Source organism: Camelus dromedarius, chromosome 10, assembly GCF_036321535.1.
Source record: "Camelus dromedarius isolate mCamDro1 chromosome 10, mCamDro1.pat, whole genome shotgun sequence".
Taxonomy (NCBI): domain Eukaryota; kingdom Metazoa; phylum Chordata; class Mammalia; order Artiodactyla; family Camelidae; genus Camelus; species Camelus dromedarius.
The window spans coordinates 43,139,587-43,283,765 of record NC_087445.1 but is presented as its reverse complement, the minus strand read 5'-3'; the positions used below and the strand labels follow the sequence as shown (position 1 = coordinate 43,283,765).

Sequence of the window (144,179 nt, the reverse complement as noted above, 5' to 3'; positions counted from 1 at the left end):
AAAAAAGGGATTTGGGCAGGGGCACAATGGATTGCTGTGCATTTATTGCAAGGATAGTGATGTGCATTTGAAAAGAATCATAAGAAAATACTTGGACAGGGGAGGTGTTTAAGCATGGTAGCCAGGAAAGCTCGTCTTGGGTAGAAAACTGGCTTTTGAGAGTGAGCCTCCCCAAAGCTCAGCTTTCTTATCTATAAGAGGGAAGTGGACTAGATGACTTCTCAGAACTCTTCCCTCTTTTTGAAGCCTCATATGACAGTTTGATGTGAATTGTGTTGTGCAGCTCAACTTTTTGAGAATATGGGTGGAATTCTCATCTGTGATAATATCATTTACCCACTATGTCTCCTCTCCCATTCTCACTAACAAAAAGCTAGTGTTTAGGTTTTGGAAGGGGGTGTGTGGTGCAGCAAAGGACCCTAAGGAGACATTGGCTGGGAGCTCTAAGACTTGTGCCTTTTCTCATAAAATTAATGACCATTCTCCTCCTTGCTTTGAATGAGGATGGGCACTTGGGTACCCATCTAGTGACTCTGAGGTAAATTATGTACTGGACATCGCTGAGTAGCCCCGTATATCCAGAATTATCATGTGACATAAGCAAACCCCTCCCTATCTAAGTTTCTGTTACTTGCAACAGAAAACAGGTTTCTTTGTGGTTACGTGTAACACTGTTCTTTCCCTTTGGGCCCTGCAGGCCAATATGTGCAAGCCTAGAGAGGTGAAATTAGCTCTTCAGAATGAAGTCGTTCATTTAAAATGATAGATGTTTAGATTCTCATCCTGCTTGCACCATAAGCTTTAAAGTAGCTACTCTTTTAAGTATGTGTGAAAAAGGTCAGAATATTTCTACGTCTACATCAGACACCCATTGATTGTATGGCCAAGGGCAACTTAAAGCACAGGCTGGTATAGAGGTGTTGAGGCAAGACATACAGAAAAGTTGTCTTGATAGTTTCCGTTCTCTTTTCCTACCATTGCCCTTGAACGTTCTTATTTTTCCACAGGAGGATAATGCTCTAGATCATAACAAGATGCTAGATATTCAATAATTACCTCCCATAAAATGCTTAATCCATAGGAGCGTACAGATGACAGTGGGAGCTTAGGCATCTACATAGGAAAGTCTTTTGTTTGTTTTTTGTTTGCTTTTTAAAGCTGAGGGATGGTTTTAAGATCTTTTAAAATAATACCCTGTGGGTGAAAAATCTACCCTCCATCTATATAAGGCCAGCCTGGCATCTATAGTTTAAGCTAATAAAGACCTGTTTACAGGTTTTATTCTCACTGATAGAGGAAAAATTGGGAATGTGGAACTATAGGTAACCCAAATCATTTGGACCTGTTTTTTGGAAGCAGCTAAGAATAAGCATTTTGATTCAGACCTACACACATGCTGTGCACGCACACACATACCCTATACTCACTTGCCCATAAATCTCTTTTCAGTTTACTTTAATCACAGAGACACTACTGTATGTTAGGTGGCACCAGAGAGGGACAGATAACTGCTTCTTCACTATAATCAAAATTTGGCAGTGAATAGTTCATGTCAATGAAGTAAGTACAGAAGACCTTCACCCACCTAGGAAGCTATGGTTCATTGCCGTATATTTCATCACAGCCCCTGCCAGGCTGACAGAAAGCCACACCCGGGTTTACAGTGGTGCAGCATGAGGAAAACACTACACTCCTGCTTAGAAGCACTCCACATCTCAGACGTGTGCCTGGCTCTCCCAAGAACACAGTCACTCACCCTTTGACGTATGGGCTATCAATACTCAGTGTGCTTACAGAGGGATCCCCGACCAGGATCTCCTGCTGGAGGAAATACTAGATATGATACAGTGCACAGTATATTTCAATTAAAGCAGAAAGGCGTAGCAATGAGAGTGCAATGAGAAGCAAGGAGATATGTATGGAATGTAAAATTGGAGGACAAAAATCTTGGTAACATTATGACATAGTAGCTTTCTAAGTATATAATAACTTGGAACAGATCACACTGTGTCCCCCTCTCAACATTTTATTCCCAGTCCAGGTGAAGTCAGGTTAAAATAACTGGCTACTCTGTCAGGACAAAAGAAAGAAGGACTCAACTTGAGGAAGCAGTGTGTACAGACAGGAGGGGCAAGGTGGAGAGAGAGAACAGCTCATGTTTTGCCTTGGTGATAACCTGAGCAGAGTGGGGGTTGTTCTGAACGAAGGTTATGGGCATTTTAACTGCATGGCTTCTCTTGCTTAACATAGCTCAAACCCATCCCTAGATAAAATTTTCTTTATAAATGTAAATTTCTTTGACAAAAGGAGAAAAAAATGTGTTCCCTGTTTCTAGAGCTTTTCCTACATCGGTGGGTTCTCAATGGCTTTAAAGCTCAAATTAATCCATGTGCCAAAGAGGCATATTTTTGGGAGAGATATTCTGGTACCCTTCACAGTGAAAGCAAAAGTTCTTCTTTCAGTGTTCCTTTGGGGCATCTGAATTAAAAACTCCCTGTCATGGCTCTTTCACTGGTAATGAATGAACTGTTTACTTGGTTGCCCTCATGCAGGGATGTCCTCATGGAAAATAAATGGCATGTCTTGCCCATGTCATCCACATGCAATCTTATTGGATTCTGACCCACATTCCTGATCTTGAAAACAATGAAGGACATTCATAGCTCCCAACATAACATCTCTACCGTTTTTTCTCTCTTAACAACTTCCTTCATACCACTCAAGGCGCTCTTGACTGATTTACTTGCAATTTACTGATTTACTCCTTAAAAATGGTCTTACCCTTATCCCCTCCTAAAAGCCTTTCCCTAACCCAAGCTAATGCATCCCTTCTTTTTCCACCTCTTTTCTTTTATTCTTCCTGTTTTTTATTCTATTCATCTCCCATCTTCTATTCTGCATTACAAAGGCCTGGATGCTACCCTGGCCATGGATGCTGCCAATGAAGGAAGGGAGCTTCCTCAGCAAGTTGGGGAAGGAGGGAAAAAGACTGAGAAAGCAAAGCCAGGATGGGATCCTTTTTCCGGGGTAGGGGAAAAGGGAAAGTGTGCAAATTCTCACAGTAGTAATTTTTGTTCTTCAACAGTTAGGATTATATACTGTTGGACTGGGAAGGACATCATGTCTAGTTGTATTTAAAGGGGAAAATGGACAGGTTCCCTCCTTTAGTCCTTTTCTACTCACTACCCCTGTTTGTACCTATAGTCCCTCATGTAGAACACTGGGACCAGGTTCATCTCAGATCATGGGATAATGTATTTTTTTAATTTGTTGAGTTGTTGGTAAAGCAGTGCTGTGGCCCTGACATTTGGAGTCACATCAATCAAAAGCCTTGAAAGTATCAATGGTAATCCCGATTTTTTTCAAATTGATCAAATTGATCAAATTTTTCTCTCCATTACAAAAGAAAGTCTTGTTGCCAATGTTTTTGGAGATGGTATACTTAACCTCCTCGGTATATTTAACGTTGACCTCAGCTATGTGAATTTTACTTTAGTGTGGCTTTTAAAAAAAGAATAGAGCTCAAAATAACAAAAGCACATGTGAAATAGGTGCAGGAATTGAGAAGATGTAACACTGGGAATGTTGGAAATAAGTTCTTTCTTTTTTTTTTTTTTTTGAAATTTTCAATATGCTTTCTGGATCGGCAGTCTCCCTTCCCCCTTGACAAGAAACTCTATGGTTCTCAGGAACACACTGGTTTAATAAAATTGGCCTTCTTCCTTCTACTAAAAGTTTACCTGCGAGAGCCCCGAACATAATAAAATCAGATTATGAAGGCAATCATATTTACTTGTAATAAATCAAATCTTGCAGACATCAGTTAAGTCTCCCTACAGCACTGGGACAATATCATGCGTGCATACATCAATACCTGAGGTGTCAGAAATACATTTCATAAGTTCAGAAAAATTGCACAGACACTCCCAGCACCATTATGAGCAGTGAATTTGTAATGTGAACATTATGATGTATAAAGTGGCTTTGTTCCTACATTTAATAAGCACCGTGTGTCAAGCCCACAAACATAACGGAATTTGCTGGTGATTTCTTACCATTAAATGTAGGTTACTGTCTTCAGAAAAAAAAAAAAAGAGAACTTTTCCATGCTTTGCTAACATTATCCATTTCTCAGCACACAGCTGCCTTCAAAATAGTTGCCATCTCTTTAAATTAGTGAATAAATAAATAAAAGCCGACCCACCACCGTGCCATTAAATTAGGTTGGAGGAAAATAACCATTGGCTCCACTCTTTGTCTAGAATTAGTTGCTATGAAAATCTATGTCTTTCCTTTTCAAAGGCATCTTTCAAAATTACAGCAGTCCCAAAAGGCACTGTCTTCTGCAGGAAGGGCCCAAGCCATTATGGCATTTCCAAGATGGATTCATTGAAATTGTATGGCCCTTTTCTCCAACCCAATACTTCAATTACGAGCTTATTTATAAAGGGTTATAAAATGGAGTTTGAGGCGGAAGGGTACAGCTCAAGTGGTAGAGCGCATGCTCAGCACCCAAGAGGTCAGGAGTTCAATCCCCAGGACCTCCTCCAAGCGGAAACCAGTGAAGAAACCTAATGACCTCCCCCCCATAAGCCACACAATACAAGACAAAATGGAGTCTGAGGAGTCAGTATGTTTTACAGTGGTGATTTGAGACAGTTGGCAACTATGTGTATTTTTTTGTAGGTTTATTATGAAAATGAGTATATGCCCTTCTATTGAGAATCTCTGAGAAACTGGTTATTGAAGTGAAAAAAAATGTAGACTGTCCTTTCTTTCATTTGTTTTTCAAAGATTTCTCAGCAATTGACGTGTCTGGGGGCTTACTGCTGTAGTGTCTTGGCTTGCGTTCCCTTAGTGGAGGGGGAACGGTTAGAGAGGTTTGAAGGACTAGAAGGGCCAGCAGTAAAATGGATACATTTATGTGGAACCGATGTTCGAGGCGTTTCGGATGTACCTGATGATGCTGGAAACGTGGGTCTTACCGGGCGATCGTGACATCAATCAGACAAGCTCACTGCATTCTAGTCTCAAGCACTAACATCTGGAAATATTTCCCAGACTTCCCCATGAGCTACTTTCTCATTCTTTTCCATTCTGTTCTGTATCTTCCCAACTTTTCTGTCTTTTCCCTGTTTGTTCTTTTCCATTCCGCTTCATTTTTATTAGAGTGGAGCCTGTGTGCCTTGATTGTTTTAAGCACTGGGTAAGTTGAAATGTTGGATGTTAAGAACTGAGTAAGTTGAAACGTTGGATGAAGTCTCCTTTCATGAGGCTTAGGAGATAAGGAGACAAGACAGGGACAGCACACAAAGGGATCTTTGATAATGGAAGCCCCTAGGTCGTGTTTACGTGAGTGTTGACCGACAACAGAGGTGACTGATGAAAAGAGAGAGCACTGAACTGAGTGGGTGTGAGTGGGGGCTGTGAGAGGGCTTGGTTTTGTATTTGAGGAGAACATAGACAGAGGGAAAAAAGGCCTGGAAACACACTTTCCACTTTCTGGGAGGAAGGAAATTCATTACTGTTTAATTTTGCTCTTTAAATTCTGCCCAAAGAAATTTCAAGAACCTCTCTAGAGAAAGTTCAGCATATTTACTTATCACAGAGGCTTTTCAAATGGAACATTTTCCCCCTTTTGATGCCTTAGAAATAAGCATTTCCATTCACAACTGCTGTGAAAGATACTACTTCAAAAACCGCCCACTCTGGGGCTTGGAAATAGATTCACATTTGAAGAGTCCCACATCTTACTGTTCGTAACACTTCGGTCGCGCACACATCGTAGAAAAGCAAAGGTCAGTGCCGCGAGGAACTGAAAACGCCCATTTTGTTGCTCTCAAAGTAAAGGGAAAAGATGAGCACAGAAGGAAGAGGAGAAGCTGACAGCAGAGGAGGAGGAAAAGAGACAGGCCAGCCTTGCTTTAGCATGAACTGCATGCCCAGCTCTGTGCCAAGTTCCTCTCATTCGTTTCTTCATTTTAACCACACAGTCACCCTTTGAGTCAACTATTAAGGTTATCCCTATAGTTACGGACCAGGAATCCAACAGAGCGAGAGATTAAGACATGCTAAGGGGCAGGACTGTGTTTGAAACTCGAGTCCATCTGTTCCAAAGCCTGTGAGATTATCCACTGCATTTACTCCCTTGATAATGAGACTATCAAGAAGAGCAATTGATTTTTTGTTGTTTCCAAATTCACCTGATACAACTGAACACAACCTTGAGAACAGCAGCCTTACGGCTTGAGGGCCTTCAGATCTTTTCTTCATTGTTATATAGTTGATGGTACAGAATCAAGTTAAACAGGTGGATTTACTTTTTTCAGTTATCCAGTTAAAAGTTTTTGGGTGACTGCTATATATATATGTATTGATTGGCATATACATATATGATATGTATCAATTGTTTATTAGTAGTAAAGGTCAAAACATCATTAGAAGGCAAAATGTCTTTCCCATGTCTGAGTTGGAGGTGGGGTGGGGTATAGCATGTATGCTTGAGAATAACTTGGTTTTTTAATTATCTTCATTCATATTATCAAACATTCAACAGTAGTATGTAAGGTCTTCAGTGTGGTGGCCTTGTGGTGTGTCACCCTGGCTAGAATGAACCGCAGTTCCCAGAATTCCGCATCCTGTATATTGCTGGCTGAGATGGGCCACCAGGGAGATTCCGGCGTGAGATCTGGGGGGCAGAAGCAAAACAGCAGGCGTCTTGGAGCTCACACCTTCTTGTTAATCTGAATGAATTCACGTCACTGGTGTGGGGCAGCAGACAGGCTGGCAACTGCCTGACTTTTCCCTGGATCCTCTGAGACCTATAATGAAGCACGCCATCCTTTCCTGCAGGATTCCCACAACACCAAAGTCATAGGCAGTGAGAACTTGCATGGTTTTAGGCCACCCCCAGTACGTCCCAGCTCATGACTGTGGGTCCCAGTTTGTCCTTGCTCTTTCCCACTGTTCAGGGTTGAATTGTGTGCCCCTCCCCCAAGGACATGTTAAAGTCCTTGTCCTCAGTACCTAAGAATGTGATCTTACTTGGAAATGGGGTCTATGCAGACAGAGATAAGCAAGTTAAAAGGAAGTCGTTACAGTGGACCCCAACCTAATGTGACTGGTGTCCTTATACAAAGGGGGAAATTTGGACACACAGACATGCTCAGAGGGAAGATGTAGAGACACACGGGGAGGATGCCATGTGAAGGTGGAGGATTGAGGTGATGCATGTGTAAGCTAAGGGATGCCAGAGACTGCTGCGGGAACTACCAGAAACTCTGGGAAGGAACCAGCTGTGCTGACACCCCCATTTCAGACTTCTAGCCTCTAGAACTGAGGGACAATAAGTTTTGTTATTTTTAGCCACCTAGTTTGTGATCCTTGGTTAAGGCAGCCCTGTGGGCCTCCAGCTTCAGCATCAGAAGCAAGGACAACTGCCTTACAGAGATGGCTTAATCAGCTCCCACAATTGTGTACGATCTAGTCCCGGCAACAAATCCCTAGTGGTTCTGCTTCTCTGATTGAGCCCTAACTGATGGGCAGGAAGGAAATTAGTTTAAAAAGGACCACAAAGCTCCAAGCACAGCTGCACAGTAGGTAATTTAAAGATAACAAGAAGAGAGATGCCCCTGCGATGTTAACGAACAGAGTAAGCATGAATCTTAATCAGTGAAAAGTTTACAGCTTATAACAAAAGCTCTTCTTTGCCTCTAACACAGGCTGTGCTATTAAATTTGTTAGTTTATTGATGTTGCCTGTGTTAACTAAACACATTAGTGACAAATGCCTGTATTTTCACTGTTTAAAAGCAATAATTTTTATTTACACCAAGTCAGCAAACAAGCCCTGAACAATTTATGCTTTCAAAGAAGTTGCAGACAAATTCAGGGAATACTGCCCCACATGTTGCCATATGCAACATAATTATTAACTATTAATGTTGTACTTTTCTTCAAAAAAACTCAACACTTGGCAGATATTATTAAAATCCTACCAGTGTCCTTCTGAGTTAAGAGATAGCACAATTAATTATCACTGCTTTCGACCCAGTCTGGGCCCAGCAGCCAGTCAGCAGGAAAACTAGGCAGAGCTCCATGGTGGTTGTTCAAATCTCCAGGCTAATGTGTTATTTCCTCACGGAAATTTCCGTGGAAGTTGTTGACTTCTTGGGACTTTTTATTAAAATTATTACAGTGATAACTTTCCTTGAAGATTCCAAATTGTTTTGGCTCTAAGCAGAGGAAAACTTTGTTACAAAACCACACAAGCTAACAAAAAGGAAATGTGTTCAAGCTAATTTTTTTCCATGAACATAAGCATTTTAATATTTCAGTGTTTGCCTCTGAATTATCAGCATGGTACTTTTATACAATAAGGTATCATCTTGTAAGTTACCACTTCCTTTCGTTTGGTTTTCTCTTTTAAAGACCTTCGTCATCTAGTTGGAAAGCTACCTAACACTCAGTCATGTGAAATGCATTTTGTAAGTAGGTCTGGCAAAACTAAGATTTAGTGGTCATCCTTTGAACACTGCTTTAATCAGGTCATCAGTTCAGCTATAAACTCTTAGAAGTATACCAGCCCATCTCCAAGTAGATCTGTGATTTAATATCTTTTCCAAGGAACACAAGAACAATCAGCACACGCTCAAGGTATCTACCTAATGGCTTTAAGTTTGTTTCTGATGTTGCTTCTTCACTTTTATCGTATAACTTATCATATATTATTATGAAGAACTTGGATACAAAATAGTCATCATTTTGTCAAATTCTGTATCCTGTTCTGCACAGTGTGATCAATATAATTACCTAGTACATCCACTTAAGCACATGGCAACTCTCTTGTAAAGAGGCTCCTATGTAAAAGGTGGTTTTTAAACATGGCCTGCTAGGTTTCAGCTGTCTTTTTAAAATATTAAAATGGGAGGAAAAGTAACAAGTTATTTCTACCAAAGATCTCTGACAGAGTAACAATTAGTTACTGGATTATTTTAACTCCCTTATGCAAATTACCTTATTTGCTTAGATAGTCAAAATAGTGAGCTTAAAAGTTAGCTGCAGGGGGTGACATAATTATGGTTGTTAAGAATAAAATATTTCGGGTTTAGAGAATCACAGCCATTTTTGCAGAGAAAGTAGGCGGGAAATGACCTTCCATCCTTTTGTCATGTCGCTCTGTCCATGAAAGGAAAAACTGAATTCATCCATCAGAGCCGTTGGGAGCAAAGTCTGTTGGTCAGCTCTGGAGGGGAGGGGAGGAAAGAGCAGGAGCAGAAGCAGTCCGAGAAGGATTCAGATGCCAGTAAACCAGCAAGTATGAGAGAGACAGCGCTTTACTTGTATGAATCGTCAAGCTGTAGTGTTTGCAACCAAGTAATTAATTACTTTATTCAATAAAGCAGCTCACAGGGTAGATGGGACAGGCAGAACTGGCCATACCGCCTAAAAGGGAATAAGACCTACCAATAAATTAAAAGTTAAAACCAAAATTAGATGTTGCAGAGTGAATAGAGTTCAATTTGGGGTGCTCAGAGGTAGGTGTTCATATTTCGTTTAATTATGTCCTGCATTACATATTTTCTTAAGACGTATCAAAGTCATAATTAACATATTGTTTAATAAAATATAGTAACTTTAACAGAAATGCAACTTTGCTAGGATCATTGGTGTAGGAGAAAGCAAATTAATTAGCTTGCAGGAAGCCTGGCTTCTGGTTCTAATTCTTCCATCAGAATTTTTTTTCACCTTGGGGAAGTAATTACTTTAAAAAGTCCTATTTCTTTCTCTGTAAAAAGGAATTTGGGTAGATGAGTATTTTTCAAACTTGATTTTCAGCCATGAAACAATTTGTTCAAGCAGAACTCTTACCTGGAAACTCAGTGTGCAAATCTAGAGATGATGTGGGGCTGCCCCGGTGATACCATGAGCTCAGGCAGCCTGGGCAGCCTCTTCTAGAGCTGCAAGCAACGATGGAGAGTTAACTCCCCTCCAGAGGTTATTTTTTGAATGGTCAAGCATCACACTTTCCCTAGAGTCCTTGGCATAATTATTTCCCCTTCCGAATCAATCTAAAATTTCTGGCTTAAGGTGATCTGATTTGGGGACCCGCCATTTGTAATTATCCTGGTTTCCCTTCCCTTTACTTTCTTGCTTTGCTCATGTGTTAAATTTCCTTTCCCCTTGTCATTGGCTGTCCCCAGTCGTTATTAAAAGTCTCGTATGCCCCATTAACACATCTGCTCCCCTGTGCTCCTCTGCTCTCTCGGGGAATTCTGAGATGGGGAGTACCATTCCACAGCCAGGAGGAAACCTCCCCTCACCAGTTTCTATCCACTTGTCACTTCAGTAGCCTGAAATGTGCAGGCTACCCCCATTCGGAGCATATGCTGATGTTTTGCAATGTCAAATGCTTCATACATAGTTGTGCTAAAGGTTTATGAAGTGAAATAATTAATGATGAATTAATTAAATCATAGTTTTTTAGCTTATGCTGCTGACTAGAACAATCCATTTGTTTCTCTTGAGGTTGCCATTATTTCAGTCATTACTATCAGTTGGGGATTAAGTAAGAATTATAATAGTATTTTGCAAGTATATGTGAATCACAGATTTGTTTTTCATTTATTTTTTTCAGCATGGTATTAAATGTCTGTGGCTTTACAAAGCTCACAACAAAAAACAGTACTTCTAACTCCACTTCTCTTATTTCTGATTCTTGTCTTTGGCAGGTAACCATTAACTCCTTGGCATTTTCTTCTAGTATTTGCCACCATGTTTCTAAATAATATTTTTATGTTTTAAATTTGGATATTATCTGACCATTGACCAACCCCTCCACACCCACCACCTTGAAAAGAACACGTCAATTCCTACCAAACTCCTAATGCAATTACATCACAATTGACATCAATTTATAGTCCATGCCTACATCGGTGTGGCTCTGTGAATGTTATTTATAGTTGAACCATGTTAAACACAATGATTATATTTCTAGGTGCACTACTTACTGTTTTTCCTGGTGTTGGTAATTGCCTTGCTCTATTATCTTTTCTGTTCTCTGAGAACTTTTTATTCACAAACTCTCCTTTAACATTCATCTTTTTTTCTTTGGGATAGATCCATATTCTGGCTCCAATCTGATCCTTTTGCACTCCTGCCTGGCGCACAGCCATAGTTCTAGGGCTTCACTTCACTGTTCTGTGTTTTGGATTTTACTTCATTGTCTCACGTTGTATTTTTTTTTTTTCCCTTGAACCACACGTGTTATTCTTTCTTGATTTATTACCTCATTTTGGTTTGGCACGTTCTCCAGTGGATTTCTAATCAATGGTGCATAAGAACAATAGTTCTTAAGAATCTGCATATCTGAAAAACGTACTTTATATACCCTTAAATTTGGTTGATAATTTGACTCTATGAGGATTCTCAGCTGAAAACCATTTTCCCTCAGAATTTAAGGCATTTAATCATTGTATTCTATCTTTCAATTTTGCTTTTGAGAAATCCAGTGTCCTGTTGATTCCTAATCTGTTATGACATGTTACATTTTTTTCCTCTTTGAACATATTTAGCATCATCTTTTTAGCCATGGTATTCTGAAAATTTATAATAATATGCTGAGTGAATGGCCATTTTCAATCTGAGAACTTACGGCTTTTGATTCTTTAATTTTTTAGTATGTGTATTTTTATTTAAATATTTCTTTCCTTCTGCTTTTTAATTTTCTTTTTCTAGAAATTCTATTATTTAGGTTTTGAACCTCCTGCACAGAGCATTTCATTTACTTATATTTTTATCTCTCCTTTCTCATCTCTTTTGTTTGCTTGTTTTATTTTGTTTTGCTTTCTGGTTGAAGAAATAATCTCGAAACCACCTTATCTTCCATAAGTTTTGATGAGTTTTTAATTTATCCTATATATATTTAATTTCAATAGTTTTTTTATTTTCTGAGTGTTCCTTTTTTTAAAAAAGCAGTATTTTTATCACTGTAGTAACTTCTCTTAGCTCTCTAAAGATAGTAATAATATTTTATGACATAATTTTCTCTTCTATTAGTGTTCTGATTCCTCAGAGTTCTCTTACCCTGTTTCTTTTAATCTTTGTGTTTGTGATAGAGGCTTTCCTCAGATCTCTGGTGGTCCTTAGCTCTCCCATTTATATTTGAGGAACTAAAGGGTTGATTAGAAGCTCCATGTCCATGATCAGGACTTATCAGGTGATCCAACAAGAACTGTTGATTTAATCGAGAGATTCAGAACTGTTCTTTCAATTTTCCCTGAGAAGAATCTGGCAATCCTCTGCCTGGGTGTACAAGCTTGGCCACCAGTATTCTCTGTGCCTGGAGGAGGAAAAGGGCTGGTGATGTCACTCTTTTCTATGTAACATTCACTTCGTCTTCTGTTTTCAGCTGTGCCTAATATCCCCAAATAGTCCCTCTGGTTCAACATGCAGTTACCTGCTGGGGCGGAGGAGGGACAGGTGCCTGGCTGTGCGGAGTGAGGAAAGGGGATTTAGGCTGGACTGCTACGTGATTTGCAGGACCCAGTGCAAAATGAAAATGTTGGGCCACTTGTTCAAAAATGATTAAGAATTTCAAGATTGGCAACAGAAGAGCATTAAACTGCATGGGAGCTTCCTGAGTGTGGGGCCCTGTCCAAGTGCACAGGCTACACGCCCAAGAAGCCATCCCTGGGTTTAAGTGTCTAACTACTTCTTACATAAATTTCAGACTAACTTTCCTATTTACAGTACTGCTTGCACCCCAGTTCTTCAAAGGCACCCACTGCCTCTGATGCCTGAGTCTCCCACGCTTCTGTGGCACAAATGAGCTTGTTGGTTTCTCTCTCCTCCCCTAAGGCTCCCTCTCCACAGCACTTGATTTTCATGTTGCTTTAGTCATCCTTCTGTCTTTGAGCTTGCAAAATTGTGCTGACACCTTTCATATGGTGTTTGCTCTTGTTGTTCTATTTGTCCTTATGGGTTTTTACCTTCTTTTTTAAAATCTATCTTTTCTTGCTGACCATCGCTTTGGGAGAAAATTGAAATAAGCACTCATCTTATATCTACAATGTTGAATAGAAAATCTAAATTTTAGTTTTATATTTCTGACAAAATCACTTCCCCTTTACTCCACTGATTTTTTAAAAATTTATTTATACTTTCTGTAAGGATAAAAGTCATCACTAGATTAATAAATCAGTATTTTAAAATATTTGAACAAAACCCCTTAATCTTACAAAGCAGTGATAAAGGCATTTAATAGTAACTGCTCACTTGTTTGGATCGTTAAGCCAAGTTAGTTTTTAGGATGTACTTTCTGTATTTAAGTACATATGTTACTTAATTATTCAATATTCAACAAATATTTGAGTACTGCCTATGGGACAGCACGCTCTGAATGCTTGATTATGTTAACATAGATACAAAGTGTAACTGTATCTGGTTATCTTAGAACTAGGAAAGATCTTGGAGAAACTGAGCTCAATTTCCTTATTTTAAATGAGAACAAAATAAAGCCCAAAGAGATCACTAGACTATGAACTTCTTTAAGAAGTTATTAGTTGCCTTGCATCAGTAAATTGTTGATACATAGATTTGCTTCTGAAGCGTTTTAAAAGAAGCACAATTTAAAACATTAAACTGTAGATGACATACATCTTACGTGTTATAAATACTCTAACATGGCGAAATATATGAAATTGTAGCACTTAGACATTTTGAACATTAAAAAAGCACATAATTTTAAAAGATTAAAATTTAGGATGAAAATTATCATTTATTCTCCACAAATGAACTAAACAAAGGCTGTTCCCTGAAAATCCAAGAATCTTTGCCTCAGGGAAGAGCGTGTCATTGGCAGCGTCCCCTGATGTGACTCACTTGCTGCAGCAGGGGTACCCTGCATGTGACCTTGGTCAGGAGGTCTGGAAAAGACTAAGAAGAGAAAGGGCAGGAAGAAACTAAAGCAAAATCCTACTAGGGAAGGTTAGGGCCTTTCAGAGCATTCCCTAGTTTCACTGGAGCCTTAGATTTGTGGTGACCACAGGAGCCAAGCTTTGGCTGCAGCATCTTTTAATGGGATGGCCTCAGGGGAAAGCCGGAAGTCAACTTTCAGTTTGTTTCTTGTCAATGCCTATTGCTGAAAGATAAAATGATTCTAAAAAGGTAAAAATTAGGATGCCTAGAGTTTCTTGAACGCAAAAAACAATTAACAATTGTCAGAATCATCCTTTTGTGCTTGTTGCCCCACCAAACAATAACGATCCGATGGCTGGAATTGACTGAATTTCTGTGTTGCACCAGGAACTGTACCATGTGCTTTTCCTACATTGTTCTATTTGAAACTTACAGTAGTAATCCTGCAATGGGGGTGTTTATAGATGTAGAAATTGAGGCTCATGTAAATGAAATAACTTCCCCAAATCAAAGTGCAAGCAAGAGAGTCAGATTTTGAGGTCATTTTTCTCTTACTCCAAAGTCCATATTCCAACCAAACATACAGAGACTGTGCTTAGATATAACCAATCAGACTATGTTGCTGTGTATTTTCATGATTTTTTGTTTTGCTGGTTATGTTAATAACTAATTCATTACCTAATTATGGAAAAGTGGGATGGGGAAATTAACATTATCAATAAGATGGTTTTCTCAAACAGTGCCGCATGAAAACAACTGGAAACTATGTGTAAAGGCACTTACAGAGCCCTCTGACTGTATCTGGCTTCTGACAGCAGCTCATCAAATATGGTATGATGAAGCCTTAAGTTTAACACAGCATGTAATGAGAAGTATATCATAGACCATTCTTAATTTTCTCTACTTGTTGGTTGTCCTCCCGCAAACGAAATGAAACCAAAGCTCTGGATTCTTACTCCAAGAAGTAGCATTATCCCTAGAAAAGCATCCTACATTCAGTAAAACAAAACTACTGAGCGAAAACACTGAACATGCATTTTAAGACAGCTCTGTTTATTCAAACGCACATAAAATTTTTAGATTCCAAACATCTTGCTTCTCAGTAGAAACCTCTAACAAGAAAACTGTGTCCTCCAAACCAGCACAACTTGCAAAATTATCAAGGAAACTTCTAGAATATAAGATGGTCACTGGCAAGAAGTAAAAGAAAATTGAGTATAAATTCGTTTTTTCTTTTCTTTTTTAGTTCCCCCTGAGAATATTATTTTGTTCAGAAAAATTTAAAGTTAGTCATGAGAGAACCTAGTATGTTAGGATCTGTGTGTATGTGTATAGTCTGTGTGTGCATTTCTGACAATCACTTTTCTCCAAGAACAACAAGCAGTAATAATACATGGATTTTCAAGCAAAGAAAAGGTACATGGAATATAGATAATGTTTTGCCTAGAAGAAGTAGAGGAAGGGAAAGACGGAGAAGGAGGAGAAAGTTGGGGAGAAAAGGGAGAGGGGGAGGAGGAAGGGGAAGAGGAAGGAGAAAAGAAAGCAAGGAGGAAGGAGAGGATTTGGGCTCACTGGCATCGGGAAGCTACCTATAGGTAAGGCTGTGGCTAAGTAAACATCAGGAAAGCCAGAGTACTTAGTACTGGCAGAGGAAGAGTACTCTGTGGGCCTTAAAACTAGACATACAGCTGCCAGAGTTTATTCATAGCTTAAGGTTTGGTGAATATGTCTTTTAACTCAGGTAGGGTAGAGTTCAAGGTTTTAAAAAGATGATTTGTTAAAAATGGTCAAAATCTCTGGCAGGCTAACTTTGATTTATTTACTCAGACACTTCAGTTCTCGACGTAATGGCAGAAAAGATGAGTCCTGGGTCAGAGACAAAAGACTTCATTACTTGCACTTTATTACATGGCAAGCATGGGTCCCCTGGTCTCCCAACACCCGACCCAGGTGATGTGGAGGGTTCCAGGTACATGCTGCATACACAGTGCTTTTATGTCACAGCTTAGGGAACCTGAATCTTTTATAACACTCAGTAAACAAACCTGTTCGATCTGTGCTCCTGCAGGGGACATTATGTTTATTATACCAGGAAGTATGTAAACCAGAATGCAACTCTATTTCTATCTTCCAAAGTTGTTAGCTATACAGATATCCTTGGAAAGACAGTCCAGTACAAAAAGGCATGCAGAGTATGCAGAAACACAATAGACCATGGAAAACTGTCTTGTGACAAAAACATAGGGATGCTATACTAAATATTCTGAGCTTGGATCAGCAATGAATTCCTAGGAAGAGCCTAGATTAGAAATTGGGCAACTGGTCAGCTGGGCCTGCTCAACTGTTCTTTCAGGTATAAGTGATGGGCAAGATGATGACCAGAGTAGGAAAGACGTTCCCCTGCCCTGCCTCCAAATATCTGCCTCATATGACTTAATCATCAGTAATACCATTTAACAGGATTCTCACTTACAAATTAGATAAATTACTTTGACTGGACTTCAATCTTCCTCAAGACTAACTCAAGTTCATTTCTGTATTTCAGATAGCACACACATAATGAGGGACTGATGGGAAGATCCTGAAGGTCCTTTCTGGTTGTTTATTTTATATATTATATTATGTAATATATATATATATATATATATATATATATATATATAATTTATACACATATACATACACACATACACACACATATTTATTACATGTATCTGGTCATCCAAATTGTCTACATGGGTACTGAGCAGGTAACCTACATGTGAAGTGTACCAATTATGGACACAATGGCAGGGGTTCTCAAATAAGGCACCATTGACATTTGGAGCTGGTAATTCTACATTGTTGGAGGCTATCCTGTACATTGCAGGATGTTTAACGGTATCCTTGCCATCCACTCACTAATGTCTGTAGCACACCCCACCCCCAGCTGTGACCATCAAAAAATAACGCTCCCAGACAATGCCAGATACCCTTAAGAACAAAATCCCCCTAGGCAGAGGACTGCTGACTACCCAAAAACAAAAACAAAAACAAAACAAAACAAAATCCCTAGAGCTCAATTTAAAAGGTTCAGGCTCCACTTTGATAATGATGATTGTTGCAACATGGAGATACAAGCCCATTATCACCAATCTGAAATGTTTTCAACAGAAGCCTGAAATATGGGTATTTTTAAATCTCAAAGCACTCAGTTTTAAATATTGATATATAAGTGCCTTTCCTATATTATTTCTAAACTATGACTGAGGACCAGCCATCTGAGGGATTTTGGGAATTGTGAGCTGGACCATCTCCAAAAAGGGAACACAAATTTTCATGTAAGTGTGTGGGATAAGTCATTTTTGAGTATTGGCCAATAGGAAAGAGGGTGGTGTAGGGCACTGGAAGGATGCAAGGCAGCTTGAAATCATGGGGAAAAGCTGTTGCTCAGAGAAGAAATGCGATGAAAAACTTACTGGTTTCACATTGATATGTATATCCTTTGTAGAGTCTTTCCAGTATTCATTTTCCTTATCTTGGTTGCTCAAAGGCTGTGCCTATAGCAAGTTGTTGGAATTATCACAGTGGCGTTGCCAGGAACTGTCCTGGCTCTCCAAGAGAAACTCAGACTCACAGGAGAAAGATGTGTTATCATTTCTCATCCATCAACCATATGCACATTTGCTGGTTTATCTACCTGAGAGATTACGTGCACAATCTCCTGGAAATAAACATCTTTATAGAACCAGCAATTCTCAAAACATTTAATTAATTTGTACTAAGACTTCTGCTCTCTCTCATATTATATATTTGGAAATAAGTGTTTCTTAGGCAATTCTCCAAAAATATTTTTATAAAAAATCTTTAATAATAATACCACATTTAAGAAAAAGGGAGCAATATAAAAGCAATTCTTAAGATGGCATTCTCCTTTTTTCAGTTGAAAAACATTCTGAATATGTCAGATCTACTTAGGAGTACACTAAGAATTAGTTATTTTCACCATGTATTAATAGTACATTAATTATACTATGTAGTAATTAAGAATAACAGTATTGTTTCACTATAAGGAAAAGAATTCTGACTGATTCAAAGGAAACAATACCATGTTGCAATAAAAAGAACTTGTCAGAGGAAAGTGAACCCTTTGGATTTCAGAGCCTGACTAAAATCAAACTTTCACTGGTCATTCATATCTGGCCATTTATTCCAGAAGTCATTCCACTGACTTGAAATCCCTGAAGTCCAGTTTTGACAAGACTAACTCTCTAAAATGTGACAAGGTAGTGATAGCAGAGTCTAGCAGTTTAAAAGTTAGATGCTCGGGAAATATTTCAAAGGGTGTTAGACTGAATAAAGAAGTCTACCGTCTTTCTGATGCCAAAGGATCTAAACTTCACAACATGGTATTTTTGGTTGCCAAGGTATGTACTTTGTAATTCAGTGACCAAAAACGATAAACGCGTCTGCAAGCTTTACCCTCATGGTTCTCCTTAGAAAAAGATGGAGTTTGAAGCATCAGTGAGGGGTGGAAGAAGTTTCGCTCAGCTTCCCCAGGCCCCTACTGCCCTCCCTGCCGTGCCTATGGTTACCTCACGTCAACTCCCAAATCTGTTCTTCAGAAATGACCTGATAGTTACAATTTAGGGTGTGTTTGTGTCAACACAGTAACGTAGCAAGTAAGCCCTAGTTAGAGAACTGTGGAATAAATGACTGTTCCTTGTTATAGAAATTTCAAGCTTCAGCCTTTGATGGAGAGGTAATCTGTCATGTAAGAAATCCTTTCTTTGGCTGTTGAAATCACACTCTGTGGATAGCACCGAAAATTCTTCGTTTTTTATTGAAGCATGGTTGGTTTACAATGTTGTGTTAGTTTCTGGCATACAGCATAGTGATTCAGCTGTATATATATATTCTTTTTCATTATAGGTTATTACAAGCTATTGAATATAGTTCTCTGTGCTCTACTGTAGGATCTTATTGTCTATCTACTCTATATAGTAGTTTGTATCTGCTAATTCCAAACTCCTAATTTATCCCTACCTCTTTGGTTACCATAAATTTGTTTTCTATGTCTGTGAGTCTGTTTATGTTTTATAAATAAGTTCATTTGTGTCCTTTTTTTAGATTCCACATATAAGTGATATCATGATATTTGTCTTTCTCTGACTTTCTTCACTTAGTATGATAATCTCTAGGTCCATCCATGTTACTATAAATGTCATTGTTTTACTCTTTTTATGGATGGATTCCATTGTGTGTGTGTGTGTGTGTGTGTACGTGTGCACATACATACCACTTATTCTTTACTCAGTCATCTGTTGACAGACATTTAGGTAGCTTCCATGTCTTGGCTATTGTAAATAGCACTGCCATGAACACTGGGGTTCATGTATCTTTTCAAATTAGAGTTTTTCCCAGATAAATGCCCAGGACTGGGATTGCTGGATCATAGGGTAAATCTATTTTTAGTTTTTTAAGGAATCTCCATACTGTTTTCCCTAGTGGCTGCTCCAAATTACATTCCCACCAACACTGTAGGAGGGTTCCCTTTTCTCCACATCCTCTCCAGCATTTATTGTTTGTGACACCAAAAAATTATAATGCTGAAGAAACAATAGTACCTTTCATGAGTGTGTCTGTGCCAAACCCTTACGTAGTCTGGCTTAGCCTGGGAAGCATTCTGGATTTATCAGTAATATGGTTTAACCTGAAACCTTGGATCTGAATGAAAGGAGGTATACACATGAAACCAAGACAGCGTTGGAGCACTCCAGAAGGTGTTTAGGCATGTGGCCAATGACTCATGGAAACTTTGAGTCTTACTGGCTATCTTCTGTGCTTCATTCATTCATCCTCCTCACCCTTATCTAAAGTTCTTGAATACTTCATGGAAAGTTTCACCAGCATTAAAAGTCTTTCCAAAACTGTGCAGGACAAGGATGGGGTGCAGTCTCTGTTAGATTTGGAAAAACTGGGCACATTCTTCTCTTTCCAAAGCTGACGCAGACCTTGTCACTGTGGGTAGTACATGAACCAAAACATTGTCTTTAGCCTTGACCCCAAGTAAGATGTAATCATATGATGTAGTCCTCAAGCAACCTTTTACTCCCACTGTCTTCCTAACTGCTGTTGGGTTAGTTAGTTTTGCTCCTGAAGAAAAGTTTAGACACTCTCCAACTGGTTACTCTTGGGTAATACACAGTGTTCTCCAGTCACTTTCTGTCGTAAAACACTCTTAACTGAGTAACTGTCTTGGTCAGTTGGAGCTACTATAACAAAGATGGCATAGATTGGGTGCTTAAACAATACATGTTTAGTTCTCATAGTTCTGGAGGCTGGGAAGTCCAGGATCAACATGCTGGCAGATCTAGTGTTTGTGAGGCCACTCTTCCTGGTTTTCAGAAGGCCATCTTCTTGTATCCTCACGTGGCAAAGAGCAGAGTAAGAGAGAATGCAAGCTGTCTCCTGTCTCTTCTTGTAAGGGCGCTAAACCCATCATTATGGCCCTAATTACCTTCCAAAGACCCACCTCTAAATTGGGAATTAGGGTGTCAGCATTTGAATCTGGGGATGGCTAAAACATTTAGCCCATGGCAGTAATCATAAAGTCCATCTTGACTGAAAATTAACACTTCAAACATGATTTGAAATTAAAAGCTTTTCTCCTCTCCTCCTCGCCTATCTGCTTCATATCAGAAGCCTCTTGCCTACAAAGAGTGTGATCAACTTCTCTCCTTTCAACCCAGTGAACTGACTTTTTCTTTTCTATGTTGTGAACCAGGGTTGGCTCATCGGTTAAGAAAAGATGTAAGAAGTCAGAAATGTAACTTACTGGGTACAGTTATTTTAATCCAGGGCCAGTACTTTCTGGCTCAACAGATACTAAAATGCGACTATGGGAGATTTTGTGAGTTCTTCAGAGACGACCCCCCTCATTCCCCTCATTGCTGAGGATTTCTTGTGTCAAATTCACTTCTTGAGGACCAGTATATCTCTATTCTGGCTTACTCCTTCCTCGGCGAGTAAGAATAGAGCACTCCTCCCAGCCCCATCTCTAATGTCCAGGAGATCTTTTAGACAGGCTCTAGGATGTCCCAGTGCCAGCCCTCTCTCATGCATGGTCCATATCTGGTACAAGGAAAACAATCCCTCAGTTCTTGCCCTGAGAAGCTCTAGGAGTACACTGTCATCTACAGTAGTCATGCTCCTTTGCCCAACTTCAGATACTGGGACCATGATTAAAACCCCTGATATATCACATTTAAGTTCTTCATCCATTTTTATCCTTTTTAATCCCCCAAATAGACAACTGTTGGAGATATGAGGACAGAGGTTCTCAAATGGTTACCATGAGCTGTAATTCATATGAGCTCTCTTCCCATGTTCTGTCAACTGGGGAGTTTGCAGGAGCAAGCCACACGGTCACTTGAGATTTTGTATGAGGGAACACAATAATATTAAGTCATTTACTCCCCAAAATGATAAGAGCAGCCATGTGATTCTTCTCTCCAAACTTCACTCTCTGTGAGCACTCCCCAATGATCTAATGTCATAAGAACTTCCTCAGTCTAGGGCTAGGCTATATTTCAAAGAGACTATCTGTAAAATCTAAGACAATCCCTTTTGAGTACAAGGGCAACTTTTTATGTAGATTAGGGCACTAATGAAGTAATTTTCAATTTTCATTTTCATTGGTTATTCCCTGAAGAGCATGTCTGCCCCAGAGAATCCTGACAGAGCCTATCATCAAGGCCAGAGTTAGCCAGAAAGAGGAGTCTTCCTTTTATGTATATTTATGGCCACCAAACTGGACAACTCTAAGGCCGTAATCCACCTCATAGTAAATGTGCCTGGTCTTATGTGGCATCCCTATACATGATTCTCACACTTTTTTCTTTTTTTGGCAAGAGAAACACTTTTTACAATAGTCACAAAGACTATGGTGTGTGTGTATGTGTGTTGTGTTGCGCTGTGTTGACCAGAGATGGGCTTTGAAGAAGACCAAACAAGACAGCATCTGCTGCTCACTAGGCATATGCTCCACGATGGCAAGAGTGCTTCTTTTGTATTTACTGATGAATTCTCAGCACTTAGACTAATTCCTGGCACGTAATACACCCTCAGTAAATACTGGTTGAATGAACAACCATTTATGTTTCAGTCTTCTTCCTAATAGAGAACTGAAAGGGATACCCCCTGTCCCCTTGTGAGTCTTGAGAATAGCCCAATTCATTTTATCTCAACAATAAAACATATTTTGGAAAAATTAATTTAATTTTTATAATAAATTGGGAGGTTTCTAATACATTGTAACTCTAGTCCTTGGTGCTTTCATGTGTTATTTAATTTGATCTTCTCAGTAACTGTATGAAGGAAGTTTAATACCCATGATTTTACAGATGTTTTTAAAGATTTCCTTTATACTGAAAAGGAAACAATGCTAAAAAGACTTAGTTACTTGCTTATCATAACATAATAAACAGCAAAATAGGGATCTAAATTTTGGTCTCTTTAAGTCCAATTGGTTTTTTCACTCTACTGAAACATGTGTTTTAATTTTTATGTAGGAATTTATTCTGTGACATGCTTCATTACATTATATATTCCAAATTCATTTTCTATGTTGTAGTAAGAGGAACTCTTTATATCAGAGGAGAGAAGACACTTAAAATACCTTTAGTCTTGGCCCTAAAATGTTTCTACATAATCCTTCTTCCATTCAATTGAAAGGTATTTTTAGCCTGGACTGATTCTGGTCCAGATCTGCATTTCCTATGAGCATATGGGAGATGTGGGGCCTGGGGTGGGTAGTTGAGTGGGATGGGGTTAAGGGGTATTGATACGGGGCACTGTATTAACTAATAGAGTGGCTAGTTGTCAAAATACCTCTTGGATCTAAGACAACTTCGAAGCAAATCTGTTGTAATTACAACAGGTAGATGTTCAAGGTTCTCTCATGATCAAAAACCTTGAAGCTTAGTTTCTATACTACAAGAAAATATCCACTTGGCTTGGCTCCTGGTCGTATTAAAAAAGCAACATGACCAACAATGGGGAGTAGACCTGACCTGACCTGACTCCTTCCCCACTAAGCTGCCCCCCTGCCTTTCATAGGACTTTCCATGGAATTCCTTGGGTTTATAAGAGCAAAGTCTGAAAACCTCTAATATAATTTAACACCTTTCCCCCCTTATACTCTCCTGGATTCTTTTTGGTGAATGTAGTCAATGCTGATGTGATAAATCATGAAAATCCAACTTACACCTGATTCTCACATTTAGGAAGGCATCTAAAAGGCAGGAAACTCATGCTAGCTCAACTGAAAGAAAAGGCAAGATGAAATTCTTGGCTTATGTTTGCCTCTGGACAGAAGGAGAAGCATGAAGAACAACAGCACTGAAGATGCCAGGTAGCTGAGTTCTCATCCTGCATTTGCCAGTCTGGTTTCCCAGTCTCTCTCTCTCTCTCTTTTTTTTTTAAGGGGAAAGGGGTGGAGAAAAGATTCTTTCTGCTATTCCATGTAGGGCCATTTGCTCCCTGACCCTCAGAAAAGGATAACGTGACTTTCTAATTGATTGTTGACATTGGCTTATTACTGCCTTGTTTACTGCAATCATTTTAACCAGAAGTTCATTTTTTCTTTATATATATGGGTCTTGAAAAAACTTGCTTTTAATTTTAATAGTTGAAATTCCTTAGCAAATTGATTTGTGACTTTTCGAGGGGCAAGGGAATATCTGATATTATCAATCCAACTATGTAATCTCTGAAGACAGGAAACAGGCATATTTCATAAAGTTCCATTTACCTTATTTCAAAAGGAAGCTGTCTGACATGAAAAACGGAGAGATGATAAAAATTATTTTATTTTAAATGTAAAAACCAGTATTCACCCATGTTGCAAAGGAATCTGGACAGGAAGTATAAGCACAAAACAAGATAGAAGGCTTCTTCAGTAAACCTGCAAAAACTCCTTTCATATCTGACATGACAATCTCCCTTTTACAATTATCTCATCGGATTAAGTCACTAGAGGATAAGCTCCTTAAATCTATTTTCCAGAAAACAATTGTTAGGAGGTTCTAAAACCGTTCCTTAATTCTTTTACTAGGGAGGCAGGAAGAAACTTTACTTCTCCTTTATCGGAAGAATCTCTGAATGCTTCCGGGAGAAAGACATTTGGATGATGGATTAGGATTTTGACTCCGTGCTCTATACTGTTTTATTGTCATTCTTATAGAAAAATTTGTTTCACTGGCCAAATTTAAAGATATTTGTGGGAGAAAATTCTCGCTCTGAGAAGAACAGAGAAAGAGGCAAATTTCTTATTTGTATTAAAATATGTATCTGCAGTAGTCAAGAAGATTCAGTATTGGTGTGTTTAGAAACTGGTGACAAGATGTGCAGTTAGCTCCTCTCTGCCTCCCGTGTCTGTATTTACGCACATGGACCGTGTGCCCGCATGGGTGTGCTCACTGCAGCTGCGGGTTATTGTCCGTGTGCAGGCACAGGTTTTAAGCTGGCAAGCTGTGTGTACGAGCCAATGTCAAGTTTTCACTTTCAGAGCAGCATCACTGAAAATTGAGCCTTTCAACTCGTAAGTGTCGTATACTTTCCAAAATCTCGTCTTCTCTGGTTGCGATACCTAGACTCACACATTTAAAAGGAGCTAGCATAGAACTGAAGTTGATTTTTCCATCACACCACAAGGTTTGCCTCATTCTGATTTTTGCCTTTAAAAAGGCAGGCACAATATAAATACAGAAAGTAGTGGGAAAGATACGTGAAATAAATGTAATTCAGTTCCATGTTAGACCAAACAGTCCTTTCTGTAAAAAAATATGAAAATAAAAAATGAACTCAAGTAAGTCAAAACTCTACTTCCAGCGTGAGGATATATTGACGAGAAAAAAAAATTTGTACTTCCCGCATAAGGAAATAAAGATCAAATGGTCCCTATTTTTTGATACAACTCTAAGCTTTTAATGACCTGCAGATACTTGATGCAAAAGAAATCCTTGTGGCTTATCATAGTTGAATTTTGACTAATCTAGAATATTAAATGTAACTGAGCATTTTAGCACTGATGGAGAAAAAGGATCATCCCCTACAATTCTGGGAATTTGGCCTGAAAAATCAGTTGAGGAAACTAAAACCTCATCTGTGGTTGTCAGTGCTCACCACCTGCTAACACGGAAGAAAATGAAGCTAATTCCACTGGAGACTCAGTGTTTGTACCAAATCCTCTGCAAAGTGGGAATGTTAAACTATTATTTATTGCCTTGCTAAAGGATTCTAGGAATCTGAAAACATTTCTGCTTCCACTGGGATAAGTTACAGGCTTTTTCTAAATGCTGGTTTCTCTGTTTGAAGCAGCTGTAGGAGAGAATGCCATGTTCTGATGAAAAATCACCCCATCTCTACGGTGTCAGAGAAAGACTTCTTTGGAGGGAGCTGATATTAATCTCCTTGGTTGGAAGATTAGGTGCCCTGGTCTGGGTAAGTCCTTCTTGTAGCTGGGCCATTCAGGTGGTGGCAGGTCAGTTCAAATCTCAAATGATGACGATGATGATGAGTAAGGACACTATTCTCTGCCTGCCCCCCTCCGCCCAACCTCTTCCCCTCCCCACCTGCCCCCACACCCCCTTTCTCCCTTCCCCCTAGCAAAGATGACCTTAGAAAAACACGATGCTTAATTTCATGTGTCAACTTGACTGGGCCATGGTGTGCCCAGATATTTGGTCAAACATAATTCTGGATGTTTCTGTGAGGGTGCTTTTGAATGGGATTAACATTTAAATTGGTGGATTCTGAGCAAAGATTGCCCTCCATTATGTAGATGGGTCTCATGCAATCATCTGAAGGCCTGAGTAGAACAAAAAGACCAGCCTCCCTTGAGCGAGAGAGGTCTCCAGCAGATCCCTTTAGTCTCCATCTGCAGCATCAGCTCTCCTGGGTCTCCAGCCTACTGGCCCAGCCTGCAGATTTTGGACTTTCCAGCCTTCATAGTCACATGAACCAATTCCTTATCATTTATAAGGGGCACAGCCACTAAATAGGCAGTTCTTCAGTAGTGTGAGAAGCATGTGGCTAAGGTTAAGTGTAGAATTCTAAGGGAAGACATCAGCAGGTCAAGTAATCTATCTCGTCTTGCCATCATTGAGGATGGGGGTCAGGAGCAGCCACACGTCCTCTCTTTAATATTACTCCATCTGGTCACAGACTCATCAGGAGTTTATAGTCTCCACAGCACGTTTCCTTCATTCACACAAATGGTGTTAAAATTACCTTCCAACAGCCTTGTCTACAAATTGCTTAGAAAGCCCTCAAGACGTCACTTTTTCCTTCACTGAACGCAATCCACATCTTATCATTATCAAATTATTTTCATCAGCTGATCTGACTCAGATTTCTTGCAAAGTATTTAGATTTCTTGAATTTTAGAGTAAAACAAATGAAAAAAGGAACAAAAGACATTTTAAATTGTGAGTTATCTTCAGTAAGGAGAGGGTCGGGAATCTCCCTTGGATCACACACAAACACAGTCCAAAAAGAACTTGAAATAGCTCTTTGGGACAGTGTTCCACACTAACCACACAGTAATCTGTCAATAGAAAAGGAATTTCTTTTCTTTGATCTCTCTCGAAAGAACTAAGTTCTCACTAAAGCTTTTTCAGTCAGGGAACACTCAGCACCCTCTTAACATAGAATTTATGCTACACGTTACCCTACCAAATGATCTGACATTCTAGAAAGTACAAAGAACCATATAAATGTTGTCATTGTTATTACTAAAGATCATTGACCTTCAGGTTGGAAGATGTTGCTGAAAAGAATATTCCCTCTGTGTTCAAGCATCATAAGAAAGACCAGTAAGGACAAGAGCCATGCTAGACCTTTTCTTTTATTCCAGCCATATCTCCTTCTCAAACTTGGTGCTAGCTTTTCTCTTTTCACTTATGGGGCTACTTGAGGTCTGCTTTCTCAGCCAGCCCCAGAACCGCTGGAGTGTCCACCTCTAGCATTGTGTCTTTTCAGTCATGATGGACTGGGGGGGCAATTAAGGACTTGTGGGTTGGATGAACCATTCCTTGCCATTTAAGACTCACAGATGATAGAGGAAAATACACAGGAGAGATCCTACCCAGAATAGGAACCCAAAATCATAATGACAAAAAAAAAAATTGGGGTTGCTTAGAATTACTTTTTCATCCTTAAAATAGGCATATTTCCCCATTCTTCTCTTCATATAAAAGTGATGAGGAAAGATAGTACTTTTCCTAGAGTGAGTGATTTAGCTCATCAAGAATCAGGTGGTCTCTGGTGGTCTGAGGCACTCCTTGCAGGGATCTGGCAGCTTGATTGTGAAAATGCATCTTTACCGTAGAGTTGAAATGACAGCCAGCTCCTGCCCTTGGCCTCCAACTCTAGGAGAAGCTGAGAAAGTTTCGAAAGATTTTATCTGCCCATACTGCAGGGGAAGCATTTTCCAGAAATGGAGTACCTCTTTCTGTGAGTTCTGTGGACGCCTGCATTTCTAGCAGGCCTGCTAATGGGTGGCTTGCTCTTTCTTACTCTCCTTGACCACATTAACTAGAGAGAGATTATATTCCTATTAAATTCTTTTAAAGGAAAGGGGTCAAAAAAAAAAAAAACCCTTTGATTTGTTCTTGTCCATCTCCCTTGGTAAGACAATGAGCCAGAAATTATGCATAAAATTATTAACTGTAAAATAACATCCCCTCCAAAATCTCCTTTAGGAAAAGCTATATTCATTGATGGCATAAAATAGCTTTATGCCATATTGCTTTGTTTTCCTTTTTTCTTTTTTTTCCTTTGAAGGAAGAAAAGGCTAATTTCTTCTGGATGGGACAAAGAAAGTTGTCTTGTGTCTTCTGCTTGATGCTTTCCTGTGTTTTAATGAAATACTCAGAAGTGAATGCCCAGTCAGCCAGTTATTTGAGCCCAGTTTTTCCATTAAAATACAGATAAAATAGGAAGTGTTAGTTACACAAAAGAGAATTTGCCAGATTTCTCAATAAAAAAGCCCCATGTCATAAAAATATCCTTTCTCTAATCAAAATATACCTGAATGAAGCCATCATGTTTAGCCTGATTGCATTTCCCTCATATATGTGCAGCTGCATTTGCCTCTCCATAAATGTCATTTGATTATGAGAAAATAAACAGGAAGGGACTCGAAGGGAGCCAGTACAGGGCCTGCTTGTTTACCTGCAGCAGCTTTCTTAGCTGAAGAACAAATGTCATGCAAATGGTGCACCAGCAATGAGCTGCCAATCACCCTGGCTTGGCATTCATGATGATTTGCTAAATCATTTAAAGAGACATGCTTTACTAAATGAAAAAATATCAGCGGCAAGGGCCTGTGTTTAAACACGGGGCTGAGTTATTATCCCAGTAGGCTGGAATGAAATGAAGACATCTTCCAATTAAAGCTTGCAGATGAACCCAGACAAACCCCCTTTTTTCATAAAGACAGGCAGATTATGATTAGGAAGGAACAGCGACAGAGGCTTTCATTACACGCTGATTATGGTGATAAAATTCCCAGCGCTGTGTGTCTGCGGGCCCAACTTCACATTTGAAGGTTTTTAATATAATTTCCTTAGGGTGAAATGCTGAAGATTTATTAAACTTTATGAAGGGCTTACAGATCCAATTTAAGAGGACATATCATAGGGCAAAACTGACAGACGATAAAATACATTCCAACTATAAGAGAAAAAAAAAAGCAAGGAGAAAGTTGAGCCGTGAAACTGTTTTTAAACATTTTTTGTTATTGGTATTGTTCAAGTGAAATCAATCATTTCCTCCAGTGTTACAGCCTTGTTGCTCCACTGAAGTTTTCTTCATGCTTTTTACAGAAGGTGGATATTGAGGCCACAGAAGAGATGCTTGGAGAGCTTACCTAATTTTACTTTTCTGAAAAACAAAACTACCAAAATAATCTTGAGGAGGTCATTGGTTCATAAAACTCCTCAACATTTATCGTTTTTTCTGCAGTGACATTTGCATGATGCTCTTCTCCCCAGCAGTTAAGACATTATGCGGGCAATGCATGCAGACCTGTTTCCGCTAACCATTTTTGTGCAAAGAGACACTTGTCAGACAAGTTTGGCATCTTCTACTAGCTCTTTTTTTCCTTCAAAAGTTTCAAAACATTTGTAAAGACTACATCTCTTTAATTTTCATCATGCTTCCATGAGCCTCTACTCACAAATTTAGGTAGGATTTTTATAGGGAAACAAATAGTACCATTATCTCTCTTCCACTTGCCAGTAAAGAAACGTTTCCTAGGTACCATACAGTTTAGATAATGTGCAAACTTTGCTCATCACTCAGAACAGGCCACAGGTAAGAAAGCAGACACACAAAACTGATGTTCTCTGTCGCCTTTATCTGGAGGTCCAAGTCCCTGAAATTTGCCTACATCATTCCATGGATAAGATTTCTCTGTCCAGATTTTCTTTTCTGGTCCTCCCTCCCTCCCTTCCTTCGTCTTTTTAGAGTTATTATTTACATAGCATAGAACTTACCTATTTTAATCCTACAATTCAGTAAGTTTTAGTACATTTAGAGAGTTGCACAATCCTCTTTACAATCCCATTTTGGAACATTTTTATCCTCCAAAAGATCCCCCATGCCTACTTGCAGTGAGTACCATGTCCCATCTCATGGCCTCAGGCATCACCTAATCTGTTTTACTTCATAGAAATGGAATCATATAATATGTACTTCCGCCCAGATCTTTTAAACATTTCAGGGTTAGAACCAGAACTCACACTGGCACTTAGCAGGGACTTGATTTATATTCAGATCATCCTGGAAAACAGGGTAAATTAAAGCAAAAGACTTTCCTAGGGAACCCTGGGGAAAGTAACTGCAGAGGCTAGAACAGTTACTTTTTTTGGATTTTTGGAGAATCAAATTTATATTATTTATTAAAAAATCTATTATATTTTATAAAGATATCTGGCTTCTCATTAGAAAAGTTTTGTACTTTGTAGTACTGATTTTTGTACTACACTCTCATAAAGCTCCTAGAATAAGGAGATAAATCCTAGGCGAATGAGACAAGGAAACTAAACATGACATGGGAGTCTAGCTTGGATACTGAATTGGGGAAAATAAACTATAGTGATATATTTAGGGATAAGTGGTGAAATTTTAGTACAGACAGTCTATGGGAAACAGTATTATATCGGTCCTGCATTTGATAATTATACTGAGAATGTCTTTGTTCTTTAGAAAAATACACCAAAGCATCTGGGGTAAAGGAGTGTGATGTCTGTTTCCATACAGAGAGAAAAGGTGGGGCATAAGATGAGAATAACAATGGACGAATCTGGGTGAAGGGTATACTGGAATATTCTTCCTACTATTCTTGCAACTCTTCTGTAAATTTTAAGTTATTTCAAGAAAAAAGGGTTAAAAATAGGGTACTAGTGTAGTTGTGGTAATAGTAGCTATAACTGGAAAAAAAAAAAAATCAAGCCTACTTGTTTCTGCTGTTTCTGTGTCTGCTCTTTGCTCCGGATTGGGTGTTTGGAGCTCAGGCCGCCCAATGAGATGATGATGATACTGAGAGCTCATTATGTGCCAGGCATTGCATGTTTTGATTTTTTTCCATTAAAACAAAAGATAAGAAAATGGCCTCATTACTAAATGCTATTGATTGATTGATTGATTGAAGTATAGTCAGTTTACAGTGTGTCAGTCTGTGTACAGCATAGTATTTCAGTCATACATATACTCATTTTCATATTCTTTTTCCTTATAGGTTACTATAAGCTATTGAACATAGTTCCCTGTGCTATACAGTATAAATATGTTTATCTATTTCATATACATTAGTTAATATTTTCAAATCTGGAATTCCCAATTTATCCCTTCCCACCCCATTTCCCCCTGGTAATCATCAGTTTGTTTTCTATGTCTGTGAGTCTGTTTTGTAAATAAGTTCATTTGTGTCTTCTTTTTTCTTTTTTTAGATTCCACATATGAGTGATATCATATGGTATTTTTCTTTCTCTTTCTGGCTTAGTTCACTTAGAATGACGACCTCCAGATCCATCCACATTGTTGCAAATGGCATTATTTGATTCTTTTTTATGGCTGAGTAGTATTCCATCATATATATACACCAGAACTTCTTTATCTAGTCATCTGTCGATGGACATTTAGGTGTTTCCATGTCTTGGCTATTGTATATAGTGCTTCTATGAACATTGGCATGCATGTATCTTTTCAAATTAGAGTTCTCTCCAGATATATGCCCAGGAGTGGGATTGCTGGATCATATGGTAAGTCCATTTTTAGTTTTTTGAGGAATCTCCATGCTGTTTCCCATGGTGGCTGCATCAAACTACATTCCCACCAATAGCATAGGAGGGTTCCCTTTTCTAAACATTTTGTATTTAAATATAACGGCAAGAACAAAGAAGCTTGATAGCTTTCGTTATGACGTCTTGACCACAATTCACACAAACACACCTAGAATTCATGAAAGGCTCAAGGTAGAACATGGCCCAGTTATCCGTGGCAGGCTAGGGAGTGCTGGGGCCCAGCAGTTAACTCTAGACATCTAGAAGGATGTACTGGACAGTTCGGTTGCATTATTAAAAAACTGAGAATAATTAAGTGCTTCATAATAATAAAAAAAATACTAGCCCCATTTAATGAATGCTTACAGTGTGTCAGCTATTACCCAAAGTATAGAGGTACAGTGAATGTGTGTGTGTGTGTGTATACGCTTATGTGTGTAGCTGTATAATCCCATTGATTCCCCACAGCAAACTTTTCAGATAGATCCTCAGTACGTTTTCACGTCCAAAATGAAGAAATTCAGGCCTGCTCAAAGTCTCATGGCTAGTCAGACACAATGGGACACTTAAAGCCAGGTCTGTTCGGCTCTCCACCCTGAACCTGCAGCGCCTCTCATACCTGTCCTCCCAGGTATGAGAAACAGAAATACATGTCCCCTGTTTGCTTTGTGAGGATGGTAAGAGGATTTATGAAACAAATATGTAATGATATGCTGTGTGGGAGAAAGAAAATAAAGCTCCTCTTGCAGAGCAACTGAAGCAAAGGGGACATGACTGTGTATCAAAGGAAACCCAGGTTCCAGTCTCCTGGTTGTGCTGTTCTCATGCACACTAATTGCACATCCCACAGATTAATAATGGGAGAGGGATGAAGAAAGGAGAGATTGCTTGTTACCTACATTATTGCTAAGAGATTTACTTACCAGTGGAACTCCTCATGACTCAAAACAGATTCATGAGAGCAGATTAATTTGACTAATAAGAGTGATGTAACTATGTATTGTATTATATAAAATAAATAATACTTATAATAAGACCTAATAATGACTGACAACAATGGAGATATCTTCTATTTCTTCAGTTATTTATTTTCCTCATTTGGTAAATATCCCAAGTGCATGTTTTATTTTGTTGTTTTTATCTTTCGTTTTTACCCTAGTTGCTGCCATATATTTTCTGTGGATGAATGTGGCTCAAATCACTGTTGCTCTGCTCATTTCCTTACTCATTTCTAATTATGGCTGGAAGATGCTTCAAAAAAGATCTCCTTTGGAATCAGCATTAACTTATTTGCCCTCTACATGCAGTTTGCTTATTCCTCTGCCATCTTCCAGACCTGAAGACTAGGTCAAAGTGAAATTTTGGAACATGTAATTCTTTCAGAATGAATTTTCATTTAATCATATTCCTGGGACATTTTATCAATATACAATCCTGTGAGGTACCTTGGGAACTGGCAATGTTGTTACTGCACAATTGATAAAAATATGAAGCATGCCCCAAAGGCATGTTGGAAATAAGGAGACTGGGCAGCATGCCTTCCCTTGAAGATCAAGACAGTGGAGTTTCCCAGTCTGCATTTCTGCTGTCAGCTAGAAACACATCCTGATCTCCACTCCCAGCTTGGACCCCATCCCAGGTTGGAGGCTTCATTGGCTAGTGAGTCCTGCACTCTCCCGTCCCAGGGCTGAAGACCTCTAGACTACAAAATAAGAGTTAAAAATAAGAAAGACTAATGGGAACACAAGTGTTAAGTTTATAGTAACTTGGATTCTCAAGTTATATAATTTGTTAAACCACTGACCAATGGAAATGAACGAAATCTTTGCGATCACCTGAACTGGCACCCAATGTTTTAGAGTGATACACTGATTTGCTCAGAGCTGTGAGTAAAACTGAAGGAAAGCGCAGAAGAGAAGTGAAAGAAAAATTCAAAGTGGCTGCAAAACGAGGTGATGGTACAGAGCCAAGGAACAAAAGAAAACAGAAGTCCATTTTCTTCAAGTAAATGTAAAGTGATATTTAAATTCTGAGAGTCAGAAAAAAAGTAGAATTGAAAGCTGATGTTGAGAATTAGAGAAGCCCAAAATAGTCTCTTACCCTTTATGGGTAAGCGTGAATAAATTTTAAGAGACTCAATTCAAACAAATATTTCTTGAAACCTATTATGTGCAAGGCATTCTGCCAGGTGCTGTAGGTTAAACCAAGATGAATCAAACTCAAGTCCTGATTAAAAAAATAACTCCAATGACCCCTTCCCCATCATTTTACTCTATCTGCGTCTCTCATATGGATAGTGTTGGGACTGGCTAAAATATGCAAAGGCCTTCCATGAATTCAGAACAAAAGCATCAGAGAAATACATATAAAATATAAATATAAATAAGACTGGCTTTCATGATCAGCTTACAAGTACTGTGAATACAGGTATACAGCTGATCACTCAGGAAAGTCACTATCAGAAGACTTTTCTTACGCTCTCAAAAGAAATAAGAGATCTTTTATTCCTGTTTTTTAAAAACAAAAGTTCTCTGAACTCAGTCAGCTATAAGGATTGTTTTATTATTTGGGAATCTCTAGAAAAATTTGAAAAGCCGGTAGGTAAAAGCTGATTAGCTTTTGAAATAAAACAAAATTTTAAAAAGCCCCTTGCAGTGGGCTTTTTCTAAATAATGTCTGTTCCCGAGGTCATGAATTGAAAAGCCACAATTCTAGGTTCAAGTCAGAACCAGCTCCGGTTTAAGGCCAAGCTGGTGTTAAAATGAATCTGAGTCATCTGGAGGACCAAATTATCAAGAAGCTACTTTCAGCCCTAGGCAACGATCTCAGAACTAAATAAAACAGTATCACATACATCTATAACAAACAGTATTATGAGATTTGTGGGCTGTTTCTGACCTGATTTCTCAATGAACCAATTCAAAGGGAAGAAAAATAACCACTGAGGAAAAAGCACTGGAATTAAGCAATGTTTACTTATTCATCTTCAAAGAAATTTGAATGACCCTTCACAAAACATGAGAAAAGCCTCAGAAGAAAGTTGGGCATTGATGTATCTGCACTGATAATAAGTCAAGGTTGCATTGCTGGGGGATGGCCTGCAGAAGGCCAAGTGCTTGGGGTTAAACTGCATTCTCCAGTAGTGATTTCCATGATGCAGGAAATGTTCTTTCTCTGGTTTTTCCTCCAGCTATGAAATATAATAGCCACTGATTTTTCCCTCTTTCAAGGATTACTACTGGATTCTTTATTGAGTAGTATCTTTATTTGCAATATGAGTAAAGAAACAGAATTTATAGCAATTTTTAATAACTGAAGTATAGTCAGTTTACAATGCATCAATTACTTCTGGTGTACAGCATAATATTTCAGTCATATGTACATATATTCATTTTCATATTCTTTTTCATTATAGGTTACTGCAAGATATTGAATATAGGTCCCTGTGTTGTACAGAAGAAACTTGTTGTTTACCCATTTTATATATACTACTTAATATTTGCAAATCTCAAACTCCCAATTTATCCCTTCCCACCCACTTTCCCCCCGGTAACTGTAAGTTTGTTTACTATGTCTAAGTCTGTTTCTGTTTTGTAGATAAGTTCATTAGTGTCTTTTTTCTTTTTTTAGATTCCACATGACTGATAAATGTTATTTTTCTTTCTCTTTCTGGCTTACTTCACTTACAGTGATAATCTCCAGGTCCATCTATGTTGCTGCAAATGGCATTATTCTTTTTAATGGCTGAGTAGTATTCCATTATATAAATATACCACAGCTTCTTTATCCAGTCATCTGCCAATGGACATTGAGGTTGTTTCCATGTCTTGGCTATTGTAAATAGTGCTGCTGTGAACACTGGAGTGCATGTTATCTTTTTGAATTAGAGGTCCCTCTGGATATATGCCTAGGAGTGAGATTGCTGGATCATATGGTAAGTCTATTTTTAGGTCTTTTTTTTTTTTTTAATTGACGTACCATCAGTTACAATGTGTCAACTTCTGGTGTACAGCACAATGTCCTAGTCATGCAAATACATACATATTCTTTTTCATATTTTTTTCATTAAATGTTATTACAAGATATTGAACATAGTTTCCTGTGCTATACAGCAGAAACTTTTTAAAATCTATTTTTATATATAGTGGTATAAACCTCAAAATCCCAAATTTATCCCTTCCCATCCCCTTTCCCAGGTAACTGTAAGACTGTTTACTATGTCTGTGAGATTGTTTTGTAGATGAGTTTATAGCATCCTTTTTTTTTTTTTTTTAGATTCTACATATAAGTGATATCATATGGCATTTTTCTTTCTCTTTCTGGCTTAGTTTACTTAGAATACGATCTCCAGGTCCATGTCCATCCATGGTGCTACAAATGGCATTTTTTTCTTTTTTATGGCTGAGTAGTATTTCATTATATAAATATACCACAACTTCTTTATCCAGTCATAAAGTCATATTCCAAACTATCAATGAACATTTAGATTGTTTCCATGTCTTGGCTATTGCATATAGTGTTTCTGTGAACACTGGGGTGCATGTATCTTTTCAAATTAGAGTTCCCTCTGGATATATGCCCAGGAGTAGGGTTGCTGGATCATATGGTAAGTCAAGTTTTAGTTTTTTGAGGAATCTTCATACTTGTCTTCCATAATGGCTGCACCAAACTACATTCCCTAGTGCCTGGTAGTTGTAGGAGGGTTCCCTTTTCTCCACACTCTCGCCAGCATTTATTGTTTGTGGATTTTTTTTTAATGATGGCCAAGCACATTTGCTCCGAGTGCAGAGGTTTGTTAAGAGAACAGTGGCTTGGAGGAGAGACTCTTAGAGCTGATTATCGAAGTCTGCTATTAACCCGTGACACCCCCCCCCCAACCCCCGGCTGCTCACTGCTCCCTGCACATCAAGCTAGAGAACTCAGTCACCTGCCTGGGTACCAGATGTCTCCCTGAGTTGTGCCACCTAATAGAAGAAAAAACTTTTAGCTGTATGCACAGGGACAGACTGCCATCAAATGGTAGAACAGTCAACATCTTTGTTTTAAATGGTTGGAGAGGCTCCTTATCACTGAATGAAAATATTTGCATAGTACCCACTCACAGAAGGAGATAGTGAATTATTAGGACAAGCAGGGTAATAATTCTTTTCTAATATACTGTTCAATACCATCTTGGCATGTAGCCAGCATGTAACAGCATCAACAGTAAAGAGTATCATTTTTGATTCACACAGGTGGTTTCCTATTTAGCAAATTTACTAGGCATTCCTTAGTCCATAATTTCTACTAATAGTCCTCATAGTTGCTGCAGGAGAAAGCAGATTGAAATAAACCACACAACTAAGTTTATACTCCACGGTTTAGAATTCTTGGCATGCGACGGGCCCAGCCTGCTTTACTTAGATACTGAGTATCAGAACTATACTTGGGGCCTAGGGAACAAGATACCAACTTCTAGCTAACAGCTAGCAGTGACAGACAAACCCGTAACATTCCAAACAAGAGAAACTAAAAGTTGCCCATGGCTTATAAATTATTCCATAAGCAGCTATTTCTACAGGGAGTCTTGTCTTGACCCTACTCCCCAGCCCTCCCCTCTGCATTCCTCATTGCTCTTTTGGTCTTTGGGCTCGGCCAGCAGGTCTGCTGTGCTTTATTTAGCCCTTGATGGACTGTCCTCTGCACTTTTCATCTCCTGTTCTATGTTGGTGGGTATTGATTCTTAGTATTGGGTCTCTCCCTCCAAGTCCCATACCAAGCACTGGTAAGTCTGTAATATATTTACTCTCTCTGCAATGGAACTCTTTCCGTTGGCTGAGCGTACGGAGATAAACAGAGTCACAGAATCTCAGAGATAAAACCTTAGGATACACAGTTCAACTCCATCATTTCACAAATGATGAAACTGAAGCCTAGAGAGGTTAAGAGCCTTCCATAAGAATAAGATAACTCAAGTACTGAAAGTGAAGGATCGAGGACCCGAACCTGTGGGTTCTATTTGCAAGTCTAGCCTGTATGTCACTGTTACATAGAGTTTACTGTCTAGAACTCTGAGGCTTCCTAATGCAGTGAACCTGTCACCCTGTCAAAAAGGAATGCACTAAGGGGGCAATCCAGAATAGTGCTATGTATTAGAGAAAAATTAATTATTTAGTATTTCTAAATGCCAGTGAAATCATAAAAGATGTAAAATATTGTTACCATTACCCAGAGACTTCCTTGTGGCACCCTTGGGAGATGGTAGGGATTTAATGTTTCCAAAATTTCAGGAAAATAGGTTTCTGGTGGTTGGCTAATCACTCTCCTGCACTTGTCTGATGGACTAGCAAATTCAATTGCTTATTCATTTGTTGTCTTTTACTTGGAAAGTACAGAAGCATGCAGAAGAGAGAGGAGAGGTATATGGCTGCTTGGATATCAGAGGATAGGGATGACTGATTCATACTGTGGCTCACCTGCTGGTCATTTTCACTTAGCCCACCCCTGTCCATCCATTTGCCATGTCTCTGTATTGATATCTGCCCTCGTTGGGGAGAGATGGAAGAATTCCATGACATCTACCAACTGCATGAGCCAGACTCCCTTGTCCTCTGGCTTTTGGTTGGAACCAGCCAATGGGAAGCTCTGGCAGACGTCAAAGGGCACGAGGAGAGAAGGATGGGGCATTTCTCCCACTGCTCTCTCCCTGCTGTGTGCTGTGGTTTTGACAGTGCCTCCATCCCTCCACGACGGCTTCTGTGAGGGGGCTGCTTCTCTCTGGTTCCAGCTTTCACTAGAATCCTCCAGGTCTGTTCCCTCCCCTGCCTCCTCAGGTCTTGATATGGTAACAGCTTCTGCCTCTTGCTGGTCTCTGGTGCCTCAGAGTCCCCTGGTGGTTCCCTTCCTGCTGTTCTGTACAGAGCCCCTGCATACTCTCTAAGCTGTCTCCTCACACTTTCACTGAGCAGGCTTTCTTTGCTTGCCTGGGCACTGACTGAAACAGTTCATTTGGGGTTAATCATAATCTGAAGTCACCATTTATCTTCTTTGCTGCAGCAGCAAAGCCATCACCATAAGGGATAGGATCAATTCTTGTTCATTTTATATCTCATGGAACCGCTAATCCATGAGAAATGCAGCTAAGCTGAGCGGAGGACTGACTCTCACCTGCAGTTGCATTTTTGCCCTTGGGGTTTGGTTGGCACTAAATGTGAAAAAGATCATTAGCAGACAGGAACAAAGGTTATATTTGGTTTATATCGATGTAACCGAACACTTTGTCCTGCATTATGGAGACTAGTGTAAGAACTTGGTCTTTTTATGTAGAACCTGGTAACACTCAGTGGACAAGAACTTGCTGGGTTTTGTTGAACTATTTGCAGGGGGGGCATCTATACCTGGAACAAAAAAATCACCAACTTTATTTATAAAAGGACATGATTACTGGGTAGGTTTAAAACTGGCTCCAGTTTTCCTCTAAAACAGAGTTATTGATTGGCTGGTTTTAAATTCTCTTTTCTCAGTCATTGTGGAACTATCCAATGTCGATTAATGAGAAATCATTTACTGATGCTTCTAAACACCACCCACCGCTTTTAGGCTGGGTGTCTCATTTCTGCCAGTGGAAAAAATTATAAACCTATTTTGTTTTTCAAAGAAAGAATGCTGTGTGTTTACTCCTTGCCATTAATTTCTGAGTTCAAGGAGCTCTCCCGAAGGAAAAAGATGCTGTGTAGGAGATAGGAAACAGGATGAGAGGCAGAGACTGCAACTTGTATGTCTGTCCTAGGTATCGATGAGACAGAGTGGAAGTCATTCATTCTTTCAGTCCATTAACATTTGTTGTAGGTGTTAAGTCCTATGAAGTGCCAGGAGCTGGGAGTGGAAAGAGAAATAAAGCATGCTTACACCTCCAGGGGCTCACAACCTAATACGGCAGGAGGTATCTGGGGAAGTCACCATCCTTCACTTTTAGGGACATGGCGCCAGCTGCTATGCATTCCCATGCATCTGTTTAGTTTGGTTTAAGACTGAGAGACTCAAGTCCTGCCTTCTTGGCTTCCTCATTTTGTAACTGGGCTCTAGGGAGAGCTTCTGCTCCGCATCCTTGGGGAGCAGGATGTGGCAGGAGAGACCTGAAGGGGAGACTCCAATTCCCTATGATGGACTTATTTTTGAAGGAAAGATTCAATTGCTACAAGAAAGATGGAAAGAAGGAAGGGAGGGTAGGAGAGGGGAAACAAATCTACTGAATCAGCAAACATTTTCCGGAAGGGGCCAGATAATAAACAGCCTAGGCTTTATGGGCCATATGGTCTCTGTGACAAGTCCCCTGATCTGTTCCACAGCACAAAAGCAGACAGACCCAGAAGGAAACGAGTGGACACGGCCGTGTTCCAATATAACTTTACTTATGGAACACTGGGATTGGAATCTCAGCGTTTTCACATGTCACGAAATATTACTCTTTTTTTTTTTTTTTTAAATTTTTTCCCCCCAACCACTTACAAATGTAAATATCATCTTTACCTTGTGGGCCATACACAAAAGAGCAGCTACCCAGATCTGGCCCGTGGGTCACAGGTTGCCAATTCCTGGCCCAGAGTGAGAAGGCTAAAGAAGCGTGAGAAGCATCCTGTAGCCTGGGTCTGCTCTAACAGCTAAAGAACAGGCTCTCTAACCCGCAGTGGCCGTTCAGTGTATCGGCCAGTGAGGATCCGAGGTTAACTAAGTAGAGCATGTTTCCTGCGCCCACAGGCCTATGGGGTTGGCCTTTGAGAACCTCTCTTCCTTAACTTTAGCTGGCCTTTTCAAACTCACAGGTTTTGATGAGGAAAAATGCAATAAAATCCATGAAAAAGTACTCTGTGCTTTTAGAAAGAAAAGCATTATAGAAACTCAGTGTATTATTAAAAAAAAAAAAAGCAAATCTGTCAGAAGGACCTGGAAACACAGCGCAACATGACTGAAAAATGCTGCCCAAGACAGAACCCTGCCCGCTGAGATAAAGGATGTGGCTCTCCCTCCCCGACTTGGTCTCCCCGTTATTTCATCATCTGCACGTGGGATGACTTGACTGCCTATTCTTTTTCTTTCTTTCCTTTTCCTCCCTATCTCATTCACACATGGAGAGAACCAAATTGTTCCTCAGAAGGATTGCGCTGTGGAACTTTGCTGGCTGCCGGATCAGATGCAGCCTACAGGGCTGTGCTCACCTGACCAAGGCTTGCGCTTGCCTCCCAAGTTTAGTCATTATTTGACAGATTACCCTGTATATAGCACGGTATCAAAGGCTTTCTTAAAAGTCCAGGTAAAATATGCCCATGGTGTTTCTAGAGTCAACTCATTTAGATATTTAATCAAGTTGTTTTTTCAAGGGCAGTAGAACATGATTATTTTGTGAATTAGATCTTCCTTATTCTTGGTGAGGTGAGGCATTTCTTAGTATTATATATATATATTTAATATACATATATTTAGAATGAATTCTTCTGGCATCTTCCCCTATAAAAGTAATTCTGAAAGTCTATGTTTTTCTGATCATTGCCATCTCCCCCCCCCCCCCCGTTAGATTGGACTAGTTATATTAGACTGTTTTGTCCACCAAGGATTGGCCCACACTTCTGCCTGTAAGTTTTGAGCTCCTTATCTTCAAATGTTATGCTTTCCAGATTTTGCTCTATCATGTACAGCTGTAATTTCTAAGAATGACTAAAACAAGATTCCATAATATCTTCTTTGTTATGAGGAAATTTCTTTTCTCCAACGGAAGACACCATGGCCTCCAATTCGTGGTATGTTTGTTTTGGAAATTATTTATTTAAATTTTCTGTATCATCTCTTTTAATGTTCCAAAGCTTGTTTTTGCACAGTAGAATTAGGCATAGTACCATTCAAATGGGGGGTACTGAAGAGAGTTTTGCATAGTAAATAAAGAAAAAAAAAGGAGCTAACCTTGACGTGGTTAAGGTTAAGTTTTAGTTACTTAGCTTTTAGAGATGGTGTGACTCAGCTTGATCTTTTCTGTAATACCATTTATGTGACATATCTTTTCTTCCTAACCTTTAGGGGTCTCTTCCTTGTCCTGGTTTATTTCTCTGTGATCTTGTTCTAATGGTGCCAACAATATTTCCATATATATGAGTGACATGAATTAGCCCCATTTTATTCTATAATTCTGTTCTTCTATTTATTTCTTCCAAACCTTCCTTTGTGCTATATCACCCTAATGTTCTGTAACAACCATCCTCATCATACGCAGTTTGAAGCAAACTTACCATGTCAGTGCTGGCAGACCGAAAGGTATCTTTCTACAGCCTTGTTTCATGAAACTCAAACCATAATTTATATCAGATGGGGAAAGACTGCTCCTAGTAGAGTGGTAGAGAGAAGAAAAGCACTTCTTTCCTTTAAAAAGAAGTTTGAGTAGTTTTAATACCAAACCATTCTGGGCCATTGCTATTGTGTCTAAGAAGGACCAATGTCCCTCACTTCTGCTGTTTGTGCTTAAAACAGTGTCACTTGAATCCAATCAAGTATAGTCCTCTGATTACCTTTATTTCAGGGACAGGTTTTCAAGAGCAACATCTAATTTTAGGTATTGTAGCTGAGATTCTTCTCATTCCCTGCACTCCACCAATGTTCTCTGTGCATTAGCGTCACACTGAAGGCGAAAATCATTGGCACTCCATAGATGAGGCAGAAAGCTTGTGTGGGTGGAGATGAGTGAGGGCAGGGAGGGAGGTAGATCTCCTTTTGTACATGGTATCTGTGTGTTTAATTTCACAAGACAATTTTTACAGATAAGCAACTTTTCAAAATGTATTTTAATTATAATCCTAGAGGCTGGAATACAGTCTGAAGCTATTCTAATGATTTAGAATAAGGTGTAACATCTCTTTCTTCTCTTCTGTGTCGGAATCTCAGTTTGCATTCTTAGGGTCCTCGAGATGCCCACAACATAAACTGCATCCTCCTGGATATTTTAAACGTGCACATCACTCCCAACAATTTTTCCTCTCTGCTGTTAATGCAAAAACCAGGGCAGTGGAGCTAAGAGGAGTCAGTATGGGTGCATAAATTAGGAAGCTTTGAAGTTTAATTCTGAAGGACACGTACCTCCGGGGTTGTGATGCTTACCCAGAGACATGCAACTGTCCTGAGAGGAAATCTTCACAGGCTCATTTCCTCATCGTTCTGAACTGTCTAGAGCTCTAGTTCTTACCTATCTGGATGCAAAGCCCTGAACGTGGACAGGGATTAGGTAAGGACTGAAGAATAATGTTAGTCGGAAAGATTAAGGAATCCGTCATCTTTCTGTTTTAGGAATGTGGAGACATCACTTACATTGCCTACTTCAGAGCTGGACTATTCTCCACGTAACTCATTATGTCCTTCATCAATCTCCTTGAAGTCTGATGTGGGTACCTGCAACTCCCTGTGTGAGTCAGGATCCCAGCCAGAACTAGATGGCATTTTCCCAAGCATTAAATCAAGTGACTGCTTACAGAGGTGTGAGTGTGAACTGAGGGAAACAAATCAGGGATGAGGCCCTACCCCTGGGCTAGCACAGGCGGGAAGCCCTGACCAAGTACAGGCCTGGGGGCAGGAGCAGTGGGAGCTGGTGAGGGCGCTGGCTGTCAGGGTGGAGAGAGTACTGAGACCCGGCAGGCAGGGGCTAGGGAAGAAACTAACCTCTCCTCATCCTGGTCGTCTGATTTTCTCCAAGTGGCTCCCTTTGGATGAAACCAACCGGCTGCAGAGGGCACAGGAGCCACTAGCAGTGTGGTCTTGGGCATGCAGCCTCCTGGCCGGAGATCAGGGCAGAGGAGCCAGGAGCGGAGCCTGGGGGCCTCTAGAGGATGCCCTGCACGTTCTCCTCACATAACCCCACTTCTTCATTCTGCTGAAGAGCTTGGCTTTCCTTCTGGATTCTCTCCTCCCGTCCTTATGCTCTCAGTTTCCCTGCTTAGCAGTATTTCCTCACTCTCTGCTCGCTATCTGTGCCATCCCGTCGTGCGATTGGCACCGACGGCCCCCTCCATCTGCCCGCCCGGCGCCTCCCCTCGGCTTGCGCGCACAGCTTCACTTCCACATCCAGCGGGCTCGGAGCTCTTCCCTCGCCCGCACCCTCACCTGCGGGGCTCTGCGGGCTGCGTCTCTACCGCCTTCCGGAACTGGAAATCTTTCCGGCACCAATATTTTGAAGTCACGCTTTGAGGCTGCAAATCTGTCACTTACATATCCTCTCACATAGCACCATTTGTATTTTGAGTGTTGCGTAGTACATCGTAATTGCCACCAACTAAAATAGATATAGGAAATAGGAAGTGTGGGCATTTCTTATCATTTCCCAACCACTTTGAATCCTCTCCTCAATGTGATGGCAATAACAGCTCTTGCATAAAACACCAAGTAGCACGTTGGCCTGAACTGAACAAAACTGCTTATTCTCTTCCAATTGCATTAAGCTTAGAGTTTTAGGCTTAGCGGGTTTTCTCTCCGCAGGAATTTTGAAGTTTCCCATTGTTGATCATATAGCTACTTGCCAAAGCCCAGTCGAGTCATTTAAATGATTGGCCGTGTGGTCACTGCGGGTGCACGGATGGGAGAAGGAATGACATTTACATCGCAGTCACCCTTGTTATGAGAACCCAGAGGAAAGCTTCACAAATTCCAGTACTAAGAATTGCTGTGCTGCTTCTGACCCAGCTGGTATGTTGTATCCTCTGGATATCGTGAACCGTGTGTATGTGAATCATGCTTTTCTCTTGGCTTCAGCAGTTAAATCTCCCAGCGAAATCTGAGACTCACCCCAGCGTGAGTTTTGTGTAGGATATCACTCCCCTTATTATTTTATTTTTTCACTTTCATTTTCTCACCATATTCAATCGAGGAAAAAGCTGTTGATTCTACTTTGAGAATATATTTGAATCCATCTCTTCCACCTGCAACTTTACTCTTCATGCCCACGGCAATAACCAAGGTAAAGTATCAGCATTTCTGTCCTGGACCCCTGTGCTAACCCTCTGACTGTCCTTTTGCATTCCTACTCACCTCTCCCCAGTTTCTACCCCACGCGTCACCTTAGTATTTTTAAAAACATGAGTCCAATTATTTCCCCAACTTTTTAATCTGAAAAACAAAATTTGCAGGAATAGCATAATGAGCATCCATGTATCCATCCCCTAGGTTCACATTTTATCCCTAAGCTCTTCATCATGTATTTCCTAACATAAGGGCATCCTATGCAACCATAATACCTTTACCACACTCAGGGAGTTGATGGTGTGCCTTCAAGTCCATCACGGCAGAGACACAGACTATTCATTTATTCCATTACAGGTGACCTGATGTTTGGTCAAGGTATTGCCCACCAGAGTTTTCCACTGTAAGTATTCCCTTTTCTCCTTGTAGTTGTATGTAACTTGCAAGGTGACTAATTAATTATTTTAAACATATCTAACCTTGAGAACAATTATTCAAGCCCTTCAAACTCTTTTCCGCTTAAAGGCCTTTGTGTATGTTGTTTTCCCTGCTGTGCTCACTGTGTAGTTAGCTCCTTCTTACACATCGTGTCTAGGATTAAATATCTGTTGTCAGAGATGCTTTCTCTGATGATCCAATCAAAGCAGGTCTCTCATCAGCTACCAGCTATTCAGTATCATACTGCCCTGTTTGTTTCCTTAAGAGGTGATTATTTGCCAGTTTACTTGTTTATTATCTATAACAAGATGGTAAACTCTTGAGGGTACAAGTACAAGGATTGTCTTTTTCACTACTGAAACCCCAATGCCGGGATATATAGGGCCACGCACAGTAGACTATCAAAGAACGTTGTTTAAGTAAGAATGTCAGTGCATGGATGAATACATGTTATAAATCTTGGTGCATTTTACATGTTCATATATTTTAAAATACCTTTTATAGCCTGCAGGCCAAGGAAATGGAGCAGAGATGTGGGGCTCTATCCTAAAATGTATGCTCCCCCTTCCCTAGCATGGAGTTGTCACCGGGAGGCAGCTGCCCAAGCAGGAACTACATTTCCCAGCACCCCTAGCATCCAGATGGCCATGGGACTCATTCTTGCCCATCAACATGGGGAGCGTTGTGTGTTTCACTTCCTGCTCCTGGTTTTACCAAGCGGATGGGATTTCTCCATCAGCTCTTTCTCCCTGCCAGGTGGAAGTCAAGAACGCAAGCTATTAGGGTTCAGCACAGCCACAGATAAAAGGATCCAAGACCCCTGAATCAGAACGTGGAAGACAGCTACGTGTCAGGCCGAGAGAACAGGAAAGAAACTCCTATTGTGTGAGTCCGTATAAAATTTGTGGTTACTTATAACAGCATCTAGTGTTACTCTGAATATACAAAAATGAGAGCTGGAAGACCAGCAGACAGACAACTAAAAAAAAAAGTGAAAGTTGTCATTACTTAAAATTCACTGTCATATTACTTTTTTGGCACTGTATATTTTCCAGCATCCTCAAGTCATACAGAGTAAGTAGTATTAGGTCTAGAGGCACTCCAGTAGGAGACTTTGTTGAGAATTTTACTTAGAGTAAAAACAATAGCCACCTTTGTTTTTGGAAAAGGTGAAAATGCAGTCACTTAGCTCTACGAGATGGCATGATTAAATCTCATTATTTCTGAGATCCTACACCCACTGCCAAACTAATCTGGGGGAAATTCCAGTATGATTTAAGAGGCAATCCATCAAATCCTTCCTTTGTTGCCTCCAGTGAATTTTGTTTGCTGTGGGTAGCTTTACTGACGGAATAGCAATCTATCTGGTGATTATTTATTATCAAACTAGTGAGTAAAAGGATTCACTGAATTTTAGAGATGGAAGAGATCTTAAGCTTCCTTTATAGTGGGCCCAGCTATGCACACGCTTCCCTTCCTGAGTATGATACAGCTGACCCCAGAAACTGGGGCTCTTGCCCAGAGAACTTACATACCTATTGAATCCAATGCTCTGTGACACAGATCATAGCTCAACAGATGTGATTTGAAAGTCTTCATCTATGCCTTCCATTGTTTCAACTGTAACTGGGAAAAGTTAGTAGTGCATTTAAATGTCTTATATACTTGTATAATTCTGCCTTAAATTAATGTGACTATTACTAAACAAACATAACTCAAACATATTCAAATACTTCTGAACCCTTAAAGGTAATGCATTTATTCTGGTGATGGTGTCATTACTGACAGCAATTTAAAAAATTTGTATTTACCATCATCTTTAAGAGTTCAAACTGTTTTTTTTTTTCTCTTTGATTACAGAAATAATTGCATATACTCTTGAAATTAGAGGAAGAAGAAGAAAATTAAAACCACCTATAATTTGGTAACTCAGAGGTAACAATTCTATACATTGTAAAGTCATTTCTTTTATATAGATGTTTGTAAGGGTATGTTTTTGTGTGTGTCTTATATAATGCTGCATGAATGATTCTGTATTTAAAGTTTCATTATGTATACTTGCCTATAAAATTAATTTCTTAATTTCAGCTATCATATTGCATTGGGTAACATACCCAGATTTTTGTTCAATATTTCAGCTATTGCAAATTACTGGATAAAAACTTAAAGACTTCTGATCTTTAAGTAGATGCATTCTTTTGACTGTCCTTTGTGTTGATAAATATTCATCCTTGGAGTTGTCATATGAAAATAAGCAGAAGAGATTGGACTTAAGTCTGGTAAATAAGGTAGATGATTAATCCATGCAATGCATTTTGAGTCAAATGGAGGATGGTTAAAATGTAGTGAGACATTCTGAAACTGTCACAGAAGGTAGGTTCAAAGAGGAGTTTCAAAATATTTTGAGTAATGGAGGCACTCACGAATAAATACCTATCATATGTGGCTATTCTGAAGGAAAACAATCACTTCACCACTTAAGTTCTTGTGTGGCTGCCAAAAAATCAGCCCCTTGACTTCAGAGATGTTTGGTTTTAGACGTTTGTGCACACCATCATGTAAAGGTGGAGAACAAGGAAGCAGAATTTACCATCACATGTGGGTATAGGAGAAAGCTAGATGTTGTCATTTCCTGTATCCTGTCCTCTTACTAAGAAAGAAAGAGAAAAAGAAGACAGGAAAAAAAAGAGGGGAGACAGAAAGGGGAAAAAGAGAAATGAAGAAAGAAAAAGAAAGAAAAGGGAAGAAAGAAAGTAAAAAAAAAAAAAACTGGAGGAAGGAAGAAAAGTGGAAAGGCAGATTACTCTTGATAAACTACAGAATATTGGGATGGCAATGTTATCATTACTTAAAAATAATTCATGAGGCCAGACTTAAACTTAGTGCTGGCTGATGGTTTTCAAATTTTTAGGGATGATGCTACTCTTCTGCCATCTTTTCAGTAAGCTGCAACTTCAACTACAGTAGAGTCAGATTTAATTGGAAATAATGAGATACACACAGATACACATTAGATACTCCCTTCACAATCACATAGGTTCTGAAGAATAACTTTTGAAAACCAGTCTTAGGCTGATGAAACCCATTAGTGTAGTTAACCTATAAACCCAGGGCTGCGAACAAAGGAAAGCTCATGAATTCCAGACAAAGCTAGCTGAACAAAGCTTCCAGAATCCAACGTCCTTAGCGATGAAGCACCCTGGCCAGAAATGTTAACTCATTATCCTGCTTGTCCTTAAAAGTGTACCATTGCACAGAATGTCCCTAATGAAATCTACCACCCTCAAGGATAAAATTCCCACCAGAATTATAGCCTATCTGTAATCAAATTTCAATATAAGGCTCCAAAGAAAACTTGGCTTTAGAGATGCATTTTCTTTTCAGATCTGGAAAATCCAATCACTGTTTTCAGTAAGTTTTCTTAATTTACTATCTCTTGAGTGAATGTTTTTAATAATTATGTGCACACGCACACAACACACAGGAGTTCAGAAACAAAAATCACTTTTCGGTTTCTATATGAATATATTACATGTTTCTGGAATTAAGCCATAGTATGTAAAATCCTTCCACAGTGACTGGACTGTTCATTTAAATAAATCCTTTACATGTAACAATTAGAATGGTAGATGTCTGAAGGAATTCTCATCTCTTACGCCTCTGTTTTATGTAGTGAAATACTTTTCAGTAATATCAAAGTATAGAAGCAGCAGATTAAATACTGAAAAATAAATCACTACAAATTTGCTGTTTTCCTAATTATGCCCTTCCATAAAAATTCAGGGAAAGAGGGCAAACAACAATTATTAAGGAGGATTTGTTTTGTGAATATGTTGGGGCTGAGCAAACTCTTTTACAAAATGCCACAATCATCAAGGTCTGCTTTCTGGGACCTTACATTCTGAGAGCACCTAAACCAGGAACAAACCAACACAAAAGAAGCACAGCAGGGAAACATTGTCCATCAACAGGAAAGGAAATAGGGCTTATAAACAGGAACAAAGTGTCGTTTCTGATTTTTTTTTTAAGATAAAAAACACAATAAAGATGATCTACTTTCTTAGATTTTAGTTAACTGAACATATCAATAAGGTAATCAAAGGATCTAGGAGTAGTGAAGGAAAAAATAGAGTTCCACTCACAGGAGTGTGGACAGGAGACCTTCCAAATCAAACCATTAGCTGAGGTAGGGGGGGTTAACAGCCTCCCGAAGATGTCCACATCCTAAGCCCCAGGACCCACGTGTGTTACCTTACGTGACAAAGTGAACTTTGCTGTCCTAAAGCTTAAGGATCTTGACATGGGGAAATGGTACTGTGTTATCCAGGTGGGTGCAGTGTGATCACAAGAGTCCTTATAAGAGGCAGGAGAGTCGGAGGAGGAGCTGTGACAGTTGAAAGAGGTGGAAGGACAAGCCCAGGAGTGTGGGTGACCTCCAGAAACTGGAAAAGACCAGGAAGCAGATTCCCCCTAGAGCCTCCAGGAGGAAGGCAGCCCTGCAGCACATTTTGGACTTCTGACCTCCGGAACTGTAAGATAATAAATCTGTGTTGCTGTAAGCCACTAAATATGTGGCAATTTGCTGTAGCAGCAATAGGAAACTAACACGTTAGACCTGAATCGTGGGGTATTACTTTCTAAAGAAAAGTCACACAGAATCAGACTCAATTGCTCTTCAAAAAGATCATTTCTCAGTTCAAAAAGGGTGAGGCCAAATAAATCAGTAATGTTATTAACTTTTTTCTAATAGCTTTTTGGCCCAGTGCCACCTTCATACTAACAGGAAAAACTAAAAGAGGAAAAGAACTCTCCTTTCTTGTACTTCTACTAGGTACCAGTCAGAGTGATATGTTGTCTTCTTATTTCATTTAATCCTAGTAATTCTAAAATGGAAGTATTGAGTCTTATTTACAAATGAAGTAACTGATTCTTAGAGGCAATAAGCAACTTGACACATTTCAAGTTGGTGACAGAATTAGAAAAATTCAATAATGGGACAGATCAGGATGTAGGTGATTTGTAGTCCCTTTAGAGAGGAAATATACAAGAGACAGATAAGATGAAGAGATAGAAAGATAGACAGGCAGATAAGAGTACTGGGTCAAATCACACAGAATTTTACAAACAGAATTTAGTGTGGCCAAAAGTTTGCCGAGCAAAGTTTGGCCTAGATAGTTATTATGGGAAAAAAAGAAAAACCTTTTGGACACTTCACCTAACCTTCTGCTTTTCTCCTCTATAAAGGAAAGATAACAATAGACGTCTCTCTCATAAAGACTCCCAAGGAATAAAACTGAGTGCTGTGACACTGAAGAGCTCTTTAGATGTTGATTCAACACTCTGTGGTCTACTTAGGATCCCCAAACCAATTTGTGACTCATTCAACACTAAGAGGTTATCTGTTCTGAAGGAGAAAAAGAGACATTGTAAATCAGGTGGCAATCAGTGATTCCAAAGGGAACTGAACGTATCTTTTGTCCAAATGAACAGAAGATGTTGGTATGAGTTGTGTGCTCTCTGTGAGAAGTAGATACAGCCGAAGCTGGTTACTAGAGGGCGAGCACAATGCAACAGCAGCTCCCAAGACATCTTGGATGAGTGTCTCAAGTTAGGTCATCAAGCTGAATGAGGTCACCTAGATAGAGTTTAGACAACTGCAAAGCAGAACAATATGACCCAAGACAGGCTTAAGACCTCAACGCAACTACAGAGCCGATGGCAGCTGGAAACTCTTAAGGACTAAAGGCAAAGGAGAGAGTAATTTTGACATCAAAGGCATCAGTTTGACAAATGAAAATCAAACTGGATGAACTTTAATGCAAACAGCTGGGTGTGATGCAACATAAAGAGGCAGATTTCCTGAAGCCAGCCAAACAGATTTACTGGAATCCTCCATGCCTCCCAAGGAGAATGTAAATACAGAGTTTTTAATTTTCAAGTTTTCCCCTTCCAAACAATGGAGGGGAGAGCATGGTAAGATAAATAATCTGCACCACTGCATTCCTTGGAATGATTTAGTAGCTACGCTTGCTTTGTCTGGGCCAAGATGTTTTTCTCTGTTCCGTTCACATGTTCCTCCCTTCTCTACTCCCATCTGTCCTTCTAACATGTAGTAAATTTGATCTTCAGGTAATGTATCTGAATGTGAGGTGATTAATTCAAAGAGTGAGTGTTATTCTGCTAAAGGCTTTCTGTTATTGGAGGCTCCTCTGAATGAATGGGCCAGGGCTCCATGACACCTTGTGTGAGTGAGAACGATAGATAAATTTGCTTCCTAACATGTGTTTGGCAACTGGCCTTCCTGAGAAATGCACCAAGTGCCATATGGATGGACACCAGCTGTGGTTTAGACCAAAGGGTAGGCAGCTCACTGGCTGATGGAGAAGCAAAGCTTAAGGTAAGTGGAAGAAAGCAAAAGCTTATCATCAGCCAGCATGGCGCTCTAAGGCATGGCTTCAGGGACATCTGCCCTCTTGTGTAATAGCGATCCACCCTTACTCTGTTATCAGTGGTTACTCATTTGAGTCAGAATGCAGATAACCATTACAAAGGACTAAAGTTGCTGGAAAAGGCAATACTATTGCAAGTCTTACTGCTCTGATTCCTCTGCTGTAATATAACAGAAACTCTTGAAGACGGGAACACTTGTCCAAGAAGCATAGAACCTGCTTGATATTGCTCATTATTGTGTCCCCAGAAATTTAGCAAACTATAGGATACCTAGTAGGCACACGAGACAGATTTAATATGTTGATGAGTAACATAAGCTATACATCTGTAAGTGGGCCTTGGCGTGATGAAGTGGAAAGGGAGGGGTGAGACATCTTCTGTTCAAGTCGTAATGATCCACTTAACTTATGCCACAGGATAGGCAGAGTAAATTCAAAGCCATAAAATCTAAATTTAGGATTAATATGGGGGTTCAAAGAAGATAAGGGAAAAATCCTCTTGTATTTGGTAACATTTAATAGGGTCTGTTTGCCTCATTTCCGAACCTATGTAATGATGTCTAAGCAGCATGTAAGAGACTTTAAGCTAATACACCATTTATCGAGCTATGCTGGTAGATCAGTGAATGGTTTCATTGACCTGAAGCTTTGTTCTTGTTCTGGTGCCCTCCTAGATTATTCCACTGATATGCTGAAGAAAGACGTGCAGATGAGAACTAATGGGCTCAGCAGATATAATCCTGTTTTCTTTGTTTACTACCTGCAACTCCTGCTGGACTCAAGTGTTTGGTTTTTCATCTGAAGGTATGTTTTGTTGACATAATAAGCTATTAAGGACCAGACGTGAATTGAGGTGAAGGTTTCCCTGAAAATTCATGCTTGCAAATCAGCAAAACAGAAAATAGAATAAATGAACAGGTATTTATGCCCAGAAAGTCCTCTGTTCGGTTGGCTAATGAACCTGGAACAAAGCCTCGGGAACTGAAATTGAGGTGAACCTTAGTAACCGTATTTGGGCTAACAGCCTTCAGATTTTTCTAGACTTGATAACTTTCTAAAGAGTGTAAGAAATAACAAACTGAGGCACTGGAGATGTAACTTTTCAAGCACGATTTTGCACCCCAAATGATTTATTTTTTAGAATAGTTCAGAAAAGTTTTACGTGTATGTGAGTATGCAAGTGTGTGCATATACACATTAGGTATACAATCAGAACCCTGAATTATGATTACATTGGCTTACAAAAGAAAATATGGCTCACAAAGAACTCTGAAACTGGAGACAAAATTGTAAGAATGTGTTTTGGATATCAAGTAACTTCAGCATTACTGAAGAGGGGGAGATCAACTTTTATCTGGCTAAATACTCATGGGTTTTTCAAACACACAGGATATCAGTTCATGGTAGCAGTTGATTTTCGCCTTAGCTGGGTGAAATTAACATTCTTTAAATAATAGATGAGCTCACTGTGTAATGTTGAGCAAGGCTAGATGGGTCTAGATTTAATTTTAAAATAGTTTCCAGACTGCTTAGTGTCATAAAAATTATTTTCAGTTCACAGAAGTTGCCTTTTCAACCCTCCCTGTCTCCCCACTCACCTTTTATTGCTAAGCGAATAGAACAGACAAGAATTCAACAGATTTAACCATTATGAACTCACTGCATGTCTAAGATTGGTCCAATTTAGGCAAATCCTGTGTGTTTGAGGTGAACTAGCCCTGTGTCCTCCTCAGTTCCCGTGCATACGTCAATTTTTGTCTCTCAGTCCTTAGGCCGTGGGACTATTTATGTATGTGATGAGGCTTTTAGGATGCTGGCTCACCCCAGATCAAAATAGTTTTGAGTGAAAATAATTTTGAGGATAACACTAGACCCGACACTGTGTGGCCAAAAAAAAAAAATTAAATTTTTAAAGTGATTTTACAATAGCAGGAAAAAAATGTACAGGAGAAGGAGCTGAAAATCAGTGCCAGTCATTTGCGGGTTGTCCTGACTTTGCGGGAAGGGTTATCTCAGCAGTTAGGAGTTTGCTCCGTAGTTCGCAATGGGAGCCTGAGAGGTTAAAACAGCTCATCACTTTATCAGGATTACTGAGGGTATGAGGGAGGCCTTAATGGTCTGGCAGTCCTTTTTGTCACAATTTAATGGCATATCGATCTTGCAGAGTGAACAATCATGACCTTCAACTGTTTACAGATGCTTTGGAGGGAAAAGGTTTAAGGAGCTTATTCCAGGGAAGCTGAGGAGGTTCAGCCCTGACCCGTCAAGTTAGGGAAGTCAAACAGCAATAAAAACATCCCAGTTTGGGGCAACTTTCCACTGGGGGGTGGCACTTACAACTGGGAAGATCACAAGTGCTTCAAGAAAAGCCAGCGGTGTTACAGGCAATCAATAAATCAACCAGGAGTGTCATTAACAGAGAGAGGAGAAGGGTGTGTGTGTGTGTGTGTGAGAGAGAAGCAGGGGCCCTGGCATCAAGTTGTACTCTCCTACTGGAACCAGTTTTCAAGAAAAGGTTTCTTTTATGTGCCTGCAAGGTTTGAAACCTTCACATCAGCAGGCTAGTGATCCTAGAAAGAGGTAACCACATTTCAGAAGACAAATGTGAGCAAAGAACAATATGAAACAGGGTGTTTTTCCACATAACCTAATTAATCTGAGAGTTCTGGAAGGCATTTTCTTGAATTCACGGGAAACTGCCGGCTAAGATGCGGAGAACTGCTTTTCGAGAGAAGATAAACGCAGTAAGATTAAATTCTCAGAAGCAGCAGGAGGGTGGGATGTTGATCTGCACCATCTATTTCAATGAATCCAATCTCTAATACTGTTGAATCCCAAGACAAAGCTTTCAGCTTTGGTTTTGTTGAGCCTTGGACTCCACTATGTGATCTGCGAGGTCCTGGTTGCTACTAGCAGCATAAAATGTACCTCCTGCTCTCAAAGAGTTTATAAGTTGCCTACCCAGTCCTGGATTCACATACTGTTTCTGGCTATGAGGCTCTTTGACCTCTGTGGTGAGTTGAATGGTGGTCCCCTCGAGAAACAGGTCTACATTCTACTTTCCAAACCTGTGAATATGACCTTATTTTGAAAAGGGGTCTTTGCAGATGTAATTAAGTTAGGAATCTTGGATTTCCTGGGTGGGCCCTAAATCCAATGACAAGTGTCCTTGTAAGAGACCCACAGGGAGAAGGTAATGTGAAGACAGCGGCAGAGACCGGAGGTATATAGAAGCCAAGGAACACCAGGCATTGCCAGCAGCCACCAGGAGGCAGGGAAACTGTCCCCCTAGAGCCTCCAGGGGGAGTGCTGCCCTGCCAACAATTTGATTTGGGACTTTGGCTTCAGGAAAACTGTGAAGGAATACATTTCTGTTGTTTTAAACCATCAAATGGGTGGTAATTTTGTTACAGCCAACCTAGGAAACCAACAGCTACTCTTAGATTAGCTTTAACCTTGCCTCCCTGTACTTGACTTTATGAGAATACACAGTGCAAACCAAGATATCTAGTTACTATCCTGTAACAACAAAACGCAGCTTTATTGCTCACTACTGATTTGTTTCTTCTCAAATTTGTATATAAAGGATTTAGGAGGGCTGTGCAGTGGAAGAAGGGATTTGCCCTACAATCTTTTTTTTCTCCCAGCTTTTTTTTTTTTTTTTCCTTAACTGAAGTATAGTCAGTTTACAATGTTGTGTCACTTTCTGGTGTACAGCATGTTTCAGTCATATATATACATACATGTATTTGTTTTCATGTTCTTTCTCATTATAGGTTACTACAAGATAGTGAATATAGTTCCCTGTGCTATCCAGTATAAACTTGTTGTTTATCTATTTTATATATATATTAATATATGCAAATCTTGAACTCCCAAATTATCCCCTCCAACCCCCTTCCCATACCCCGCCAGTAACCATAAGGTTTTTCTCTATGTCTGTGAGTCTGTTTGTTTTGTAAATAAGTTTGTTTGTTTTTTTAGATTCCACATGTAAGTGATATCACATGGTATTCTGCTTTCTCTTTCTGGCTTACTTAGAATGACAATCTCCAGGTCCATTCATGTTGCTGCAAATGGCATTATTTTCTTTTTTATGGTTGAGTAATATTCTACTATATAAATATACCTATACCACAGCTTCCTTATGCAACCATCTGTTGATGGACATTTAGGTTGTTTCCATGTCTTGGCTATTGTAAACAGTGCAGCTGTGAACATTGGGGTGCATGTATCTTTTCAAATTAGAGTTCCTTTTAGATATATGCCCAGGAGTGGGACTGCTGAGTCATACGGTAAGTCTTTTTATAGTTTTTTGTGGAATTTCTAATCTCTTTTCCATAATGGCTGTACCAAACTATTCTCACCAACAGTGAAGGAGGGTTCCCTTTTCTCTACACCCTCTCCAGCATTTATTGTTCATGGACTTTTGAATGATGGCCATTCTGACTGGTGTGAGGTGATACCTCATTGTAGTTTTGATTTGCATGTCTCTGATAATTAGTGATATTGAGCATTTTTTCATGTGCCTATTGGCCCTGTGTATGTCTTCATTGGAAATTGCTTGTTTAGGTCTTCTGCTCATTTTTGGATTGGGTTTTTTTTTGTCATTAAGCTATATGAGCTGTATATTCTGGAAATTATGCTCTTGACAATTGCATCATTTGCAAATATTTTCTCCCATTCCATAGGTTGTCTTCTTGTTTTGTTTATGGCTTCCTTTGCTGTGCAAAAGCTTCCAAGTTTAATAAGGTCCCTGCCCCACAATCTTTTGAATGGTGAGAGGGAGAGAAGCAAGATGGCAAGTCTTTTCTGCATTGGCCTCAGTGGGTGGGGAGAAGACTGGGTGCTCAACGTGCACAGCTGCGAACAAGGTAAGGTTTAATTGCCCTCAAAAATGTGTTAAAATTTTGTAAAATATGTGCCATGTGCCAGACATATCTTTAAAATGCTCAAATTTTAGTTGCAGGAAAAGGAGCTCAAGGTCAGCTTTAATCACTTATGGGTCATCCTGACTTTGCAGGAACGATTATCTGAGCAGTTAGGTGTTTTCTATGTGGGTAGTAATGGAGAAAGGAATAACTGTCGGTATGTGCCGTGTGCTAATTGAGTCTGGCTGGCTGCCCAAGGCACAGGGCTGTTGACACAGTACCATCAAGTCAGGCAGAGCCATATAGTGCTTGTGCTGCGATGGCTGCTTTGAGAAATGCTTGCAGGGACGACTCCTCCCCTCCACTTGTCCAGCTCTTGCAGGGATGGGACCAAAGCTGTGACCCACCTTGCATTAGCCCCACCTCCGGCTTCCCCTTCTCTAGACAATCCTCACTCTGACAAAGACATCTTTCCACCACACCTATCTGATTGCAGTTTCCTTCTACTTCAAATCAGACAGAAACAATAGTCTGGCCTTGTGAAGCAGTCATGATCTGTCCCCACTCTTTCCACCTCCTGCCTCAGATTCCCCTAGGTCCTCCCTGCCTGGAGCTGCATTTATGCCAATATGAGCTACTTACATGGTGTCTGCAAAGATGCCACACTTTTTGATGTCTTAGTATCTCTTCTAGAATGCTCTCCCTGCTTACCCACTTGGCAAACACGTGTATTCTTCAAAATCCAACTCAACTGTCTCCTCTCATGAGAACCCCCTGACTACTAAAACAGAGTTAATTATTCTCTGGTCCGCGCTCTCTTTAGCCTGCACTGCTGTGCTTATCACACAGTACTATTATCTGCTTATAGAACCCTCTCTTATAATAGGCTGTGAACAGAGAGTATAGAAACTCTGCCTTCTCTGTAAAGGTAAAAGCATTTCTCCTGCATCACTGTATCTCCAGTGCCTGGCCTAGCACTGGACAGATAGTTGGTACTCAATAGATGATGAGTAAATGAAAGAATGACTAGTCTTTCATGTGATCAGTCAGCTCTCAAAAGCTCTTCAGACATGTACGTTGACTCAATGGGCAAGAAGCCTGCCTGCACTTATGAGACCTTTGAGGGAGGAGGCTGCTTTTTCTCGTCTAAACATTTAATAAGCTTAATATTTTCTGATAATAAAAGTAATACAACTTTCTTATAGAAAAGTCTGGAAAATAAGAGTAAACATGTAAACAGAATTCATATTTTATCGTGGCACCCAAAGATAAACACAACTTTCATTTGCATGAAATTAAAAATATGCCCATATAGTCATGGAAGCCAGTAACTGTGATAAAGTATTATATGTATGAAAATACAGACAACCATATACTAATATTCTCTCTCACTCACACACACAAATAAATTATGGTTATCACCTATATTAGTTAAGCTGATGCAACCTGCTGTAAAACCCAGCTATAAAGGGTATAATGGCTTAAACACCATAGAAATTTAGGTCTCATTTGCATAATATCTAAACTGAGTGTGATCAGCAAGACGTGGGACCCAGCCTCCTTCCATCTTATGGCTCTGCAATCTTCGTAACAGAGTTTCTAGGTGTCTATGTTCACATAAAGAAGAAAGCTGAGTGATTGCATGTGGAAGGGTTTAAGGGTCAGGCCTAGAAGTGGCATGGATGACTTCCATTGACAGTCCACTGGCTAGAAATCAATCTGTCTGTCCCCATGGTAGGTAGGAGGGAAGCTAGGAAATAGTGTTAATCTGTGTGCCTAGGGAGAAAGAAAATGAGTGTCAGGAATCATTAATCAGTCTCTGCCATACATTGAATAAATTCTTTTGTAACCTCATTTTTTAAAAATTGAAGTATAGTCAGTTTACAATGATGTGTCAATTTCTGGCATACAGCATAAGGTTTCAGTTTTATATATATATTCCTCTTCATATTGTTCTTCACTGTAAGTTACTACAAGATATTGAATATAGTGCCCTGTGCTATACAGTAGGGCCTTGCTATTTATCTATTTTCTATATAGTAGTTAGTATCTGCAAATCTCAAACTCCCAGTTTATCCCTTCCCACACCCTTCCCCCTCTGGTAACCATGTTTGTTTTTTGTGTTTTGTAAGTAAGTTCTTTTGTTTTTGTTTTCGTTTTTTAGATTTCATGTGACCTGATTTTTTATTTAAAAATATTTTATTAGAATGATGTAATAACATTATTCTTACAGTTATTGAGGCAAGTAGTCATCTGCTTAGCTGAACTGTCAACGTTTTAAAATATTTAAAAACAGTTGTTTCATATATTGTGATTATATGTAGTTAGCCATGTAGAAATCAATGACACTGATATCTTCATTGTGGATTTTACTTTTTATCAACTTAATGATTCTACTCATCAATGTCTTTTGCTTTGGGTTCTTTTTTGCTTTAAATGCCATCATGCATACTTCCCTTTTGTTTATATTTGCCCAGCCATCGTTGTAACATTTCTGAATGACTTTGTTTTATGCATGTCTCTTATAGATTATATGTAGTTGGATATTTTGACTCAATCTAAGAGTCTGTCCTTAAATAGAGACCTTTAATCTTTTTTATAATTGTCAATTCAACTGTTTAATTGACAAAGTTACTTTTATCTGCTAAATTGGATAAGAGTCATTTTATTTTATATCCTACAACTAGTTGTCTTTTTAAATGATGCTTTAATAGATAACTCGGTTTTCCCATGTCCTTGTTCCAATCAATGAATGAACAAATGAAATAAAGGAGGAAGCAAATTACATCTCTCTAAATATGAGTGGAGCATTTTATGCTTTTGTTTCCTCCTACCCATTTCTTAGTTTTAATGAAAGGGGATTTGTGTACCTTGGGCTACTAGACCCAGTTGAACACTAATATTTCCATTACATGTCGCTTTCAGATATAAAAAGCAACTTTGCTAGCTACAGAATTGTTGGGTCTTAGTAACAACAGCCCTTCTATCTATCTCTGCAGTGATCCCAGTGACATTTATCTGGAGTCAAAACTCCTTCCTCCAACTATTAGTATAGCTCAATTCTGAAGTAAGAAGTCATTTATTCTCATAATTTCACAACAGAGATAGTTAGATTACCGTGGCAATGAAGCTTGGACAAACAAAATCCACATGGGACTCCATGCCATTTATCCAGTCTTGTTTTCATCATACAAGGTGTAATTCAAGTCCCATTCCCATTAAGGGCCTCTCCCTTGCAGTCTACCCTCTTCTGTCCTATAATAGTCATAGTTTATGTTTTATAATTAAGCCATTAATTATAATCCAGTTTCTGTTTGCATGCATGTCTTATCTCACCAACTAGTTATTTCCTTGGTGGCAGGGGCTACGTTCTGTTTTCTCTGCAGAGCCAGTCATCTGGAATGGCAGTGAACACTGTGGGCACTGGCTACGTACTTCTGGCTTGTTTAATAATATTAAAGGTAAATTTCAGTTGTTAGTTTGAAATTTCTTCTCTCATTTAAGTTTGCAAAAGTTAACCAGCATATAACAGCTTAGTTCAGATCTACTGTTTATTTTTGATTCTCACCCTATGAACAAAATGACAGAAAAAGAGAAAATGATCAAAAGGTAGGCAACTAACTGAAATGAGAAAGGAAACAAATTCTGTGAGACAGAAACACTGACTCTATTTACAATTACAAGAATAATAATAAGGAGCAACAGTAACTATGACTTAATGAATGCTACATGCTCACATTAATTATCTGATCTGAGCTTTACCTTAAGTCCATAGGGAGCTACTTCTCTATCTGGAAACATGAGAAATTGATGAGGATTATTGGGGGGAGGAGAGAGGTAGGTAGGTATGCTTCTGATTTGTTCTGGGTTACCCATTATGGAAACACCCAATGATAAATTTTGCTTGTAGATGTAGCATCCTATATTGGAAACAGTACAGCATTTTACACTAAACAGAAATGAGTTAGAATTTTGACTCTTCCTTCATCTGTGTGACCTGGAGTATATTATATAATATCTTTGTTTCCAATTTCATCTCTATAAAACAGGAATCATATTTACATTGCAAGGCTCTTAAGATAATGAGTGTTAAAGTACAGAATGTGTTGGCATATGGTAGTTGTTTACTTAGTAGCTATTATTATGGTTAAGATAATTATCACTTTGCCTTCTCCCTATCTTGGGCAATCAAAATCTAACTTTTCTGTTCAGGGCTCATCTTAAATGACATCCTTCTTCTCTGATAACTATACTTAGGATGTGACCAACATCCTTTGCCTTTTATTCTTATTATTTCTGTATTTGCTTTTCCTCTTTCCCTTACTTTGTTACTTTTTCAGGCAGAGAACTGCCTCATTTTCTTCACACCCTTGGCAGTCTTAAGTGGTGACTTACTCAGGGGAGGTCTCCAACAGTATTTGTCAACTCTGATTGGCACAGCATTGTATATTTGTTAATTTTTATGTTTATGGAATAATTTAGAAAAAAATACAACCTTATTTCCTTTATATCAATGACCTCAATATTATGCTAGTTCATTCTACTGCAAAATTTTATCTGTAGGTACACAGTTGAATGAAGTGGGTTAATGGGCAACATGTTTTTAAGTGTCTTTAAAAGAAGAGGCTCCATTTTTTATTATTCTTATAGCAGGACTGTGGTTCTCAGTCTTGGTTGATTGGGTTGATACTGGGAATGGTTTTTTAATAACCACCATTGCTTTGAGTTAAAATGAGTTCCAATGAGCTAAGGAGAACTTTAATGACCTTCAAAATATATTAAATAAAACAGAGGGAAATTGGCATGGTAAGCCAACACTGAAACTATTTTATAAGAGAAGAGAAAAAGGGAGACTCTGCCGGAATCCCGTAAATAGCCAATAAAAATTCACCTTGTCTGTGTATTGTCCTAGGAGACACAATCTCATTTACATTTATTAGAAGTAATGATGTAGTGTCCTGCAGATAATTAACACAATAAAATGATGCTAATTTCACAGTGTCATTATAAAATTTGCCAGTTCAAATTAGAAAGTGATTAACCCTCTGAGTGAAGCAGTGACATTTCCATTCCCAGTTTGTGAATTAAATTTGAAAGGATGTTTCCTCTAGTTTGAAAGTTCAGTTCTCTCACCATTCTTGAGTCTTCTTTTTTTCTACACCATCTTTACTATGCCTTTCTATATATTTTTAATTTTTAATTTTAGTTGATTTATAATGTTGTGTTAGTTTCTAGTGTACAGCATAGTGATTCAGTTATACGTATATATATTCTATTTCATATTCTTTTTCTTTATTATACCTTTCTAAGAATGAAGATGCTGGATTTAAGTAAGCTAATTTATGGCAATTTTGTATCCCAGAGTATCCAGGTTCTCAACAATAGCCTAAGTTTGTTTTGGAACAGGAATGAAGCCAATTTCCTTCATTTAGGAAGAAAAGAAAAGAAAGGAAAGAAAGGAAAGAAAGAAAGGAAGGAAGGAAGGAGAGGAGGGAGGGCAGGAGAGAGGAAGGAAAGGAAATAGTAATCTCAGAGGAGTGTAATTTCTTTGATTAACGAATTAATCTTTTTGTTGGTTCATGTAAGTTGGAAAATTCTGTTAACAAGTTGCCTTCAGAATGCACTTCATTTGGGAGAGTGGAGGGATAAACTGGGAGTTCGGGATTTGCAGATACTAACTACTATACATAACTACTAACTAACCACTATATATAAAATAGATAAACAAGGTCCTACTGTATAGCACACGGAACTATATATAACCTTGAAATAACCTACAATGAAAAAGAATATGAAAGGAATATATATGTATAAATGAATCACTGTGCTGTATACCAGAAATTAATGCAACATTGTAAACTGACTATACTTCAATTAAAAAGAATATACTTCATTTAATGGCAGGTACTCTTTAACCTCTGTCTGGACACTGTCTCACTCATTTAATGCACGTCTCTCATCTACAACTGATTTTAATTAATTCCTGGAAAAGGAATAAATTCATTAAAGAGAAAAGATTTATCATGCCTCATTTTAAATATTCCTACTCAACTGAAATCCTCTTAAAGAATATTTAATGAGGACATGATATTGTAAATGAATGAAACCTCTAGTTCATGATAAAACTGTCCAACCTGTTAAAGACAACTATTAATTGAGTAAATCTAATACATACATTTATAAAGCTGCTAAAAATATGGTTCAATGCCCTTTCCCCTTCCTTCACTCTTTTTCTTCCTCTAATGATTTAGGGCAAAAGAATATAGAGCTGATTTAAAAGTCTCTCAAAAAGTAAGGATTTATTTCCAAAGCACTAAAGCTTGTTAGTATCTGCAAGGAATAAAAACAAGTGTTCAAAGACCTCTTAAAAATACTATTCAAAGAAAATTTTCATAATTTCCTCTATATTTCTGAATCCACTTGTTATCACTGTTACTTTCTTCACAAAGCTGTGCAATTTGAACACTTTAAATGACCCGAAGATTTTGTCTTGGGATTTTTCAAGTTCTAAATGGACCTAACCTAACCTGAACTAGCATAAATGAAAGGAGGGAATTTCTTGACTAATGATACTCGATCTGGGGCCTCTGATGTTGGCATTAATCTTTTATGTGACTTCACTCTCAGATAGATTTTCTTTACATAAATCCTCAGCAGCTACAGGCCCCTTTCCTCCCAGCGAAACTAACCTCATGAAGAGAGAGCAAAACCCCAACCTGGATTTCGTGGGTGGAGACTAGGTCAGGACACCGTCCTGACCGGCCACTGTGATGTGATGCTAACTGGTTGACCCTCAGTGGGAGGGTTAGTCCTACTCACACCAAGTGACTCAGATTGAAAAAAGGAGGTTCTTTAAGGGGTAATGGGAGACTATTACCCAAAACAACGGATGTTGGGCAGCTAATATTCACTGTCCCCAGACAATTACCTACTGTGAACTGATCTTCTGGGAAGACTGAAGTCTAAAGCAGCTATACCCACAGAGCTAGGTAGTGTCAGAAGCAGAGATTCAAGCATTCTTCTATCATTGATCTGTGCTTTAGAAAACTGATGGGCTCAGTGGACTCGAGGATCCTCATCACCCTGACATCCTGGGAGTCGGTGACTGTTCAGAAGAGTGTGGGGCGGGTAACTCTGAGTGCCTAGTCAAACACCTGCAGCCTTAGCCCTAGCTCCATTTAAAAGCTGTGTCTAGTATGGTCATTTTAACAACTACACACAGCTTTTAAATGCCATTAAAAGAATGAAATAATGCCATTTGCAGCAACATGGATGGACTAGAGATTATTATACTAAGTGAAGTCAGTCAGATAAAGACAAATATCATATGATATCACTTAAATGTGTTATCTAAAAAAATGATACAAATGAAACAGAAGCACACTCACAGACATAGAAAACAAACTATGGTTACCAAAGAGCAAAGGGGGTCAGGGGAAGGGATAAATGAGATCGGGATTGACAGATACACATTACTATATATAAAATGGATAAACAACAAGAACCTACTGTTTAGCAAAGGAAACTATATTCAGTATTTTCTAAGAACCTATAATGGAAAACAATCTGAAAAAGAATATGTATATATATAACTGAATCACTTTGCTATATACCTGACACTAGCACAACATTGTAAACCAACTATACTTCAACAACAAAAAAATGTTTTAAAAAGCTGTATGAGAAATTTGCTTCAGCTTCTCTGGGGCTTTAGTTTCCCTATCTGTACAAAGACAGAATTAGTATTAATAGTTTGGAATTTTTAGTGGAGTAGGACCTTTTAACTAAACTAAGTATTAATAACTGTCAAGCAAGCAGTTCTTGGTTCATGTATATGTAACTAGTGTATGCTTAGATGCTTTATGAATGTATCCCTGTTCAAAAGAAACTTGTTCATCAGTGAGGACAAGAGCTACCCTAAGTTGTCACACTAGCACACAATGGGATTGTGAATAGACACTGGTGTAGGTAATATGGAAAGTCACCAGTGACTGTCCCCACGAGGTACCCCATCATCACCCAAATCCTTGCCAATCCCATTGGGGACATGAGGTTTGTAACACCTGCTCCAAAAAAATCACTCGTGGTCACTATGCTTTCAGTTAAAAATTTGTGATTATGAGAAAAATATATGTCAGTGGTTCAGAGGGACATCCTGATGCTGGAATCTACGAAAGACGTTCTGGGAACCACAGGGCCCAGACAGGTGTGCAGGTGAGAATACCGGGGGCCTAACTAAGGGGGGACTGGAGCTGAGTGTCATGGGACAGGCAGCATGTTGATTACTATTTTTATTGACTGGAAATAAGTGGCCCTCACAATGGAATTTTTCATCATGATTGCCTGGAAACTAAAGGTAGTCTGTCTGTCCGTCCGTCCGTCCGTCCATCCTTCCTTCCTACTGGGGATTGAACCTAGAACCTTGAGGATGCTAAGCGCACACTCTAACACTGAGCTACACCCCCACCACCTCACCAGTGCTTGCTTAAATCACATTTAATTTAAAAATGACTATATTTTTGACATCACTAGTGCTTTTCTGATGCATCCTTCTTATTAGCAAGTCAACCTACAGCACAAATCAAATATGTGTGTGTGAGGGTCCGTCCACTCACTGTTTCTCAAAAGTTAGAGGCTCTCCAGAATGTGGTTGGAAAACCAGTAAACTAGATCATTTTTCACATCCCTCTAGCTCCAAAGTGAGAAATAACAATAAAAAAATTAGCTGTTCTCAAGTCCTTAAAGTCTGTTTGTTAGTGGCCAAGCTAAGAAAAAAAAAATTTCTCATATCTGAATTTTTATGTAAAGTACACACATATGCACTCACACACACACAGAGTTTTCTAATCACAGTCCTTATCTACAACCCAGAGGCACCATTCTATGTTTGCTATTACTAGTTTCTTCCCTTGGCAACTTGGCAAAAAATGAGTTTCTTAGCTGAATCTTCTGCTGAAAGGCAGATTGGGGGAAAGTACATATTTAAATTGGATTTGATTACAGCTCCCACAAAAACCCCATGTGGAGATTATGTCCTGTTGGTATGTCCTATTGCAACAGAAGGTGGTAAAGCACATATTTAAAGTTACTCCCTGATTTATGGGTGAAATCTTAAGGGTGGGAGTGCCTTGGAGCAAAGGGTGTAATTGTTGAGTGTGCTGATTGGGAAGATAAGGGAAGAGAGAAGACAAACCTCTGGTTACACAATAGTTTTTTGGTGCATTTAAACTGAGACTATTTCATCCACTGTCAAGGAAACAAATTGCTTAACCTTAATCTACACAATAATTTCTCCCACACATAAATGCCCTTTTGCTATTAAATCAGGTCCCTCTTTTCCTGCAAACTTCAGTCCACAGTCCGCTGTATCTCCCTCTGCCTCCAGCATGTCTTTTCCCTAATGGACATAGTTCTCTCTGTATCACTGGGCAATCACTTCACATAACTTCGCTAATCTTATTATTTATGGCATAATTATAGCTTAGAATGTATGTATTTTATTAGTTAAAAGACCTTAAACTCATGTTTTAAACTGTGGTTACATGGATAAATCATTCTGGATTGGGTCTAATCTTTGGGTCTAATCTTTTGGGGTAGTCCCTTAATTTCCATTTTATACCAATGAAAATCTAAAGGAAGAGACGATTAAATGATGTGCTTACCTCTTCACTTTTCTGAATACTCCTTAAAGCCAAGGGCTGTGTATTTATTTTCTCTGAGTTCAGACACAGCTGGTGAATTTACTAATATATTATTGGTTATTTTTTCTTTCTTGAATAAAACATTTAAAAAATTTTATATACAATGTTAACATTTTACAGACATTTTATTTAACCCTCATAACAGGTCAATAAGATAGTTAATTTTATATCCGTCTACCATGTGGCAAATTTGAACTTTGAATTGAACTAATCTGACTGAGCTAAAATCAGACTGCTAGCATTTGGATTGAGTTGGTCTGACTCTAATGTCCTTTCTTATCCAGTGCATCAAGGTGCTTTCTATGCAAACCAATTTCTTTTTAGTAAACCAAATTTATATGAGAATTTGGAAAGGACATTGACTCAAGCAGAGTAAGGCCAACACAAGTATTATTTAAGTGTTGGTTACTTATCCACTAATTACGGAAGCACAGACCCATCGTTTCCCTGCTTGGAGCCTCGTTTTTCTCAATAATGAGTTGAATAAGTCTCTGTAAAATTTCTTCCAGGGCTAACAATTTAAGAGTGTGTGCTATTGATAGAAACTTTGAGCTCAGACTCCTGCAACTCAAAAACTGAAAATTAAATTACATGAATTCAAATTCCCATGAGTTTATAAACCAAGTCTACGTTAAGAAACAAGATGATTCCATTTAGAGAAACCAAAGGCAGAAGGAAAAGGTAAGGCTCTGTGTGTCCCTTACTTTGCTGCTTTGCTACAGAATTCCTCAGCCCACCCCCACCCCACACCCAAGGGCATGTGTGGGGAATGGAGCGCAAGGTGGTATCGTAGGCGTTCACACTACCATAAAGAGCCAAGACTTTTCATTTATTACTTCACCTGGAGACGTTTTTGTGCTACCATTGATTTAGCTGTAGTACTTACTTCTGCTTATTGTCCTCTTTTTGGATTGTACTAAAGACCAGATAACATGCATCTCAAACAAATTCTTTAAAAAATGTTGTAACCATTTCACCTGGGGAACATGGCTGAGTCAGTGCTGCAGCTGCCAAGACCCAGGGGGCTGAAGTAGCTACTGCTGCTTGAGCACTTGGCTGTTCGCCTGCTCTTGCCGGGTCCTCCTACCTTGATGAGGTTGTGGGAGGCGGCTGATATCAAACCAGACAAGTTTTGCAAGTTGACTTGAAACACGGTAAGGTACAGGTGTGACTGATAGCTTGAAAAAGAGGAAGACAATTTGAATAAGATCCTCCTTATTTTCCTGGATATGGTTAGAGGGAAGTTTCTCTGGTGGGAGTAGAACAGAATGCCTCAAGTAATAGGTTAAGTAGAGAAACAAGGAACTATTTAGGCGGCGAGAGTATGAGGTTCTACAGCAAGATGGGAGGACAAAACATAGGCAATGGTAACGAGAACTGAAAGGAAAATGGGCAGAAGAGTTCTTTGTTCTTAAACAAAATCTCTCAATATGGAGGTCATTTCTATAGAGAGGGTGGGAAAGGAAGAAGGCTCAGCGGAGGCTCTTGGCTTGGACCACTGGGTAGATGGTTGAGCGAGACTGGGAAACAGGAGGAGGAGCACGTAGAAAAGGAAATATAATGAGTTCAGTTTGGGGATGATGCTAAGTAACAGCAGGTTACCGAGGCAGAGTAAGAGAGAAGTCTGAACTGGGAGTATCACAGTTGGGTGGGATCCATACACAGGTGGCAGCAGAACCTACAGGAATGGAAGACACTCTGCAGGAATGTCAAGTACAGTGTGGCAAGAGAAGGGTTGAAGGCAGATCTCTGAGGAACACAGGCATGTTAGGTGTGGGTGGGCAGAGGAAGGGTACCTGCAAAGGGGAATAAGGAACGACTAGGAGGTAGGAGGAAGTGTGTCATGAAAGACAGTCAAAAGAGCTTCAAGAAGGTGAATAGTGTAATGATCAAGAAAAGCCCAGCACAGGAAGCAGAATCAATCAAAATCTTCACCAATTTTTCAACTTTGCCTGTGGCCAAACCTATTCAAATGCATAAAAATAAGGTGAAACATGGCATAGTAGAAAGATGACTGACCTTCCTCACTTCTGTGGCCCTGGGCAGGTCCCTTAACTACCAGGATGTTCACATCTGCGAAATGGGGGATTAATTACCTTGTTTATGTTTAGAGGAGTGATACAAGAATGTACAAGTGACTCCACAGATTTTTTTTTTTTTTTTTGATTTTTTGAACTGGGCAACATAAAGGAAATGTAGGATGGACATTTTGCTGATGATTGTATGATGTATGTGTGGGTGCCTTAGGGCATTTTCTTTGTGATATACACTTCTCTGAAAAGAGAGATTTTTTTGCATAACATATTGTCCAATAGGATCTGAATGTTTAAAAAAAATCTTTCTATGATGATAACCATTATTACAACGAATAAGCCAACTCTCCTCTAAAGCAAAAGCTTCACTACCAGGCTGTACTAAAGAAAAGTTAAATCTGGCTTTTCACATCCTAAGCAGGTATTTGGCAGAAAATATTTCCATTCAAAAAGAGAGTAACATACAGTGTGAAGACTTCCAGAAAAGAAGTGCTCCCCATTCAAAAAGTAAAAAAAAAATTTGCAGCTGTTTTTAGATTCCAGTTCACTTAAAACTCTGCTCATTTAAGTGATTCTCTTCTAATCCTTGATTGGTGTGAAATGCAATGATGCCTGGCAACTGTCCATAATAGGCATTAAAAGTAATGAATTTCTTAGAATTCTATTTCTTATCTATAATGAAAATATCACCCACCTATCTCATATAAGCAAGATGCTAAATTAGCCATGAAGATCTTGGCAGCATTTGCTGAAGTGGGTGAAACCAATGTTGAAATCTGTGTCTTGCTAATTAGTTTGTATTCATCATTATAGGTGAGCAATGAATATACACATAGTCTATAAATACCAGTTTTTGTACCTAAAGAAGGTACAGCATCATGCTTAGACTCCTTGCCTTTACTAGCAAAGTCATTAAGTCTAAACTTGGAAAAGGTTACAGTTATTATTTAAATTCTTTAAATTCAAACTCCCCAGTAAAATTAGTAACTGTGTGCCATTGTTTATACTAAAAGCTGACAAGTAGCTTAAATGTCCATAATGTCAGAGCATGATGTGTGATTTATGGCCTTACTTCTGATCTTGTGTTATAATGACAATTCCTTGCTGACCCGAGTAATAAAAGAGATCGTCCTAAGAGGTAATAATTGCGCACAAGAAAGAGCAAAATATCTAGTGCCTGGCACTCTGAAACCAAAATGTGCTCCTAATCTATGGAGGAGGGGAAGGGTAAGGAGGAGAAGGAGGGACTGAAGGAGACAGAAAAGCTGAAATTAATCTGCAAATTTGCAAAAATCAATATAACATAACTAATAAAGAGGCAACTAAAAGCCACTGTTGTGGAATTTGGAGCACTAATGAATACCTATTGAGACTTTTTAATATGCTGGGAATTAGACCATCACATCCCCTGACCATTTTTTAGGGAAATTCAACTTGCTTCTCATCTTTATAAAAGAGTTACTGAGGAATTCTTTGGTGCTACGTACTACATCATGCACTATGGATACAGAAATCAATTAGACATTTGTCCGGTCTCTTACCACTTATAAAAAGCTGTGGGATGTGCAGCAGGAGGGAAAGGGTAAATGAAGGATCTCCAAGTGCCTGTGATGGGTAACCTACAGTGCTCCAGGGAGAGAGGTGTGTCCCATGCTAGGGTATCAACCATTCTAAAGGGGACAATAATCACTGTAGCGCAGGCACAATAAGAATGTGACTAGTACTTTTCAAGGTCATAAAGTGAGTTTTAAGTAAGAAAAGGCAAATAGTTGACCTACATCATATTAACCTCTGAAAAATTCTGAAAAGTGCACGTCTGCTTCTCTCCTTGCAAATGAGCTGATTGAGGGATTTTAAATAACTTGTTCAAGTTCCCCTAGTGGTGTGTGGGTCTGTTAACCATGACTCTTTTGATGGACTGACAGAAACTTGACTGAAAACATTAAGCAGAAAAAAGACTATTGGTTCACGTAACAAGGAGGAAGTGCAGCTGGGCCTCCAGAATGACTGAAACCAAGTTCAGATGCTGCCTTAAGTCCCTCCCTTCCCCAATAGCCATTATGTCTGGCTTCATGCCTTCACACAGCTCCCTCCTCACACTTAGAAACATAGCTATTTGGCAACCCCACATTTGCAATTCCAAGTAACTCCCAGGTTTCAAGTTGAAAGCTGAGGAAATGCAGTGATTGGTTTAACCTGGATTTGGTGCCCATCCTTGGACCAATCAATGATCCCAGGTGTTGGGTTATAATAAGTGGACAACTTGAGTCAGAAAACCAGGTAATGGGTCTTTAAGAAAACAGAAGCTTCTTTTCAAACTGTTCTGACCTGACAAAGACCAGACATCAATTACAATTTTTTTTTTTTTTAACTATCTATAGTTTTGCTTCTAAAGAAAAAGAGCAGATCTTGTCAATCAAGGGGTTTAGAATTTCACTAGGGTAGTAAGAAAGAAAACTGCCTGGTTCAGATTCCAGCTCTATCACTCACTAGTTGTGTGACCTTGGACAAATTACTTACTGCCTCCTGCCTAAATTCCTCATCTGTAAAATTGTAATGTTATTTACTTTATAGAGATTTTGAAATCAGTAGCTCCAGAATTGAATTTAGCTTCTTTCCCTGAAACTGACACTTTCTCACAGCTTCCCTTTATCATTTAATGGCACCTTCAGTTCCTCAAGTTTCCAGTTCCCAAATCTTAGTTATCTTTGAGACTTCCCTTTCTTCTATGCCCTATTTTCAAATGGTCTCCTAAACTTGATAGTTCTTCTTTCAAAATGTCTTTTATAGCAATCCCCATCCAACTGCCACCATATCACAAAAGGCCCAATCAGCATTTCCCTGGATTATAGTTATAACCTCCTAACTGTTAGAAAGTCTAAACTTTTCAATCCATTTTTGACATGTCCAAGTGACTTTTTCATTCTCTTTGAAATAGTCTCCAACTCAATAGTCTGAATAAGAGAAAGATAAAATTGTTTTCTGCTCTTCTAAATTATTTGATTTTTGATTCCTTGAAATTCTTAGCTCTAGAAAGACTGAATGTTGGTTTAATGAGAAAAAGTATAAATATAGGTACACATAAATATTCTATATTTAAAGAATTTATGTTTATAAAATAATGTATATACCACATTAAGACATTATTTTATAAATATAAATATTGTATATAATTAAGACTCTATTAAGAGCATTATTTTATAAATAAACTGCAGTTTATTTCAAAGGCCAGATTGTTAATTACTTTTATGTAGTTGCAAATAATTTCATATTAGTTAAATTTTTTTCTCTTGTTTAAGTGGGACTTGAAATACTAGATTTGAGGAAAGGAGTTATGGAATTTTTAAAGCAGAGCAGTTGTATCCAATTGTGAATGTGCTTGTTAAGAAGAGGCTGGTTCTGTTTGGTTTGGGATGTTGGATGGGTAGAATATTTGGATAGAGAGAGCAGGTCAGATGAACCACCAAACAGAAAAAGATCAGCATGCTATTTATGCATTGTTGTGTTTTGTTTTTCATTTTAAGATTTTTTGAAAGAAGACATGCTAAAAATCGAGTTCTTTTCTTAGTTGCTAGAAAATTAGGGAAAAAAGAAGAAAACATATAAACTTTAAGTTTTGAATTTTGAAGTGCAGTTGAATGGGTAATTTTACCTCGTTAGAATTTCTAACGTGTAATAGAATGGAGTAATTCATGAGTAATTAAGAAGGAAGATCATTGTATCTTCCCGCTGCTCTGCCCTTACTTTCCTCCCTCTGTCCTCTCCAGAATTGCCAAATTCTTCACAGTTCCTGGAAAATACAAGGGCCTACGTTCTATCCCTTGAGATACTCAAAAAGTGCTGTCACTTCTGCCTGAAATCCCCACCCCGGCCTCCTTCAGTCTGTTAACGTCCTTTTGCCACTTTAGAAACTTGTTTACGCATCTCTTCTTGTGGGAAGGTCCTTGTGACTTTTCCAGGCAGAATTAAGCCCCCCATTCTCTACATTATCTTTGCAATTTCAATAAACATGTTATTGCATTTGTTCATATATCTTTATCTCCTCTTGACAATGAATTCCCTATAGGCTAGTGGTTTTACAACCACTCCTAGCCCTGTCTGGAGTGGAGAAAGGAGAATTAAAACTTGTTTTACATTAGCTGTTATTCTCAATTTTTAAAGTAAAAAATTCCCATTTAAAAAATTCCAACTATTTAGAAATGTTTCCATTTCTAACTTCCTATTCTCACACCTATGGCTAACTATATCTTATTTTTATTTTTATATAATATAAAGAAACATTATTTACATATACAAAGGTATATGTATATCAACATATGAATACATAAAGGTTCATAATCACTTTTAGACACAAATGGTACAGCATTATACAGTGTTCTGCATCCTGATTTTTTAAATACAGCAACTTATCTTGCCTTCTATTCATAGTAGTATATACAGATTCACATCTGTATATCAGCCTTTTTACAACCTTTGTTTCATATCCCATACTGTGTTTATAACTTAGAGTGACTTGAGAAGCAATTAAAATAGAACCTATTCAAAAATGTAAAGAGGATGTAGAGGTTCATTAATTGGGAAGAACACAGGGTGACCTATGTTGGGTTGGTTTAAATCAGAGCATCAATAACATCATCAAAGATTTGGTTTCTTTCCATGGGTCTGCTCAGCAGTCCCTGGTATCAGCTTCATCCTCAGAGGACTTTCTTTATGATGGAAACAAATCGATAAAGCAGATCTAGTTTTCACATCTAAAACCACACCATCGAGAACAGTACAGTACGTGAACGCACACTTTTCTCCATCTCACCAACGCCAGGTGTTAACACTGGCTCACAAAGCATATTCTTACTGCACACTGTTGTTCACAAGTCTTGAACCATACTCAGTACCTTGCAGTATGAGCCATAGATCAGTGTGAAAAACTTAGACTGATGTGTGGTTGATTGAGATGATCATTTTGATACTGGAAGTGAAGAAGTGGGGCCCAAGGGAAAGTTTTACAGGGAGCTTGAGAAGCTTGGTCAATTTTGAGTTGAAGGTTGACGGAAGAGTGTATTTCTGTTAATGTGGGCTCGTACCCTAAACAGGAGAGGCAAGAAGGCATAGATGAAAAAAAAATTCTCCTTTCTCTGCTGGTTGATGCTTACAACATGACCATAAGAGATTTGATCTTTCATCCTATGTCTAATTTTTGTTAAAATCTTGATGTAATCTGGAAAAGTAGTATCATTGTGAGTTAAGGACAGTCTGTTAAGATGAATGAAGCATCAGAAAACAGAGAGAGAAAAATGATACCCTGTGGACAACTGGACAAGTAGGGATGGGAGGGGAATGCAGGGCGTGAGAAGAAGTGGCCTACCAGGGAAGGAAAGGCTTTTCGTCACAAACTGCCTTTTTCACAGTTTTGCCTAACTCTGGAGCTGGCACATTTAGTCTATGAAGTCTTCAAGACAGAACTTTGAGTTCTAGCCAAAGAGAATAAAAGTGCCATTGAAGATAGTGGCTGGGAGAGGGTAACATGGTCTGTGTGTTGGGGGATTTAGAGAGGATGGAAGGATGGACATTCAGCACTCTATGAGGGAACTCAGAAGATTAAAAACATTTCAGGCTCAAGGAAAATTTCACACTAGTTACACACATTCACAGCATGTTCAGATTGGTTACATATACACACATAAATGGAGGTGAATTTAGGACTCATCATACTTAGCTAATGATGTTAATAAACAGACTTAAATTGTTGTTCAGAGACTCCACTCCTGAGAGGATAAAAGGCATTAGGGCCCCATAATTAAACCTGAATAGATTTCACTTTCCTAGTAGGTACTGGGTGTAGTCCTGCCCCCAGGCAGTGAAACAGATTCAAGTACCCACCTGTGAACATAGGTGCAATGCTTTCCTCTACAATGTGGGCATGTCTGGAGAATTACTAAGATGGTATCTGGAAGGAATCTGAACTCTTAAGACAGGCCAAAACAACCTCTGGGTTATATTGTTACCATCCCGTGAATCACTCAACAGAATTATAACCAGTCCTGCTCTGGTGAGATTCTGGAACCTCAACCACAACAACAGTGGAAGCTCTGGACTTGAATTTGGTTGACTAAAGCAAGTCTTGCATTATAGCTCTTATCTATTTTTCCAGAGAGAGAGTCGGTCAAAGGTGACTATTTCACCAAAGGCAAACCTTCACTATCTCTGCTCATCTCCCTCCCCAGCTGGCCCCCAAAGCAGAGAAGAGTTGGGCACAGACAGAGAAAACACTCCAGCCCCACCGAAAAGGAAACATTCTGAATGTCACTAATCACACCATAGCAGCCAAGTGGCTGGAAGCCCCAAGAAAACTACAGGCAAGACACAGAAGGTCAACTGGTCAGTGTGCTTGGCAGACACAGTTTTGCAATCAGCTAAAGAAAAACTGAGCTCTCTGCTAAGGCTGTAACTATTGTTTCTCACCTGCTGGAACTAGGAGATGGCAAGCTCCACATTTCTTAAGAATCTTACTCTCTAGTCCCCTTAAAAATGGGTGTTCTTTTAAAAATCAAATATATTAAACTGAATGTTTGTATATGGCAAAATAAGAGTTCAATATTCATTTATTCATGTATACATGTTTTTATACATTATTCAGACTCTGAGTTAGTTGGGGATACAGAAATATATACAATCCTACCCTCACAATGTTCACAGTGTAATAGAGAAGACAAGTAAGTAAACAGAGAAGTACACGGAGTGGTCATGGCAATGACGCAGGCCCAGGATGCTATGGGAAGACAGAAGAAGTGCATGCAGGTCAACCTGCGGCTGTGTGCTGCCTATGAAGGTGTGTGTGTATGTGTGTGCATGGCATGGAGGTAGAAGCATGGAGAAGGGCAATGTCAAGATGGCTCAGACCCAGCAATTCTTTAATTGTGCTGGGAAAGTGAATAGGAGTTATCCAATTAAAGGGGACCTCAAAAATGTATAGGACTGAGGAAGTACACAGGACTGTGTATGTAAGAAAGTAGCTTTAAGACCCTGCACGTGGTTCTGAATGACTAGAACATTCAGTGCTTGTAGGGCAGATTGGGAGAGAAAAACAAATAAGAAAATAAAGAACATAAGGTTTCTTATACTCAGTGATGAGCAGATTGGATTTTATCATGACCATGACAGGGAGCCAGAAAACTGCTTTTCCATCATTCAAATATCATTCTGGTGACAGAAAGTCAAATTAGAAGTTGTGCCCCTGGAGGCAGTAACCAATTAGGAGCCTACAATCTTAATCCAGGTGAGAAGAGAAAGATGCCCAAATTGGGACAGTTGCAGCGTGACTGGAAAGGAGAAGAAAGTTGAGAGATACATAGAAAATGATGTAGATAGACAATCTTAAAGAGCTTTTGGAAAAGGAGACATCTGATATGACTATTTCACAAGTGCACTGGCCAGCAGATTTATAGTCTTGCCTTTACCTGAGATGCTGACGCTGGTAAAGAATGAAATCTGTGGGATGAAAATAGCAAAGTGGAAATGAAGAGTCAGTGGATGCGCGGGGTCCATAGGAATGGAGGAGATTCCTGTATGCCATAGGGGTATTTGGAGATCATCATTATCTAAGTATCCTAAAAACCATAGGTAAGGGTAAGAGCACTGAAGGAAAATAAATGGAGTGACTAGGGAAAAGGGCTAAGGAGGAAATTAGAGGGAATATAAAAATTTAGTAAGTAAACAGAGATGGAAGAGTATATGTTGAACATCAGAAGGCAAAGTCAGAGAGGTAGGAGGAAAAACAACAGAATCAAGCAGTACTCTCAGAAGCCAAGGGAGGTGCCTCACTGAAGGAGCGGTTAACATTGCCCCATGCGGGCCAAAGGGTCAAATAAGATTCTAAAAGTATGAGTTGAGATGTCAACTAGAGTACCTACTAGTTACTGCTGGAGGGATAAAGGGAATAGGTTGTACATCTCTACTACAAGCTCCTAATCTTGCCTCTACATACTTGCCATACATACCTATTTTACTGTCCATAAACAGTTAACTATAATGCAAAAGAGAACCAGTTAGGAACTGCAAAAGAACTGTTTTTATGAGTATTTCAATACTGTTCCACTGACCCACAAATTTTGATTAATAAGATGTAGGAGACCACCTTTGAGATTGCTCTCAATGATCCCCACTTCCTGGTCTTTGTGTCCTTGGGTAATTCCCTTTCTTTGAATGTGGCTGCTGTTAGTGACTTGCTTCTAGAGAACAGAGTGCAACAGAGGTGATGGGATGACACTTCTGAGAGTAGGTAATAAAAAGACTGTGGCTTCCATCTTGGGTGTATGTATGTATGTTTATCTATCTATCTATCTATCTATCTATCTATCTATCTATCTATCTATCTATCTATCTATCTACTCTTGCTCTGGGGAAGGCATGTTATGAAGAGCCCTGTGGACAAGCCTGCATGGCAAGAAACCATTATCTCCAGGCAATAGCTAGTGAGGACCTAAGACCTGCCCACAGCCACATGACTGAGCTTGGGCATGGATCTAAGAGCTGCCAACAATCGCATGAATGAGCTTGGAAGTAGATCCTTCCCAGTTTGAGCCTTGACATGACGGGAGCCCCTAACAACACCTTCCTTGGTGCTTTGTTAGAGCCGCTGAGCCAGAGGTACCCAGCTAAACTACATCTGGATTCCTGATGCACAGAAACTGAGTTTTTTTTTTTTAAAGTGTGTTTTTAAACCACTAAGCTTTGGTGTAATTTGTTACCCAGCAATAAGTAACTAATATATAGGATAACCATCAGGTACATATGTTCATCAAAATAAATATCTTAATATGCCTTCAGCTATAATCTCAACCATCAGTTTGTAATACCAGCGTTTTTTAAAGGACACGGTTTGCCTCATAACTTTTCAAATACAAAGGAACGACCGTCCTACTTAATCAAAAATCAACAATTACAGCCTTTCAGAATTTCTTAACATTATAGTCACGCAAGTGCTCAATTCATAATGTAAGGTTAGAGATTCAAGAGAGGTCATCTTGGTGCATTCATTCCCTGCCAGCCAGGAACAGAACTGGGCCATCATCTCCCTGTTTTCCTGGTGATTAATTCATGACATCTGTCTTTCCTATCCTATACCTTCCTCAGCTGGCATCTTGTGCTTTCTGTTTACTGGACTCAGAAATGCCATGTCTCCTAATCCTCCAATCCTCATGTATAATCCTGTGCTCAACTCAAATGTTTCTTGATTGTATTGGATGTTATCACATCCTATTGACTGCCTGGAGTTTGCTGTTATCTCCAGAGGGTGTTCATCCTTTTGTAATTAACAGCTTATTTGATTCAATGGTAACTGAGGTCAGGCTGTGTGTATTTTACCATTCTGAGTTTGCAGGGTTATTTGCCCTCCCCTTTGATACCTTTATTTTAATTACTTCTGAGATTTGTTTCTGTATCCGTAGGATGTGGAGTGTGAGTTATTTTAAATATTCCTCTTCTTTTTAATATAGTTGGTGAATACTTCATTCAATCCTGAAAATGCCATGCCAGGTTTATCAAGCATTTGGTTCCTTTACTTTTTTTTTTTTTTGGTTCAGCTCCATTTTCCTCCAACCTTAACAACCAATTTTCAGTTTGTATATTTTGATGCAGACATCACAAAGGGCTAGTTGAATCTCTCCCAGATGGAAGTTAAACTCCATATCTGGAGATAAACAAGCATATTTTTATATGCGGTATACATCTTATTTTTACATTTTCTAAAACACAAGATGTAAGATCAATAAATATGATTGGCTTTCATAATGTTTATCAAAACTTTCTGCAGTTACTCAAGGAATCTTGTAAGGCCAGTGAACACAAAAGGCGGGAATCAGGTACAAATGATAAAGGTTGTTTGAAGTTAGGAAGGAAGGAAGGAAGGTTACTTGTCACTTGCTGTTGAGATAAGTCATATCAGTTTTTAAAAAAATCATTTAAGGCTTGCAATAATTAGGCTTTGTGCAAAATATGCAACATGGGAATATTTGCAGCAAAACAAAATACAATAAAGATTTTTTTTTTCCTGAGGATAGCCAGAGTAAATATGCTTCTGGCCTCTTGCAATAAACTGTGCCATATCTTGTCTTCAGTTAATTTGGTTTTTGCATTTTGTAAGCCAACCTAGTAATTCAAAGATAGGTACACCGATTTGTAAATAAGCATATATAATTATGTAATCAATTCATGATATTATCCAAGATCATTAAGCAAGACTTATAAGTTGGCTAGGGCATAGGTATTTAAAAGTGATGATGGGGAAACCCAAGTCATTAAATAGCTTGAAAAAAAGAACCATGACTAAATTTCAAAAGCCAAAGAAGGCCATAATCATGATTCTAAGTAGTCAGGCAAATAATGGAAAATTGGCTACGTAGTCCAGAAGGATGATGAAAATACAGATTACTGACTTAGTTTCCCTAATGTGACTGAGATGAGGACAGTGCAATGAAATTGGCATTAATATATATATGTTTAGTAACTTTCTGGGCAGCTACGGCATTCTATAGAGGGCTACCCAAATGACTTATCTAGCTGATAGTTTGGAAGGATAATTGCAGACACATTTTTATATTCTAATTATGGCATAAGTAATACAAGTGAACTATATTTCCTACTCCCATTAGTTCCCTGGATGTTGCTAACATTTTTAAGTAGTCAAATTATATGCACAAGTAATTTAAATGTCTCAATAATTAAAGAGTGATACTGGTACATCAAAACAATGTTACAAGTTAGAAAAATCCAGAAATAGACCAAAGTTTTTAAGGGAATACAATATATAATAAAGGAGACATCTCAAATCAAGAAGGAGATGAAATTTTTTTTAAACAGTTTTGAAAATTTTGGGTAGAATGATGAATCTCTATAGATTTTTTCAGATGTTTTGTTAAATGGGGAAATCTCATACCCACACTTCAAACTACTTGGAATTTCAGATTATTGAAAAGGAAGAGTCTTTGAGAGCAGCCAGGCCAAGACTTCCCTTAACAGACTGGAAGGCAGAGAGATACAGTGGCTTGCCCAAGGTGATGCAGTGGCATTGACAGCTCTCCAGTCTAGACTCCTATTGCTGGATGCGTGGATTCCACACCTGGTGGACTTTCCTTTACACCACACTGTTTTCAACAACAATGAAATGGCAGGAAGTGCAAGGCCTTTTGCAAACAAGAAAACAAAACAAGAGTACCACAGGCAAATAGGTTTGGGCAAATGCTACATTTCTTAAAGGGTCAGTGCACAAAAAGCCTCTCTGAAGTCCTGAAATAATGAAGCCCATTTCTTTAATGCAGCATTTCCAAAGAATCTCTTCTCCGTACAACATCTGTGAACACTGCAGAGCAGAGCACACTTGAGGAAACTGCTCTAGATTCAAGCTAAAGAAAAATAATCACCCAAAGTAGGCAGGCAAGGAAAGACAGTGGGGTTTGAGAGCCTGTTCTTCTCAAACTCCTTAAGTAATTGCCTCCATTCCCCATCTACTTTGTAGTTTTAGACCTATAATTAGGTGTGTTCCCTGGCCTCTCCCAGTAGCAGCAGCTGAGTCACTGATGCCTCCCACCTGCAGTCTGGGACCTGCCCAGGTTCTGATCTGAGTCTGCAAACCACAGGGAGTGTGTCAGCAGCCCCAGCCCTCCAGACATGGCCTGTGGAGTTAGCCACATTGTCAGTGATCTCATGGAGTCGTATGTTGCTCAACTCCCTGGCTATGTTGGCTGAAGTCACTTGAGGGTTTTACCTCTATGTAGTATCTGGTATAATTTTTTTCTAGAATCCCAATCCCAGACTATATGTTCAGAAACCTCTTTTTCCAGGACTGTAACTCCCCACTAGTACTCTTCACATTCCTCAACTTCATTACAGGCATCAGCTGGAGTCTGAATATGAATGAACTCTAAACATCATCATCATCATCTTCACTTCTACCCAGTTCCAAACATTTTTATTATCCCAAAATGAAGCCCCATCCCCATGAAGAAGTCACTCCTCATTCCCTCTTCCTTCCAGCCCTTGGCAACCACCAACTGCTTTCTATTTCTGTGGATTTGTCTATTTGGGATATTTCATATAAATGGAACTATATAAAATATGACCTTTTCTATCTGGCTTCTTTCATTTAGCCTTATGTTTTAAGGTTCATGCATGTTGCAGGATATAGCATTACTTTATGTCTTTTCTATGGGTGAATTCTATGGCTATGCCACATTTTTTTTAAGCCATGCAGCAAATATGGACATTTGGGCTTTTCCACCTTTTGCTTACTGTGAATAGTAAATCTATGAATGTTTGTGTATAAATTTTTGTGTAAATACCTGTTTTTAGTTCTTTTGGGTATATACCTAGGGATGAATTATGGGGCATATATGGTAATTCTATGTTTAACTTTTTAAGGAAGTTTTTGAAGAACAGTTCAACTTTTTTCCAAAGCAGCTACACCATTTTACATTCCCACAAATAATGTATGAGCATTCCAATTTATCCGCATTTTGGTACCACATGTTATTTTCCATTTTGAGGGGTTTTTCTTATTATTGTAGCCATCTTAGTGGGTGTTAAATGGTATTTCACTGTGGATTTAATTTTCATTTCCCTAATAATTAATGATGTTGAGCATGTTTTTATATGCATGTATATCTTCCTTGGAGAAATGTGTATTCAAGGCCTTTGCCCACTTCTCAATTCGGTTTTTTTGTCTTTTTGTTGTTGAGATATAAGAGCTTTTATAGAATCAGGACGCTAGACCCTTATCAAATGTATGATTTGCAAGTATTTTACCCAATTATTTAGGTTGCTTTTTCACTTTCTTGGTAATATCTTTTGATGCATAAAAGTTTTTAATTTGATGAGGTCCACTTTAATCTATTTGTTTAGTCTGTTTCTTCCACTTTTTGGTGTCATATCTAAGAATCCATTGCCAAATCCGAGGACATAAAGATTTACTCCTATGTTTTATTCTGAGAGTTGTATACTTTTAACTCTTATACTTAAGTCTTCGGTCCTTTTTGAGTTAATTTTTTATATGGTGTGAGGTAAACAACTGAGTTCATTCTTTTGCATATGGATATCCAGTTGTTTTAGTACCATTTGTTGAAGACAGTATTCTTTCCCCAATGAATAGTCTTGGCACCCTTGTGGAAAATTAATTTTGGGACTCAAGTTCATTTTTGGATTAACATTCCCATTTCTGCACAAAAGCCCACTGGGCTTTTGATAGGGTTTGCATTGACTCTGTAGATTGATTGCTTTGAACAGTAGTATTTCAACAATATTGTCTTCCAATAGTGTTTTTCCATTTATTTACATCTTCTTTAATTTCTTTCATCAGTATTTGGAGTTTCAGTGTACAAGTCTTGCACGTTTGTTGAGTTTATTCCTAAAGATTTTATTCTTTTTATATAATAAACAGAATTGTTTTCTTAAGTTCATTGTTCATTGCTTGTGTGTAGAAATACAACTGATTTTTAGTTTTGATCTTAAAACCTATGACTTTGCTGAATTCATTTATTTTATCTAATAGTTTCTGTGGACTCTTTAGGGTTTTCTATTTATAATATGTCATCTGTAAATAAGAATGTTACTTTTTCCTTTCCAATTTGGATGCCTTAGGTTTCTTTTTCTTGCCTAATTTCTTGGCTATATTTTCCAGTACAATGTTGATTAGAACAATAGTAGCAAAAGCAGTCATCCTTATCTCATTTCTGATCTTAAGGAGAATGCTTTAAGTGTTTCACCATTGAGGATAATGTCAACTGTGGATTTTCCCCAACTACCCTTTATCTTGTTGAGAAAGTTCCTTTCTATTTATAGTTTGTTGGTATATATTTTTTTAAATCATGAAAGAGTGTTTACTTTTGTCCAGTATTTTTTCTGCATTAATTGATTTATCAAGGTATTGCTGGCATCACAGAATGAATATAAAAGTGTTCCCCACTCTTCTGTCTTTTGGAAGAGTTTGAGAAGGATCCATCTTACGCTTTAAATGTTTGGTAGAATTCACCAGTGAAGCTGTCTGGTCCTGAGCTTTTCCTTGTTGGGCAATTTTTGATTACTGATTCAATCTCCTTTCTTGTTATTGTTCTGTTCAGATATTCTATTTCTTCATGTTTATATCTTGGTAAGTTGTATGTTTCTAGGAATTTAACCATTGCTTTGAAGCTATCCAATTTGTAGGTATATAATTGTTCAGTTGTCTCTTATGATCCTTTGTATTTCTGTGGTATTAGTTACGTTTCTTCTTTCATTTCTGATTTTATTCATTTGAGCCTTCCCTCTTTTTCATAGTCTAGCTTACAGTTTGTCAATTTTGTCTCTGCCAAAAAAACAGCTGTTAGTTCCATTAATCTTTTCTATCACTCTTCTAGTCTCTATTTCATTATCGCTTTTCTGATCTCTGTTACTTCCTTCCTTCTGCTGACTCTGGGCTTAGTTTGTTCTTCTTCCAGTTTCTTGACTTGTAAGTTTATTTGAGATTTTTTTTTCCCTTAATGTAGGTGTTTATCACTATAGAATTTCCTCTTAGAACTGTTTTTGCTGTATCCCATGCATTGACATGATTGTCGATGTAGAATATTCAAAAGAATAGGCCAAAAACCTCCTGAAACTAATAAGCAATTGTATACATATTCATACATGTGTATGTTTATGAATATATATGAAGAAAATTACAAAAACTCTGATGAAAGAAATCAAAGAGGAAGTAAATAAATGGAGACATATTCCATGTTTATGGACATAAAGGCTCAGTATTGTCAAGATGTCTGTTCTTTTCAACTTGGTCTATGTATTTGATGCAATCCCAGTCAAAATCCCAGCAAATTATTTTATGGATATTGACAACTTTTTTGTAAAATTTATATGGAGAGGCAGAAGACCCAGAATATTTAACACAATATTGAAGAATGAAGCCAGAGAACTGAAGCCACTTGACATCAAAACTTACTATAAAGCTACAATAATCAAGACAGCATGGTATTGTTAAGAGAATAGACAAATAGATCAGTAGAACAGACAGACAGGTCAGAAATAGACACATATGAATATAGTCAACTAATCTTTGATAAAGGAACAAAAGGCAATATGATGGAGAGAAGATAGTCTTTCAACAAATGGTGCTGGAACTAGAGAGCTACTTGAAAAAAGAAAAAAGAATTGAGACACAAACCTTACACCCTTCACAAAAATTAGCTAAATATAAATCACAGACCTATATGTAAAATGCAAAGCTATGAAACTCCTAGAAGATAACATAGGAAAACTTCTAGATGGTCTTGGGTTTTAGTAATTCAACACTAAAGACGTGATCCATGAAAGACATAATTGATAAGTTGAACTTCATTAAAATTAAAAATGTCTGCTCTGTGAAAGAGACTGTCAAGAGAATGAAAAGACAAGCCATAGACTCGGAATAAATATTTGCAGAAACATAAAGAGATAAAGGATTGTTATGCAAAGTACACAAAGAACACTTAAAATTCAATGATAAGAAAATGAACAACTTGATTTAAAAATGGGCAAAAGATCTAAATAGACACTTCACCAAGGAAGATATACAGATGGTAAGGATGGAGGAAACTTAAATGCAAATTACTAAGTGAAAGAAGCCAATCTGAAAAGGCTACATACTGTATGATTCCAAGTATATTATATTCTGAAAAAGGCAAAGTCATCGAGACTGTAAAAGGATGATTGATTGCAAGGAGTTTTAGGGGAGGGGAGGGATGAGTAGGCAGAGCACAGAGGATTTTAGGGCAGTGAAACTATTCTGTATGATACCATATGGTGGATATTTGTTAAAATTCACAGAATGTACACCAAGAGTGAACCCTAATGTAAACTATGGACTTTGGTGATAATGATGTCAATGTAGGTTCACTAATTGTAACAAATGTAGCTCTCTGGTGTGGAATGCCAGTGGAGGAGGCTGTGTGTATATGGGGTCATGGGGTATGTGGGAACTTTATGTACCGTCTGTTCAATTTTGCTGTAAATCTAAAATTGCTCTAAAAACTAGCCTACTTTTTAAAAATGCCACTGCTCTCTCTCACTACATTCCAGGAGCCTCTTTCTTTGTTCATTTCTGTTGGTTGTTGTATTTATGACTAGATTCCAGGGTTCTGCAAAAGTTGACTCTTGACACTTTTACCAGCTTATTAGTTGCTTCTGTGGAGGGATGGAGACCTGGACTTCTGTACTCCACCACTTTCAGTAAACTATAATGGCCTTTTATCTTGAGTGAAGTAGGGAGCCACTGGATAATTCTGAGCAGAGGAGTGATTTGATCTGACATTTTAAAAGGTCCATTCAAGCTTCTATGGCAAGGCAAGACAGTATGAGGACAAGTGGAGATACAGGGAGATCTGTTAAGAGGACACTGCATAATCCAGGACAGAGATGTTGATAGCCTTCAGCAGCATAATCGCCATAGACAGGTGATTGGACTCTATATATGAACGTGTAGATAGAGCCTAAAGGTTTGAATATTTGGTGTGAAAGAAAGGGAGACGTAAGGAGGACTTAATCTATTTTGCCTTCATCACGTGCTAGAATGTTTTTAAGCATAGTACGGTGTGTTGAAAAGTGTAAAAGCTTTGGAATCAGGGACATCTAAATGAATTCTGGTTATATCACTCACCAGTCATGTTACCTATCTTAGTCCCAATGACCTCATCTAACTTGGTACAGAAACACCAAGCTCTCTAAAGTTGTGAGTGTAAACAAGATAACGATGTAACGTATCTAGCTTTGTGCCTGCATTACATTAAGAAATGAGTAAGAATTAAGTTTGTTTCATTTCTCACTCTTTTCTAAATTTGATAACAGTGGGTCTATTTTGGAGGTTCTTGGTAATTAAATCAAGCGTCCACTGATGGAGTTTTTGGTCTTCCAATTCTGTAAGTTTTCTTAATTAAAATTTCCAGTTTGCTCTCTTCAGAAAGACGAAGAATCAACTTCCCCTAGGATGTGAAGTAGACATCAAGTCTGACTCCTACAATTACAGCATGTTATAAATTTGAATGATCTCATTTCATTCGCACGTTAGACAGCCCCACAGGGGATTTCATTGTGAAGATTTCCCTCTCACATTTTTTTATGAAAGAGACCTTGGGAACACATTTTTTAGGGTTTTGGTTTTTTTTAAGTTTTGTTTTTTAGAGCTTTTCCAATCAATAGTATGAAAGGATAATTTTGTAAATCCTAGGTTCTTGGGCATTGTCACAATGATTATAAAGATCTGATGGATGGAAAAACAAAAAACCAGAGAGAATACATATATTTTCCATCAATGTAGGTCAAAAACATGAGGACATTTCTAAATAAATATTCTACACTGATCAGGAGACATGACAGCACTGCTGATGAAAGAGGATGTTTCTTCAGTCATCAAGTTTCCACCAAGATGAAGAACTACCCTTGAGTGACATAAAGATTATGACATGCTCATCAAGAAATTCCTGTTTACCATTTCAGGTGCATGTAGCAGGTAAACTCACAGGAAATTCCTGTTTCCTGGGAGACTGAATCAAAGCTCATTTTTCTAAGCATTTAGCCACTCTGACCAGCCTGAGGCCTAACACAAGATCTGTGCCTGCAGATCCCCAAAGTAGACAGACTAAATTATATAAATAATCCTGGGATACATTTACTAGGTACGAAATATAGCAAGGTCACAGTTCCTTCTTTCTTAATTTTCCTCACCGCTTTCCCGTGACACATCTTCCACCAACATGCACAGATAAGGACAAGAAATGCAGCCACGGGGCCGTACCTGAGGTTTGATTTGTTCTACGGGACTTCTCTCTGTGGCTGTCACAGCCTTGGGTTATCTCTGGTTCTTGTAGGAGATGTACTGTCTAGGTGGGGAGGGCTCCGTAGGTTGGAGACAGATAACCCTGGAGCTGGAGAGGGCCTGTAAGAATTTTGTCCACAGGAGAAGCACAGAGCTACTTGGAAATTGATGGACTTAAAGACAGACCAGAAAAGGCAAAAGGGAGGAAGATTTTCTGGCCTCAAGGGAAAATAAGAACTGTTTAAAATGTGCAGTGGCATCCTGGGAATGGATTTTTAATCAACAACAGTTCTCATTTGGTCTAAGAGTGAGCCAACGGATAGACTAATACTACTGACTGATATTATGGCCCATTCGTCTGCTTAAGTTGTCTGAAATTTTTAGCTGCCAGCAAAGGATTAATATTGATTTTCAGGCTGTCTTCGTTAAATACCTGCTACAGAGTACCATTCTTTTATTCTCCTTGCCAGCTCTTCCCCCAATTGTCACTAGCATTAAAATGAAACCTACCTATTATTAAATCAATCATGCCTGGCAAAACCATTCAAATAGAAGAGAGCATCTATCATCTTTCCCGTCAACAGGAAGCCTGATTTTTTTTTTCTCTTTTTGTTGGTCAACTTGGAATTGTCGATACAATTAATTAAAATTTCCTTACAGAACCAGTGTAAGAACTGAAAGTGAAATTCGTCTGTGGAAGGATGGGGAGTACAAGGAGAGGCCAACCTTAACCCTTTGAAAGATGCATGAGCATGGCTTCACCCTGAGCTGCTACCAGCTCACACCATGGGGCTAGGCTGACGTGTCTGACTCGAGGAGGCTGGGTTTTTTAAATCTGGGCTCTGCAAACAGCATGTTTGAGCATGAACATAATGGCCCTGGTGAACTTATGACCCTTTTCTGCTCACGTTCCGTGGTTTTGCTGTACCAATTCCCCCAAACACATCAGGCTTGGTATTTCTTATTCCTGCATCTTTCCACAGGCTGTTCTTTTGCCTAGAATACACCTAGTCTCGTAGTCCTAGTAAACTCCTGCTCATCCTCCAAGACAGTCCCTCAATTCCTCTACTAAGCAATCCCAGGCCAGCCTGGCTAAGCTGAGGACCCCCTTGAAGGTGACTTCACTGTCCCTTGTTCAAACCTGTCACATGGTCCTCACTATGTTGAATCACCCCCTGAAAGGCTGTGAAAACACTGAGGACAGGAGCTGTCTTTTATTTTTTTTTCAGCCTTGCAAATCCAGCAAGGGATTATTGTAAAATCACACAGAATAGGTGCATGATAAATTTTTTTTTTGACTGAATGAGTGGGCTTTGAGGTACACGATTGCTACGTGGTTTTCTTGTACAGAATACACATTTTCTGAGTCTGTGTAAAAGGGGGTAAATCATAATGACTACTAAGATCTTAGGCCGTAAGTCAAGATCTATCACTTATTAGCAGGGATGCTGAGCAAGTACTACAATAATAGTAAACCATTACTCAGCGGTACCTCAAGTTCTTCATTTGTAAACTGAGGTCAATAGCAGTACTCAGGAGAGTGAATGTCTAGATTAAACAAGGGAATCCAAGTAAAGCCCAGCAGAGTATCTGATGCGTATACTCAACACCCAGCAGTTATTTCCACCTGGAAGCCTTGCAGTAACTTGGCTGTGTTTAAGGAAATGCGTTCTTCACACTGTGACAGAACTTGTAGGATACTCCCCAGTCAGTATTCCTAAAAGTGGTACAAATATGGTGTAGCCAATATGGAAAACATTATAGAGATTCCTCAAAAAACTAAAAACAGAGTTACTATATGATCCTAAAATCCCACTCCTGGGCATATATCCAGAGGGAACTCTAATATGAAAAGATACATGTACCCCAATGTCCATAGCAGCACCATTTATATTTACAATAGCCAAGACATGAAAATAACCTAAATGTCCATCAACAAATGACTAGATAAAGAAATTGTGGTATGTTTATACAATGGAATACTACTCAGCCATAAAAAAGAATAAAATAAAATAATGCCTTTTGCAGCAACATGTATGGACCAGGAGATTGTCATTTTAAGTGAAGTAAGCCAGAAAGAGACAGAAAAATACCATATGATATCACTTACATGTGGAATCTTAAAAAAAAAAAAGACACAAATGAACTTATTTACAAAACAGAAACAGACTCACAGACATAAGAAACAAACTTATGGTTACTAGGGGGGGAAAGAGGGTGGAAAGGGATAAACTGGGAGATGGAGATTTGCAGATACTAATATATATAAAATAAACAATAAGTTTATACTGTATAGCACAGGGGACTATATTCAGTATCTTGTAGAAACTTACGGCGAAACAGAATATGAAAACGAATATATGTATGTTTATGTATGACTGAAGCATTATGCTGTACACCAGAAATTGACACTACATCGTAAACTATTTCAATAATATACATATATATATATATACACAAAAAAGATGTAATTGACAACATTGTATAAGTTTAAGGTTTACAATGTGATGCTTTGATATACGTGTGTGTATATATATATACACGTATATATGTGTATATTAATGTATATATGTATGTATATATATATATAATAAGCTGATTACCACAATAAGTTTAGTTAACAAATCCATCACCTCACATAGTTACCTTTATATGCGTTTGCAAGCGTGTGTGTGTGTGTGTGGTAAGAAGATTTAAGATCTATTCTGTTAACAATTTTCAAGTATACAATACAGTATTATTAACTATAGTCATCATTATGATAAGTGAAATAAGATAGAGAAAGCAAAAACCGGTATAATCTCATTTATGTGTGGAATCTAAAAAGAGTAGAACTCAGAAATAGCAGAGTGGTTGCTGGGGGCTGGGGGTTGCATCATAATGATTTCTGAGAGGGTGGGATAGTATTAAAGCAAAAGGCTCAGAGGCCAGTAAGTACGCCTAGTGTTCTAGAAAGAGTTGTCTGATTTGGTTGATGTGTAACGTACGTGTAGAGGGTGGCAGAAAAATAATATGGAAAATGTAGGCTGGATTCAGATTATTACAGAATTTGAAAAAATAATAAATCAGATAGTTTCCCTTAGCAATGAGACATTATTACATTTATTTTCTTCCTCACTGTTGTCCCAAAGGCATTCTTTCTGAGTTAAGAATTCATGTGCAAAGGAGAGGATAAAGTGGTTAAATGACAGAGTGAAACGCTGTATGAAGGAGTGTGTGATCCCACCACTGATAAATTCCACCACCAGCTCATGTGCGTGACTTGCAACTCCAGTTCTTAAAATGACTTGCTTAGCAGATACAACCACTTTCGTGTTTACATTTTATCATCCTTCCAGCTGCTACAGATACCAATCATCCAAAGACAGTGATGCACTTTCATTCTAAATTTAGCAAGGAAGAGCATAAGTAAATTAATTGAGGATAAATATAGAGGCAATTAGAAAGAATGTTAGGCACAATTTGAAATATTTAAGTATCAGTTTTTAAATGATCACTTCAATATCCACTGAAATATTCTTTCTGAAACATCTTGAACACCTTGATAAAAATTAGAAAAGTACCATTTATCTACCATAGACCTTAAGTACTATGGGGTTCAACCTTCAGGATCTATTTGCAATGGTTACTAGCTTAGAATGTGAGCTTATTTCTTACGTTAGTGAGATACAGAAAGTCTATATAAAATAGTCATGGTTGACAATGATTTTACAGCCATGGGATTTCCCCTTACTTCTCCATTTTTCTTCATAATGCTAGAGGGTAAATACTAATATTAAATGACATCATTCAGTAGACTCTAATTTCTCTCTCATCATAGTTCCAACAGCGGTCAAACAAATAAATCTCTTAAAGCTACTTTCTTCTTTCATATGGCAGGAAATGAAATTATCATGGTAATTTGGAGAGGAGGAGAAAACTTTCCCAGCTTTCATTCTCACTTTGGAGGCAGGCAGGAGCAGAAAGGGGGAGTAATGACTAATCCATCACACAGAAGTAACCTCAGTAGATAGTTACTACAGAATGTGATTTGAGGGGCCTCTGACCCCCAGATACCTCCCTAACTAGGAACTGAAATTCCCACAAATATAAGTCCTTGTTAGGGGTCTTTAGGAATCCTCTGCATCTTTACTATTTGAAGCATCTTATTAATAAGAAGATACAGTGCATACTTAAAATGCCAAAAGAGGGTATCCTACTTTAAAAATATCCTAGCATTCATTATCATTTATCAGAGAACAAGAAACCGTAAGAACGAGATTTAGAAAGGAACAATTCTGACAGCCAAGAAGAAGGTAATATGATGAAAGTTTTGGCAATCTACCAGGGTGTGTGTGTGTGCGCACGCATGTGCGTGTGTGTGTTATGTGTTTGGTAGAGTGGACAGAACATAAAATGATCAGTGCTTTCAATGAAGCACAGTGTATTAGTTCAAGTCTGCCAAGAAGCAGATATCAAGGACTAGACAAGCAGGAGATTTATTAGGGGAGAGAAGAAGAGAAGATGGGGAGAGGGAGCAAGAGGAGGGAGGGAGAGCCCTTAGATCACGATGTAGGTCTGATACCTGTGGAAGGAGAAAGGGAAGGAAGGACAGAGTAAGAAGAGTTGTGAACTGCAACGCAGTTCCAAGAAAGATTCAGCCAGGCCAGCAAGGAGCCCTTGAGCCGAAGTCATGATATCTGGATTTCTGCATATCTCATTGGAATGAGCCTGACTGATTAACCTCTCTGTGCTCAGGTTTTCCCTAGGAGTAGCCTGTAAGAAGTGTGGCTTTGGTGCAAATGTGATTATTGATCAGGAAGGTCAGCAGATGGGGCCATCTGTCAGTTATGCTCTCTGACATGAGTGGTACATTTTCATGCCATCAAAAGTAGCAATTTAAAAAATTGGCATTTTGTGTACTTACTTGCCCCTCAAAATTATTACATTGACTATAACCAGAAAAAATCTTGTGACATATATTCATCATTTCCATTATACAAGAAATTTATTTAGTTTCTGTGTTACCATATACAATTAAATCTTTTTATAATATAAAAATAAGTTAACTGTGTAGTGTTATTTTTTTTCTTCTAACTGCTTCCTTTCAAGAGCATCACAAAACCCAAGGGCTAGTGTTCTTAACATATTCATACTTTGACATATTCCTGCAAAAGGAAATTCCCCATTGCTAATAGTGATTTCCCTGGCAGTGGTTCTCAGTCCTTGTGGTGGAGATACCCCTTGGATATTATAACATTATTTCCAAATTGGGATGTGGTGGGATAATCTGAACAACACTATTCAGCACCATCATCACCAAACCTAATGTATAAGTTGCCAGTCTTCTAGTGACTATACCAGCATTTCTAAGAAACATCTCAGGTTTGTGCACATCCCCACTGAGGATCATTGCTCTAGGGAAGTGAAATTCAAAATATGAATATGCATAAAAATGGAAGACAGGGAGTCTTGTTAAAAACACATCTGTTTCAGTAAGTCTAGGGTAGGTAGTATTAATGAGCATTTTTAGTAAGCATCCTAGATGATTCTGTGTATTAAGGTGGGCCACAGAAACATATTTCCAGAAACTCTAAATCAGGGTCATGATTGGATATCCCTAATTTATATGGAAATAAAAGTCATCTAGACCCAGTGAAGCCATGCAGCAGAATAGGGCATGGACAGCGTACAGAGTGAGGGCACCAACAGATGAAGAAGTAGCAAGATGGTGAAACAAAAGGAATGGGAAAAACCAACTAAAGGATGGAGAACATATATGATCTACATATGCAAATTCACCAGTGTATCTGTCTATCCTATCAACGTCATCAGGAAAACCTATTTCAGTTCAGAGAATGGACAGAAATGCATCAAAAAATACGTATTGTTTGACATTTTCATATTTTACTTCTCTCTGGACTAAAATCATGGAATATATATTTATATATATATAATTACATATATAATATATATAATTTATGTGTGTGTATATATATATGCACTGTTTTCTGAGGTCTTCTTAGCTTAATTTTAGATATAAAGGAATGGTACTGAGCTTGCCCATATATTTTATTATTTGTTGTAATACAATCTATTATATATCTGACCATGTGTACTCTTAAGAGTAGAAGGCAAGAGCTGTAATTATTGTGCAAAATCATCTGCACAATTACAACATTAGCATAAGTGCTGCTTTACCCTTGTTTTAGTTTTCAAACTATAAATCAAATATGAATGCCTGATGAAAAGCTGAGGCTAGCAAGTAGATGATAAACCATTTTACCAGAGGGACCGACTCACTTTTCTTTTTTAGTGTCTATGTTTATTCCCAAGCACCTTTTTTGAATACTGATACAGAAAAGAACACTATCTATATGCTGCATGACAAAGGTGCTGAGATGTTTCCGTACCCCTCGGCTTGCATCCCTATTGTCATCACCCAGCTGATATTACTGTGACATTTTGACACTGCATTGTGACACAGTGACCTGGTGCCTCCAGCAGCCTAGGAGGACAAGTTGACGAAGGCACACGGCACATTAGGAAGCAGTGAAGCAGTTCATTACTGTTACAGAGAAAGTCTGCTCCAGAGACAAGAATTCTTATCTAAAGCAGGAGATACCCTCAATTCTGTTTCCGGCTCTGCTACTGATTTCCTGTGAGATCTGTAACCAATATTTCTAATTCTAATTGGTGACTCAGCTGTTCTGTCTGTAAAATGGAAATGACTCGACATACATAATTAAAAAAAAAAAATCCTAGGGCAGTGGTTGCATCTCAGCCTATTCTTGGTAGGTAAAATTTTGGAAGAGCACCCTTTGAGAAACGAAATTAAATGATGATCACAGGTGACTGGCTTCAGTACTGTCATGGTTTGAGAAGAACCATTTACTGCCCTGACTTGTTCTCCTCTATGCCCTCCTTTAAAGGTTTCCCATAATAGTTTAGCCATGAAGCCCTTCTGTAGTCTTTGCTTAGCATTAAAATTTACCTCTTATATCCTTAACAACAGCGAGTTGCATTACTCTGTATGGCGTCACACATCTCATTCAGCTCAAAAGTCCACCTAACAGACCTTCCTTGATAAAAATGCAGCCTTCTCCATTGTCATAAAGCAATTAAAGCAGGGCTGGTTTTGGAGATCACATCACTAACTCAAATGGAAGAGTCTCCTTCTAAAGCCATGACTTTTCTCAAGCACCCATCGGTTCAGCTCATGACCTATTTCGCAATTTCAGCCTTTCCACATGGAAAATGTGATCTTGGACCCTCTGGGCTTGAAGTCCAAGCCTTCCCAGGCCATCTGAGAGCAGAAGCATTTTGGAGCTCCCAGCTCCTAAGAAGCAAACGCTGTCAGCAAGATCAAGGCCAGTCATGAAGGGGGTCCATCTATTCTGCAGTGAGTGGCAGGGCTGAATCTTGGCCCTTTCATTCCTCAGCATTTCACAGGCAGGGTAAGAAGCCCTGGGGGTAACCGCAGCAGGAATTCTGTGATCAAGCCACAAGGGGGCAGGGAAACATGCTCACTTGCCACCTCAGCCAGGGAACTTGGTGCAAGCTGTATTTTGATAGCTTTGTTTTCTTAGCTATCCGAAGAGCATGCTAATAAGCATAGTCACAGAAGAAGGCAAAGATGGGATTAAATACCAGGGAAAGTCATTAAAATGAAAGAATGGGATAAGCCTCACAACTATTTCCAAAGCTTAGCTATTTCCTGTCCAAAGCCAGTTCCCTTTATTTTGTAAAAGATGAGTAAAATGCAGGCAAAAGCATCCTTATTCCCCCAGCGCCCTGTATTAGCCAAGTCCCGCTAACTGCAGAGTTCGATGAGATGAATTACTAGATGCGCCGTAACCCCTCTCTTTAACATACAAGCCTCCTCTAGCTATTTCTAAAGGGGCTCTGTGTCTGTTTCTTAGTGCTTAAACTCACGACTTGCAACCACAGCAGCAGAAACAAAAACAGCAGGGAAAAAAAAAATACAATTAGATCCTTACAGGAAAACACTGCAGAGCATAGTTATCATGGTTGAAGAAGTGGCATTTATCAGGGGAAATCCTGACTCTTGACTTTTTATTACCAAACTAACTAGGATATGTCACAAATATCTTACATTGGTCATGGAAGAAATTTCATTATTTATGAAATATTCAAGAGTGCCACTAATAATGATTATACATTCCAGGACGGACCATGATCGTGGAATTTTATTTTAGTATTTTTTTATATTTAATTTTCTTTTTAATTATAGAATAATTTAAAACATAGAGAATACTGAATATAATGAACACTCATGAATTCATCAACCAGAATTAATAGATGGATATTAACAATTCGCTAGCTCTATTGCTCCAGTGTGCTATTTCTTTTCTTTTCTCTTTTTAAAAAGAAACAATATATTACAGCTACATCTAAAGCTCCCAACTGCCTCTCCTCTCTTCCCAAAGAAACCACTTCTTAGCTTGGTGAGTATCATCCCTATTCAAGGCAATGCTTGTCCATTTACACAGTAAAATCATGGAAACACCCTGTTTGTCCTTGGACCCCAGAACAGAAAAATAGACTGGTTTGTTCATGAAATGTAATACTATTTAGTGGTTAAACAATAGATAAGTCTAAAAAAATCATAAATAGGGGGAAAAGTTATAAAAGGATACAAAATTATACCGTTTATGTAAATTTTAAAAAATGCATCAGCATCATCATTTATGAATACTTATATATGTAGCAATAATACAGCAATGTGAATGAGCTTATTTTTCACTGTAACGTTTAATACTCTTTTGCTTGATTTATGTGTTCCACATAGCTGTCGTGTACTGCTATAGACAATGTGTGTAACTGCCCAAAATTTACATGTTGAAGCCTTAATCCCCCAAGGTGATGGTATTTGGAGGTGGGGCCTTTGAGAGGGCTCTGCCTGCATGAATGGAATTTAGTGTCCCTATAAAAGAGGCCTCAGAGAAACCCCTCACCCCTTCTGTCATGTGAGGTTATAGAAAGGAGGCAGAAGTCTATGGCTCAGAAAGTGGGCCCTCACCAGACATGGAATGTACTAGCACCTTGATCTTGGACTTCTCAGGCTCCAGAACTGTGGGAAATAATTTGTTGTTTATAAGCCATCCAGTCTGTGGGTTTTGTTTTTTTTTTTTTCACACCAGCCTGAACAGACTAAGACATGCACTCTGACAGGCGTTGTGGAGGATAAAACGTGTGTAAATTTAAAATCCCAACTCTCTGATGTGGGCAGTAAGATTAAATAGAAAGTAACAAGTAACATCAAAGAAAAAAGCAGTTATCACATCAGTAGGGTAGCTCCTCACGATTTAAACAAGTCTTAGCAAGTAGTGGAGTATTTAATAAATGTTGCTGACTATTATTACCCCATTTAATAGATGGGAAAACTGAGCCTTAACTAAATAAAGTAATAGATCCCACATCAGTGTGAGGAAAGGGTCAGAGTCAGGATGTTGAAACCCTGAAACCTGTATTTATCTGACCCCAGAGCTGCTCCTTTAACTACATCTTATTGTGCTAATTGGACCTATCTGTTAGTTCTTTTGAGAAAAGAGAGTTATTTTTAAAATAAATAAATAAATCTTTCAGGACTAAAGGCAACACTACAGGGACAGAAAACAGATTAGTGGTTGCTGGAGAATGGGGTGGGAGTTGACTATAAAGAGGTTCTGAAGATATTGAGGGTAATCAAAATGTTTTATATCTTGATTATAGTTTCATTTGTTAAAATTCATAACTACACTAAAAGGATGGATTTTACTCCAGGTAACTTATACCTCAATAAACCTGGTATTAAAAAAAGACAATAAAAATCTCCAAAGGCTCATGGATAAACACCTTGTTTTGGGTACACAGGCACTTTTCTCTTTATCATGGTTGACAATTTATTCCTGCTAAGAAGTCTGGGGAGAGTTTCAAGGAAGAGTCCTAGGTCACTGCTCACAAAGTCAAATAAAACCCTAGCCTGTTTCTACTGAAGCTTCTATTTGACAAACCAAGATAGGTGGGGGCCATCGTTAAGTAAAACCTTTCCTTTTGCTGAAGGTGGAAGAGAGAGGTCATTTGAGAAGCCCTGCAGTGTTATCTAGGGACACCTTTCCATTGTGCGGGTCTCAGGCGTTGGACAAGGTTATTATCGCAGAGAAGGGAGTCTCCCCATGCCCCCAGGAGCCTCAGCACACCTGACCGGCCCTCTACCGGGGCCCCTATCAGCATGGTCCCTGCAGATCATACGCTGGAAAGCACGTGCACCTTGTGGGAAGAAGGAAACCTCTCTAACCTGCAACCCGAGTATCTCACGGCGCAGCCCTCAAATCTTAGCAGCTTAGATCCTCTGATGATTGCGGGGACAGAGGCGGAAAGACAAAAAAGGAAGCAATTTAATCAAGGCAGCTGAAGCTAGTGCCACAGACTACAGCCATTCACTGTGCAGCCCAGGACTTCTGGTCTTCTTCCATGAAAGCTGCCTTTCTTTGTAATACTGGGTTGAGGACTCACAGCTATTCTTTGAGTCAGTTGTAAAACCCAGCAGGGTAAGATACTAACAAGCTTAAAAGGTATTACCTGCCTCCCCATACCAGGAGGCTTGCAGGACTACGGGGGCTTCACGTATTTCTTGTACTTTTCCTGAGTTAAAATTGCCAAGGTAGAAAGTATTTGATTTAGATTAATCTCACTTTTCCAAGCAGGAGAGCCTCATTACTCTGATTGGCTGACCCAGCCATGCTGCCCTTCTTGCTCCAGGAAGGAGGAAAAGGCTTCTGGTTCATAGCTCCTACTGGATAAGTAAAATAGGTCATTATCATCCTTTCATGAAACTGATAAAAAGCAAAGAATGAATTGGAGAGCCAAGTCATTGCAAGGGGTGGTGAATCTACAACACTTCCCCATCTTCGGCAAGACAAGAAATGCCAAAAAGAAATGTGCAAATACCATGCCCTCTGTGCATTAACTTTTCTAGGACTCCAGGTCATAACTGGCCAATGTTTTAGGGCCAGGTAAAATCAGCTGGAAAAAGAGGAACATTAAAGATTTCAAAAGGCTTTATTTGTTGCAAAGGGGAAAATGACTACAACCATAAAAACTTCTTTTAATTGATTCTAAATGAGAATTTGCCAGGCTTTATGAACTGTCTCTAAACTGAAAGCTGGAGGGATGCCCTTTTCAGAGGAAGAAAATCACTGGCGATAAGACCTAACATAGGTAGTTCACAAACTTGATGGCACAATCCATTCTTCTGCAGACTAGCTAAAATGAAACTTCTGCCTCAGCAGATCGAGATTCTGCATTTCTAACAAGCTCCCAGGTAATGCTCTTGATCAACAGAAACTACAAGAGCTCTAACTAAAAAAGGATTTGCAAACTGAAGAGCCTGGGCCATGCAAATTATTCAAATTATGCTCTGTAACACAGTCACTGTCAATCTGTATATTTTTGTTAAAACCTGGTATCAAATTTCTTTTCCTTTCCCTTATCTGATCATCTATGGACAGCTACCAGGCTGCCTGGCACTCTGCTAAGAACCTGAAATAATCTTGGCCAGTCACTGACTTCTCACTTACTTGGAGATAAGTTTTTTATTTCCTTGTCATGAGGATAAGTTCACAATGACATCACCTTTCTAAATTGCACATGAACATTTATGCAATCATCACTCCTTTTCCCTCCCAAATCAGAACTGCTTCTCTCCAAATCTTCAATATTTTTTCCTCCAGAGAAGTCTGGTTTTTGAGAAAGTGCTATAAAAATAATGTGGTCATCTCTGAATCCAGTAGAACGATGCTCTACATGGTCCGAACGTGGATGACTCAGATTTTATAGAGACATTGACAGAGATGATTTGGAAGAAGAAATAAAAATCCTAAATTAACCAATTCCACCAATCTTTTGTTTATTTACTTAGAAAGGGACAAGTTATGGGAAGAGAGAACTCTAAAAGATTTTTTTCTATCGTATAAAATCATTAATAGGTACTATTTCCAGGCGTAATTACATATTTTAAAACCAAGGAGAAGAGTTGGGTGTTTCTGAAATCTTGAGCAAAAACTGGACCCATTTTTAGTGGTTTAGACACACATAATTAGCAGTTTAATTTCCTCTGTGGCTAAGTTAGCCTTAAGATTTCATTTAATAACAAGTACAATTTTACAGCCAGAAGCAAGGTTCCAGCGCCAGCTTCAGCTCAGCACTGCCCTCTTCCGGTCTGCAAGCAATTCACGCTGCCTTGCTGGGCGTAAAGGCATCAAGTTGCAAATTGCAATTGGGCTGCACAAAAATTAATTGTGAGAGAAATGGAGAAATATAATTCATTTAAAACTCTCTAATGAGACTTTTACTTTTAGCTGAACAACAACAAAAAACCATGAAAAATTATATTACTAACTGCCTTTCTTCCAGTCTCCCAGAAAATACTCATTATCATATTAGCCTTGAAGCAGGTTTCCCTTTCACACTACTTAGCACAATTATGTCGAATACCTCCAAAGGATGTCCCAAAACAACTGTTGCTCAAAAGAGCAGTTTTTACCCATTAAGTAATCAAACTATTTATGGTCCGTCTGATGCCTGGCCAGCCCAAATTTGGCTTTATATCCCAATCTCTTCATGCACTTATTTTGTAGGGGGGAATAAGATTTCTTCCCTGCCCACAAGGCCAGTCACTGTGTTAACACTGAGCATGACTGACCATCAAGAGGTGGGGATGTGTTTTGAAGATTCCTGCTAATGAGCTGACAAACGTCAAAGCTGCTCTGTTCAGAGTCTGTCCTCCTCGCCTTCACTTTTCATCAGAACTGGGAGATCTGACAATTCTATCAGTCTTTCCATTCAAAACTCCAAAAGGGCTACTTGCCATGTGCAGAAATGCTATTGCTGTGCTATGGAAAGTATTCCTCGTCTGTCTGAAATAGGAATCAGAAGAACTGAGTAGGATTTGGAGGAAAATAAATCTACTTCCTAGAAATGCAGGTGGATTGCAAGTACAAGAAGCATTGGTGCCCCCAAAATACGGATGCTGCACGAGGCTGTACCCTTCTGTGTGCCCTGCCAGCCACTTCCCGTAGGATTTGTGGGCTGAGATTCTGTGCATAAAGAGTCCGTGTCACCAAAGCCCATATTTATCAGAATTTATATAATTTGGACTTGGGTTAAGACTAGAGTTTAGATGTCAGCTCTGGTGCTCTATTAGCTGTATGGTTTGATCTCCAGTACATGTCTTCCAGTTTCCAAGTCTCGGTTTGCCCATCTATATAATTGAGGTGATAATACAACTCATGTAACAGGACTGGCATGAGGTTTAAACTAGATACCTTGTGAAATACACTGAGTTGAGCACCCTAAAGGTTCACAGATTTGGAACCAAAGACACAAGATTGTTGTGAGAGAGATGATGAAACAGAGCTCATTGAAGAGACTGAGGTACCCCAGAGTAGCTAAGAGCCTGGGCTTTCTGATGTCCAGGTCAGGATTTAAATCCTAGCGGCACCGCTTTCACTCACTTGGGGGAAGTTACATAACTTCCTTAAACCTCCATGCCCTCATCTATAAAAGATGGGTAATGGTAGTTCCATCATAGCGGTACTGTGAATGACGCAAGGGCTTCATTCAAAATAAGTGTTTCTACCAGTAGTAGATGTGTGTATGGAAACGAGGCTGATTTGAGGACCTTTCTTCCAATTGCAGGGCCCACATTTCCTTTGGCTTTATGTCCTTGCATTTTGCAGAGCGAAATGTTCTAATCACATTGCTATGTTTTAGTTTACAATAAGGTTAACTCTATTTTGTCTAATAATAGTGGTAAAGAGGGAAAAGAGCTGCTTCGGGAAAAAGTCTCATCTGTAGATCTAGAAAGTCAACCAGTGTCTGTCTGTAGAGCCATTAGGCTCTACGCTGGGAGGCTCAGGAAGAATCTTTACAGCTGGTTCACAGAATTCATTGGATGCACAACAATGACCTTGACTATTATCACCTCATATTTTCCTCCTCTTTTAAAGGGCAATGACCCAACTAATTTACAGCCCTGATTCTAGGACACCCGAGAAGGAAGAACATCACTGCAGCTTCTGTCTGGCATCTGGTACCAATGCTACTTAAGGAACAATTAAGAAACCTCCTGGGTAGAGAAGGGGCTGCCTGTTTTCCTAGATTGTCTCCTTCACATTAGCACATTCCCAGAAGACAAGAGAAGGAGAGAGGCACAGACTGGTGAGGTTTTAGAGGGCCAATAAATGATGTTTTTCGTCCCTGCCTGAGCTTGGAACCAATTAAGAAACAGACAGGAGACAGACAGCTGGAGATCAAAATATTAGCTTTGCAAGCGGTTAACAGCTGGGTGGGAGCGTGTGGCACTAGATCCGTGTCCATGGGGGCTTTCTGGCGCTTCAGCTCTGAATGAGACAAACATTCTGACTAGCCAAGGGCAGAGCTGGACCACCATGGAGCCCTGAATGCCTGGCGGAGAGCAGATGGGGGCCTGTGAGCACTGCACAGAGGCAGATATGGCAACAGGGAACGGAGAAGACTGGAGTAAGCCTTCCCCTAAAACTTCTCCATCTCTCACCATTCAGATCGGCCCCCTCCTGCTGCTGCGGGCACTGAATGAGGGGTGGTGAAGAGACACCCGCCTTGCCCCTAGCTCAGGGCTTTGTATTTTCCACACCAAGCTCCCCTTCAGCGGTCCAGGGAAGGAACTCTGGTCCTCTTCCGAGGACGAGTGTTTAAATACCTAACATACATAGACTTGCGAGGGAAAGCTACTATATTAAAATGCAGTTATCAAAAACTTTTTTAATATTTGAGATATAACAATATGTGTTTTTTCATTAACACATTAATGGTAAGATCCAGCATAGGCCTAATAACTACCACAATTTCCATGTAGCAGTGGGTGTCAGTGATAGTTCGAGATGCCTGCAACCACAGGAATGAGATCTGAAAATACCTCCGACATCTACTGAGCAGGGTGTACACTGCTCACCACCACGCGGGCCTATGGTCCACGACGGAGGGGAATGCCAGGTTGTGGTTAGAGATTAGTGAAAATAAAGACAGAATTCTTTTTTTTTTTTTCTCATCGAAGCTCATGGACACTCAGTTAATGATATGGTAAGAACCCCTTGGTTCTCTAACTCGAGAGTACATCAAAATTACCTGGAGAGGTTGCGGAAACAGACTGCCATGCCCCACACCCAGAGTTTCTGAATCCGTAGATCTGGGTTGGAGCCTGAACATTACATTTCTTCCAAGTCCCAGATGCTGTTCCAGAAACCCCAGTATGAGAGCATTGCTCTAGATGAATGTCCTCTACATAGAAACTCTTAGAATGGGGAAAGCATTGTCCCTTGAAACTGTCAAACCCTTGCAGCTCAGGGGTTCCCAGCTGGTTTTCAGAGACAGTAGATAGAATCCAGATGGACAGCAGTACCATGAGTGTTACACACTTTCTATTTTAAGAGCCAGCTCAGATCTCACCTCTTTCCCAAAGCATCCCTAACAACCCCAAGTTGATGGGACCCTACCCATTGCTAAACTCCTCTAAACCTGTAGCTTCTTGTTCTGTACCAAGACCTTGGGAATACATAGTATTGCCTGGCCCATATTCCTTTAGTTTATCCTGGTAGTTTACTCCACTTTCCTTAATAGATTTTATGCTCTATGAAGAATTAGTCCCTGTATTAACACTAATACTCTCCCTATCTCCTTGTGCACAGGCAGCTTTGGGATGTACATGTTCACTACACTGTCTCGTGAACCTGCAGTTAGGCTCAACCAGCCATACTGTGGGTTAATTTTTCCTGATACAAAAAGAGTACACCTAGATCTTGCTGAGATGTCTATGTTGCAAGTGATGGAAAAACTTAACCCAAACTGACTTAAATTTAAAGTGGGACTTAATGGTCAACATATATTTGATGCTGAGATTCTTGGTGCCCTCACGCCTCTGTTTCCCTATGCTTCACCTTTATGTATTTGCCCCTTATTTGTACACTGAATTCGTCTTTGGGCTGGAATCCCAATATAGGAGGAGAAATGGCCATACCCGTTCTAGAACTCACAGCTCAACTCCACACTATCCAGAGGAAGAAGGGCTGCCTCTCCTTGTAGCTCTCTCTAAAGGAGGTGGAAACTTCTGTCCCAGAAACCCCTAGCAAATACCTCTTCCTATCTCATCTGTCCACAGTGGGTTACATCCTCACAAGTAAAAGTAGCAGCAAGCAGCAGGGGAATCTTTCTGTAGTTAAACTCCTCTACTCTTCCATGAATGTGAAGCAGGCAAAGCCCAGGTGGAATCACCCTGCTACCAATGAGAAGGGGGAAATGAATGGGTTTTGGAAAAATCAAAAACTGGCAAATATCCTCTCCAATAGCTTTTCAGTGTCTAGTTTTATCTTATATCTTAAACTAGAAAACAACTGGAGTGAAAGAGCTAGAAGGTCCCAAAGGAAAGCACTTGGACCAAATTCATATAAAAAACCTGTAGTCCCAGGAGTGGAGCCTTGGCCATTGAAAGCCAGAAGGCCTGCAACTTTAGCCGTAGGTAGCTAAAAACCGTATGTAGGAATACATCATTATGTTTAAAGTGAGCAAGTGACAGTGGAGGGTGTCTAAGGTTTTAGTTTATGTTAAGGCTGCTTGTAGGCTAGCCTATGCTAGTGTGTGTGTGTGTGAGTGTATGCGTGTGTAGATGAGAAGGGGGGCCTCTTGAGATTTTCCCCATTGCTGGAATTTATGCTAATTTCTCTTATTCTATCTTCTACGTTAAGTCATCAGTGCTCAGCCAAGAGAAATGTTGCAGAAGTTTGTCTTTGCTGTTCTCAGTCTCCTGAGTTGCATCTTATTCTACACTTGGCGATGCACCCTCCCGGTCCTCCTAATTTGTCAACTCTCACCTTTTTCTAATATCCTTTCCCCCTCTAGGTTCTGAGATGATCCTTAAAAATACTCACATTAAAGTGTAAAAAGTTAGCCACCAATAGAAATGTCAACTTTTCCAAGGGTATAAGAAAACAGTCATTCAGAAGACTGGGTTTTTAATGTGATAAAATGGAAAGAAGGCAGGTTCTGAAGCTGATAAAACCAGCTTTGAATATGGACTCCACTACTGATTGTGTGACTCTGGGTAAGTGACTTGGCTTCTCTGAGCCCCAGGTCCTTGGATGTAGGGTAAAGAGGGTAGTGACTTCATGCAGGGTTCTTTAAGAAGGTATATGTGATTGGCCATGCATGGTGTTTGGCTCATAGAAGTGGCTCAATCCATTTTAGTTCCCTTTTCTAAAAAGGGAAATGGCAAAAATTCAGTTATCACTCAGCAGTGAGGACTGGCATTTTCTGGGGTGACAGGTTTGGTTAGCCCCCTTAGAATCATTCCAAGAAAGTTACTCAAAATATGTATGCATTGAGCTAATCCTATATCCATTACTCAACTCTTATTCTGTGTCTAGAATCCTACACTTACTCTTCTTACATATATGAAAAATAAGCAATTTTTTTTCATTAAACAACTTATTTTGTTTTCATTCTCTATCAAGTAACTTGAAATGAGTTAGCTCAGATATTTCAAGCCTATCTTAAACTTTGACATGAAGCCTGATGAGGATGGTAGGATAGGGTTATGATCTTAGTGTAGGAATTCGGCAAACTTTCACACTCGTGTGAGTCATAACCTCTGCTCTTTGCTCATTCACATGGCCTCATCTGTCTCTTTCCATCTTGTATCATTATCCCTCATTGGAGACCCCTGCCCTTTTCTATTTCAGGTATGTTTAAGGGGGAAGGGTATTTCCCTCATTCTCATTGACTTGAAATTAACAATCCTCCTGAATGAAGAAGCAAAGGTTTGTGCTCTCCTCAATGGCCACGAGGAAAGATATTAACCAGATTGAGCACAGTGGAAACCCTCTTATTTCTTTCCTTTCAGTTTGGTCCCGTTTGGAGTACAGTCTTGGAGCTAGCCTGTATCTCCTTGACTTGTTAATAAGAATGTCATGTAAAGTGAAATCAGAATCAAAACTCCAGCTGAAGTCCAGGTAGATTACAACTATTGCTTTCCCCTGACCACACTGGCATGTCAGTCCAGCACAGAAGGAAATGAGATTGGTCTGGACAATCTGACCTTCCCAAAGCTGTTGTGGTTGCAACTCAGGATCTTGTTTTCTCATAGAAGGTTGCAAGTTGATAGTTTGATTATTTCCTTAAGTACCTTTCCAGATCTCAAAGTAAGATACAGAACTTGGAGGCACCTGGGACAATTCTTTCTCCCTTTCTTAAACCTTGGCAACTCATTTTTTTTTGCTGCCTTTCAGAGTTTTTTCTCCATACTCTACACATTTTTATAAGAAGGAAAATCCTTAGATATGCTGCTTTGAAGGCACAGATATCAAAGAGCTACAAGTTATATCAGTTCTCCCTCTCCAGTGTCTTTCAAAGTCCTCTCCTTCTCTTTCTAATTTTAATGCCTTCGTTCAGGCCTGTGCCATCTCTCACCTCTATGTTTTATAGTTGATAATTGACCTTCTTCCCGTAAAATTTCCCTCCATTCAGTCCATCCTTCACACTTCAGATACAATACAATAAAATAAATAAAACTTCCAAACCAAAAAACCAAAAGTCAAAACCCCACAGGAACAACAAGGAACCAAATCTGGTTATATCACGACTACGTTAAAATGTTTCCATGATTGCCTAAGGGCTGTATTGCAAGGTGCAAACTTCCTGGCACGGCACCTAGACCCTTCAACATCTAATTCTGTGACCTTCTCTTTCACCCTCCTTCATCAGCACCTGCACATAAGTCAAGCCCATTTTCTGCCTATTCACAAGATATGATAATTTTTTCAAGTTTCTAAAAAAGGGGGTTGTTCTGCTTACTTCTGTTCCTTCATAACTTTTCCAATATGTGGAGAATAACAGACACCATGATAATTGATCAGAGGACGGAAACCCCAAGCTACATAACGTGTGTTATCACACTCAACTCAATGAGTACAGCCATTCAGCTCTTTCAGGCATATTTAAGTAGAGTGGTCTCTGTTATAGATTGGTTTTCTGTCTCCCATAGCTCTGTGTGGTTTATTTGATTCTTTTTCACTCGGCAGAACTGAGAAGTGGTGGAGAAGGGAGCAGATGGTGACTTGGGATCAGTGGGGAGGTTTAAAAATATTTTTCACTGGCTTCCCAATTTCACTCTAGGTCCATCCGAGGACCTACAGAATGTCACTATATTTAATGAAGAAAAATCTAGGTGAGTTAGAATAGAGGTTGAAGATGGCTTCATTCTTTCTGTGCACCAATTTAGAAGAGGCCAGACAGATCTGCTATGGTCACAAGGGCCTGAGCTGGCTCAGCTCTACCACTATCAAGATAAACTCATTCTTGCTGCCGTTTGGTATGCCCTGCTAGGCTGTTGTGGCCAGCTCAGAATACAGAGATACCATGACAAGTTGACTCTGAGAATTCCAACCACTGGCCAACTCTGGCTTCTACACACACAGATGGAAACTAGTCAAGTAAGTGCGTGTCAAAGTTGGTATTCAAGCAGCTTATCCCCTTAATGAGTGTGTGACCTTGTTTTTTTATTACCTGATGAATCCTTGCAGACTTTAACATGGTTCTACTTCAGATGTGAGAAAGGCAAAGGCTGTGGAGATACAAGTGGAATCCCCTTTAGGGCTGGAAGAAGAGCGCTTTGGAGAATGCCATGGGCTACAGCCAGGCCGCTCTTCCTTGAACCTCATCTTCTCCCATCTCTCAGAGGCCCAGTGAGGAGAGATCCTTTGCTTCGTTTTTTCCGTGTGTGTGTAAACATCAGGGTATTGAGCGACCAGAGTGTAGGGAGGGGAACTCACAGCAGGGCTGTGAACCCAAAGGGAATTTCGACCCTCTTGTTCATTCTCCTTAGAGACAGCACATAACTGCTTTTCATTCTCTATGTGACCCACTGGGTGTACTTGAAGACCTTTGTTCAACTACCCTCAGCCCTTCCTGACTGCTTAATTCACCCTTTTTAGTCATCTCTCATGGGTCTTTGTCCAACCCTTTAGTCATATGTCTCTAGATCCTCTCCAAATAGCTCACAAAGATGGCTCACACAACAAGGGCTTCCCCCAAGGGTCACAGGCAGCCTGACACCTCAATGAGAGAAAGAAGAACACAGAACAAAGCAAACAAAGGCATGTGGCTGCCACTCAGAGTTCCAGGCCCCTAGTGAGCTCCACATCCCTCACAGCACTCCCCTGGCCTGCTGTGGCCATCAGGCCGACAGCGATTTTGTCCAGAGCTCTCTCCAGGTGAAAAGGTAAGCCCTGCTTCAGGCTGAGGAGGTGCCCTGAAGTCATTTTCTCATTGCCTTTCAGATCAGCTTTGAACTATAAATAAACCAAGCGCCGAGGAGTAGCCATGATGCTTGCTGGAAGGTTATTAGCATCCCTGCTCTATCTGAATTCCCCCTATGCCAACTCTCCCTTTTAGAAACCCCACAAGGTTGGCAGGTCCACCGCTCCTGCTGCCAATGTCAGTGCATTAGCACTTAGCTTAAGTGAACACACATGCCAGGCAGGCTCACAGCTTCCTCCTCTCCTCTTTCCTAATGGAAACACTTCAGATAAAGAATGACACTACTAATATATTGCATATACTTATTGTACTGATCTTATCTTAGACAACTAGCCCTTGAAAATAGTAACTAAATTACTGAAGACGCTGTAGAGTGCCCAGCACAGGCACATCATGATGATGGCAACAACAAAGATAATGATGATACAATAATACTAGTGGTGGTCATGGTAGTAATAATAACTTAGTGTTTGTTGAGTGCCTACTACTGTTGGCCTACTACTTGTTGAATGCATCAAGACCATGCATTCTGCATGACATGTTGTATGTGTTGTTTCCAATCTTCACAATAATCCCAAGAGTTTTCATCTTTAGCTGGAGAAAGCGAGGCTTGGGGTGGTGTAATTCCTCATCCAAAGGCCCATGCTGGGCAAGGAGGACAGTCTGTCTGACCTCAATGTCAAGTGGCCTCTGTGCTCTCCACAAATTGCCTCTCTCTGTTTAACTTTATGTGACAAGGAAAGCCAGCAGGGATTAATTCTTTTCTGTCTTTTAAGCATATTTCATCCTCTTAAAAAATTATTGAAGTATAGTCAGTTTACAATGTTGTGTCAATTTCTGGTGTACAGTCTACTGTTTCAGTCATACATATACGTACATATATTCCTTTTCATTATAGGTTATTACAAGATATTCATACAGTTCCCTGTGCTACACGGTAGAAACTTGTTATTTATTTTACATATAGTAGTTAGTATCTGCAAATCTCAAACTCGCAACTTAAAGGATTAATTTTTAAATTCATACCCCAAAATGTGAAAGAAGTCCCTCTCTTCTTAAATTTCACTGGAAAGCCATAGAAATAATAAATTTCAAAATCTGAGATAGTATCCTGGCAGCAAAGGCCACCTTTCAGTAGCCTAAGGTAGGTTTTTTCCACAATGATGACACCTAAAAATAGAACATTTAATATTCTCTCCACTCCACTATCAGAAGTATTTACTCTCCACTACTACTTCTTTTCTTGTAAGCTCTAGAAGTGTCATTGGTAATATAAAGAAGGGAACATTCCAAAGGTTTATATGAATTTAAAATTCCATTTCCTTCTCATTCACAATTATTTTTCACTGTGGAAAGAACCAAATTACTTTCTTAGTTTCTTTGATTTCATGCATCTGGAGGGTCTGTTTTTTGGGGGTTTTTTGTTGTTGTTGTTGATGATGTTTTTATCTTGTCATAAAACCAAAAGAGAAGGAAGAGCTTGTAAACATTTATACAATCTGTATGAAATTGAAAAGAATAATCATTTAGATTTTGACCAAAGGCAGAATAAACCTGAATACAACAAGAGCAGATTACTGACACTGTAATCTGTTCAAGATTTTCTAATCGATACACTGTCCATTGGGCCACTTTGCATTTCCCACCTTGGTTCACCAGTGAAAGGTTAGACTTGCTAATGTGTAGGCCTTGATAAGATGCCCAGCTTCCAGTGAAGACAGGGACCCTAACCAGTAACTTACCTAAAGAGGAAGGATTGGCAGGTGCCAATATTTCTCCCTTTCTCCCTTTATGTAATCACCCTAGAACACTGACAAATCCTGGTCGCAGGCAGTGCCCTTTAAGTAAGAGGTGACATGATCTCAGCACATCACCTTCGCTTCCCCAAATCACCGGCTTCTTGTTCCAAGACACTAGCGGCAACTATTTTCAAAACAGACCTCCTTTTCATTTTTCCCTTCATGAATCAAAAAGGAAACTTCTGGTGGTCTTCTGCAGATGTCAGCCTTTGACAACCATTTACTTAACATCCTTTGTGAAGCTTTTTGTGTTTTTTTTCTTTTGTGTAGCTACCTCACTTTTATATGAGGGGAACTCAGCCATGACACGCTCACACCACAGCATGCAGCAGTGAAGACCTGCAAAGAAATTATGAGATGGCCTAACCAGGTCCGTGGTGCCCTGATAGCCACAGATGCAAAGGGCCAGAGAAGCCCCGACGATCATGTATAATTTAGCAGCATTATTTTATTACGATCACCTCCGCTTTCCTAGGTTCATCTCCCAACCTCCTTGGCATTTTAAACAAAAGATGCTTTCCTCCAGTTCTCCTACTGTTTTTCTCCAGGTCATGTTATGTCTTGTCATAGCAAGTCGTGTTTGATGTGACTTGACACGGGGTGCCATGTAATTCAACCCAATCAGCAGCAGAATCAGGAACTGCCCTGGTGGATCTTTGATACAAAGCTGGCATCTAGCGCTGCTGACTGCTTTTTGACAGTTCTTTTGGTAACCAACTAGGACAGGGGCAAGAATATCCTCATAAAATGTGACAATGTTATATTTGTTGCTTTCATCTTCCCTACTCCTGATTACCTAGTCAGGCAAGCTGTGGATGAGATATTTTTCAATTGGACATTCTCTAACCAGATTGCTCTGTATTGTCCATCTAGGACTGGCTACATGATTTGTGGGGCCCGGAGTAAAATGAAAATGCACAATCACTTGTTCAAAATTATTAAGAATTTCAAGTGCAAGATCGTGACATCAGAATATTTAATCAAGCCTGAAGCCCTTCTGAGCACCGGATCCTGTGTGACACAGGGTACGTGCCTCACACACACTGAAGGCTTGTGGTCTGGGATCACATGCAGGGGTCTTCCTGTCTCTAAAAGTGGACCCTGTGTGATGGTTCATGTTTCTGATGATGCCCTATCATGCCAGACACAAGAGGGAGAAGACGAATGTCATTACAGCTGCATTCAGGGATATTTCAATCGGTGCTGATTGCCACTTCTCCTTAAAGCACAGCAATTTGCTGCGCAGATTCTGTAGTGGTGGGAACAGCATCCACTGCTATTTCCTACCTCTGTCTACCTCCCTCTTCTCCTTGCAACAGTTTCCTTTATTCCTTTTCTTCTGTTTTGGTTTGGTTCATAATACGTTGGGCAAAGATCACTTCCTTTACATTTTTACAATGGAGTTTTCATTCTAAATGAAACCTACCTTGCTTCATTTTGTTTTAATGTTCCTCTGCAAAATGGTAGCTGTGGATTGCACAGTTAGTTGGTGCAATTCATGGACTCAAAGAACTGACCCCTTTCCTTTGAGCTTTAAGATGTGTGTGTCTGTGTGTGTGTATGTTTATATTTACATCTATATCCAAACACGTTCCGCAAACCGCAAGTTAACTAGAACAAATTGATTTGGCGTGTCATCACCTGGTTTGGAAGCTGGCTGAAATCTCTGAAAGTGCAGCATGCATACAACAGGGGAAAAAAAAGAGAAAATGGGAGCAAAAGAGACCTTTTAAAGTAAATATTTCCTTCTTCAAACTGATTGGTATCATAGACTCAAATTTGTTTTAAAACAAGTTAAGTGTAATTGTTTTAAAGTCCTAAAAGACTTAGTCCACGAATGAGGTCCTGGGTCATCCTGGAGTTGTTAACATTTTGATGCCAGCTGGCAGCAGAGGCCCTGCTCTGAGGTGTCTCTTATGCAGGAATGCTGCCTTTGGACATTTAAAAAAAAAAAAATTTACCCAATTAAGATGTAGTGGCCCTCCAGCCTTCCCAGGCTGTGAATGAGAAGAGGCATATTTACAATCACAATAAGCTATAAATTTTACCCAGTTGTATCAAATCAGCAGGGCCACATTAGCCGGCACGGTCCTGTACGGAGCGCCACACATGCACACGTAGACAAGAGTGGCAGAACACATGACCAGAGAGGGTCAACCTGTCAAGAGGATTAAGGAAGATTCTTCCTGGACATGGGGTTGAGGTGAAGAGGTGCTGGGATGTAACGATGCTGTAGAGTTTACCCACCGTGGTTATTATCTGACCCCAAAGAGATTCCACTTATCAAAACCTAAATATTCTTTTTTTTTTTTTTTAAAAAGCATTATGCAGGTAGCCTAGGTATTTTTACACATTTTCTGGTAAAATTAACACACACTAATTTTTAAAGGCTCATAACATTTTGAGTGGTTCTAAGGTGACCTGGTTTTAGTCATCTTTTAATTTTTCCATGCTTCCCTAGAAAGTCTCATTTTTTCCCCCAAACATGAACATTGTTTAGGCTGAGGAAGGCTGAAGGCTTAGGCTGCCCCTCTAAGCAGAGCTTGTGTTCCTCCAAAGGTCAGGGATGATGTGGGAAGAGTGTCTAATTACTCCTCAGAATCTTTTTTCTCATTCTGCTCTCTTTTTTGCCTTAAGAAGATCAGGGAAATGGCAAATAGAAACAACTTTGAGCCTGTAAAAAGGCAACTTTGAGTCTTCTGCTTTGGGAGAGGACAAAAGTCCCATTTGGTGTGAATGCAGTGCATTCAATAATCCAAGGCTGCACCTGCACTTTCCCTTCACTGTTCAGATGATAGGGAGGAGGCCTTGCTTGGCCGAGATGGACAAAAGCAACCCCATCTGAAAGGGGAAAGGAGAGAAGAATTTCTGCCAGGTTGACTGTGCGTGAGTGAGTGAGTGTGAGTGTGAGTGTGAGTGTGAGTGTGAGTGTGAGAGAGTGTGTGTGTGTGTATGCGCCAGGCTATTTATACAGGGAGTCCAGAGCCCAAAGAGAGAAAGAAAGAAAGAGAGCGAGAGAGAGAGAGGAAGGAAGAAACTCTTTACCAAAAAATCCCTGATTTCTCCAGGAACATACAGAAAAGAAAAACATTTGGTGTCAGCAATAGTTCATTATCTAAATCCTCTGTAATTACTCTAAAGCTATCGTTAAAGATAAAAAGTGATTATAATATTAATAGTATCTTCTTGTATTTGTGTAGCTCTTTATAATGTAAACAGCATATCCTCAGCTATCATCCGATCACTCATGATGACTCCGTGACTTAGATGGCTTTATTCCCATTTGTGAAGGAGACAGAGGCTGTAGGAGCTACTGAGGAACATACAGTTAGCAGCAAGCCCTGAGTAGAATCCAGTCTTGACACTGATTCTGATAGTACTTTCCCCTCAGTTCCTCTTATACTTATGGCTTGGTTGGTCTTGTTTAAAGGTACATTATTAAGATGTCTGGGTTCTTCTCCCCAAACTCGGCAAGATTCATGAGATAAGAATGAATATACTCTGGGGCGGGGGTGGGGGGGCACACACAGACCACTAATACCACTTGTCATAGCTGTGGCTCTCTGACTTGAAATCAATTGGTTCCACCCATGATTGTAAATGTCATATAGTTTTAATCACCAAAATAGGCTAATTGTGAACAAACTGAGATTCAAGAACAGTGGTCCAAATAGCAAGCCTCAGAATCACCTGGAGGACTTGTTAAAACATAGGACACTGCGCCCCATCTCCAGAGTTCCTGGTCCTATAGGTCTAGGGTTAGAGATAACCTCTGATAACTTGCATTTCTGACTAATTCCCAAGTGATGCTGTTGCTACTGGTCCAGGGGCCATACTTAGAGAACCACTGCTTTAGGGTATTAACTACATGGCAGACATTCATGGGGACAGAGACATAACTGTAGTGACAGAAGTCAGTGAAAATGGATGTTGAAAAGCTGAGCTGGGTTTTCTTTGAGGACCTTTTTGGGACCAAGACACCTTACATTAGTGAATTTCTGGTATAAAGGGAACTGGATTGAAAGACAGCAGGAGGAAGGTGACATCAGAGAAGAGACAGAGACAGACAGAAAGGAGAGACAAACAGAGACAGAGAAAAGACACACAGAGAGTGGTTGATACCAAACAAAGAACCTTTGATAGCCAACTTACCAGAGAAGACTAAAAGAAAATCAATACCACAGTTTCCTGTTGTACACATATGAAGAATAATCAAACAATGAAAGGTCATTACTTAGCTATTTAAATGTTTGCAGTGCTTCCCCTATGAAGGGAAATGATTATTTATCATCATGGCTGAAGTCACTTTAAAAAGTCTAAACAGACAGTTTTCCAAATGAGCAGTATGGGTAAAAGAATCTCTTGCCTCCCCAAATTATGATCAAGCGACAGGACTTCAAAACAGTCTTTTATATACAATTCTGGGAGGGAATTACCATTTAAGAAATGCAATTAACTGGAGGTCCTTTTCCTATGACTTAAGTGTTAAGTAAATAAAATAGATAATTCCATGGTCCCGTCACTCCCAGGGCAGGGAGAGTTTCCCATTCTTTTGAAATGTCCTCTTCTGTCTCCATTTTCCTCACACTCATTTGTTTTGTCTATGTAGTTCTAAGTTAAAAAAAAAAAATTCATGTAGTGACATGACAAGTATTATGTAGCAATGGTCAAAAATTAAATTACCCACAGTACATTAACGAAAACCCTTGCTTTAAGAAAATCACTCTTATTTCAGATCTGCGACAAAGGAAATTTTCAGCCAAATTGTTTTTTGAGGCATTAAGTTGTTCATAGTGACAGAGTGAAACGGTTGGATAATTATAAAGCAGTGTGTCACCTCAGAGAGTAATTTTCCATTTAAAAGAGAGCAAGAAGCTGGTTTTCACAGGAAGTGCTTTCAGATTCAGTGGTTCGGGTCAAGGGAGTAAAGTGGTGTCTGGCTCCTGGTTGTCATGAATCCGGACCTGAATACACATTACCCACACTTGCACCGTCTCAGCACAATTTTGGAACGGGCTTCCTTTTTGCCCTACTCAGTGAAAAGTTGGAAGGAGTGCAGCCGTGGAAAGCTATGGCTAGCACATTTTTTTTTATGGGTAAAATTTATAGAGTAATGTATCTACTTTTAGCATGACTATTGTTAAACCTGGAGATCAAGCAAAGTGACACTGAGTATATTGCTTTATCAATTGGCTTCGTTCGACTGAAAAATGCTGATCAGGCCATGTCTATCCCTTGGGTGCCAAAACCCTACTTCAACTCTTGAATGGTCGATACATAAAAGTCAAATTCATTATAATTTGTAGCTTTTTTTTTTCTCTTGAAGAAGCACACAGTTCTCAGTACATCAATATCAACTCTTAAATCCACATCGGATGGAGAGGGTACAGCACAGTAATTCAATCTCTTTACACTTAATATGGTCAGGAAGGGAGAATGAAAACAGCCTCTTGTAAAATGATGGAAAAAACAGGATGCAATCACTCTGATGGAGCGGTGCAAGGGAGTCATTTTACACCATCCGTTACCAGGGCAACAAAATACAGTGAGCCCTATACATCTAACAGGTGACATTTTAGCTAAGAAATTGCTTCTTTGGTATTTTTTCTGTCTATGAAAAACAATGTTACCAGCGTTTTCACTTGTCATGTACTATAGGGCAACATATTCCTGCTGACAGGCCCATAATGGAAAAATCGAGAGTTAAATAGTATTACAGTCCAACTTTTTGGATACATGTTAATATGCTCTTTAAAGAGATTTCAGACATTTTCAAACACCCTGGAGATTCAAGGGACTGGAAATCTCGGCATGCATTTGTGTGTTCACTTAGTTTTTAGATAAGGAGAAAGTACTTAACCTGTGTTTCCAGAATATGGCATAAAGTGCTAGATACTTTCAAGAAAAGTAATTAATATAATTGTCTCATGTCATGAGGCCCCCTACCTTGGCAAACTTTATTATGGTGCATATGGCCACAGCCCTTTCTTAAGGAAAAAGAAAAGTAAGAAAGTGATGTTTTCACAGCACAATAGTCTTTTCTTTTCAGTTTGCCCCAAAAGTTATCTGATACAGAAAGAGTAGGAAATGAGGAAATTAACTTCTTCAATTAGACAATGAAGAGTTTTACACAATAGAATATAATTGTTTTAAGTATCTAGAGAGGATCAAAAAACAACAACAACAAAAATACAACTGATGGCTACCAGGGAGGAAAGGGGGTTGGGAAGGAATAAATCGAGAGCTTGAGATTTGCAGATACTAACTACTGTATATGTAACAGATAAACAACAAGTTTCTATTGTATAGCACAAGGAACTATATTCAATATCTTATAGTAACCTATAATGAAAAAGAATATGAAAAGGAATATATGTATGTATATGTATGATTGAAACATTATGCTGTACACCAGAGATTGACATAACATTGTAAACTGACTATACTTTGATTAAAAAATTGAAAAAAATTAAGTATCTAGAGAAGATGATCATTCCCCCCACAAAAACTTACACAGTGCAGTCATTAAAAACACATGTTAGTCCTCCCTTGGATTTTATTTTATTGCCCATCTAAGGATTTTGTTACTCTCCAAAGCTATTCTAGTTCTTCTCGGCTTAGATTCCAAAGGTAAGTATTCACATTTATTGCTGGGTCATTGCTTTGTTTTCTCACAATGTTCTTTTGGAACCACTGATGTACAAGAATAGAAATTGAGAGCCAGGATAGAGTTTAGAGAATATATTCCAAACTTCCTTCCTTATGGATCAATAAACCAATGTCTGAGGAGGGCAGAGACTGGTAGAAATGGGCTTAGAACAAAGTTGCCTAATTCTGGGGCCCATGCTCTTTCCATTACAGCCATGCCTCATTCAAATCTTTACCAAGCACCTGCTACATGCCCAGCCTTCGGGAATACAAAATTGAAGAAAGTCCAGTCTTAGCCTGCCACAGTCAGACAGACAGGGGAGACAGATAGCGATAAATACAATGGGCTAAGTGCTCCAATGAAAGTATAACCAAAGCACTGTGGGGAGACAGAGGTGGGAAAGCTCCTGTTTAAAGCAAAAGCTACATGTTAATTATGTGCCAGTGTGTCAGCAATCAAAACTAAGCAGCCCAATAACTGGGCTCAGTGGGAAGTGACACAGAAGCCAGCACGTCTGTGTCAAAAATGAGAAACATATATTTTCTTCTTTTATTTATTTATTTTTATTGTGGAAAAAAATGCCCCATAAAATTTACCATCTGTCTTAGTCTATTTGGTCTGCTATAACAAAAATACCATAGCCTGGGTAGCTTATAAACAACAGGAATTTATTTCTCCCAGTTTTGGAGGCTGGACATCTGAGTTCTGATGAGGGTCTTCTTCAAAGCTGGAGACAGCCTACCTCTCACTGTGTCCTCAGCAGAAGGGGTGGGGGAGTTCTGGGGGGCCTCTTTTATAAGGGCACTGATTCCATTCATGAGGGCTCCAGCCTCATGACCTGATCACTTTCCAAAGGCCTCATCTCCTAATATCACCACATTGGGGGTTAGGATTTCAACATATGAATTTTGAAGGGACATATTCAGTTTATAGCAGCATCTTAATCATTTAAGAGGGTACAGTTCAGTAGTGTTAACTATATTCACGTTGTTGTGAAACCAATCTCCAGAATTTTTGCATCTTGCAAACTCCCCCCTTCCCTCAGCCCCTGGTAACCACCATTCTACTTCCCTTTTCTAAGAATTTGACTATTTCAGATACCTCATATAAGTGGAATAATGCCATATTTGTCTTTTGTGACTGATTTCTTTCACCTAGCATAATGTCCTCAAGATTCAAACATGTTGTAGCCTGTGACAGGATTTCCTTCCTTTTTAGGACTGAATAATATCTGCTTGCATGCATATACTGCATTTTGTTCATTAATTTCATCAATGGGTATTTGGCTTGCTTCTAGCATTGAGAACACCTCTGCTATGAACATCTGTGTGCAAATGGGTTTGAAATACTTGAACAACGAAAGAGGTCACATACAGCAAAGAAAAGCTCAGAAAAGAGGAGGAAAAAGATGAAAAAAGTGTGCATGTGTGCATGCAGGTAGGTAGGTGAAATAAAATGTTAAAGCAATCGCCTTAAAAATACCATGACTTCAATTTGGGATAAATCAAGCCATCTGGATTTCACCCATTATGGTCCCATTAAGTAAAGTTAAATACTGAAAAGTTAAGGTGGAAACATTCAGTAAATTAACATGTAGTATAGTCTGGGAAAAGAAAAAAAAAAGAAGGAATTTTCTTATCTTTTGGCTTATTTTAATATATCACAAGAAACAAAAAGGACCAAGAAATCATAAAACTGAGAGAATGTGAAAAGCAAGGAAGTTGTGACCTTATTGGGCTGAGGGAGTAGGAATCAGAGGAAAAAGTGGAACATTTTAGATAAATCCTCAAACCTATTTTGCCCTTTGTGGGCACTGCTGAAAAGTCATCAGTCTTAGCTGCCAAACAAAATGCAACTAAGATACTGCTGGTTATGACATGGGGGATTAGCAAGAGAATATATATATTATATATATAAAAGAAATAGAATATTGTAGATATCACATATATTATATATTTATTTATATAAAATACAGGACAAGAGAAAGCCAATGGATTTAATACTGCATTATGGAGTTAGAATTATTCAGAGGAGAGAGAGAGAGGTTTACAGGGTCAGTGCTGAAACCCAGAAACCCAAGGAAAAGTTACATATGATTACAAATGAGAGCAGATGTAATAAGGACCATCTAGACAAAAATGTAAATATCTTTTTAAAATTAGAAATAGTTAAGTACTAGAGTAAGAAGGAATACATACTATTTTTGTGTGATTTTCCATGCTGTGTTTCTATCACTGCCTGGATTGCCCCTTTCTGTTTCATGTACATTTGATTTAAGTGTCTGACCTGATGTGAAAACCTAGGGCTTCCCTGTGTGGGGAAAGCACCCCACTGTAGGGCTACAGAGGTGTCGGTGCTCACAGCATGTGTAGGGTTAATCATTTCTGCTCCCTGGGTTCTAGGTCTCCTGGACGTGCTGTCTCCTGGGTCAACACCTGTCCTGTTTAGAACCACACTTTGTTGTAGGAGAGACTGACCAGCACTTGGATAAGCACCAGAACAATGTGCTGAGTTAAACAAAAGACAATAAAGTATGGCAAATAAAGGTAATTTCCCCCCAGGGTTATAACCAAGAATCCAGGAGCCAAGAATTTGTGTTTCCTGAATGTTAAACCATGTCAGTCATTTACCTTTTGTTTTTAATACCTGTTTTAGAAAGGTTAAATAGTTTCAAATTTTGAGTTTAAAAACTTGGGATGTTTCTTTAAAATGAACATCCAAAAAAGACAAATTAACCTAAAGACACAACGAAAAGATTCTGATGACAGATGGTTTCCTAAACAGGACTCAGAAAAGAAAGATGCACTCTAAAATGGTTGCAATTGTATAGCAGGTATATTTAAAACTTTTTTTAAAATTAAAAGTATCAGAAGTAATTCTACATACTTTTACTCCTTCGGTGTATACAGGGTTTTTGTTTTTTTTTAAATCCATCTCTGTTTCTTCATATTAAAATATATGGCCTTCGTGTGTCATTTTGGATTTGTTTTTATAAACATCACTTGTAATGTCCATTAACTGGGTGGATAGTATCTTCAATCCACACTCTATTATTGACTGCTTAGGTTTATATTTCTATTAAAAGTGATACCAAACTATTTTTATATTTCTATTAAAATGGGTAGATGTGACGTTTATTGTTTTGTTCTATTTTTTAATAGCAAATAGAAGCTATTAATTACACAGTTAAATCTATCAACAGTTTCCTTTGGGATATCCTCCATTGATTCTTAACTTGGAAATTCTCCACATTTTCAGAACTATAATAAAAAAACCACCACCTCTTCATTTCAGTCTCTTTTTGATACTTCGAATTATTTTTTTATTTTACTCTCTAACGTTTTATGTATCCTGTGTGGTGTATATTTAGATAATTCTTTTTTCCTAAATACGTAGCAAATTTTTCAGTAATTATTTATTGAATAATCATCTTCCCCTATTGATTAGTGACATTACCTTCCACACATATTAGATACAAGCACACCCTAGAGTCTTTTTCTGAGCAAAACAGCTACACTTTGGATAGTCACCAATGTATTACAAATATAAGTAGGAAGAAATTCTGTGTGAGATAACATGGCTGTGGTGTGTTAATTTAAATGAGACTTTTAGTTATCACTCATCTAAGGTTTTAAACTTTTTTTGGATTTTCCTGTGTAAACAGTAATTTTATAAACTTCAGTTTGTGCACTGGCGAACCCTAGTGATAAACATGAGAGACAAGGAACCGCTTATTTTTTAATTTTTATTTTTCAAGGTATAATTCACTTACTATCCTCTCAGGGTCCTAGTAATTATAGATAAAATATTCAGCACATATTCTGAATATAAAAGGTGGTATGTGTAAACATAATCTCTAACACAGCAACAGTAGAATCTGTGATGAGATGTAGGGCAATTTGACCACAGTTCATGTGAACACCAGAATGCCAATACGGTTGGGAAGTGGGGTACCATTTAATCTATAATTCTTCAAAGTTTTTAAGGGTTCTCAAGGGTAAGTTGTAAAAGAAGTAAAAAGTGCTGTCTATCAGAAAAAAAGATGATGCAAAAAGAAAGGAGTAGCACAGAGAATACAATTCAATTCCTGTAAAAGTTTGATAACTGATTTCCTGACTTCCATTTCACGGGAAGGGAAAGGCAGCAATATTCAGGGAGAAAAAAATAAGAGCAAAAGGTAGGCTACAATCTTTAAATCTATGTCAGCGAAAATTTTGTTTTCTCAGTGTGTCAATAAAAGTATTTTTCACATTGAAATTTTAATATTAAAAAATCTATGAAGGTGGCAATGTTTAATTTTAGCTTTCATAACAAAATTATAATTCACTTAGTCACATCAATAATTATAAAAAGTAAACGATGATTATTTATAATGAGATCAATATTTCTCTCCTTTTCTATACAACTTCATTTTTGTCCAATTTCGACTGCTTAAAAAAAATCCCTACCACATTAAAATACAAATAGAGATAGATAAATACCTGGTGACTATTTTATTCACCTTAACACTACTGTCATTTGCCCCTTCCCAATTTATCCTCTATTCTGATATCTGATATCCTCAATTCTCATTCTAAGGAATGATCTTATGATTCACAGATCAGTCACTATTCCATTTATTCAATTGCCTTGGCTTTATGTAGAGCTCTACCATGAGCTACTTTTTCATCTTGATCTCCAGTTCCTAACAGGCCTCTACTCTACCTATTCTGAAAACCTCGTGTTCTGTCGACAGGTCTTTCCAAACCCTGTGCCTCTGCTTATCTTTCTACCTGGACTGCTATTCTGCAAACCTGTGCTGCTGGAGAATTGCTGATGGGATGTTAAAAAAAAAAAAAATTAAGTCTTCTAATAGTGCATAAGAAATACACACAAGCAAAGAAAAACCAGCCTCGCCAAATAAGCTGAACCCAAAGTACAAGGACAGTGAAAAAAAAAAAAAGTCAAGTCAGCTTAACCCCAACTGGCATTTACAAGATTAACAATATGGTTTGCAGTACACTTGGAAGGAAACCAACTGACTATAAGATAATTAACTGCTACCATCAAAGAAGGTGTATGCAGGTGCCAATAAGGTTGTCTGGGACACCAACTCCCTCCCTACCTTACAACGCCATACAAAGAAGAACCTGAAGAAATGCAGCCATAAGTGTCCATCATACTCTAATTCTGACTGAAGAAAAACTTAGAACTCTAGATGCAAGAAAGAAAGCAAACCAAGTAAGAGATACATGTTACACATTGTTAAAAAATTTTAGAAAGTAAATCCAAGAATTTCTTGAGTACTTAAGACCCTTTTACTCTCTCCTTGGTACTCATCGATTTTCATACAGGAAATAAATCCTGTAGCTGCCCATCCACAATGCCTTACCTCTTCTGCATAGAAGAGAGTATAGGCCAGGAAGGAAAAAGCTTGCTCTTCTGGTATGAGAAATGAGAGCAAGCTTGTTGACATCCCCTTACCGATGCCCAAGAAGACTGGGTCCACCCAGCAGTGTAAGTGGAGTAGAATCAACTGCTACTACCTCATCCTTTAGGGCCAGCTTGAAAGCCACTTGCTCTCTGGAGTTTTAAAACTTATCTTTAGTTCCTACGTGTCTGTAGGAAACATGTAATTGCTTCTTACATTTGTCTACAGCACGTTATACAAACTCACAACATACTATTTTGCATTATAATCTTAAAAAAACTATTTGAATTCCTTAAGGTTGGGGTCTAGAGGTTCATTTTTTATAGTTTCAATGCCTTGAATAGAGTCTGCATTAGAAAAATGTCTTTTTATGGAACTGTCAAACTAAGCTATGAATTTAAAAGTTTCTAAGCCATGTTCAATCCTCTTTATTCTTCAAGATTATTTCAATGGCTTTATGAAGCCCTTCTTTGCACTGCCTGTGACCAATGACCTTTTCTCTCTAAACTCCCACTGAATTTATTCTTAGTATCTCATAGCTTAGTGCTTAATTATTTCTCACATAGTTATTCTCATTTCTTGGTAGATAACTTAATTCTTGAAGATAGTAATCACATTTTATCCTAAGAAATGTCTAGCACAAAACTGGTACCTGAGAAATATTCAGTAAAATACTTCCTGACTGGTGTACTCAAGTCAACATCCTAGTTTTCACCCTATATATTAATACCTAATATAGAAGCTTTAATAGTAATGGTAATAACAGATCACCTACACATCAAAGTCAGATATGAAATCCTGAACTACTACTTTTTTCACTATGGAATGCTTTTAATTAAAATTACATTAAAACATTTAATTTCATTACATTAAAATTACATTAAAACCCAGTTCCTACATACAAATTACCTAAACTGACTCAAGAAAAATAAAAATCTGAATAAATCTGTAAGAATAAAAGAGATTGAGTCAGTAATTAAAGCATTTCCAACAAAGAAAACCCCAGGACCACACTGCGCTACTGAGAAATTCTACCAAGTGCTTCAAGAATTACTGACAAATTCAAACTTTTCCAAAATACAGAAGAAATGGGAACAGTTCATAACTCAATATATGAGCCAGTATTTCTCTGATACCAGAAATCAGAAGAGAAGAAAACAGGCCACTATCTCTTATGAATACAGAGGCAAAATCCCTCAACAAAATACTAAGAAATCTAGCAGCATATTAAGCCATATGAACTAGCAATCTCACTTTTATATATCCACCTATGAGAATTAAAACCTTATGTTCATACAAAAATCTGTACCTAAATGCTTATGGCAGCTTTATTCATAATCACTAAACAACGGAACCAACCAAGATGTCCTACAACTGTTGAATGGATTAAAAAATGATATATTCATATTTTGGAATACTACTTAACATTAAAAAGGAATCAACTATTGATTCATGCAACAAAATAGATAAATCTTAAATGCCTTTTTCTAAGTAAAGGAGTCACTCCCCAAAGGCTATATATTATACAATTTCATTTACATGACTCTTTGGAAAAAGCAAAATTTGAGAAGGAAAAGGACGGGAGTGAGAGTGATAGAGAGATTGTCTATAATGGAGCAGTTTGAGAGAATTTTGGGGGTGAGTGAACTGTTCTATACAGAACAGTGGTAGACACATTATGCATTCATCAAAACCCATAGAACACACACCTCCAGAAGTGCATTTTACTGTATGTAAATTTAAAGAACCAACCAGGATATAGTGGAAAGATTCGGGCTGAAGACGGTGACAAATGCATCTAAGTGTATTAAAAACAAATCAAATAATCTTTTTTTTTTTTTTTAACTTTCTGGCTATGAATGTATAGAGACTGCTTACATTCTCTGAATTTAAGGGCCAATCTTTGTAAAATTATGATGTTAATAGTACTTACCTTAAAGTTTGTTATAAGATCTAATTAATTTTCAAAAGTGCAAACACTTTATCAATAAATCATTCACTAAATACTTATACATATGTATGTACATACACATATGCACGTACATACACACATATAAAACCATTGCCTTTTAGGTAACTATGGCTATGCAAACTTCTGATTTCATATTGCATATATTCATGAAGCTTCGTACAATATAAAAAACAGTATCAAAAATAGCATTATTATAATCTACAAATAAAACAATTGGCCAAAATCTGAACGAGATTCCTATTAAAGCCATTAATTACAGAGATAGATTGAGAAATCATTTTCAAAATTCACCCCATATACTTTTTCCTCTGGCTCATCTGTAAATAGCATTAATATCTCTTAAGAAAATAACCAAAATCTTTGTTTATTATACATATGCCCCTAATCCCATGATTAAGAGAAAGCTCCAAGTACCACCAAACTATTCTGCTTTAGCTAGGACCATCCCCATATCTTTCTTTTATATTCTCTTTATATGAATACCAGAAATAACAACACCTAAGACACAGTGTTGTGCAAATTACAGGGAGACAGGCAGAAGTGTACTGCTCCTTGAGATGCTTAACCCCTAGAGAAAAGTGTTGTAAGCAGGACTAGAGATGGAAAGAGAACTAGTGACAGTTGAGGGCATAACCTTTGATTGATGGGAGTCACTTATTAAGGAATATGTGTTGAATACCTTTATGTTCCAAGTAGTGTTCTAGGTTCTAAGGATACAAGGGTAAATGAGGTTCTGGTCTTGAATGGGAAACAAACAGAAAACAGAGTAAACTGATAGTTTTATACAGGAGTAAGTGCTAAGAAGAAAATAAAATGGGATGATATAATGGACAAAATGGGAATGACATAATTTGAATTAATATTTAAAGTAGAGGCACTCAGTCCAAATAAAAAATACCAAATGCACATAGTTCTCTAGCTACTAAGAACACTTGAAATACAAAATGCAATGATCATTTAGTGATGTCTGCCATGGCCATGAGAAGGGGATAGCAGCATTAGAACTTCATATTGCTGACTCTACCCTAGAGGGAGAATAAAAGCTATTAAAACTAGAAACAATACCCTCTATATTACTTATAAACTGTTTTCAAAATTTATGACAATGGTACAAAGAAATAAATATAGTTTTTATTGTATCATTATCTATCTAGAATAAATTATCTATCTAGAAAAGTCAGAAGAATCATGGAAGAAAAATTATTAGAACAAAATACTTTAATATGGGTTTAATGCAAAATAAATGTACAAATAGTTTTTATACATACCAATTAGAAAATACAAGTCATAATATCCTACCACATTAACAGCGATAACAAGGTAGGAGTTTTTTATCAAAAGACTTACAGGAAGGAACTCCACTATGTAAGAAGGAAGGAAATTATTAAAGAGATTGGCTAAGCTCCTGAACAGAAATAGTAATGTCATTAAATATTTTCAAATTAATTTTTCATCAATGCAATTCCAATTAAAATCATAGAAAATTTTACCCAAGAGATTCTGAGTTAGACATTTAGAAAAATAAATAGGTAGAACTAGGTAGGAAATTTCCTGGAAAAAAATAAAAAGGAGAACAGAGGGAATATTACCTACAAATGATGAAACTTAGAAGTAAAATTATCAGAACAGTATATTAGTTATTCAGGAATCCACAGAGAGACCAGTCAATCAGAATAAAAAGCCCAAAGTCAAAATTTTTTTCCATGTAAAAATTAAATACATGATAGAGGTGGTATCATAATTCAGAAAATCATTTCCCACTCATTTACTTATTCTGGCAAAATTGGTCATAATCAAAGGGAAAAAAAAAAGAAGACAGGTACACACCTTACAAAATACACTAAATAAATTCTGCGTGACTTGAAGAGTCAAGTAGAAAAATGAAAACAAAATTAGAAGACACAGACAGACCTTGAGTAGGTTTGCAAGGGAAAAAAATAAAGCAATGGAAAAAGCTACACACTTAAAAAGCTGATATAGTATGTCCATATAAAGTTTAAACTTCTGAGTACAAAATGAAGATCGTAAAGAAACTTAAAGGAAATTTACAACATGCCACAAATTTGACAAATTAATTTGGTTTGAGATTCCTTATATATGTATGTATATAAGAGTCCTTAAAAATCAGGAAGAAAAGAATGTAAGATGCAGTAAAAATGGGTCAAAATATGAAAAAGGAAGTACAAATTGAAATAATGGACAAAAATATGAAAGTATTTAATATTGATTCTTTGTTCTGAAAAGGAATAAGGATAAAGAACCTAAACAGGTTTCTACCAGAGGCTACCACCAGAAGGACAAGGATCATGGGAAACAGACAAGATTCACCCTGTATAGCACCAGGAAGTGATAACTTACAGGGAATTGCTGGCTTTCAGCATGGGTTTGATTTAAGAGGACATACATGGTCTAGAAGAGTATCAACTAGCATGAGAGTCGTCACCATGAAGAACTTCAGGAGTGCCAAAGCAAGGATAGGTCACTGAAAATCCTCCCCATATTATACGACAGCTCTTAAAGAAACCCACTGTGGGAACAAATACAGACCTATAGTGTGAGATGTCTCCAAAGGAGGATATAGATAGAAACAAGGATGAATTAGGAATGGGAACACATGAAGCAGAAGATTTTTGTATGTACAGATACAGAAATCCAAGTATGCATATTTGGGAACCTCTTAGTTTCCCATATTTATTGCGTCTCTTGCAGACACTGAGCAGAGTAAATAATCATGAAGCTACAGAGCCACTTCTCCCCAATACGACACATGAGAAATAATGAACAGGGAAACCATGAAAGCAACCTCTCCCAGAGCTGTGTGACTCAAGACTACCATTGTTCAAGTACAGAGTGAATTCTCCAGAGACCGGCCTAGTATGCTGAGTTTCCTAGCTTCCAAAGCAGGAATAATCCTACTTTTCTCATTCGTGTTTTTCTCATTCTTAGACTTTGCTACTGATCATCAAAACAATAATTAAAACAGTCTTGTGTCACTTTTTCCTATGAAAGTGGCAAGACATTTAAAAATATATATATTATACAGACTTGGCAAGAGTGCGTAGAAGCAGGCATTCTTAGTGTATTGCTTGTTCTATATTTATATAAGCTTTGTGTTGGATAAAATAGATGGAGAGCCACAATCAAACACACAATACTTCCTAAAGGAGGAACTTATTCTAAGACAATAATGACACCTGCAATAAAGATTGGTATTAAAGCATTTGTGTTTTTAACAACAGTGTAAACTACTAAAAAAGAAAATACAATACAATATATTTAAATATGCCCTACAGAAAAGAAGAAAAAGGCTTGCTATAAAATTCTTTTCATTTTTTTCATGTACATAAAATATTTTAACTTGAAATCCCGTACTCAAACTGCCTTTTCTCTCCCTCCCCCCAGTGGCAATTACTATCACGAATTTGGAGTTTTATAATTTAATAGATATATAATTCATAATGAACAATAATTCATACCAGTCTCATCAGAAAAGACTTTAAATATTAGGAAGCTGTTAAGCTCACAATAGCCAATACAAGTTTTCCAAAATTCTAATTTTTGCTTAGAAATTTGAATTTTATCATTGATACAAACATTATCAATTATTTTCCTTGAAACAGCAAACTCACTTTGTTGAAACTCATGTTCACAAAAGTGACTGCCAGATACCCTCTCGAGTAACTATAGTTTGTCTGTCAATCATTCTTTCAAGCAAAAATGGTGTTCCATAAATAAAAACAGCTATTTCTGCTCATAAGTCAATCACACAAGTGTTGTTCTTTGCAGCAGAAATACTTCATGCTTAATCGCAATTTTATCACACAGAACATTAAAAGGATGTGCACTCAAGAATCAAGATTTAAGAAACTTAATACTTCTCACTGATTTATCAAGGACATTCTTTGGTAAAACTAGCTTTTTGTTATTGTTGTTGTTAACTGCAAGTGCCTGATGGTGAAGAACACGGTAACCACAATACATTTTGATGCTCTGCCTCTGTGTTAAGGGTAAGGCATCAGCTGTTTTATCTTTCAATGCTTTTATATCACCAGTGCAAACATCTATACAGACAAAAAGACAAAGGAGGTCTTATTGTTATTATAAAAGTAGTTTTGACTTGCAGACACCCTGAAAGGATCTCAGAGGCTACCAGGGGTCAGTGGACCACACTTAGAAAACTGTTGCTCTAAGATGTATACCTAGAAAAGGACTTACTGGATAGAGGGAAAACTTGGTCAGCCTTATTAGATTTGCTAAACTGATGTCTGTTTTTAGCAGCCACACTTCAATGTTTCCTTTTGCTTTCCATCCTTGATAACAGTTGGTATTATCACATTAATAAAATTTCGCTAAGCTGATGGGGCTATACCGGCGACGATGCTGTTTTAACTTCAGTTCTATAGTTACTAGCTTTTGATAACTTTTATACATCTATTATCCATTTGGGTGTCTTCCTTGAATTTTGTATATATATAAAAAAAATCATCCATTTTCCTTTCTTGTCTTTTTCTTAGTTTTCCCTTGATGTTTTGTATATGCCTTTGTTACTTCTAGTTCTTTGCAAGTTTTACATTTTGCAAATATTTATTTTTTCAGCATTTTCCACCCTTTACATTTTTATCATATCGTAGTTTCCTTTATTTCACAGAAATCTGAAATTTGGATTTGGTCAAATTATCAATCTTTCTTGTACAATTTCTACTTTTTGAAACTCGTTTAAAAATCCTCATTGATCCCAAGTTCCTGAACATAATTCTCTTACATGTTTTCCTAATAGTTTTAAAGGTTTGTTTTATACATTTATCTCTTTAAATCAATTAAACACACTTAGTAAATCAGCCACTAATTATGTTACCCAAACTGTCTGCATAATATTTTCTTGCCTGCTTTCTATTTGGTTTCTGTCAGAGAAATACTAAAATCTTTCACTGTTATTGGGAATTTGTTTCTTTAATTTAGTCAGCTATTGCTAAATACAGTTCAAGGTCCTGTTGTTAGGGGCATGTAAATCAATGATTCTTACATCTTCCTGAAGAAATGCTTCTTTTTAACATTATGTGATGTTCCTCTTTATCCCTGATAATGTTTTTAGACAGTATTATTGTTCTACCCACATTTTGTAGTTAATATTTGCCATATCTTTTAACTTAAAAGCATTCTGTGCCTTATACTCTATTTGTCTGATGTTAATTTACCTCTGCCAGGCTTTGACTTTTATTAATTATTTGCCTGAAATTTGTTATTTTCCCTTTTTCTTTCACTTTTTCTGTGTTCTTATACTTTATGTGTTTCTATTATGAACAGCATATAGAAAAATTTTATGTATGTGTATATGCTTATCCAATTGGAGAATATCTGATGTTAACTGGTGAGTTATAAAACATTCACTGTGAAATTAATATTTTAGATTTATTTCTATCATTTTAATCTAGTGCTTCCTATATATCATACATTTTTATGCTTTTTCTCATTTATAACCTGCTTTTCATAATTTTGGTTTTTTGTATCTTTCTTTATTTTTTCATTCTAATGTCTAGCTGTGGTTTAGAAGTTATACAAGGTATATCTACTCCTTTAAAAGTAACCTTAGACACTTCAACATATATATTTAACTTAACATGCACACACAGAAATTATTCAATATACTTAAATTCTAAACAGTATAAATCTTAAGGCTTTTTTTCCTCATTCACTCTGGTTTTAAATAATGTTTTCTCCAATATTTTAGTTCCATCTTGATTAATAAACCTTACGTCATTCATTATTATTATTTTATACACTCAATATTTGCCAGACTTCTCAATGTTTAACAGTTTTTTAAAATAACCATTTTTTCTTGAAATTAATTCTTCTTTCTGTACATAGTAGTTTGTATCAGCTAATCCTGAAGTTCCACTTTATCCTCCCCTCCCCCTTCCTTCCCTGGTAACCATAAGTTTGTTTTCTATGTCTATGAGACTTTTTCTTTTTTGTAAATAAGTTCATTTGTGTCATTTCTTTAGATTCCACACATAAGTAACATTATATGATGTTTGTCTTTCTCTGACTGACTTACTTCAGTTAGTATGATAATCTCTATGTCCATCCACGTTGCTGCAAATGACATTTTTGTGGATGAGTAGTATTCCATTGTATAATATATACCACATTTTCTTTCTCCATTCATCTGTCGATGGACATTAAGATTCCTTCCATGTCTTGGCTATTGTATATAGTGCTGCTATGAACAATGGGGTACATACGTCTTTTCAGATTAGAGTTTTCTTTGAATATATGCCCAGGAATGAGATTGCTAGATCACACGGTAACTCTATTTTTTTGTTTTTTAAGGAAGCTCCATCCTGTTCTCCATAGTGGCTGCACCAGTTTACATTACCACCAACAAGTGTAGGAAGGTTACTTTTTCTCCACACCCTCTCCAGCATTTATTATTTGTAGACTTTTTGATGATGGCCATCCTGACCAATGTGAGTTGGATATCTCACTGTAGTTTTGATTTGCATTTCTCTGATAATTAGTGATGCTGAGCATCTTTTCATGAGCCTGTTGCCCATCTGTATGTCTTCTTTGGAGAAATGTCTATTTAGATAATCTTCCTCAAATGGGTTCTTTTTTAATTTAATGCTTTTAACAAACTAAAGAGAAAATTACTTCATTTATGTTTCTATTTTTTAAAAATTTGCTACATCTTAAATTTTGAGAGTGTTCTATCTTTAGTGAAGTATATAAGTGGAGTGAAATATTTCATTTTTGTTAACATTATGAAACTTCTCATTTTTCCTTTTGCCAAGGTGAACTGATGTAATCCAGGATTTTGTTCTTTTCAAGAGAAGATGAGCAACTTTGTAAGAAATCTTAAGGGAGAGGAAAAAAATCTTCTTGTATAACAAGTACAACTTGGGTAACTGATATTTTTACATGAGGATTTTTGGCTCAATATAAGCAAGAGGATTTTTTTAGCCTCAGATAGCAACCTGAAATCCTTCAAACTCATATGGACAAGTTTGAATATTAGGGATTCTGTGTGGTTTCTTTTTAGAACTAGACAAAATTGAATTTTGATATCTTATTTTTAAAAAATTACTTTATCGAGCAAATACCAAATAATTACACCCAAACTATATAAATCTGAATGTTTCAATATTTCCTATTAAAACTGCATATTATTTTGATATTAATGATATTAAAGATTTAGAGATGCACAATCTGGATTCAAGTTTTGGCTTTGACCTAGTTGTTATACATCCTTAATTTTTCAGGGTGTTTCTCTAGAAGAAGTTGTGAATATCTGTCTTGGCTTCTTGACAGCATTACTCTGAGGGGGAAAATCAGATAATGCTTGTAAAATTCATGCTAAACTTTCAAGCACTCCGTTGATCCATAATTGATATCCAGATAGAACACTCTTGCTTATGAAATTTTACGTAACAAAAATATACCTTCTCCATGTCCATCCAATTCTCCTTGGCCAATAAAATTTGCATGCAACTGGCTTGAATATTCAAACACTGATTTTGTTACGAGAAGTAGTCTATTACCTTCTATGGGTCAAGGAGGTTCTCCCTCAGCTGTCACTTCTCTGCTTCCCAAGTAGTAAGATAACCAGTAATAGCAATGCCCCAAGGCACCAGGACCACCCTATCATTTGCCTAGTGATGGTATTAATAGTCAGGACCGTAACAGTTAACCTTGCTGTGTGCTGCCTGTGCTTTAGGCACTGTCCTAAGTACTTCAACAGGCATTATTTTAGTTAATACTCAAAACCAACCTATGAGATTGATACTATAATACACACTTTCAGAGAGGAAACTAGAATTCAGGCGGCTTCGTTCATTTGTTTATTTTAAAAATGTGTGTTGTGTGCCAAATATTACCAGGCAGTGAACTAGATGAGAAAGAAGAGCAATAACCAAGATTTAAAAGGTCCTTGAACCCATGAAATTTATATTATGTTGGAGGGAAAGACACAACAAAGACCCTTCTGAGGAAATGTCCTGGAAGATTAAGCCTGAATGACAGGAAGAGGCCAGCCATCTCAAGAAAGGTCAGTAGAGAGTCTACAGGGCTGAGAGAACAGTAAGTAGAAAAGCCCCAAGATGGGAATAAGCTTGAGGTGATGGTAATGACGAAGAGATGTGTGTAAAATTCGGATATGTTTTGGAATTAGAATTGATGGATTTTCTCTTGGATTGCAGACGACAGTGAGGGAAAGAGATGAATCAGAGCGAATACTTTGTTGGTTTTTAAGAGTAAAGTAGGTTGTCGCTGTGCTTTTTGGGGAAGATGATGAGGGATGGGCAGGTTTGGGGCAAGATCAGAAGTTACCTTTTTCTCCCTTTTACATATTTTTAAAAAAATTCTGGTGAAGCATGCATAACATAAACTTTACCATTGCAACCATTTTTAGTGTAAAGCTCGGTGGCATTAATTACACTGACACTGTTGTTCAACCATCACCATCGTCCATCTCTAGAACTTTTTCATCTTCCCAAACTAAAAAATCCATCCTCATTAAAAGGTAACTCCCCATTCCCCTCTCCCTCCAGCCCCTAGAGATTACATTGTACTTCCTGGCTCCATGAATCTGAGTACTGCAGCTCCCTCATGTAAGTGGACTCATACAATATTTGTCCCTTTGTGACTGGCTTATTTCACTTTGTCTAATGTCTTCAAGATTCATCCATGCATCAGAATTTCCTTTTTTTTTTCTTTCTGGATTTTATTTTTAGAGCAGTTTTAGGTTCATAGAAAAGTTGCCCAGAAAGTACATAGTTCCCATATACCCTCTGACTGCACCCCCACCCTCCCCTCACCCTATAACCCCAACCCCATACACACATAGCTTCTCCTACTATCAACATCTCCCACCAGACAGAGTGGTACATTTGTTGTAGTAGATGAATCTATATTCTATAGGTTAACAATTCTATAGGTTAAAAATTACTGGTTCCCAACTGGAGTGTATGAAGAGCAGTAAAAAACTAACAGTATTTTTATTATTTTCTTTCTCTCTACCAGTTCTGTCCTATACAACTACCACTAGCCACCTGTAGCTGTTATATAGTGTGAAATATAAGTTAGTCTGATATGCTGCAAGTGTAAAATAAACACCAGACTTTTAACACCTAGTAAGAAAGAACACAAAATGTCTCACTAACAATATTTTGTATTGGATAATTGTTGAAATAATTTATTTTCATTTTTTTAAATTGTAGGTAAAATACACATAACATAAAATTTATCATCTTAACCATTTTTAAGTGTACAGTGCAGTGGCATTAAGTACATTTACACTGTTGTACAGCCATTACTGTCATCCATTCACAGAACTCTTCATTTTGCAAAACTGAAACTGTGTATCCGTTGAACACAACTCTCCATCCCCCCCACCCCCGCACAAAGCCCTTGGCAATCACCATTCCATTTCCAATCTCTGTGAATTTGACTACTCTAGGTTAAAATGATTACTGTTTTGGGTTTATTGGGTTAAAGAATATAAATTTTTAAAATTTAATTTTGCTTTCTTTTTTTAAAAAATGTGGCTATTAGAAAATTTAAAATCTCATGTGTGGCTAACAATATATTCCTGTGGAACAGCCTTGTCTTACATGGCTCTTTAAGTTTAAATTAATTAACGTTAAATTAAAATTTCAATTCCTCATTTGTAGCAGCCAATTTTCATGTGCACACGTGGCTAGTGGTTACCATATCAAACAATGTAGACATAGAACATTTTTATCTTTACAGTAAGTTCTGTTGGACAGGACTGCTCTAGAAAACCCAACTAAATTAGAAACAGCCAAAGAAAAACAAGGAAGTCTGAAACACAGGGTGGCTGAGCAAATAGTTCTTGTAGGCAACCATGGAAAGTGGTAATTAACTTACTATGCAAAGACTAAAAAGTGTTGTGAAATTTGTAAGTTGCATTATTTATTCTAAAACACATGGGCAAAACAGACAGCTTCAGATGTTTTTCCCATGAAATTTTACATGTTGCCTCCAAATGTGTAACACACTACTGTGTACTGTCATAAGTCAGCTAAAACACGTGTAAACATGTCATGTTGTCATTAAGAAGAAGGGTATAATTACACTTTTAAATGTGGCAAAGTATTTTGAAAGTAGTGTATAATTTTCTAGAGCAGGAACCTTTGTGAACATATCTTTCCCTGAGTGTTTATACAGCCTGACATCTTCGGGTTTGTTCAAATCAAGAGCCCCACTGTGAACGAGCCAGCTGCAGACAAAAGAAGCAATTTTTTCTTTAGGTGCCATTTCACTGAGAGAACCAGAAAGAAGCAGTGAGGGAGGCCCAGAGTCGCAGACAGAGAGAAAATCAAGATAAGACAGAGGGTATGACCAGATTACAGCAAGCAGCTGAGAACTTTGTAAGATCTGCTCATATTAAAGGAACAAATTTTTTATAATTGCTGGTGACCAAGATGCTGACATGACAAATGCATAGTTTATCCTATTAAAGTTGTTGCTTTGTACTTTTTTTTTACAGCTTTATTGAGGTATTATTGTTAAACAAAAAAAACTGCACATATTTAATACACACAATTTGATGAGTTTGGACATATGCATATACCTGTGATATCATGAACACACTCAAGGTAATAAACATATCCAGTACCTCTCAGAGTTTTCTTGTGTCCCTTTGCCTTTTTCCTGTGTGTGTGGTAAAAACACTCAGCATGGGATCTACCCTCTTGATAGGTTTTTAAGTGCATATTACTGTATTTTCAACTACAGCACCATGTTGTACAGCAGATCTCTAGAACTTCTTCATCTCAGGTATCTGTAACTTCATATCCATTGAACAACTTTCAATTTCCCTGCCAGCCCCTGGCAACCACCACTCTATTTACTGTTTCTATAGGTTTGACTAATTTTAGATAACTCATATAAGTGAAATTATGAAGTATCTGCCTTTCTGTGACTGACATTTCACTTAGCAACAATGTCTTCTAGGTTAATTCATGTTGTTGAAAATGCTAGTATTTCCTTCCTTTTTGAGGCTGAATAATAAATTACATGTATTATTTATTATATTATAAATATTACCATATTATCTTATATCATTTATTCGTTACTAATTTATATAATATATACAATATATAATTATATAATATATGAATTTTATAATATACAAAAAAATATATAAACATACAATTATACAATATGTAATTATATACTATGTGTGTGTGTGTGTGTGTGTGTGTATCTCACATTTTCTTTACCTCAGATTCCTCTGAGAATACTAATTATAGTTCTTCTAAACTCTCCTTTGGATTAGATTATGAATCATATTTTCCTAAACTTTTAGTTCTTCTTCTTCTATTTTCCATTCATCCTATTGTTTTTCCTAAAATGCTTGTGATTCTTGATCACATGCTTACCTTTTCACCTAATATTCTCTTGGCATATGTGTATTATTAAGGATGGTATACAGCATTTTCTATTTCTTTTAACATTAGGGCAGAACACCCAAACAGATGTTTTTCCAAAGAAGACATACAGATGGCCAACATGCTCAACATCACTAATTATCAGAGAAATGCAAATCAAAATAGTGAAACATCATCTCACACCTGTCAGAATGGCTATCATCAAAATGTCTACAAATAACAAATTTTGGAGAGGGTATGGAGAAAAGGGAACCCTTGTAATATTGGCGGGAATGTAATTTGGTGCAGCTACATGGAAAACAATATGGAGGTTCCTTTAAAAACTAAAAATAGAACTAGCATATGGTTGAGCATTTCCACTTCTGAGTATATATCCAGAAAAAAGGAAGATACTAATTCGAAAAGATCCTTGCACCCCAATGTTCATAGCAGCACTATTTACAATTGCTAAGATATGGAAGCAGCCCAAGAGTTCATCAACAGGCAAATGGATAAAGAATAATTTAATTCATGTTTATAAGGGTTATCAGAGATTGCAGACCTGTCAAGTGCTGGGTCTAGCACATAGCTGCCATTTGAACCACGTGGTTGTTTTTCCTTGTGGTATTTTCTGTTCTATACACTGGCATAACTGACTAGAGGGAATCAGGTCCTGAGAAATGGGAACACTCAATCTGCTGGTTGCCTGTAGAAGCTGTTTTGAGATAGGTACACTTGTAGCTACCCTCTATATGTATTGCTATTCCTCTCTGTTTCCTTGTCATGGAGCAGGAAGATTGCCCCTTTCTGGGTTTTTGGGAGAAAAAGGGGGCTTAGAAGAAAGAAAAAGAGAAAGTTCCACTGTAGAAATCAAAGGTTGCACAGTACTTTTCAACCTATAGGCAAGAGTTTAGAAATACCCTTTCCTTCACAAGCAATGTTCTCTTAGCCTTATCTGTCAGACATTAAGATTTTACTAAGCTATGAATCACATCCACAATTTCAAAATACTATTTCAATGTTACTAGTCCTTTTTTTTTGTTCCAGAACAAATGTGTCTCCTCAACTTGAAGAATGACTTCTATGAGCATTCTGGCCAGAAACATGTGGCTTTTGTGTGTAACTGGTTTCACGGCTTAGATAACAGCTTACACTTAGGGAGGTCTGTTTTATAGAACTCTGGAAGCTTAATTTTGTTGCCGATAGTGGCCAAAGTGCCTCCTCAGTTATACGTGGAGCATCTCCATGGATATGTCAGTTATTGCAACAAATTGCATCATAATAGGACCTTTAGCAGAGATAAGCAACTGACTTACAGTACATGGGACTATCTTCTGGCATCCCTTCTTCCTTTTTTCTTGCATTGTTCTCATTTTTGTGGGGGAGGGGGACAGGACTGAGCTACTGTCACGGCTACCTAACTGATATTCCCCCAGCTACTCTCCATTTTCTAGACTGACCTATTTTTATCATATGAATCTGCATTAACAACTTTCAGTGGTTTCCCAGTGCCTAACAATGAAAACCAAAGTCCTTGTCCTGTCCTGAAGTTGATGCACAAACCATCTCTACACCAATCACAACTGACATCCAGTGTGCTCCTCCAGGCACCACCTTAGAGTGTTTTCCCTCCTTGCTTTTCCTGGTACAATGTATCTGAGTGGAACTCTAATGTATTCTTCCTGTCTAAGGAAATTCTACCCACACTTTCAAGTCTATACCTTCTTCACTAATCACCTAGGCAGTTGTGGTCTCCAATGATCTTTCTGTTTAACTGAGGTCTAATTGACATATAATTAATATAAGTAATGATTCAATATTCATAGACATTGCAAAATGATCACCACAAAATGTCTAGTTAACATTCATTACCATACATAGTTACAAAGTCCCCCCACCCACTGACCCTTTAATATCCTTCTACATAATACTTAATATAAAGAGCTTAAAACAGGGCTTATTAATAAACTGTTTAGTAGCAGCCATATTTTGTACTTAATTTCTACTTTTCTGTCTTTATGGTTATGTGTTCTCAAGGGCAGTGACCATCCCCAACTCATCTTTGAACCAGCACAGTATCTAACCCAGTGCCCACTCATAGTTCTTCAACAGAGTTGTTCAGCAACTTAACTAGCACCATTTGCTATTCATTGTTTATAGATTTCATTCATTGGCACAAGTTGAAAAATATTTACAAGAGACCTATCTGTTCATCAAATATATAGATGGATATGACATTGCTTTTGGCAACTAAGATTGTCCTTTGGTACCAATTCATTATATTGGCTGAATCATAACAACCCTTTTTTTTTTTTTTGGCTCTATCTGTTATTTATATCTTATTTAGCTTTTGACTTCTTTAGTATCAACTATGTTCTCTTTGTATTCTTGTCTTGTACCTTGTATTTGATGCCACTATTTTTTTTCCCTCAAGAATGGCCTTGGTTCTCCCAACAAGAATTTTGGGGAACAGTTCCTTTTTTTTATTTGCCACATTTCTCATACTCCCAGCACTCCATATCCCCTCAACATCCACCAATCCTTGTTTTCCCAAGGAAACTGACAAACTTGGGACAGCCTTACCTTTCCATATTTCTCAAAGAGGGATATACTTCGTTTGTCTATTTCATAGAAATATTAGGGGCAACAAATGAATCAATGTGAAAGAAATGTACAAACTCTAAACTCAAAATTATACCAATCTAGGGCATTATTTTAAAATTACACTATTAAACATATTCCTTGGTAACGTATCTTCTGCAGCATCTAATGATGCCGGTTATCCTCAGCAAGAGAAACATTTGAAAAGAAATGCAATTTTTTATCCTCCAACGAAATCCTCTCTTTAGTTTTGTCTTCCTTGTATGGCCAGACAGAGGCTTTAAAATTGGCATTAGTCAAGGCAGTAATGACGACTGCAGAAACTGAGGGAAAAAAAAGGAAGAGTCCCTTTTCCAGTTAAGAGTTCTCTCCAGAAGGGAGAAAACTTAAACCTCTGATGGAAACATTTCGAAAGCGTACGTGAAAATCCCTCTTACTGGGTCACCATTACTCAAAGAAGGGCCTGCTGAAAATAAGAAATTCATGCTGTCCTGCTGACATGGAGAGAAAGAAAACTTCAAAGTAAACCTTGAAGAAACGATTTTTAAAGTAGTAGAGTTGAGGCTTGACCCAGTAATAGATTTTGAAAGAGTGTTTGGTATCTCTGTGGTAAGTCGGAGAATCCAACAGACAAGGCTTCAGACCCAAGTACAACCAGGCTGGAGGCACCTTAATAGTGATATTGATTGACTATAAACAAAGACAGACGAAAGTAACCAGGATAGCAAAGAAAAATGTATTCGGGGGGAAAAAGGTTATTATCCTCCTTCAGGATGACTAATACCACAGCCATAGAAATTCATTTTACAACAAATATTTTCTGAGCTCCTACAACGTGCCAGGCACTGGATAAAAGACACACTTCTAACCCTCAAGGCATTTTCAGGCTCGTTTATGTGTTTTAGGGAGGTCGGTGGAAGGAGGGAAGGATCCACGGCTTATACACAAAAATGAAACCTGCCACTTTAGCATTATCAGTAACCCACACTCTACTGAATTGCTCTGAAAAAAGAACCAAGCCACACAGAATGCCTCTCATTTTGTTTCTGTCGCAAAACAGCTGGTAACTTAGAGCAGTCACTTCACTTTGCTGGGTCTGTTTCTTCTTAGCCAAATACAGGGAGCAGCAGCGGGAGGAGAAAGACAGTTAACGAAAGTTATTTATAAACTGTCTTCTAATTCTAGAATTTAAATTGGGTTGGGAACGGATATGCAATTCAGTATTAGGATGTGACCTTTAATGATCTCTGTGAATAGAATATAAACTCTCACCCTTTGTAAGAAACAATTTGCACCAAACCTGTTGGCAGAGTTATTGAGGGCAGGTGGCGGTTTCGCTGCAGTGTCAATTTTCATGTCACCAGCACACCTACTGCTAGTTTCAGGGCTCCTGTCTCTGAGACAGGCAGAAATAGCTCATCAGTCAGTGGAAACATAGTGCTGTGTGAAGCCTCTTCTCCTTTGCTTCCCCTGGATGGACATTTTCAAAAGACTGGGATTTAACGGATTATTTTGGAATCATTCAATCTGGAGTAACTCTATGGAATAGGATAGCTAATGGTGGCTGGGGTTTCTCTTGATTTGTGTATAGAATTACTTTCTAGTCCTTGCAATGGTCTCTTGTCCAATCTGCTGAAGCTAGACTACTTCCCAAGCAGCACGCTGGGTGAACTGCAGCAATAAATGTAGGGGAAAAAACAAAAAAATTTAAAAAAAAAAGCTAGTTGGGACCACTGTCTTAAAAGACAACTTCTCCACTGCAGATACTCAGGATTTCACAGTCACTCATCTACTAAACAATATTTAAGCACCCAGTAGGAGGCAAGTAGTGTTCTAGGGTGGAAGTGATGGGCAGTAAAAAAAAAAAAAAAAAAAAAAAAGACAAGTTGATCTTGAAACCTAAAGAGTGAGACAGGCAGTACACACATGTCAAGTCTAACAACAACAAAAAATAACTTCAGATAGCAACAAGTACTATTACACATAACAGCTCCCCACCTGCCTCTGGCTATGGCTGTGGCAATGGCTTCTACGCAAGCTTTAAGCATCTTCAGACTAGCACAGCTTGCTGTGCCTCTCTTGGGGCCCGATGCCTGCCACAGAGCTTTTCAGCTTGGATGCTCCTGGGAGTCTGCTAGGCACCCACTCACAAAATTGCCACTCTGAGCAACAGGTGATGGAAGATGCATGTGCTTCCTATTTCATCTCCACAGAGTAAAGTTCTGAGATGCATTATTCTAGGCACCTCCAAAGGTACCACCCAACTGAAAATACATCCTTGTGTTTGCTTGCCTTCCATACTTCGCTGTCCTGACCCTCACTCCTGAATTGTTCCCAAATTAACTGCTTTCACGCAAGCTTCTGTCTCATGTTCTGCTCTAAGGTGATAGCTAGGCTACCGTATCATACAAAATACTGTGCTTCTGCAGCTGTGTCTACTGGTGGACTTCTTAGAGCAGAGAAGAATCTATTTGGGGTAGGAGTGATGTAGGGTAGGGGGCCAGGTGGAGAAGAGGGAGAGGTGGTGAGGGGGTTGGAGGAAGAGACTTAAGGATTATGCCACAAGTATGCAATTTCTTTGAAGTCAGGTGGTTTATATTAAGAATTCACACAAATTTTGCATTTTCCACAATATTTCCATGTATATTTTAATGTAAAAAAACAATAGCTTGGTGACAACTTTGTAATAACTAAAGTCCTGCACAGCTTATTGGCTAGCCTCACTGTTTCCACAGTTGGCACATCCCAACCACGCTTCCTAACATCCTAAAGTGTAAATGTGATCAAGTCATTCCTTTGCTTACAACGTTTAAAGGAACTGAAGTTCTAATGAAGCTCAAACTCCTTAACATGATTTATAAGGTTTTGCATAATGTGGCCCATGCCTCCCTCCCCAGCCATTTGCTATCTCCTCTTTGACATCTGTCATCCAGCCATAATGAATTTCCTTTAATCCCTTAAACTCGCCATGCTCTCTTGCCTCCAGGCATTTGCTCATTCTTTTAAACCAGCCTGTAGTCCACGTACCCCCTGTTCTTCAACCTGCCCTTCTGCCAGTTCTTCATTCCTCAGCTTCCTCCCAGAAAAAATGAATTCCCATCTTTGTCTGAGTTGGATGCTCGCCCACGTTCCTGTCACATTCTAATCTTCCCCATTATAGTCCGTGTTTCACCCTTGTGTTCTTGCCTATTCGTCCAGATCTCCCACAGAACAGAAGCTTACAGCTAAGGTCACTCCATTTGTCCCTGTTGCCTAGTGCCTTCCACAGTACTGGGAACAAAGCTAATGACTGTCAGGTTAGGGTCCTTAGAGTCACTGACTTCAAATACTGTTTTTCACAACTGCTAGCTGTATGACTTTGGGCAACTCTTACAAGCTCTTTTAGTTTCAGTTTCTTTATTTATAAATTGTGGGAAATAGTAATACCCTGATTATAAAATCATCAAGAATAAATGTGATAATTCATGCAATGTAGTACAATGACTGACCCATTGTGAGCACTTAATAAATGATAGCCACTATTATTCTAATAATAATTGTAATTATTAGGTATTCAATACATAAGTATGAAATGACAATGCAAAATAAAAGAAAAATATTTCATACCTTTCTCATTTGTTAATAAGCAAGTTAGTTTTTCATTGTCTATCAATTTCTTAAAAAACAGAGCTGAACTGAAGAAGCTAATAAACTGTATAAGATTCAGCATCCAGGAAATTTTTCTTCACTGCTCCATTGTCATAAAAGCAGAGATGACAGGTATCAGTTTTTCAGCCCTTTTACTACTAGGTAATTAGGATAACAACAAAGGAGGGTGTGACTGGCTTAATAATGCTCCCCCCACAAAGTTGTCCATGTCCTAAACCCTGGAATCTCTGACTATGTTGTCTTACGTGCTAAAAGGGACTTCATGGATGTGATTAAATTAGGGATCTTGATATAGGAAGATTATTTTGTATTATATAGGTGGGCCCAATGTAGATGAAACTGTCCATATAAAAGGCAGGCAGGAGGATCAGAGTCCCAGAGAGAAGGTTATGTGATGATAGAAGGAGAGGGCAAAATAGCCATGAGATGTGGGATCAGAAGAGGTAAGGAATAGATTCTCCAGAAGGAACCAGCCCTGCTGACACCTTGATTTTACCTCCACAATACTCATTTTAGATTCTGACCTCCAGAACTCTGACAGTAAGTCTGTATTGTTTTAATCTACTAACTTTGTGGTGATTTGTTACAGTAACACTTGGAAGCAAGTTTAGGTTTGAGATACACAGTATATTGACTACCAAGTGGTACATAGTACTTTTGGATTTCCAAGGATGGAGAGATTGACCAGCATGAATTTATATAAAAGGATAATCTCTTATTATGTAAACAGAACTGAAGACATTCTGGAAATATAATTTCACCTTTTGCTGGCTATATAAGTCAGTAAGAAGTGTTAGCCTTTTCTTATTCTAAACTCCAATACACATTTACAAATATTTGGATCTGTAGCCATGCTATTTGAAATATTATGACATTATAATATATTTTATTATATAGTAGACCTAGCCTTAACTCATTATTTTGCTTCAAAAGGTTTCCAGCCATTGTACCTTTATACTTCCAGGTTAATTTGGAAATATTCTTGTCATTTTAAAATAATTGGATTTTAAATTTTCTTTTGGTTTTATTTGAATTTGGAGGATTTTTAAGAAGTATGAGCATCTCAATTTTATTGAGTCTTTTATTAATAACTAATGTACATTTATATACTTAGCCATTTTTTTTCCTACCAGTCACTGATGTCCCTTCCTAGATTTTGTCCTGCCATCACTCCTCTTCCCAGATCACTATTACTAGTCACATGTGGACATTCTGAAAGTGTATATGTACCTACTCTTATATTAAATAGCTCTGCAGAGGTCTCCGAAGTATAAATTCTTGATACACCTAACAAAGACAGTTGTGAATTCTTCTCAATTCCCTAAAAGGCTTATAAGCTTTTCTTTTAAGACTATGTGGAAACACCAGTTCACATGATTTATTTCATCCAATGTGCATGTGCATGGTAGGACAGAAATAACTAGTGAAATCACGACTCATCAGGAATTAGGCAGTAAATTTTTCTGTCTAGTACGTTGTCTGGAAAGTTGAAAGGTTGCCTTAATGGTGTTCGATCTTTTTTGTGCACTGTACACACACACACACACACCAGACTCCCTTCAGCCACATCTTGGCACATACAGTAGCTCCACACCACACAGACTCAAATTTTATGGAGTTGTCTTTCTCTATTTAAAATGGATGTATGCTTATTGTGTGAAATATTGCAAATAATAAGGAAGGTGGAAACATGAGAGTCTCACTAATGGATAATTTTTCTTCTATGAGCCTCAGTAGAGTATTATCTTTTTCTCAGAATGGGTCTGCATATTTGTTTGCCTTATTGTCTAGGTATTTTCTTGTTGTTGTTATCAATGGAAGATTTTCTTCTATTGTCACTGCTACAGATTGAACGTGCGTGTCCTCCTCAAAGTCATATGCTGAAGTGCTGCCTTCCAATGTGATGGCATTGGGAGGTGGAGCCTTTGGGAGATGATGAGGTCATGAGAGTGGAGTTCTCATGAGTGAGATTAGTGCTCTTAAAAAGAGGCCCCAGAGAACTCTCTAGTCCCTTCCGCCAGGTAAAGACAGTGAGAAGATAGTCACCGGCTATGAATTAGGAAATGGCTTCTCTTCAGACACCAAATCTGCTGGCACCTTTATCTTGGACTTCCCAGCCTCCAGAAATGTGAGAAAGAAATTTCTGTTGTTCATAAACCACCCACTATAATAGTATTCTGTTAGAGCCCCCTAATGGACTAAGACAGCCACATTGTCTTTTTCTTAGCTCTCCCTGTGTTCTTTTCATCACATTTTGCTGTCAAAGGAGCTCATGTTTGATCTCTTTCTTTTCTGTCTCCGTGCACAATCTATGTTCTCTTTTATATCCATGAGAAATGCATTTGTTGTCCAGAGTTTTATTTTTCTTTCTGGGATTAATATTCTGCTAGAGTAGATGACTTATTTTTTCTATTGCATGCCATATTCCTTTCTTTTGTCCCTTTGTATTTCTAAAGAAATTCTGTCTTCAGTGCTTTATTCCATTAACAAAAATAAGCTTACTTATGGTTGATGGATGCAATTCTGAGCATTCTATTTACTCTCTGGTAGTGTGTGGTTTTCCTCTTGACTTCTTTAGATTTCATACTCCACTGCTATCCTTTCTTCAGAACAGAACTTAAGAGATGGCCTGGGCTTCCCCTCCCTACCCCACCCTCCCGGATCCCCACAAGCTTCGGAAGAGCAAGGTAGAGCAGAATAGCAGAACCTGACAGCTGCAACTGGTAAGACAGGCTTTTTTTCTCTCAATAAAACAGAGGTTTATTTTCATAGTTCCAACTATGGAGGATATCAATATGCATACACCATCAGTGGGATCATGTTAGCAAGCCAACCAATTACAGAAGACCCTTGGCTCCTGGCTTTTACACTATCCTTATATGACAAAGTAACGATATTTTCAACTTTTATGAAAGATGTATGTTTTCAGCTGACTTACATTTTTCTCAAAAAAATATATTTGTGTTACCACATATATGATATTGAGTAAAGAACACAAAATTTTGTTGAGATGCACAGGCTGTGTGATAGTCAGCTGCTTTCACTAGTAAAGTGACTTTCACACAAACTAGCATCTTAGTCCATGCCAATTTAGTTTCTTGCTGCAGCAAAATTATCAGTTACTCGGTATCATGGACCGTGAGTATCCTGCAAGGATAATCAAGGTTGTGAATAGTAAATCTGAAGGCTGAAGGTCTGCTATATTCACTGTAGATTTCCAGACTTCAAAATTACATAAGCAGGTAAGATGTTTAATGTAAGCCCTGTAATGATGCCAGTTCAAACTATTTTGTAGATAGAAAAGAGTTCTGAAAGTGAATTCTATCATTTAGGGTAAAAATCATTATATATGCAGAGATAGCTATCCTGTAAATATAACTTAATTCTTCTGAGACGCTCCTATTCATAAAATAGGCCTTTTTTCATGTAATTGTGAAGAAAATATCTGAAATATGATTTAAAAGTCCAAACACTAAATAGAAATGGAGATAGACAAGATGGGAGAAGTTAGAAAATGTTTTTTTTTCCCTTTAGTGGAGGTACTGGGGATTGAACCCAGGACCTCGTGCACGCCAAGCATGCACTCTACCACTGAGCTATAGTCCCCACTCCCTAGAAAAGATTTAAACTATACAATTTTTTAACGTTGGTACTTAAGTATTCCTGTTCACAGGTACAAGGAAATCACTCTTTCCTGATAACCTTATCCACTCAGATTTACACATAGAATTAAAATAGGCCAGGCAGAGAGTGTAAAGGTCACTGAAGGACAAAACCTCCAGAATTCCCAGCTTACTGCCCTGAATCACTACTTAACTGGTTTCCCGTGTCACTAAGTTTTGAAATCCCACATCTAAGGGAAATAAAAGGATTCCCAAAAGAAGTTTTCCTTTGTTCCCCTTGGAAATGACACTCCACTTATTTAAGAACCTAGTGAAATAGGTATTTGATCAAAGTTACTACAAAGGGATAGTCAACGGGATAGGACAGGCAGACATTCAGTAATGTCCTCTGAGACATTCAGTGAGAAAGCCAATTCAAAGATGACCACTTCCACTTTAGAGAGGCAACCAGTTTTTCAGTCCTGTAAAATATGGAGAAATGTACCCCCAATTTTGACATTACCTTACATTTTGTCCTGCATTTACTGTAATCTCTCTTACTTTAACACATAACCTCCTTTCTGGCATATACTAAAATAAAAACAGATCTAATTCAACACAAATGAAGAAATCCCCTATAAATCTAAGAGAGACTGAAGGTGATAAGCCCTTGGACATCTATTCCAAGCAGCCTGCTACACTGCAGGAAACCCCATTGCTGGAGGAGAAATTATTACATATCAGCCAGTCCAATTTTATGTGGGTGGTAATATCCTTGACTAAGTAGACGGTTGCATTTTTCTGATGTACCAACCTGACAGCTGCTTCTATGACCTTTAGTTTTCCCAGTGCAGTCAACAGTAATGCTATTTCTTTGACTCCCAACATATCCCATGGCTGTGCTCACCATTGACAGATCTGTACGGATATATGTCTTCCTTCATATCAGAATGAAAAGATGAATCTTGATGGAAAACGCTCTTGAGTTGACATTTCAACAAGTAATTTGATTTGGGGGAGAGAAATAATTTTAATTTATTGTCATTCTGAATTTGTATCATCCTAGTGAAAACTGATAGCAAGGCAAGATAAAGCTCTTCAAAAATACCGATGTCTTATATACAGGCCATGTGTAAGAATGTCCTTGCTTGGAAGGGTCAAGTGTACTATATTAAGATGGTATATATATATATACACACACACATATATATGCATGTGTTATATCCATGTAACTATAGAATGCACTTGTATGAAGAAAAAAATAAGAAGT

The 144,179-nt window shown here is 38.4% G+C and overlaps 1 long non-coding RNA gene across 1 annotated transcript; it reads left to right on the top strand.

Annotated features, from left to right (window-relative positions):
- The first annotated feature begins 44,003 nt into the window (after nucleotides 1-44,003).
- Nucleotides 44,004-117,402, top strand: LOC116152669 (uncharacterized). Its single transcript, XR_004136243.2, has 8 exons — nucleotides 44,004-44,210; nucleotides 44,570-44,615; nucleotides 45,407-45,535; nucleotides 46,511-46,585; nucleotides 51,774-51,903; nucleotides 55,791-55,973; nucleotides 115,584-115,723; nucleotides 116,689-117,402. It is a non-coding gene; the product is annotated as an uncharacterized LOC116152669 (long non-coding RNA).
- The last annotated feature ends 26,777 nt before the right edge of the window (nucleotides 117,403-144,179 follow it).